The sequence below is a fragment of the Cupressus sempervirens genome, chromosome 5 (assembly GCF_028749045.1).
Source record: "Cupressus sempervirens isolate cs-2001-9-10 chromosome 5, ASM2874904v1, whole genome shotgun sequence".
Taxonomy (NCBI): Eukaryota; Viridiplantae; Streptophyta; class Pinopsida; order Cupressales; family Cupressaceae; genus Cupressus; species Cupressus sempervirens.
In genome coordinates this window covers 392,132,529-392,276,707 of record NC_143122.1, presented here as the reverse complement: position 1 = coordinate 392,276,707, position 144,179 = coordinate 392,132,529, and the positions used below count along the sequence as shown (strand labels likewise).

The 144,179-nt window shown below is 35.8% G+C and overlaps 1 protein-coding gene across 1 annotated transcript; it reads left to right on the top strand.

The window, feature by feature from the left end:
• Window positions 1-27,031: 27,031 nt before the first annotated feature.
• TIM50 (Haloacid dehalogenase-like hydrolase (HAD) superfamily protein) lies at window positions 27,032-143,199 on the top strand. The gene is made up of 10 exons (XM_089830763.1): window positions 27,032-27,626; window positions 46,651-46,739; window positions 82,654-82,690; window positions 103,031-103,092; window positions 103,346-103,459; window positions 119,128-119,232; window positions 119,406-119,504; window positions 140,132-140,288; window positions 140,448-140,550; window positions 142,762-143,199. Exons 1-10 carry the CDS (start codon window positions 27,326-27,328, stop codon window positions 142,811-142,813), a joined length of 1,119 nt encoding a protein of 372 aa, XP_089686889.1. The 5' UTR covers window positions 27,032-27,325; the 3' UTR covers window positions 142,814-143,199.
• Window positions 143,200-144,179: the final 980 nt, after the last annotated feature.

The window sequence follows — 144,179 nt, the reverse complement described above, 5'->3', positions numbered from 1 at the left end:
AGAATGGACATGTCACATCACATCATATGAGGATGATGAACATACTAAAGGGTTTTAGTTTCAAACCCTACTTCCTGACTTCTTTCCAGTAGAAGTCAAAGATGACTACTATGAGCCGCTCACAAGCTCTACTTTTCCCGACACTTTAGAGGAGGCACATGTCATAGACCTAAATAATACAGCGTATGAGCCATCTAACGAGATCATGTCTTTAAACCCTATGGAATCCTTTCCATATTATGAATCACTCTCCCTAGTCCACCCTGAACTCATTAGGTGGGATACAACTGGGCCTCACCATATTCCCCATTTTGACACTAACCATGATGTCTTCATCTACCTTAACACGGTTGAACCATCTCATCCACAAAGAATAGAAGAAATGCACACGGTTGGGTTTGATATCAATCATCTCATTCATACTGGAATAGGCCAAGTATTTCATAGCCTTAATGACCACTACTAGGTTGTAGTTGATCTTGAGAAAAAAATAGAAGTGACACATCCAAAGGCGAAAACCCAACTATGGCACCCATGGATGAGATGATTGATACCTCACCCAAGCACTCTAAGAAAGATCGTCTATCTTAATTAAACCAACCAAAAAAGTCAACATTGGTACAAAGTAAGAACCAAGGATCATCTATTTGGTAGAGTCTTTAAGCACGGAAGAAAGAAGCACATTCATTAACTTCTTTGAAGAGAGGCAAATAAACTTTGCATGGTCTTATGAGGACATGTTAGGATTAGATCCAACTTTAATCCTCCATCACCTCAACATTTCTCCAGAGATCAAGCTAGCTAAGTAAAAGCTCAAGAAAATGCATCCCCACATAGCTCTACTAGTCAAAGTAGAATTGGAGAAATTGATCAGCACTAACTTCATCTGGCCCTTAGCATATGTGTCATGGATATCAAACATTGTGCCTATATCAAAGAAAGATGGTAGCATGCGCATTTGCATTTATTTTTAGGATGTAAACAAAGCATGTCCTAAAGATGATTTCCCCCTTCCCAACATTGACACCATTGTAGATCTGACAGTGGATCATTCCATGTTTTCCCTCATGGATAGATTGTCAGGATATAATTAGATTAGGATAGCACCAAAGGACCAAGAGAAAATAGCCTTCACTTGTGCATGGGGCACATTTTTTTGGAATTTAATTCCCTTTGGGCTAAAAAATGCAGGGGCCACCTATCAATGGGCCATGACCACTATCATTCATGACATGATGCACATCTTTATGGAAGACTATGTAGATGATATCCTTGCCAAATCTCATACTCGAGAAGAACATCTCCCCATCTTGGACAAGATATTTGCCTGCCTAGAAGCATTCAAAGTTAGGCTAAATCCAAAGAAATGTGCTTTTGGCATCAAATCTAGCAAGCTTCTAGGATATATTGTCTCAGCCAAAGGGATAGAAGTTGATCCTAAAAAGGTACAACCCATAGTCAACATGCAACCTCCAAAGAACCTGAGTCAGCTATGTTCTCTTCAAGGCATACTTCAATCAGTCTATCATTTCATTTCCCAGTTAGTAGAAAAGTGTGTGCCTTTCACCCACTTACTACACAAGGACATAATTTTTAAATGGGATGATCAGTGTCAGAAGGCCTTTGATCTACTCAAAAACTACTTGATGAATCCACCCATGTTGGTGCCTCTAGTATCACACAAACCATTATTGTTATATATTTCCCTAATAGATAAATCACTTGGAGCCCTTTTAGCACAAGAAAATGACCAAGGAAAAGAAAGGGCCATTTATTACATCAGTCGCACCCTGGTCAACTATGAGCTCAATTACTCCTTTACTGAAAAGGCTTATTTAGCCATAGTTTTTGCTTCCCAAAAGCTACACCATTATCTTTTGACACATAAGGTCAAGCTCATCTCCAAGATTGATCCCCTCAAATATCTTCTTAGCAAAGCAACGTTAACAAGCAAATTGGCCAAGTGGGTGATGATCCTAAGTGAGTTTGATATTGAGCATGTCAATAGGAAAGCAATAAAAGGATAGGCCATCGTGATCAATTGGCAGATGCGCCTATAGAGAGCTCAAATCCTATCTTAGGTAATTTTTCAGATATGCACATTCTTTAAATAAAGCCAATATAACTTGGAAGTTCTATTTTGATGGTTCTTACACACACCATGGTTCAGGCATTGGTATTTTTTTCATTACATCACTGGGTGTTACCATCCCCAAATCCTACAATTTACTTTTCCCCTGCACCAACAACATGGAAGAATATGAAGCCTTGGTCTTAAGCCTCAAACTAGCTTTAGAGTGGAAACTAATAGCACTAGAAGTTTTTGGAGATTCCCAACTAATCATCAATCAAGTCATTGACACATATCAGACCAAGGATAAAAAGTTACTGCCTTACAAACATATGGTTGACACACTTAAGACATGTTTTGTTCTTATTACTTTTGAACAAATTCCCAGAGATAAGAATAGAGCAGTAGACACCATTTCCACCTTGGCCTCCTTGCTTTAGTTACTGGAGCAACATGAGTGGTATGAATTCTTAGTAGAAGAGATGGCTCAACCCGCATTTACTGAACTTGATTCCCTTATTGTTTGTCATTTAGACGCTCTTGATTCCCTCTATTATAACCCCATCATCACTTACCTCCATGATAACACCATCCCCTCCAATATCTCATGCAACCAAAGATGTAATTTAATTCAACTGACCTCACACTACACTTTGGTGGTTGATATGTTGTATAGGAAGGGTCTTGATCGTACTTTGTTTAGATGTCTTGAAAAGGATGAGTCGAGAGTCGCTCTACAAGAAGTCGATGTAGAGAACTATGGATCATACTCTAGTGGGTTTACAATAGCAAAGAAGATTCTTAGGATGGGTTATTTTTGGCCAACCATGGAAAAGGATTCTATCGGCTATGTTAAAACTTGCAAAAAATGTCAAATCCATGGTAACCTTGTTCATGCACCAGCCCAAGAGTTGAACCCTTTGGCCATGCCATGACCTTTTTATCAGTGGGGCTTTGATTTGATTGGAGCCATCCACCTACCTTCCTTAGGTGGACATAAATGGATTATCACCACCACAAAATACTTCACCAAGTGGGTTGAAGCAGTGCCACTTGCCGACTCTATGAGAAAACAAATCTCTTCCTTCATTCTAAACCATATCATTTGTTGGTTTGGAATACCTCATGCCATTCTCACTAACAACACCTTGTACTTTAAGAATCAAATCATTGATGAATTATGTGAGAAATTTCACATTATACACCACTCCTCATCAATTTATTATCCCCAAGGCAATGGCCAAGAAGACGCCACCAACAAGACCATTATCAACATTCTTAAGAGAACCATCAACGATATTGGTAGATATTGGCATTTACAGCTGAAACTTGACCTCTAGGCCTACAAGACAAGTGTTAGGACACCTACAAGAACAACACCCTTCTCCTTGGTTTATGGTTATTAATCCATTCTTCCTTTAGAGGTTGGGATCCCATCCTTGAGAGTTGCTCTTCGTGATGTCCTATCTGATGAGGACTACAGAGTGGCTCATTTAGAGAAGCTAGAATTATTAGAAGAACATCAGCGTGCAACACATGAAAACCTCAAAGTGTATCAAAACAGGCTATCAAGACACTACAAAAAAAAGGTCAAACCTTGTGCCTTTCAAATTGGTGACCCAGTACTCTGAGAAAACCCTAAGAACCAAGCTACTAGGTAAAAGAAAGGAAAATGGGAGGCCAATTAGATTGGTCCTTACATTATCACTGAGTCTTTTAGGACTGGTACTTGTAGACTTTCATATTGTGATGGTGCAGACCTAGCAGAGCCCATCAACAACATTCATCTCAAAAAGTTCTATGGCTAAGGCTTTAAGGAAACACATCATCATTGAAAATACCAACCAAAAAAAACACCAAAAAATTAAAAAAAAAATTGGTATAGAAGAAATGAGAAATGTCACCTTTTAGTTTAACAAGGACCAAGAGATAACACCTTTGGACTTCCCTAAATAGCACAAGTCCTTCAATGCAGAAAACCAATCAAGACAGAACTCAAGCAACTTCCTCATAGACAAATTTTGCTTGTTTGTGGCTTACCTAGCACAATTGAGTTAATTTCACACATACCCAATTGAGAAACACTTGTGGGTTACAATTCAGTGGTTCTTGGCATTAGACACAATTCACAGTAGCAAAAACAGTCAATATAATAGCACCAAAGGGAAGCACAATAGAACGGGAGAAACATGGAGTCAGATTATGTATTGAGATACCACAAACATGAATTATAGGAAAATCAGTGCACATCTCAAGTATCCACCATGGCTAATAATTCCCAATATCCATTTTAGCTTTTATTCGAGCCTTTTAATGTTTCGAAGATCCTTTTTGCCTTCATCATCTCTGATATAGCTCCTTGAGCCCCTCTTAGCCCTTTTGGCCCACTTTGGTCTCTATGGCTCTTTAGGTGCCTCCACACAATCCTGGTTATCTCTACAGTCCAAAAAAATCTCACTCACATCCTTGTTTCACCCCCTACCAGTTTGAAAATTGTCAAAAATAATAAAAAACATTCAAAAATTGTCAAAAAATTATCAAAAATTTCCAAAAAAACATATAAAAAAGGGAAATAATTGCCAAAAATACCCAAAAAATCCAAGTAAAGGTCTTTCTTCCTCTACAGATCGTATTGTTCCCGCTTTTACGAAGATTGACACCTTTCCAAATATTTTCCAAAATCCCAAAAACATTCAAATATATATCAAAAATCCCAAAAACATCCACATATTCCTCAAAATGCTAAAAACATCCAAATACATTCCAAAAATATCCAAAACAAACATGACAATGTTCATCTGGCACATTAACATCACCAGTAGTTGTCCTTTTGCTTGTCACAGACATAAACACAACTTTTATTGTATTAGGATGGCAATGACAACATTACATTCAAATAGCATCTGGCAAATAATTTATTTTGGCCTCCCTGGAGGAGGTGGCAAGACAAGGTGTCCAATCAATGGCATTTCTTTAGACCCAGCTCTAGAAGAAGAAGCCCCTGGCCTCAATCCTCTATAGACCCACACCGCATCCATGGGAATTGAAAACCTATCATTACGTAATTGTGCATTCAATAGTTGTGTAAATTCCCTATCCATAAACTGTGTCTCCTGTTAGTTCTCATCAGGGAATACCTAACGATAAAGTCCCATATAATAAGTAGCTTCCTAGTGTATCTTCACCATTCCTTACATATCCACAAATACACTCTCCATCATCTTGTTTATCCTTGGTATAGTGATCGCTCATTGGGCCACATCCTGCTCCTACTACATTTGATCAGTCACCATTCACCAATGCTCCACATCCACTTTTGCCTTGCCTAATTGTTGCTACAACTATCTCACCTCCAAATCACTCAATGCTAACCATTCCTACAGCGTTAATGACAAGGTGTTTGATTTTGCAATCGCCTCCCTAAATGACTCAGACTGTAACTGCAATAACACGAGCTCATTTTGTGCACTCTCCAAACCCACTTGAGCCATCTTTAGAGATTCCTATAACCTTTGAGCTCATGACTGCTCTACCCGCATCCCTACATCATTTTCCTCTGCTCGTGATTGCTCCACCCATAGTTCTTCTTCTAATGATTGCAGTCACACGCACTCTGTATTCACCACCACTTGGATCCATCTTGCTTCTGTTTGCACTCTGCCTTCTCACGCCTTCTCCATCAACCCCAACAAAAATGTGACTTCTTGTTTTGCATTTTCTGCCTGGACTCTCTCTTTGGTCAACATTCTTTGTAGTTCTTCATGTCACTTGATGATTGATCTCCACCCCACCTCTAGTCTTGGCTCCTCTACATTCACCTTGCTTGCTTCTCCTTCCATCAACCCTTGGCTTGGAATCCCAAGACTAATCAACCAATGTGCTCCACTCATCACCTCACCCACACTAACATCTTCCACCTCCCTCAGAGCTTTTCCCATCGATTTTTTAGGAGGTTTCATCTCCCCTACCTCCTCTACCACTCCTAACATGCTCTTCATCATCCCAAGTGGACTATTCTCTACATGCATCATCAGCTCATCATCCAATACCACTTGCAACACCTGCTACGTTGCAGTCCTTAACAAAATCATTAATGATGACAAGGGTGTCTCTTTCCGCTCTAACCCCCACATCTTTAGGTTGTATTGACCCCCATCTTGCATGACTTGATTCACCTTGCTCCTAAAGTAATGCTTGAATTTCAGACTAATACACTAATTCCCCAAAGGTTTGTTGACTGCGCTTTGTCCTTTGCCCTTGCCTAATCCACCTTCCCTGGCTAGCATCACCCTCCTCCTGCAACTAATCTGGTGAGCTTGACTTGCTTTTACTTACACACTTCCCCAAACTTCTCAATAAACTTGATGACCATGTTATACTCTTCACCTTGCTTCGTTCCATCTCCATGCTATCCACCTATTTATGGTCGTCACTCACCCAGACTCATTCTTTACTGGCCTAACCACGTGTCCACTCTTTGCATACCGCCACACCAATACCAAGTACACTTAACACTCAGCTCTGACACTTAGACACCCTAATTCAAGTCAACACATATTGCTAGACAAAATCCACTACTAAATCACCATTGACACATCTCACGCTTTGTTATCAAACTTGTACAATAGTTGATTCTAGGAAGAATTGAACAAACTTGACACTATTGCACACAACTTCCAACACTCCTAGTCTACAAATAATGGACTTTTCTACTATTATGCATTTCCAGTACCTCGATGATGTACTTGATTAAAGGTACTAGGGTAAAGTCATGATATTTTATTTGCCTTTGGTTTTTCACTATTCAACTCCAGTGATCCTCTAATTTCATGCATTATTGGTGTCCACTTGTAAGTGTCTCCTCTCATTTGGATGGCCATGTATACCTTGACCAATTTTGTATGATATCTTAGGTGAGGTCTTTTATCTAACATGTTATTATTTACATGCCTATTTTTATTTACTACGACTATAATTTTTTTCAGTAATTGTCATATTTTTCATGTACATTGTCCCTGTTTGGTGGTACTTCTTGGTGTGACACAATATTCATATCACCATAACTGAGCTAGTGGTGGTTGTACTTGGTCACTTTTTATTAAATGCTCTATGATGACAGTTAATTTGCATCTCTTTACAATAAAAGTGACAGATAGTTGCATTCATTTAGTTTGCATTTTCATATTGGGTCTCTTGAGAACATATGGTTGGCACATAAATTAGGACAACACACCCACAAGTCTCATCAACAGTGATCAACAAAAAGGCTAAAAGAAAATTGAGTAAGGCTTTCCAACAATAGGTCACAAGCCAACATACTTGTGCATGGTTAACACTCTACTATTGTGGACTCAATCTCATCACAACACTACCACCTTGCATCACACTTCATTCTCGTCTATCATCTATTCCACCTATTGCATTATGTGGCTTTCAAACCTTAAACAATTATGGTCACTAATTCATTATACCATTCATCATGTTTTACACATTCACTTCTTCACCTATCCTTACTGGGATCTCAAGTTTCATTCTGTGGCTTTTGAATCTCAAAGGTTGAGTCCCATCCCATGTCTTTTCATCTCTAGCACATTCATTTCCTTCCATTTTTCACTTTCATTCACCTCATTTTCACATCTCCTTTACAAGTTTCATTAATTCCCATTTCATTTCTTTCTTTCCATCTTATCATATTTCATTCCATTATATTTTATTACTTTTCCATTATATTTCCACTACATTTCACTTAACTTTCATGACATTTTATCATATTTCCATTTCTTTTCATTTTCATTTCATTCAATTTTAACCAATTTTGTTCCATTACATTTTGTCACATTCCCGTTCATTTACAAATTTCATATTATTACATCACATTTCATTACATCAAATTTCATTCCATTACAATTCAATATTATTACATCACATTGCATTACATCAAATTTCATTTCATTATATTTCATATTATTGCATCAAATTTCATTTCATTACACTTCATATTATTATATCGAATTTCCACTTTATTACATTATATTTTATTCATTACACCTCTTTCATTACATTTCATTACTTCACATTATATTGTATTTTGTCACATTTTATTTCATTTCATGTCATTACATCATATTACATCAAGTTTTATTTTACTACATTTCATATAATCACATTACATCTCATTTCACCACATTCCATTTTATTATATCACATCGCATTACATTACATTTCATTTACACCTATTTCATTACATTCATACTATTACTTTACATTTTCATTCATTACATTTTATTTCATTCACACATCTCATTACTTAACATTTCCTTCACATATTTCATTAACAAATTTCACTCATACATGCCATGTAATCACTTCATTCATTATCCACTATCATGCTATTCTATATACTATCTTAATCATCCACAAATACATCAATATCTACTACTACCATATCCATCAAATCATGCCATCACATGCATACATGAGTCCATGATATAATAAGTGCACACGTCTAAACATCAAAAAAGAAGAAGTCTCAAATATCTCATAAATCAAAAGCTCAAACAACATATCAAAAGGATCAAATCAACACGAATATAAGATAGACTACATCAATAGAAACATCCAAATTATCACATGACATGAACATCAAAAGGTTACAAAGTCTATCCACATGAACATCAAAAGATCACCAAGTACATCAACATGAATATCAAATGGTCCTCATCAATAACAAAACATATGCGAAGTACTCCAATGACAAATGATATACAATCATCCATGTGTCTCATCACCTACATCATCCATATGTGGTTGATTTGATCGTTCTTACTTGTTGAGGGCACTCTTATCCTCTCATGGAGCCTACCCGGTCACATCTATCATCACTGCGATAGGTATGGCAGTGGTTGTCTGACTAGTCATAGTCCATTCTTTCCTCGATGGTGGTGGTGGCCTCAGTGTCATCAACACTATAAACACATGTAGCATACTTGTCAACTCACCCATTCGAGCCTCCATGGCACTCATCCGAGTCTCTATATCCATGGGTCTCCCTGGCCTCTTTGATAATGGCTACACATCTGGTGGTACTTGTTGTGAGCCTTGTGGACTTGATAGAAACCTGTACCTGTAGCCCCTATCACCGAATAAGTTGTACATCATCAAGTAACCTAGCCCTAACATGATCTGTCTTACCCTGTCCAACATCACTATCCCACTGACTGGATCTTGCACCATTGCCCATCCCTCCTCTCATCCTCATACCTCTACGGCCCCAAATCCCTCCAAACCTCCTTACATCCACTTCTCCTGGCTTTTGTATTGGACCTCGTGCAATAACCCTCTGTGGTAGTACCACTATTGCTCGACCTTGACCTCTATATCTCCCTCGTGCTCTAATTGCACCTCTAGCTCTCCCTTTGGCTCGATGCTGACCCCTACCTCTCCCATGCCACCCTCATCATCCCCATCCTCTCCTCCACTCAACTGCTCATCAATGCCAAGAATAGGCTCTACTGGATCTGTGTATCTAAGGAATAGATGCTTATAAAACCATCATGCATAGTCTCCCTCCATCCCTGCATCTGTCTCTCCGTCTCTTAATGCCCATGGTTGTGGAGTATCTATCATTTAGAGAAAGGCCTCAAGGCAAGCCTCATACTCCAAGGTCGACCCCATACTGCCCTCTCTGATTGAACTTGAGCATAATGCGCTAATCCCTGTGGCATGCCTTGTCATCACCCAACCTGTCTCACAACTGTTTGAAACAAAATCTCTCTATCACTGTGGAAACCCGCCCAAGAAAATATCTCAGGCTGTAAGAATTTGGTATAACTCTAATACCATGTAAGAATTTGCGTAAGTCAATAATTCAACACCAAGATCAAGAAGCTCAATAGATAGCAAGAGAGAGACAAATGATGATCAAATGAGAATGGATATCAAATGATTGGATTAATCAAATAATTAGATATCAGATGATTGGATAATAGATAATTGGATGAATACATTATAGAAGTGCCTTGTATATAAAGGCAACTAACATGACTAGGAGTTAGCAAAGAGATAAGCATAACAACTAAGCACATGTCCACCAAGAGTGGATTATCCTCCATTGTGCATGAATGTATGTGCAACAATGAGAGGATAAGAATGCAAAGGTGTATTTCATAAAGAGATGTAGTAGACAACATGTACTCAATTGGAGTGCAAACTACCATGTTGTCTAAATGACAACTAATATGAATCTACGAACTCCTAGGTTTCTACATGACAACTAATATGCTAATGCATTAACCTAAGTAAACTTAAGTAAAGTGTAATGAGTAAATACTTAATTACAACAACACCCCCCCTTAAGTGTAACTTAGGGGAATGCATTTAAGATCAAAAAAGCTAGATGATAATGCAATATGGGTCCCAGCTACTAGGCCATGTTAGTTACGCATGTACAAACTGCAAGTGCAAATGATATGCAATGCAATCTCTCATAAAGCAGAGAAAGAAGGAAAACCACATGGGAAAAACCCTCCCCCAAAAAGAGAGATGAAACAACAAGATGCATGGATGGATGGAGTAATTAAGACCCCCCCCTGCCCCACCCCCCATTACAACATACATCATGTATATAAAATAGAGAAGTATGGGAAGAACACAATCCCAGAAGAGGAAAAGGTCCCCCCATAAGAGAGAAGAAGAAAGGAGACAAGGTAGTTCCCCCCCAATGTAGAATGCCCATTAGTGATAGCTGCTCCAAGATGAATGTAGAAGTTGATCCATGGCTGCTGAATAATGTTCCTCCCCTTAGGAAGAAACAATGTCATAGATACATATGAGATGCTTCCCCAATGTGTAGAAAGAATCCTGAAGATGAATGGTGTCTCTGAAAATTGCTCAACTATCCTTGTGTCGATACTAACAATTGCCCCTTCCAACACTGCTGAAAAGAACAAATTCAAATCTAGCAAGGATACATGTAGAACACATCCCAAAGAACCAACTATCTCCTCAAATAATAAAGAGATCTCCTACAACTGTTGTACGTCAGGATCCACAATCATATCAACCTTGAAAGACTGATCATGTAAAGAATGGACAAGAGGGTCAGAGTGTTCCCTCGCAACAACTGAAGAAGGATATTCTTCATCAAAGAGAAGATGTATATCATCAATAATGTCTCCTAGATGTGCTATGTAGGATTCCACAAATAAACTTGAAATATCTATCAAGTAGTCATCCCCTGATGTTGGAACCAGAAGACAAGGTGTACCCAACTGAGCTGTATTACATGGACCTACCACTATAGCAATGCATGCATGTGGAATTTGTTGATGTTGTGACCTCATCCTACATTTTTCAAAAGGATTCCCCATATTTGAACTCGTTGAATCACTATAACTGTTGTCACTGTCAATTTCCATAATGTATGAAGTATGGAGGGGATTAGAGGACAAGCTAAGTTAACTTTCCTCAAAGTGAACATTCCTTTCTATGAATATCTCATGAGTCTTAGGATTCACAAGTCTATATGCCTTAACACTTTCTTCATATCCATTATATAATTGGATATCAGATGATTGGATAATAGATAATTGGATATCAGATGATTGGATACAACCCTTGAAGTTTGTCCCAAGCACCCTTGGCATCCTCAAAGCTAGAAATGTGGAAGAAGAGATCTCTATGCACACAACTCCTAATAATTCCTAAAGCTTGGTTGTGTTTGATTTTCCAATGAACTTGTGCATCAACATCAATGGGTTTTACAATTATAATATCAACATATAGATTTAAACCTTTTTCCATTAGTCTACTCCATACAATATCTTTCCATGTAGTATAATTTTGTGAAGTTAAAAGTGGAGTTTTAGGTGAACCCATGATGAAAAAATTGAAAGAGCACAAGAGAGAAAGAGAGACACAAGACACACAAGAAACACACCCCCTTTTCACTCAATCAAAGAATCCCCACCCTAAAAAAAGATGATTTGACATTTTATATTTAGTGCGGGTACAATAGCCACTTGCCAATTTTGGGCTAAAGTGGAACTCTAATTTTTTATATTTACAACTGAAAATATGAAGCTATATATGACTCAACAAGATAAGACACAAGACCTCTTAAGGATCTAATTAATTACAAGTGCCAAAATAGGCCAAAAAGAACCAAATGTTGAAAGTATTATGTCCACTGAAAATTACTCAAAACTAATACCAGATTTGGAAAGTAGACAAAACATTATGCACTTCAAAAAAAAAAAGCACCTAAATATGTGTCCATATGAGCCCAAACGAAGCCTCTAAAGTTGTAAAAATTGAGATTGGTAATTTTCAAAAACATCCAGGAATAGAGATCACAAACAACCTACACCAACGTGTAGATCATGAAATTCTACCCCAAAACAAAAAAAAATTGCTTGAAAAAAGGAGTTCGTATAAGGGAGATATCGCTGTTTGAAAATCACCTTTGTAATTATTTTTCTTGAATCACCATTGTCACACCTCCAAAAATCAAATGACTCTAGATTTCACCTAGATGTCCAATTTTGATGAAACAAAAGTCGATTTGGGGTTTTTTTGACCTTCTAAATGTGATACCAATATCTGATTTGCACTAGCAAGCTCCAATCTTGACCTACAAAAAAAATCTCTCCAATGGTTATGCAATGAAACTCCTATGGTTGTGATACCATGTAAGAATTTGGTATAGCTTTGATACCATGTAAGAATTCACCTAAGGCAATAATTCAACACCAAGATCAAGAAGCTCAGTAGATAACACAAGAGAGACAAATGATGATAAAATGAGAATGGATATCAGATGATTGGATTAATCAAATAATTGGATATCAAATGATTGGATTGATCAAATAATTGGATACCAGATGATTGGATAGTAGATAATTGGATGAATACATTATAGAAGTGCCTTGTATATAAAGGCAACTAATATGACTAGGAGTTAGCAAAGAGATAAGCATAACAACTAAGCACATGTCCACCAAGAGTGGATTATCCTCCATTGTGCATGAATGTACGTGCAACAATGAGAGGATAAGAATGCAAAGGTGTATCTCATAAAGAGATGTAGTAGACAACATGTACTCAATTGAAGTGCAAACTATTGTGTTGTCTTCATGACAACTAATATGAATCTACAAACTCCTAGGTTTCTACATGACAACTAATATGCTAATGCATTAACCTAAGTAAACTTAAGTAAAATGTAATTAGTAAATACTTAATTACACCAATATGGGCCAAAGAAATATACCATCTCATCATCATCCTCCGCCCACGACTTAGTAAACCTGTATGGTCTCCATACAACCTCATCAATGTCATCTAATATCTATTGCCAATACTCTGTCTTGCCCAAATAAGGCAACATGATCATACTTGAATACATATATATATATATGAAAGGCATATCATAAGGATGCTATCACACACATATCAGATGAGTGATGGGTAGATGCTCCCACGTCCATAGTTTAACAATATCAACCTTGATGACAATGATGAGGCCCTAGAGTATACAACCTGATGCAAATCATGATATAAGAGGGCCAATATGCAGCTACCCCATGAAAATCTTTGTGGCTAATCAATCATGTCTTGTATCAAACGACCGCATCCAACTGGACATCCCCACCCTCATCTATCTAGCAACAAAAACCCTCCTATCAATCTAACCAACATTGTCGACAATGACTCATACTACAACATCTAGAACCATGATACATTGTCATCACCAATGATGTCATCTCTAAGCAAATCTCTGAATATAGTGCCATCTACAATCTAATCATAGTACACTAGGTCTCCTACTATCAGGATCCGTAATAATCGATATACATCCTCTAGTGTTACGGTCATCTCACCCATGGGCAGGTGAAAGATGTTATGGTCAGAGTGTCATCACTTGACCACATCTATTAATAGCCCTCTATTCACTCAAACAGGGGCATCTCTGACAAATAGATGAAACCACATCTATCAATAACTTGTAGCTCCCCAACTAACAATCTACCTATAGACTCTAGGGGCCATGGATATAATCCTTGCACCATGATTTTTTGCCCACGTACCTATTTTCATGGCACAATCAAACAACAATGCCATTTTTCATCCCAAGTGATCATCATACATCAATCTACTATCAAAATCTAGCTAATCAACTACTAGTTCTATCTTGGACCTGTTAATTGTCCTTCTCTATCTTGAGCCAGACATGTTTGTTCGCTACTCTGTGTCCTGAGCCAAGGCATCATTCTTTATCTATCTATCGCTAGATTGATCCTAAGACATCACTTTATGACTACTTGATAGACCTTGTTTGCTTGTTGTGACAAATCCCTACCCAACAGACCTCGAATCTAGTCTTTGCATTATGTTATGCTAAATCAGGGCTTCACAGTCAGTTTCTACCCTTCAAGTTCCCATTAGTGCCCTTTTAACAAGTACATGTGCTTCAAAAAATTCATTTGTGCTATTTGTTGGGATGAATGTGCTACAAAAAACAACAGATGCGCTAAACTGACATATGCGCTATAATGAATCTCAAAAGCGCTATTCCATATATCGGATGCACTATGGGATTACCAAGCACTATCACAATGATTATATGTGCTATTTAAAAATGCATTAGCGCTATTTGATTTAGAAATGTTAAAATATCATCCTTATGCACCACACAATAAATCCAATGTGTCTAAACATTCAGATGCGCTCTTTAAAGTAGTATATGCATTATTATTCTACATACACACTATTTTGCTCCTAAGATAGGGTTTCATATGTGCTAATTCATCCTATGCATGCACTAAAATATATTTTGAATGCACTATAACATTTCAAATGTGCTAAAAGAACAAGTAAATGTGATAAAACATTTAAACTACCATATTTACAACAAAAATTCACTCAAAATTCAAAAAAACTCAGGTACAAATGCAAAAAATTTAAAAATAGAGGATCTCAATGACCTACTAGGGCACCATAGTCAGTTGGATGCTCGTACCTATGACCCCTCTCGAGTCTATGCTCTCATAAAGGGACTACCATCTTCGCTAGCTCAGAGCTTCAAATTGCCAAATGTAAAAGGGGAGTGTAAAAATGGCAAGGGTAAAAGGCCTTTTGACCTATTTAACCCTCCTTGGGGGCATTTAGATCACCTTTTTGCTCTATTTACCTAACATTAGAAATTCTTGCTCACTTTCACAAATTGGATATTGTCTTAAACCAACTTGATCATCTCATCTACCAATTATCAAACATTTTAGAAATCAAATTGGAACATCCATATATTGCATTTCACTCATTTTTTTCCAATTTCATTTCTGAGGGGGTAGTATACCCATATCAAGCTAGGGCACCAAAACTAGGGCATCAAAATTTTCTGAAAAATAAAAAATGTTCTACCCTAGCCAAAATTTCAAACATCAAATCAAACAAAACTAGAGTATCCAAGTAAAAATATCACAACATCAATCAACAAAATCATCGACGATTAGACATCAAGCCATCGACAATTAGACATCGTGACAACCATGAAACGTCAAAATATCATCAAATAGACATTCAATCATTAGAATTTGACCTAAAATCAGAAAATCAAGACAATCTTTGAACTAATATGCTTCACATATTAGCTCAAAGAGGGGCATTTGTAGATACCCACAAATTGGCAAGGACCTAAACTACACAATTTTCGATCAATCAATGCAAATTAAGGAAGAAATCAGAGGAACACAACAGACTTTCAAATAAAGGATCACATTAGGTTATTAATCATCTATCAAATCAATAAGACCTAAATTAACTTCAAAAGAGGAGAAAAAAAATTTAAAATCATAAAATGAAATTCAAAAAGGGAGAAGGAAAAAGACAAACTTTTGAAAATAAATAGAACATTTATTAAATCAATAACGCCATTTATCCTCACAAAAGTGAAAATCCCCCTTTTTACATTTAAAAGAATTGGAAAAATCCTCATTTATCCTCAAAACCAAGTTTATTGGACTCTTTCTCCTGCTCTCTTATGAGATATTTTCAATTTCACCTCCATCCATGAGTCAAAGGTAAAAATCCTAATTCTTACCCCAACCCCTTCCAAAATCCTATAAATAGGAGGGAAATTCAAGAGCTAAAGCACCCAAGTTTTAGGCATCTGCACTATAGGCACATTCTAAGTTATCATCTTTTTAGTATTGTCATTATAGCAAGTTCATGACATTTTGATAGCATTTTAGCTTTTTTTCATGTTACTTAGCATCATTTTAGCACATGTTTAGCTCGTTGCACATTTATTTAATAGCTTTCCAGAGTTGTTACCCACATATAATCTGCACTATAGTCATAGATCTTGCATGCTTTCTTATAGATCTACATTTTAAGCATACTCCCATTCTAGAATTGTCACTGAGATGCTGGGCTGAGAGCTTTCTTAGTGGTTGTAGTTAGGGAAAAATGGGATGTTCATTCATAGAGTTTACATTTTTGACAATGATTCCTTGGGTTTAATCTAGTTCATTGTCATTTTATCTGTAGTCTACATTAAAGTCACATGAATATACGAATATATCATGTACAATATATATATATATATATATATATATATATATATATATATATATATATAGAGAGAGAGAGAGAGAGAGAGAGAGAGAGAGAGAATTTAGTCTGATGGGGAAAACCAGATTAACCAATCAAATTTTCATTCTAAATTTTGATTTCATTTCAAAACTATTCTTGATTAAATTAACATCTATTCAATTTGTAGAACGAAGATTTCCTAATCTTTCAATCCTCATATATTGATAGAAGTTTGACGAGTACCAGTAAATTCACAATGAAAGATTGAAAAATTCATCACAAACAAAATTTGGAAAACAAATTTAACAAATGTAGATAGGACTATCAAATAACATAATTCATTATGTGAATAAAACACAAGATTCTACCGAAATCTGATGCTAATACACAACCACCTGAAGATTGTGAGAGAATTCTCTTTTTTTCTCTCAAACTCTTCTCTCTGAGAATCCCTTCTCCAAAAATCTCTGTCTTTGCAAAATGAACTCCCAATCTCTGATAAGGAGTTCTCCCCTAAATTTGGGGCACTGATTGTGTGATCATGTGAAGGAACACGTCGATCACAATCTTTTAACTCTTTATTTACATTTTGAATATTCATGCACCCTTTTTTGCAATTTAAAATATCTTTAATATATTAATTTCTCTTTCACTCTTTAATTAATTTTCGAAGCATTTTTTGAAAAAATATTTATTAACTTTTTTATTTTATTTTAATAAAGGGGTAAACGCTTTGACCTGGAGCTATGAACCAGTGAGGCCACAAACAGGGGACCTCATCCCCATTGGATTTGAACCTTGATGGCAAGGATAACAACTTAACAACTTAACCATCACAACATGCCACTATTGGCTAAAAAATTTATTAACTTAATTAATAATAATATTTAGCATTTATTTAAAAATAATATCCTAAATATATTATTATTAAATTAAATAAATATTATTACGCTCTCAAATTAGACTATAATTTTCTCATTAAATTTAATTCTTTTTATTTAATTAATTTCCCAATTAATTAAATATAATTAAATATTAAAATTATCTTAATAATTTTCCATTAAATTAATCTTTTAATTTGACTTAATGAACAGAAAAATCACCAAAGACCTATAAGATGAAATATGAAAACCCATCATAAAATACCACATAGAAGATAAAACTCAAGGGTTATAATCATGAATTTATGTTGTATGACAAATTCAAAAGGGTAATCATCTCATATTGTCCAAATTTTCTAAGACAATTGGTTTTAAAGTTAGGATTTGGACTTAAGAATTCGTCTCCCCTCTCTTACCATTAAGATATTGCAATAGGGTATGCTCATCTTGGCAATTTAGAGAAGTCAATATTTGGTACCTACAATCTGCATAAAATCCATGCATGTACAAACACATATATTCTAAACAAAACATGCAATGGCAGGAAGTGGTACATTTTGTAGATCCCAACTAGCAGGTGACTATGACTCCCTTCCTTGACCACATTAGAAATGTCACACATAAAGAAAACACACACACACACACACACACACACACACACACACAAACACACACACACATGCAATGTGGGGTAAGTATTTGTAGAAAACACGTACAAATAATCTATCTAACTAACATCATTAAATAACTAGAATCACTATAAATAATCATCATCAAAGTATAATCATGCATACACGAAATAACTAATACTAGAGTAGTCTCATCATATAATCAACTGTGTATGAAAACAATATCCAATAATCTAGAAAACACTGTCATTAATCATCAAGCATAGACATAACTGACCTAAAAGTTCGGCAATAAAATCAAAATAGTTAACTAGGGGTAGGCACTACAAATCTTGAAGAAACCTTCAGGAGTACTATTAATAAGTAGTGAGATTTTTGGAGTAGATATACAGTTAAAAATTATATTTATCCATTGTTTGGAAAATCCAAACTTTTCTAGGCATTTACATAAAAACCTCCAATCTACAGTGTCATATGTTTTTTGTATATCTAACTTCATAAACATATAGACTTCTTTGTTTTAACTGCTAAATGTATAGTTTCTTGAATGATGGATATTCTATCGAGTATTGATCTACCAGGTACAAACCCAATTTGTTCTTTTGAAATAATTTTTGGAAGCAAAGTTTTAATCCTATTTGCTATTACTTTTGAATAAATTATATATATTGTATTACATAATGCAATGGGGCGAAAATCTGAGAGTGACATTGTTGTAGCTTTTTTTGGTATTAATGCTAAAAAATATGATTAATTTCAGTTAAGATTGATCCCCCATTTCTAGCTACCTCTATTGCTTTCCATAATTCTTCCCCAAAGATTTCCCAACATTTTTGGAAGAAAAAAGCTTGGAAACCATCAAGCCCTAGAGATTTATCTGGGCTAAGCTTAAAAAGGGCTAATTTAATTTCTTCTTTTGTAAAAGCTTTATTGAGCTTCATGTTGTCAAATTCTGTGATAACTTTAGGTATATTATTAAGCATAATTTTTTGTTTGGTTAAATTGGACAAGTCATAATTGTTTAATAGATTCTCATAGTATGTGATGAAGGTTTGAGCAATTTCTGCTAGATTATCGATAGTACTACTATTATTATCTTTAATTTGAGTAATAATTTTAAAAGTTCTATTGTGTATTGTACTATTACGAAAGAATTTTGTATTTCTATCTCCTTTTGCTAACCATTTTTCCCTCAACTTTTGTCTCCAAAAGACTTCTTCTTTTGCTAAAATGTCTTCTTGTATGATTAATAATTCTTTTTCTTTAATGAATTTTTCATTGTCCATACCTTTTTTAATAATTTCATTATTTTTTAAAAGATCTTCTTCATTATTCAATTTGTCTTGGAATATATTATTGAAATGTGTTTTATTCCATTTTTGTATGTTTTCTTTGAGCATTTTGAGTTTTGATACAAAACAATACATTTTTATCCTATAAACTTGTCTTCATCCCACCATTGTTTAAGATTTTCTATGAATGTTTTATTTAAGAACCACATTTTTTTACATTTGAAGGGATTCCTATTAGGTTTTATAGGTTTTGTTAATTCAATTTTGACCAGATAATGATCTGATCCTACATTAGGCTGAATATATATCTAAAATTTAAATTAATTAAAAATACATTTAATAAATAAATAAATATATATATATATATATAATTTAAATTAATTAAAAATACATTTAGTATATATATATATATATATATACAAAATAAAAACAAAAACTTACCTTGCTTTTAATGCCTATAGGCTTAAAGTTGTCACAACAACGCTGCTGTTGCAACAACGGAGTTTGTTGTGTGGAGCTTTTAAAAGCCTGTTGGCAGTTCATGTCGCCATGGGAGAGGGAGGAAGGGGGGTGCTGGCCCCACCCACCATTAATAATATTCATATTATTTTTTATAAATACCATTTTATAAAAAAATATAATTATATTATTTAAAAAAATCTTTCAAGTATAGGCGTAGAATACAATTTTTTTTCTTCCAACAATCTCTATTTTAATTTTAATTTTACAAACAAAGATAAAAATGGTTTTCTCAAATCAAATTGTAAATCCAATCCAGATTAAAACTTCAAATCAAACCCTAGCTTTATTTTGTTTCTAAAAATCAATTTCTATAATGAGAGTTTCAATTTTCTTTTTTCTCTTAGATGATTCAACTACGAAGAACAATTGCTTAAAGAACAAGAGTTTCAATTTTCTTTCACAAATGCTATAACAATGAAGAACAATAATCTTCAAACATGAGTTTCATTCTAAAATATGATTTATGCAATAAGATCCATATAACCAACACAAAGAAGACATAGGTAATCCGAAAGATTTACTGTGATAAACTCTATAGAATTCCTACCTCAATATGATGCTAAAATCTAACAAATGCTCAAAGAATGCAACAATTTTCGTCTTCCACAATCTTTGCGAAAATTGCTCCTCCAACCTATGTGTGGAGAAATGAGCTCTGATCTCCTAATAAAGAATTTTCTCAACCTAGGGTTTCAGTTTTACAAACATGCAAAAGTCTTTTCTTTTATTATTTTAATTTATTCAATTCTTTGTGCACACTTTTAGCTTTTAATTAGAATAAAGTTTATTTAAATTATACCCACTTTATTTTTATTAAATAATGAGATGTATTTAGAAAATATATTTATTAATTTAACTAATAATAATATTTAAAGTTCATTATTAAAATGAAACTTTTACTTTATTTTTTGATCGATAAATAGTTGAAGCCTAGATTAATTATTATTTGTTGGAAAATTATTATAATATGTTAAGCAAAGGTAGATTCAAAGCCAAGAGCTCCTACACGAGAGGCTCGTCAGTTACCATTGTGTTGTAGGCTTTTGCCTAAATGAAACTTCTAAATTTATTATTATTTAATTAAATATATATATAATTATGCCATATTTGGTCTTTTAATTAAATATTTAAATTTATTTCCTCTATTTAATTAATTTCCCAATTAATTAAACATAATTAAAAATTAAATTTTCTTTATAATTCTTTTGTTTAGCTAAATCATTTAATCTATGTTTGTTTGATTTAATTATAACTGAAAATCATAGCAGACCCACAAAGTGAAAAAGTAAAACTCGTCTAAAAGACAAAGTACAAATTTCAAACTCCAAGGTAAAAAATCTTGAATTCACGTCACTTGACGAATTTAGAAAGGTGGTTATTTCAGATACTTGTCCTATATTTTAGGACAATTAGCTCAGGTTTAAGATTTGGACTTGAGAACTATCTCCCCTCTTTTACCACTGAGATATTGCAATAGGACATGCTCATTTTGGCAATTCAGGGAAGTCAATGCCCGTTATTTCAGATACTTGTCCTATATTTTAGGACAATTAGCTTAGGTTTAACATTTGGACTTGAGAACTATCTCCCCTCTTTTACCACTGAGATACTACAATAGGGCATGCTCATTTTGGCAATTCAGGAAAGTCAATGCCCGGTACCTGCAATCCACGTAAAAGTTGAACATGTACATATATATATGTATGTATGTATGTATGTATGTATGTATGTATGCACACACACACACACACACACACACACACACACACACACACACACACACACACACACACACACACACACACATATACTAAACATGCAATGGCGAGTAGTGGTACATCATTTAGATCCCAATTAGTAGGTGATTGCAACTCCCTCCCTCAACCACATCAAAAATGTCAAACATAAAGTAAAACATGTACACCATACGCATGCAAGTGTGGGGTAAGTAACCATAAAAAACATATATAAATCATCCATCTAACTATCATCATGAAACAACTAAAATCACAACAGACCCACAAAGTGAAAAATTAAAACTCATCTAAAAGAAAAAGTACGAATTTAAAACTCCAAGGTAAAAAATCTTGAATTCACGTCACTTGACGAATTTAGAAAGGTAGTTATTTTAGATACTTGTCATATATTTTAGGACAATTAGCTTAGGTTTAGGATTTGGACTTGAGAACTATCTCCCCTCTTTTACCACTGAGATACTGCAATAGGGCATGCTCATCCTGGCAATTCAGGGAAGTCAATGACCGGTACCTACAATCTGCATACAAGCTAAACATGTACATATGCACACACACACGCACACGCACACGCACACGCACACGCGCACACACACACACACACACACATACATATATACACTAAACATGCAATAGCGGGGAGTGGTACATCATGTAGATCCCAATTAGCAGGTGACTGCGACTCCCTCCCTCCACCACATCAGAAATGTCAAACATAAAGTAAAACATGTACACCATACACATGCAAGTGTGGGGTAAGTAACCATAAAAAACATATATAAATCATCCATCTAATTGTCATCATGAAACAACTAAAATCACTATATGAAACATACAAAGCATCATCGTCAAAGGAATAACCATGAACACATGAAATAACCAAGTATCGAGTAGCTCATCAAATATATAATCTAAGTATGAAATAACATCAATCAAATTAGGTAACCAAGTACCACTAAATCATAACACATAACCATAAAAGATGGCCTAAAAGAATTCAATAGTATAATGTGAAAAGTAAATTGGGGGTAGGCACTACAATGCTAGCTATATGGACTCAATATAATCTATATTGGAAATAAATATATATTCTGTGAAATTAAGCTATCTATCAAGTTTTGAAGGGACCTTGAAACCTTATTCAAGCCAAATTCATATTTGGAATAATTTGGAATATAGTAAAGGAATTTTGAAGTAAAGGGGAAAGGGAAAGCACTCAAATTAAAATAGACTATTATGAAAGTTCACTTATTTATAACATCAGACAAACTACAAATTTCATTGAAAATAACTAAACCACTTATGAATACTTTGATGGCCTTATATTCATTAGAAAAGCTTGTGGAATGAAGACTTAAGTCTTGATGCATTGCCCATATTGTAGTGCTTGTTGTAAGCTAACTCTCGTAAGAGACCATAAATGCTTCCAAATTTTTACATACAATATAGAATTAGCACAATGATTCTCCTATAATTACAATTTCATTGTGTTGTACATCATTTCAATTCTCACTTATTTGAATGACGTTGCCACATATCTTGGTGCAACTTGCTAAAAGGTTGCTTGACAAATTCATAATATTATTTTGGTCATTTCCCCTCCAATTCACAGATGTTGACATTTTAGTCAGTGTTGGGACATCCTTGTCAAAGTCATCACTTGAAATGTCTATAATTGGCCGAGGTAGTTGAATTTTTTTCCATAACTTGGTAGTAAAAGAAAAACTTGATATAATAAGAAATATACATTATAGCTTGGAAATGGGGATTGCCTAGTCTAAGTGTACTAATTAAGGAATGTCAAATACTCTTTTCATATCAATAAAAATATTGAATTACTTAGTTGAAAATAATATAATACCAAAATAAATACACAAAATAAGAGCTAAACAAAAAGAATTTGGAGAGCATTGGACACACAAATATTCTCTAACACATACAAGACATCATTGAAGTAATAAAATGACAAAATAAGCATGTTATCTAAATATTGAAAGACAAAGACATCCCTCTTGATGTCTATACCTCATATACTTTGAAATTATATTTGCAAATCCTTGTTATAAAAAACAAAAAAAGAAAGAAAGACAGTAGTCCGTGTATTAAATGAACAATTGCCACTTAATATAAACAAAATAGACAACTACCAAAAAACTAACAACTAAAAAGCCAATTTGAATCTCATTCATATGAATATGTTAAATACCTTTTCATGTGTGAATCTTCTCAAATTTGTGGTTCTTTGAAATACCCTAACCCTATATTTATAAGAAGAAGTTCAACACATAAAATATTTATGCATAATTTTTAGGCAAATTTAAAATACTTAAAAACCAAACATTTTATTTATTTATTTAATATTTTAGAGATTTAATAATTTATTAATAATTTATTCTAATTTTGATATTTATATTTAATAAAATAAACAATTCATATTAATTATTTAAAAATAGATACAAACTTTTTTGATTTTATTATTATTATTTTTAATCAAATACAAATTTATTTTATATAATAAAAATCTTAAAAAAAAAAACATTCTAGAGATTTAGATATCTTATTATTATTAATTTTATTTTTCATATTTAAGCCAAGAGGCTTTCTATAGTGGAGCAATCTTCAATGTAAACATTTTCCATTTTGAAAAAAAATTGATGTTCATTTACATGTTAGAAAAACAAAATAGAAATATGCATTTTTTTATTGCTATAATTTTTATGGAATATGATATTTTTAAAATTTGCACATGGTGGAATAAATCATTGTCTAGATTTGATTTGCTGAATTTTCCAGTCTCATAAAACTTATATGTATTAATATGAATGCATAGTATATATAAAAACAAATACAATAGTTTATTCGTGGAATTTTTGTGTTCATTTGAATACAATATTTACTAAATTTATATTAATTCTTTTGAAATTAGATATCTTTCGGCTTATTTTACAAAAAAATTGAATTAAGTTTTTAGGTATACTAGTTTTATTTAATTAAAAAATATTATTTATAAAGATTATTTTAATTATTAACAAATAAAATTATTTTTTTTCCAATTAATTCAAATATAATTTATTCATTATCCTAGATAATTAAGAACCTTATTATGATTTATCTCAATTTTAATTTTTTTATTTTAAAAAGAAAATTGATTTTACTTATTATTTTAATTAATGAACTATAGATAACAAGATTTTTTAAATTTATTGTCATAAAAAAATTAATTATATTTTCTCAATTAATACACATTAATTTTATTAATTATTATAGTGATTTATGAATACCATTTTTCTTAATTTTTATGTAATTCTTTAAAATTAATTCACTACATGATTTTTTTTTATATATTAAAAAAGTATTGGAAAAACTTTAATTAATTTTTAATTGAAAAAGTAATCTCAATTTCAACATATATATTTTTAATTAATTAAATAAATGATATTTTTTCAATGAAAATAAAAATATTCTTTAAAAAAAATATAAAAAGTAATCAAATTTATTTTATAATAAAGTTTTGAAGATATTATTATAAAATTTGCTTTTTTTAAATGTGAAGATATCCTCATTGTATTTATATTTTTTTCTATTTTATTCACTCAAGGATATTATTATTCTATAATTAACTAAAAAATACAATAGTGATTATTTTAATTAATTAAAAAATACATTTTTCTTTTGTTGCTCAATAAATAATTAAATTAAAGAAAAAATAAACTTTTATACTATAATTTACAAAGAAAACATACTAAATTTTATTATTATCATTTTAATTATACTTTCAATACTTTCTAACTTATCATTCTAGCTTAAGCTTATACTTATCATATTAGCTTGTCTAATTAAAATCTCTCATCATATTAGCTCGTCTTATTGGAATCTCTTCTCCATCTGCTCTTTTGTTAGCGAGATTATCTATTTCTCTATTACCTTCCTTGTACATATGCTTTATGATTGTTTCTTCGAATTGATTAACGCTGGTTAGTGTATATTCAAGTTTAGAATTAAGGATCCAGTTTGGGGTCTTCTTTTTTTTCTTAACTCATTTAGGATAATTTGCGAGTCTCATTCGATAACTATTGTATCACCCATTTCACCACCTATACATATTAAACAATTAAGATGATCATACCCTAAATGCTTAAATTTAATGTTTGTATACTTTGTCTTACTCTTCCAATTAAAACAAAAAATATTGTTTTGCAACATAGAAAATTTATCAAATTTGTCCAAAACGCCTATACAAAATGCTACTAAATTCTATAAAAAATGTCAGCATTGAAACTTGTCGTGCCTTTCTAATAAATGATAGATTCCAAATGTCATAGAAAACTATTTAACATTACATTGTCATGCATTTTTACTTCTCCGACTCTGTTACCCAATTTAACGTATCGAACAATAAATATTCACTTTTGCCCCTTTCAAATTAATGTCTCAATTGAGAACTCCATACTAATATGTATATATTTTTATAAATGCCACACCAAAAGTACCCTTATTATTACCCTTGATGTCAAAATTTGAACTTTCGTTAAATTAACAAAGATAATAAACAACTTTGCAAATTGTTTGATTACATAACTAATTGTCTTCGTCCATACATTTGAAATAAAGTCACCCCTTTCAGATTAACCCCCATTCAACACCACCTTCTACCCACCTTTCTCATCAAATAACCTCTCCCCTTACATTTAAGTGTTTTTTAATCTAATTAATAATACTTCACTTAATTCAATGGAAAAGTTTTTAATTATCAAACTACATGACCACTTATCGATCTCCTTATCACTTATTGTCAAACTATCAATACATATGAGATTAAGTGACCCCTTTCAAATGAACCTGTATCCAACACAATTTTGCTAGAATATATATGTATCAAACAATTTAATCAATGCAACACCTTCTACCCACCCTTCTCATCAAATTAACCTCTCCTCTTACATTTTAATGTTTCTTAAACTAATTAATAATTAATAATACTTCACTTAATAAAAAAGTTTTAAATTATCAAACTACATAACCACTTATAGATCTCCATGTCACTTATTGTCAAACTATTGATCAGTACTTAAAACTTCCCTCAATACACAAAATTCATTAATCTACAACATTCTAAATTCACCAATTATAAATAGATAGATAAAATTTTAACGCGTGCGAGGCTAAAAATAGCCTATGGAACAGCAAGACAACTTAAGCAAACTTCCTTTATTTCCCTTTTTCAAAAAGAACCTCTAGACTATTCTATTATTTTCTCCTTTCAAAAGAAACCTATTCTCCGTCCACAAACAGTTGAGGTGAAAACACCAAAAGAAAACTGGGTCCTGACATGAACCCATGGAGGCGGAAGCCTTTATGCGATCAAAACAATCGACCTGCAATCGTCGCTGAGATCGTCATATACCCATAAGCAACGCCTTCGCGTAAGAAACATTTCTCGCTTCCCATTTTTTTCTCCAGCATGCAGTAAACACATTGCCCTTGTTTTTGTTTGCATGAAATTTGGCGGCGGTCTGCAAAACCTCCCACAGGTCTTCTAGACTCCACTACCTCTGCAAAGTTTCTGCTTTTCACCGCTTTCAAAATGTATCGGGTTGTGAACTCCATGCTAAGGCATTCTAACATTCGCGCTATTGCAAGCAGTAATCCTGGTCATGTGCGCCCACTCTCTGCAACAGCTCACTCATCTTCCTCTCCTTCTTTTGCTTATGCCTCTACCATTGATGCCTCAAACGAGGCTGCCTCCTCTTCCTCCTCCGCCCCATCAGCTTCATCGTCGAAGGCGTCACCATCACCAGAGAATCAACGAGTATGGGGCTTTTTCAAATTCTTTCTCGCTGCTGCCTCCACCGGTGCCATAGCCACTGCAGGCTATGCTACTTATGGTCAGTTTGAATTTCTTCATACTCTTTGTGATCTATTGCTATTTGTGGGTTTTGAAATAGGCAACAGTTTACTTATTGAACAGTAGTGGAATTTAAGAGACCATGTTATCAATAAAGAAAAATTTGAAGGATTACTATTAGACAATAAGCTTCAGCAGTCTTTGTTTACTGCATTTAAGAGCTTCAGGACATATGCTTATATCAGAGAGAGTCTTGGGCTATGAGAAGATCAAATATTTTATAGGGGAAATTAGCTACCACAAGTCTGCTAATCAGAGCTGCCGGATACTTACCCTTAACTGAACGCATACCAGATTGTATACAATGCTTATTGATACAACTTAGATTTTCTATTCATATTTCAGCATTATGTTTGGGCCTTATTCAAATAGGTCTGGTTATGGTACCACACCATCTACTATCGTCACTGGTTTAGGGTATATGACAAAAACATTCAAAAATTTTAAATTTAAAAAATCAAACATATTTTTTCTCTCTTACGAACACATTTTTAAATCACTAGACATGCATATAATATATATAAAAAAAAATATTAACTAAAATATAAAAACCAAAATATATATTAATATTAATATTCGAATGTGCTGTACCCTTCTAAATACGTTATAAATAAATGAATATATCAATATGTGTGTGATGCCATGTCCCATATAGCCAATGACGTGATGGCATCCTCAATGGAGTTGGTAAGGGTGATGTTCTATGGGAGACTTTTCCCCAAGTTCACAAGTCTTAGAAATGATCATATAATGCCATTTGGGACTAGGTTTTGCAATTTTTGGACTTTTTAGTATTTTTCTATTTTTTCGAAACAAAACATGAACTGAAAAAATATTGTCAAACCTTCTATAGCTGGGCGATATTTTCAGCTTCATCCCAAATTAGAAAAAAACACTTTCAAATGAACGTTCTGGTTGAGGTTTGATATGAGATTGACAAGCAACTCAACACCCTCATATAGTCACTTAGATCTGAATTGTTAATGCTTAAAAACGTTAAATGGGAGTGTTGGATATGATTGAAACTAAATGAAGCACCCTCAAATGGCAGCAGATATTCAAGAAAGGGACCTTAAGGTATTAAACTTCCATGGATCTGAGTTCAATGCTATCACCTTCAAAATGCCTTCATTAGATTTATAAAATGCATAAACAACTTACAATGTGCACAATTTTCAGACTTACAATATTTGAATGTGATTGGAAATGATCAATATGCAAAATGTAACGGACTTGAATGATTACTCTTAGGCATGTTTGGTGGCTGGTTTTGAGTGTATAGACATTGCATGTACCAGCAACAATGTTGTAATGTCTCTTTTTTGAAATAGGATTAAACAATAAAATTAAAATTAAAATTATAAAAGAATACAAGTAAAATAAGACGACGAAAATTAAGTTTAATGAATGGTCAAAAGGCATGAGATGAAGAGTTGTGACTCCCTCAAACATCGGATATAAAAGGTAGAAGAGAACTTCATTTGAAAGGGGGAGAGAGGAAGGACAAGAAAAGGGAAGACGTAAAGCACGAAAGAATTAATCGAAGAGAAAAAAGTAAGGAGAAGTAATAACGAAGTGGCACCTTTAAAAGGCAAAAGTTATGAAAGGTTGTGACTTGTCTGAAGGAGGTAATTATGGAAGGTTGTGACTCTTTCAAAAGGCAGAAATGATGAAGTGTTGTCACTCTTCCAAAGGGTTTTAAATATGAAAGGTTGTGACTTTCTTAAAGGGCATAAATGATGAAGTGTTGTCACACTTTCAACGAGTGACAATTATGAAAGGTTGTGATTCTTTCAAGGTGAAGAAATGTTAAAGAATTGTGATTCTTCCAATGGGTGGTATTTGTGAAAGGTTGTGACCATTGCATAGGCAGACATGATGAAGAGGTGCGAGTCTCCTTCACATTGGAAGATATTAAAGGGATAAGGTTGAAAAGAGAACATAGGAAGTACCAAGCGGGGTAAGGGGGTGAATTAGTATTTCAAAAATTTTAAACTTTTAAATGCAGAAAACCATATAAAACATAAAGAAAGCAACCATCAAGACACATACACCAAATTTTTTGTGGAAAACCCTTACTGGTAAAAAAATCACAGCATAGAATAGCTTACATTAACGAAATGGGCACCAACTTAGATTATAAATGTGAGCAACAACTCTCGGAGAGCACCAGCCCTCTTTAAAACACCAACTCCCATCAATTGAAGCACCAACTTCAGTTAGCTGAGGCGCCAACCCAAAAATATACTGATATCACGATTTCTGTTTTCACATCGATCTCTACTTTTTCTTTACCCATCTCCTTCACTCTCACAAATTCACAAAAGTTCAACATACATTCACTTCCTAGACAGTTCGCAGTCCAGGATTAAAATATATCCCTCAAATATATGCTTCCTTTAAATCATATGCACTCACCTGATATTCAGTCCATCATGTTGTGGCTGTAGCAACCATCTACTTAGTTGCAGCAGATAAAACAATTTCACGTGCACCTCCTAACAGAAACAATAGATAATTTTTCTTATTTTAAACTCAGCATTATAAAAAGGCACACTATCACTGCCATTTACATTGCACCTTTCATACACATCCACTGAGTAGCTGTATGCTATTAAATTAATTGATACGCTGAACACTTTGAAATTAAAATTTTGCCCACTCAAAATGAACTACCCCTCCTAAAAGACACATGGGTGAATATCTATTTTAACTCTAGTACTCCTCTCTCCTAACAGCTCCTTTTTTCACAATTAGAAATCACTGCCCCATTTTAAAAACTTAAAATGAACAGCCTTAGTTAATATGTACATCACGATAAAAATGCCCAGACAGTGCTCTTCCTAATTTTTAAAAATGAAATCTTCAACAATAACCTTTAAAAAGTCACACCATATATTACGGAAAGTAATTGGTAAAATACTTGCTTGATATTAACAGAGATCAATAGATCACCATGTACAAATGAACAAACGATGTTTCCTTAGGAAACAATTGTCAAGGATATAAACATTCTATTCTAGCTAACAGATAACTAAAAGCTAACTAAATATTAGAAAGATTCTAATATTTATAATAGATAACCAAAAATAGAAATAGAAACTATCTATTATCGTAATACCCTCTCTTAATGGTTAATCTATCAACTACACCAAGTTGTTCTCTGAATTTGACAAACTTATCTGGATAGGCTTGGTGAGAATGTCTACAGTTTGATCTACTGTCTGCAAGTCTATTGTCCTATCTTGAACTAGCTACTGAATGTAATGACAACGAACATCCACATGCTTGGTTCGTTGATGGAAGACTAGATTCTGGGTTAACTTGATAATGCCTTTGCTATCAACAAACAAAGGGGTTGGTCCTGCTGGTGATATTTGCATATCCCCAAGCATCCGATGAAGCCAAACATCTTCACAACTTGCCTTAACTGCCCCTTTGTATTCAGTTTTTGAGGATAGAGAAATTGCCTCCTGCTTCTTATTGGTCCATGTGATGGCACTGGATCCCAAATTGAACACATATCCAAAAGTTGACTTTTTATTATCAGCAGAACTTGCCCAATTTGAATCAATGAACCCCTTGAGTTTAGGATTAGAACTTTGAAAGAAAGAAGTTCATAATCTATAGTGCCCTTCACATAATGAAGTACATGCTTTGCTGCCATCAAATGATCAGCCTTGGTAGTTGTCATAAAGCATGAGATGTAGTTGATTGCGAAGCTAATATTAGGTCTAGTAATAGAGAGGTAGATGAGGCTGCCTACTAGTTGCCTGTATGTAGTATCATCAATTGGAAGAGAATTAGACTTGGCTGATAGCTTCAAACCTTTCTCCATTGGTGTAGATGCAGGCTTGCAGTCCTGTGTATGAAACTTGTCTAGCAGAGCCTTGACAAATTTGGTCGGAGAAAGGAATATACCAAAAGACTGTTGTCAAACCTCAATACCTAGAGAATAATGCATGAGCCCAAGGTTAGTCATATCAAAAGGTTGGCATAAACTTTGTTTGATTCCTTGAATCAAAGATGCCAAAGTTAGTGATGATCAAAACATCAACTTAAATGACCAGAAGGATGATGTCATTGTCAGTAGTCTTGATGTACAAATTTGAGTATGAAGAACTCCTCTGAAAGCCTTGACCATTGAGGTACTTATCAATTTTCATGTACCATACCCTAGGGGCATGTTTCAAACCATAGAGTTTTCACCACTCTAAGAACCTGGTGTTCTTTACCAACAACCTTGAAATCGGGAGGCTACTTCATGTAGACCTCTTCTTGTAGGTCACCGTTGAGGAAAGCACTCTTAATGTCCATCTGATGGACCTTCCCGCCAAATTGTGTTGCCAGGCCTAGGACTAATTTGATAGTGCTCATCTTTGCTGTAGGAGCAAAGGTCTCCACATAATGCCTTGACACTGAGAAAAGCCCTTTCCAACTAATCGAGCTTTGTACTTATCCTCCCTACCATCAGACTTGTATTTATTTTGTAGACCCATTTGTAGTTGTTGAATTTCCGAATGCTGCAAATGTAATAGCATTGCCATAAATTCGGTATGTGCTTTCCAAATGCAACAACCTCGTAGATTTATATATTAAGAATAGGTAATGAATAGACGTGTCCCTTCATGGGACATGTCTATTCAATAATCAGATAATTAATATAATAATAAACATTAATCATACTTATATATATATATAGACACACATATGTAAGGACATCCGAATTGACTAAAAACTTTAACACTCCCTCTTAGTCAAGAAGGATAAATACATTTTGATAATCAAAGGTAAAGGACGATCAATATTTTGAATAACCCAAAGATGATCGGTAAGATGATATCTAAGCTCTTAGTTATAGATAACCAATTTGATGATATGCAAGCTCTTAGTTGTTAGTCTCACAAAATGCATACTTACCTCATGCCTAATATGCATCTATACAAACAACTCAAAGATAGTCAATTTAATGACATCTAAGCACTCAGTTGTGAGTCTCGCAAGATGCATATTCTCATGATTTAAGTACAACACTTACTCAAAATGTATAACATAGAATTTAGTCAACTAAAACTACCACACATCAACAATCCCTCTTATTTAGAAAGGATAAACACAAGACAAATATTACACCATTGGTAATATTAGGAAGTTAGATATCAAGGAAGTCTTTGATCATAAGACTTCTATAATATGATATCACATAAGTATTGGCCTATCTAAACATCAATCGCATGATATTCACCAAGGACTCGGAGTAAGGTTTGATATCACATAATACAAGTTATTGTAAGATCGTCACCTTACGGTAACTTCTGCAAATACAAGTGACATCATTTGGAAGTCGTCACTTCCTCATGATGTACACAGTGGGTAGGTCCATTAAAATCACATGGTTACGATGTATGAATCGTGGTCCTCTTGATTGCGACAATTTATTGATCACTAGAGAATCCGTCTCAACATGGTTTAATCCCATTTAATCAATAAGACCGAGATCACTAAAGATTAACCAAATAACATCCTCAGTCTTCTCCTTCTCTTTCAAGGTTGCCTCTAATAACATGTTAGGCTCCCTCTGAATCTCAATCTCCCTCTTCCTGCAATAACATTCCTAGAGGAAAAGATCAAGGCAAATAGCTCTTTTAATATTAATAAGAATATTAACATTAGTTAGGATATCAATACTTTTAAGTCATACTTATTATTAAGAATCACATAAACAAACTCTTTATTTTTTACATGATTCTAAATAGATAATAATATTATCATCTTTCTATGAATCATCCTTGATTCTTATATATTATTCATCTTATATATAAATGTGTGAATATCAACAATAACAAAAATGAAAAGAGTCTTAGTAATAACTTTGAACAACTTGGTAAATGGCTTACCACTCAAAAAAAACATGTCACCCATATGATAGTGCAACATGGCATCATACGTACCTCCACTAATGAAGTGGGACCTTTACATCTATACTCCGTTGATGACGTGGGATCTTGAGTCTGTAATCCACTGATAACATAGAACTTGCGACTATACGGGTTTATTGAGGACTTGTACATAGTCCTTAATCTAGACTTGCTTGCCATCCTCTCTATATCGCCACATGTGATTGTTGACAAATCTAAATCCTTTAGAGATAGGCACATTGTATTGACAAGGTTGAGTTTGAAATATGACAAAATAGGTTGAATATTGATACACAACATTGACAGATACATCATTCATAGATATGTATGTTGACAGGTTCTCTTTTATGATAGTATTCAATGCTACAATAGCATTAGCGAGTAAAAGCATGTAGAGTTTGTATCTAAGAGCTCTGTATAGATTAGGTAAAGATAGTTTGTTGTCGTCCTTTTTAATATATATATATATATATATATATATATATATATATATATATATATATATATATATATATTTTTTTTTGCAATATCTTCTTTATTTTTGCTATCGACAGTGGTCGAATCCCTAATAACCACATATATCAACCTTGTATATATGTGATTCAGATTGTTTCATGAAACAAGTCCTATTCCATTCTCTCAGATGGTTGCTGTGGAAGCTAATATATTCAACGATGAATGGATCTCATGGACCATCATGTGGGAATCGATTTTGTTCTCATTCTATACCGTCATTGGAGATTGGTGTGTTCTCATCGCTCAAAACCTTTAGTCATCCTCAATGTCAACCAGTGTGGAGCTTCTTTGACCTTTTAATCAAATGCATGGGCTCAATGTTTGACAACTGATGTCCGCTTGTGCTTATTTGTACAATCCTTGTCACCTTGCTGATTATGTATTGTGGTCTATAGTAACTCCTCCCAAGAGTGAGTGGCTATAATAAACAATAAAATTAATACTACAACATTTTCACTTGTCTGCATGATCGATAAATTGCACCTTAATCTTGTCACCTGCGTGTCAAGGAGACTTGCCATCGTGTATTAAAACATCCACAAACAAGCATTAGAAATAGACAATGTTGGCAATGGATAGTAATCTCAATTACTTAGTCCCTGGGAAGATCATCGTTTCAAGGTTTCAATAGTCCATAACAATTGTTCCTTGCTATGAACATAGTCAACCTTTCAAAGGGCGATAGCCTTCTATTGCAGCTGGAAATAATCATCTTCAAATAGCGTATGGACAAATATTGTAGTTAGACAATTTTTTTTTTAATAAATGGGATCATATATATGCAAACCTTTATGGTGGATCATTAGCAAGGCATGATTGTCCCTTCGGGTCCCACTAGTAGGCATCTATGTGGGAGATGACCCATCATCACCTTTTATAAGGGGTAATTGATCAATATTGACGTTCATGCTAGGATGGGGAAGGTCGAACTGTTAAGAAATTGACTCTAATGTTTGTTTGACCTTTCGGTCTCTGTCTTGCTGAAAAGAGGTAATTCAAAATGGATTATGCTTCCTCCTTGGCATCCACATCATCTTCTCTTGAGCGAACTGCTTCCCTTCTGCATGAAATGATCTCTGACATTCCTGCTCGACTTCCATGATGAAATCGCTACCATGGCTTGAGACAAAGTGCTCTTTTGACATCCTAAGACATGAGAATCCTTGACACTGCACTAGTAGACATCACCAACCATTAAAGAGCGAGTTGGAGGTATATAGATCCTAGCCTAACATAATCGTTTAAACGTAACAATTATATCATTGTCTTTTGGAAAAATTGATCATTATAAGAAGTTTGACGTGGTTCATAATAATAGGAATTTTATATCTTTCTTTGTATGCAGTGGGACCTCCTTACACTTGTATCATCATCTAATTCCTATTACCGTACTTTCTTATGACCAAGTTTTGACTTCCTTCTCATTTGATTGATTTTTTGCCTTTCATAATCTCGTGTATATAATGTCCTTGTGTTCACTGATCAAGGCAAGGTGAGCCATGGCTTCTGATCCGTCCAACTAGCCAACTCTCCTCGATACTTACAATTGACCCCGCGTGTAAAGGCTTCCCATGATCAAGGGTTTATAGCGTGCTATAGAATCCATAGTAATGAGACTCGTTGTGAGTTAGGCGAGTCGTTCGAGTCAGTGAGTCAAGTTACCTTAGCTGGGTCAAAATGACCCGCGACCTTGGCTCGGCAGGTCAACTGAGCTAACTTCGCTGGCTTGATTGGGTGACTCGGTTGACTCATTTGACTCGGCTGATTTTTAATTTTTACCCTTTGTAGTTATGTAATTGATGTATGTTATGTATGTGATCAAATTACCTTCTATTTTATGATGTTATTGTGCCTTTAATCTTTATTCAATAATGGGTGCATGGAATTATTTTAAATCCAAAAAAATCTCTAAATTTCAAGGGTTTTATCACTTTGCGAGTCATTGTCGAGTCACAGGGGAGTCCGAGCCGGGTCATGAGTCGAGTTACCCTTGTTGAGTCCGAGCCGGGTCACGAGTTGAGTTACCCTTGCTGAGTCCAAGCCGAGTCCGAGTGTGGTTACTTTGGACTTTATATTGCATGCGATTATATTTGGCAGACTTGATATCCTTGTGTATGGGGAAGGCCCTCCATTTTCTGCTAAGTCGTGCTTCTCTATTTTATTTAGAAGGTTGTTGATAAGTTCAATAGCCAATTTTGTTTCTTCTTCATCACATAAATGTAGCCATTTGCAATCTTCGAGTAGCCCTTGTTTATGATTCCATTTTGCACAGAAGTGTAATCAGAACAAAAGTTTATCTTCAGATTATTTTGATTAACATATCCAGTGTTTTTTGGTACGAAACTTTCTTGAGTATCCATACACTCTATTTTGTGCATGATTTCACATTTGCATGTTTGTATTTTAGGATTCTTTCCTTACCATCTTCATTTGCAGCCTTGCTCTGATACCATGTTGAATTTTCGGATCGCTGCAAATGTAATAGCACTATCATAAATTCGGTATGTGTTTTCCAAATGCAACAACCTCTTAGATTTATATATTAAGAATAGGTAATGAAGAGACATGTCCCTTCATGGGACATTCTATTTGATAATCAGATAATTAATATAATAATAAACATTAAACATACTTATATATATATATATATATATATATATATATATATATATATATATATATATATATATATATATATATATATATATATATATATATATATATATATAAACTTATACCATATAACAACCAATGGGTTTCTGCCTTGGTGGAAGATCAAAAAGGACCCAAGTGTGATTCTGTAGCAGGCTTTGATGTTTGTATGTCATGACCTGTTCCCATTTTGGAATTCCTTTAGCCTTGAAGTATGTCTGAGGTTCAAACACACTGTGAATGTTGGCCACGAGAGCAAAATTAATTGTCTTTGTAGGTTTGCTCTTTCTTCGAGCAATTCTCTCATCAATGAGCTCATCATCTCGAAGATCAACAACTATTTTAGCCCACCACTTAGGCCAGAGAGGACAAGGACCAACATTAGTATTAGGAGGTGCTCTATGATTAGGTTCCTCCTTAGAAGAATCTGGATCAAAATCAGGTTAAGCATCTACAAATCTGGGTGATCCTGTAGTAGAAGTCGAAGGTGTTTGTATAGGAATCTTTGGTATAATTGGAGCTACTGGAGCTCTTTCATTAGGTGGATCTACTGGAAGCCGAAGTCCCAAATCATAAGCCTTCATAGCCTAATCTGCTAGATTAGGAGTAGGACAAACAAGCATGAATGGTCCTCGCTGCTCGTCAAAGACTACATCACGACTGTACAAGAGACGAGATTTCTCATTGTTGATTAGGCGACATGCTTTATGAAGACTACTGTATCCACCAAGCATGAGTTTTTGACTCTTGGCATCCAACTTGGTGTGTGATGCATCAGGGATCCAAACATAGGCAAGAGAGCTAAAAATCTTCAGGTCATTGATCTTGGGCTTGCGACCTGACCATGCCTCTTCTAGAGTCTTACCTTTGACCACCACAGTGGGTGACCAGTTCAAAAGGTAAACTGCAGTGTTAACTGCTTCAACCCAAAACTTCTTCAGAGAATTTTTGTGATCGAGCATGAATCGAACCATTTCATTGATTGTTTAGTCCCAACGTTCAATGACGCTATTATGCTTTGGTGTGTGGGGTGTGGTTAACTTGCGCTTGATGCCATGAAAATCACAAAAGCTAGAGAATCGATTAGAACAAAATTCCTCCCATAATCTGACCTAAGAGCAATGCTAGATTTCCTAGACTCTTTTTCAACTAGAGGTTTAAATTATTGAAATACAATAAACACTTTTGATTTCTTTTTAAGAAAATGGACCTACATTTTTCTATTGAAATCATCATCAAACAACAGAAAATAACTATACCCAAGAACAAAAAGAGTGGCTATAAGGCCGCATATATGGACATGAACAAGCTGAAGTACCTGAGAGCCTGTCATGAATCACCACTTTTGAAAGGTGTGCTATGTTGCTTCTTAGCCTGACATGCATTTTAAACTCCAAGCTCCTGAGTCTGAAACTCTGGCAATTCGAGGACAAGCTCCTCTTGATCAAGTTGAGAGAGAGATAATGCACATTCAAGCAGCCATAGCTAAATCTTGAGAATCACCAGAATCAACAAGGAAAAGACCATGATCCTCAAGACAAATTGCAACAATAGATTGAGTCTCCCTATCAGTGATGGTGCATTGATGTCAACTGAAGATAACATCCAACTATGGAGAGTGTTGCAACAACTGATTGATTGAGAGTAGATTTAGTTCCACCCTTAGAATGTAGTACACATCGAGGAAAATGAGATTGCTTCTAGCAGAGTGAATTTGAATGTTGCCTTCTAAAAATAACTGAATCTGAAAAAGGTTGGTAGTTAGTGAATCAATCTTTGTGGTGGGTGAAATGACAAGAGGCTATTGAATCAATGCACCAGGTAGATGGCTTGACATGATCTGCAAGGTTTTTAGCCATGAAGGCATAAAAGGCAGATTCAGTCTGTTCAATGTTCTTTGTCTTGTTTGCTTTTTGCTGTGAACCAATTTTCTTAGATAGGGCAGCTAAGCATTTCCGACATTCAACCTTCATGTGACCATACTTGTGGCAGTAGTTGCACTGAACGTTCCTTTTCTTGGAGCCTTTTGATGTTGGAGCACATGACTTCTGTTGAGAAGACTATTGTGAATGAGACTCACCCTTATCCTTTTGAAAGGATTTAGCAGCAAAGGCTTGCTCTATGGAGGTGGAGCTGGAACTGTTGTTTCCACCAATCTTGTTGAAGCAGATGTGTGCAGCGATCTGTGAACTTTAGATCAACATCGGTAGAAGTGATGTTGAGAGTCTCAATAAAATGCTCATAGGACTTGGGTAAACTTTTGAGGGTTATTACCACATTGTCCTCTTCCTCCATCTTTTGTCCAATGGGAAGCAACTGATCATGAATTTCTTGAATCCTATTCAGGTGTCTCTAGAGCAATTTATGCTCATCCATGACAACATAAAAAGAGTTGAGAAAGAAGGTTGTGCTTTTGTCTGAAGTCTCATGAAGTTTCTTGATATGCTTCCATATCTCGGTAGCGGTCTTGCCAGATGGAATTTGAGGGAGTTTATAATCAGCTATGTATAATTTGAGAAGCAGCACTGCCTCTTGATTCTTTCGATCATATGTATCCTGATCAGTAGCAGCTACAATTGGACGCTATGTAACACTGAAAACAATCCGATCAGTAGTCCAATATTCAAAGATTGTTAGCACCCGCTGCTTCCACGTGCCATAATTCTAACCATTGAATTTCTGATTTCCCTCAAGCAAAATATTTGTCAATGATGTTGTAGTGCATTTTTCAGTGAAAATCTATGAAGGCACGACTTAAAAACAAAAAATTGGAATATGTTGTTAGATTTTGGATCCACTGGCTCAAAAATTGAGGCACCCCAAAATTATGGATGACAACCCATTTGAGCTCGCAAAAAATCCATCAAGAATATGGTACAAAAATTTAGGGTTTCAAAAAGAACTGTAGGTGGCTCCAAGAAAGCTTAAAAAATGGCAGATTCCCAATGCGGATCAAATACAGAGAGTTTTATAAACTCTAGACAATGCCGAATACAACAAAATATGGCCAAAAATTTAGTGCGACTTTAATCAAAAAACACTGGAAGAACCCAGAATAAATTGTGTCCAAACACTAGCGGTGATTTACAGAGAAAAAGTCACAATTTTTCAGAGTTTAGTGACCAACTAGAGCTTGAAATTGCATCCAAAAAGACGCTGCAAAAAATCAGTTGTGTTTGCAGAGAAATGGATGCGTGAGCAGCAGGAAAAGACAACCAAAAACAACCAGAAATGGTTGAGATTTGCAGCACGAAACCCTAGCTTGCAGCTGAAAATTATTTTCGAAAAAAATTGGCACTGATAATTTCAAAACGAAATGATTAATCTTTATTTGATTTTTTTTCTAAGTATTTGCTCTGATACCATACTATGGGAAGTAATTGTTACAAGATTCAAGAAGAATTGGCAGATTAACGGATTTCCGGATGATTAATTAATAGAGGCACAAATGTGTTCCTTATAAAACAACGTAGACTGAAGACGGAATTAGAAACAAAACTAGAGACAGGATAGGAAACATTCCTATCTGGACTGAAGAAAAAAGAGACGGGATAGGAAACATTCCTATCTAGACTAAAAGACGGACTACAGACAAGTAGTTGACTATTATAGAAAGTATAAGATATTATCTTAATACCCTCCCTTAATGGTCAACGTACGGATGTCGGAACATTCTGTGATAATTGAGACCCTCCCTGGATCTACAGAATGTTGAAACCAAGAAGCTTTGCCAGAAGAGTGCTATGACTCAAAATAGGTTGCATTTACAAAACTTCGTTTTTGTGGAAAAAACGGTAAAACCCAGAATCTCACACAACCTTGCGTATTACAGACAACTTGAAATGATTTTTGAGGAGAAAATCAACAAACCCAGAATCTCACGCAACCTTGCGTATTACAGACAACTTGAAATGATTTTTGAGGAGAAAATCAACAAACCCAGAATCTCACGCAACCTTGCGTATTACAGACAACTTGAAATGATTTTTGAGGAGAAAATCAACAAACCCAGAATCTCACGCAACCTTGCGTATTACAGACAACTTGAAATGATTTTTGAGGAGAAAATCAACAAACCCATGAAAAACAGAAATAGATTCAGAAGGCGAAAAATGCAGCTTCGCCTTGATTAGGAAGCTCGACAACTTGTGCTGTTGGCTGGGAAGCATTTTGCCTTGCTTGGGCAGCCAAACGTTTCCGGCACTCGAACTTCATATGGCCGAACTTGTGACAGTAATTACACTGCACATTTTGCTTCGTAGAGCCATCCAGGGATTGAGCAGAAGGTTGATGCTGGAAAGGCTGAGAAGACTGATGGTTGCCAATGTTCTGTTGAAAGGATTTTGCAGCAAATGCCTGCTCTGAGGAGGCTGTAGAAGCACTGCTGCCAAACTGTTGTTTCCAACGATCCTGCTGCAGAAGTTTGGTGCATAATTCTGGAAACTTCAGATCAACATTAGTTGACGTAATGTTGAGTGTTTCTATGAAGTGCTCATAGGATGATGGTAGACTTTTCAGAGTGATGACTACCATATCCTCTTCCTCCATTTTCCGACCAATAGCTTCGAGCTGATCACGGATGTCCTTAATCTTTGTTAGATGCTCTTGTAAGGACATACGTTCATCCATCATAATGGAGAACAATTGATTCTTTAGAAAGAATGCCCGACTTTTGTCAGATGTTTCATGCAGCTCCTTCAGATATTTCCAGATTTCTGCAGTTGACTTGCCTGAAGGAATCTGTGGTAGCTGATCATCGATAACAGAGAGCTTAAGAAGCATAACAGCCTCTCGATTGCGATCATCAAACTTGTCCTGTTTTGCTTGGTCAGAGGTCGGACGAGTCTTTGTGCCTAGAACAAGCTCATCCAAACGACGATATTCGAAGATGGTTAACATGCGCTGCTTCCAATGATTATAATTGTGGCCATTGAATCGTAGACTGCCCTCCAACATCAGCTTAATCAAAGATGCCATTTGCACGAAGTTCGAGGCAATGCTGAGGTTGACCCAGAAAAAAAAATGACAAGTGCCCAGAAGAGTAGACAGAAAACCCAAAAGGAATCTGCAGTCGCAATGTAAATCCGTTGGCTCGAAAATCGAGGCACGAAAAAATGAGGTACCCAGAAAATTCTGACGAAGACCCAGATGAAGTCTCGAAAAACCCACCAAGAATCTAAGAATCTGCAAACAAAAAAAATTTTCGACCCCAAAAATTAGGGTTTCAAAAAAAAAACGGCCCTGGCTGAAAAATGCTTGAAAAATCTTCAGATTTCTTGATAAAAATGGTCGATTCTGCTTCCCAAGCACGATTATAGACTGAGTATGCAAAAAAACGACTCCAAATATGAAGCAAACAGTGGCCAAAAAGATAGAGGACCTTCCAAAAACAGTTGCAGATTTAGGAAAATCGCAGAGGCCGGATTGAGAGCCGTTTTGTTTTTAAAAAACGTCAGAAAAAAAAACAGGAGCTGAGAAGCATGGCAAAAACACCATTTCGCTGTTACAGGCGCATGAAAGCTAAAGCCCGGCTGCAAGAAAAATGGCAGTAAAAAACGGCCAAAAAACGCACGACTTCAGGCCTTGTAGACTGCGGCCAAAAGTTGGCACATTCGAACCACGAACCAGGCAGAACACAAGCCGACCAGAGAAAATGTAGAGCCGTGATTTGCAGAAAAAACACCCTTTACTGGTCTCACAAGCCCTAGCCAAAAACCAGGAGTTCTATGAATTTCTCACAGAAAACGGAAACCCTGCTCTCGATTTACAGTGAGATTTCTCCGAATGGAAAAACCCAGTTTGAAGCAAAATATCACGGATACTTAATTTCGAAAATAGCTACTGATAATTTCTGAAAAGAAATTATTATTTTCAAAAAAAACTTCGCTCTGATACCATGTTACAAGATTCAAGAAGAATTGGTAGATTAACGGATTTCCGGATGATTAATTAATAGAGGCACAAATGTGTTCCTTATAAAGAATTACAAGGACGTTGTTTCTAAAAGAAACAACGTAGACTGAAGACGGAATTAGAAACAAAACTAGAGACAGGATAGGAAACATTCCTATCTGGACTGAAGAAAAAAGAGACGGGATAACATTCCTATCTAGACTGAAAGACGGACTATAGACAAGTAGTTGACTATTATAGAAAGTATAAGATATTATCTTAATAGTAATTGGTAAAGTACTTGCTTGATATTAGCAGAGATCAATAGATCAATATATGCAAATGAATAAGCAATGTTTCTTTAGGAAGCGATCATTAAGAATAGAAACATTCTATTTTAGCTAACACTTAACTAAAAGCTAACTAAATATTAGAAAGATTCTAATATTTACAATAGATTACAATAGATAACCATTAAATAGAAATAGACACTATCTATTATCCTAATACCATACACGTCAAATAATATACTTGAATAGTGCTGACAGGCAAAGAAACAGTTGAGTAAATTTGCTTTTAATAAAATTAACACCAAGCATTAATGAATTTTTTAGGTGGTTGTTGTCAAGACCACATCCAATTGCACTAAGCATAGGTGATAGAATTAATGAGTTTGTTCCCCAATAAAGACACTAGGCATTTATTTACTTGTGGAGCATGCATGCGATAGAGCCATAATTTTATATACCTTTATAAAAATGAAGCTACCACTGTTTAATAATATTTAACCCTTATGAATATTCAATGGTGACATGTCATATGAACTGACTAAGCACTACCTAAGCAGCTAAAGAAGACAGGCAAGTAGCTTGACCAGATAGAGAGGCAGTTAAAGCAGACAACCAACCAGCTCAAGCACAAAACCAAGTAGGTCAAGCAGCTCAAACATCTTGCGTAGCTCAAGCAATTTTGTATTACTTTGAATAATTCTCTGAGATTTATACGATCATGATCATCAACCTTGACATCAATGTCAACATAATCAACAAAGGTTTCATTTGAGGAGGACATCCAAGGGAGATCGATTTGGGGAAAAATATATTTTTCCCAAAGGCAACAATAAAAAGTGGTGACTCAATTGTTCCAAAAGGTGGTGACCCTTTCACCAATTAAGTATAAAGGAGATTTCATTCCATGCATTAAAGGATGACTTATTAATTATTGTTCATGATTCCATCCAAACAAATTCTTTGTTCATCAATTATTAATCCCTCCAGAAATCAAACAAACAATCAATCAACAAAATCAAGCAAACAAGCATCAAATCCACATCAATCATTAGTTCATTTGGGGATCAAGAAACAAACAATTCAATAGTGAAACATCACTCTATCAAATCAATTTTCATTCATACATCATCCACCAATATATCAAACTAGTGTTCATTATATCATCACTTTTCAATCATGTAATTTACTAATTTTCAATTACTTAATCATAACTCACTAATACCTTAAATCATCAAATCAAAAGGAATTCATTCAATTGATTAATTGCTCATATCAAAGTAATGAGACTCGGACCCGACTTTGACTCGGCAAGGGCAGTTCGACTCGTGCCTCGTCTCAGACTCAGTCGTGACTTGGCGAGCCAGGGTAATTTAATAGAAATACCCTACAGAAATATAAGATATTTGATGGCTTGACGGGTCAAGGGCACGGGTCATTTTGACCTAAAAGGGGTGGCCTGACTCATCGACCTGGGTGACTCACGGTGAGTCACGTTACCATGATTCATATGATTGTCAATCTTAACAACAGTCGAGTGACCTATTGAAGAAGAGAGGATTCTCATACGCATATATTTCTGAGTATAAGCAACAGATCAAATTGATATAAGGAAAAACAACAGATTTGTGCTTTAAAAAGTATTTGGCTTGCAATAGGGATAATGTTATTAAGCATATATTCCTTAATATATCTTTTACGAAGATGTTAATAAACTTTGTAAATTAGTATGTTTCTTTAATTAATAAATAAGTTTATCTATTCTTTATTCCTATGAGCAATCACATGGGAATGGAAGGAAATTTGTTAAGGAGAGGCATTAGATCAGTTTCCTCGAATTAAGTAGATGACCCCAAGTGCGTGTGATTGTCTTAGTTGGATGTTCCTGCCATTAGTGTGCCAAGGGGTGAGTCGTCTTAATTGGATGCTCATACTCTTGGGCCTAATTGGGCTGAACAGTCTTCCTCAATAACCTGAATTCTCTTGAATTAAGTTGGGTATCCCAAGTGATAAAACGGTCTTAGCTGGATATTTCCGCCATTTGTGGGCTAAGAGGTGAGTTGTCTTAGTTGGATACTACACGCCCATTGGGTTGAACAGTCTTCAGGCATTCTTCGTGTTTTTCCTCTCCAAACCCTACTATGGTTGATTATGGGAAATGAATTTATTGATGGCTTGGTTCCTAAAGTTCATAAGTTATGGCATGATTTATCGAAATAGATTAAGTTGATTATTGATATATCTATGCATTTATATTTGTTGTTTGATCCCTTACCCTAATAGAAATAATTGGTCTTACGAATTATATTTTAAATCTTGTCAAACATGATTGCAGGATCTCAACCAAGATTTTATTTGATAAAGGCATTTTAATGGTAAAATATAATTCAAACTACATTATGTTTCTTCTTTCAATTGAACTTTGATATTTGGGAGAGATTTAGGATCATCACAAAAGGGGACATCATCATAAATGTTGATGTGAATTACCCAGGGTGGTCACATGGCAGCTGGGAACAGTCAATTAGAGACCGCTCATTCTTTTTAAACCTTCCAAAAAGCTAATAACAACTAATCAAATGTTCAGAAGCAGTAAAAGATACCAATGTCGCTTGCCCAAGTGTACTGTAGCCTCCCTTAATGCTGGTACACCCAAATATGGCCTGGAAACTGGTAAAAGTAGCAATATTTAGGGCAGATCTGCCCTACCAAAGCAAGGGCTCCCATAAAATGTGGTTGGAAATGTTGTTCTCACAATAAATTAATTGGAAAAATACTACATTGTACATATTGAAATCACAGCAGGTACCTGTATATGCTGGCAGATTATGAGCAGATCACAAATGATGCCTTGAGATGCAAGACACAGTCATTAAATGCATTTCTCTATCTCCAAGGGTACCATAATCTTCCACTTCATCAATAAAATAGACACCTTTCTCTTTCTCTGTCTTTCTCTCTGCTAGTAGATTTTATTGTTTCCAAGTGACCAAGATGGTAGATTTATGTGATGAAAAATGGTAGTTAATAATCTCTCTCTAAGTTGGCTATCTTTCTCATAATGGCAGTTTACTAATATGAAAAATCACTCATCCTGAAGTCATTCTTAATATCTGTCTTCATGAATTCATAGAGATGGTTTGTTCCATGATCATACAGATACATCAAATATTTTCTTGGTTATGTTTTTGCTCTCTTGAGCAGTTGAAAATGGTAAAACATCCATGCTTGTGAGACAGTATGATTCTGCACATTGTAAAGGTTATCCTCCTCGGTGAAATGCTCGCGAGTGTAGGAAGTTACAAGACCATAGAGATGATATAATAATTCAGTGAGATGGTTTGTTCCGTGATCATACAGATATATTAAATGGATTCCTGGTTATGTTTTTGCTTTCTTTGAGCACTAACAAATGGTAAAACAATCCATGTTTGTCAGAAAGTAGGATTCCACACATTGTAAAGGTCATCCTCCATCTTATTGAAACACTTATGATTGTAGGAAGTCTCAAGACCATAGAGATGATATAAGAATTCAATGGTTGTTTTTCATTGCTGTTTTGATAAACGGGCTTAGAATCTATTTTGGAATTCCCTTTTGTAGCAAACAATCCTGCCAATATAGTCTTTCATACAGTCTTATACTTGTTTTAACTGAGTTTTATTTTTTATATGATCTATTCTTGTTCTTTTTTCTAGACCAACTCCAATTTTATTTAATCTGTTGGGCATTTATGCAGCATATTCAACGGAAGAAGTAGAAGAAAAGGCAGCAGCTCTGCGAAAATCAGCAAACTACAATATTCCAAATGACGCCTCTACCCTTGAAGTATGGAAAATGGAATATACTTTTCTTAAAATACTTGCTTTGATAATTCAGACAGTTATTGTTTATGCCATGAAAGACAAATATCATTGGGAATATTTTTTCCTAAGTTGTTTTTCTCTATTGGGGTATTAATTTTTATGAAGATTTGTAATGGAATATATACAAACTTGATGAAATATGGGGAGGAATATTTGACTACAAATGAGTTCAAATTATATTAAATAGTGTTCATGAGTACATGCTTATACTTTCTCTATTAGTGATACATCTATTATCCCATTGAAATCAAAGTGTTTCTCACCTAGCATCTAGTCATTGTACTTGTCTACTAAAGGTCTTTCTCATCCACACAGGTACATGGATCATTCCCCACTTGTAGGAACCAAGTAATGCAATGCCCCCTTCTAGAGTAGAATTTTATATAATAATAATTAAAAATATATAAGATTAAATAATTTTAAAAAATTAAAGATTTACAATAATTATTATAATTATAAATATACTAATTCAAATAAATAAATAAATAAAATATTACTATGATGAAAGAATATAATAATATTAAATAGGTAAGAAAATAAAATATGAAATAAAATTATTTCATTATAATATGATCTTCATAGATAACCGGCTAAGGATAAATCATGTCTTGTATTAGGCAATACATAGAGATCATATAGGAATAGATAATGCCTAAATCAACTGGTTTAATAAAAGACAAAGTATGAGACTTAGAGTCATGACCATTGGGTCCAACAGACATGCCCTTTCTCTACTTAGGCGAGGAAGATATAAATGGAGGAGAAGATACATAGACATGGGGGGAAGGAGGATTAGGATACTTTCCAACACAATATAGCAAACAAGGCAATCGCACAGGACAGGAAAATATAAAAAGCTTCGAACTCCCTATTATTGAGCAATAAGAAAAGATGAAGGAATCTCTGATAATAGGCAACCAGTCAAGCTAACAGGTCTAGACATTGTGAGCCTTCTTAAGAAAATGAACCTCGATAAATGATAAGGTGGAGGGATATCAGTACATAAGTTTAAGTCATCTAATATTAAATATAGTCGGCAGTTATGTATCAAATCACAAGCCAAAGACATAAGGTGCAGTCATAGGTAGGAACATTACCAAGTTAACTGAGGAACAATAAAAGAATAGATCACTAGATACCACCCAGCGTGCAGAATCAAAGGTGATAACACGAATAGTGATATTCACATTGGAAGCCAAGAATGCCCTTAAACAGTGATAAGGCATCGATTAAAGGAAGGAGATATTCTCGCAAGATGGCAAATCCAAAGGATAATAAGAAACATATAATAGTATTACAGGGAGATAGAGAACAAAGACAAAATAACTTAAAGCCCATGGATAGATGATCAACAGGTAGCGGACAAGACAGTTGCAGGCACATAATAGAGGAGAACTAAGAACAATGACGACAACCCAGATAGTGATGAGTACGGGATAAGGAATTAGTCTCAATCAAATCATTAGCAGTGATACAAGAGTTAACAAAGTAAGGACACTCAATGACATAACTTGCTACTATGTGGAGTGACATACATGAGTGTCATGCAGAAGAAATCGGACCACTGGGCAAGGAGAGATTGAACACAAGGTAAGAGTCAATAGTGATAGGAGACATTCACTGAGGAAGAGTATATAAAGAAGCACAACGACAGTGAATAGAATAAGGATAGTTCATTATTCTTATTTAGGAGATTCCAGTCTAGATTTAAATAGATAATACAGAGATACAGATGAAATTAAAAACCAAGTAAGATCATATAAGATTAAAGGCAACCTTAGGAGCAACATAGAGGCATACATTTTTTTTGTTTTGTTTATGTGATAATCATATGGGGATAAGAACTCTATAGTTCTTATAGAGACCAAGTTAATCTTGGTAGAGGGAATTCAACTATGGATGTCGAGTTTCTCATAAGGAAAACTCCGAGACTAGAGGGCATTCTTAATGGAATGTCGGGATTTGAAATTGGAACCTAGAGAGAGATTTATAGAGAATCTCTTAGAGACAATATATATTGTAGTGGTCAAACATATGCATATGTCAGAGATAAGAGACTTGGTAGAGGTGGGATCTCTACCAAGTAGTGTTATCAAAGATCCCAAAGAGGCCTAAGGGAGAAGCTCTTTCTATGACAATTACCTAGCCGAGATATAATTATCACCACGGCGTTAGGTGATTGGAGAAAAAATCTCTTCCAAAGGATTAGGAAGGGGTAGCTTGGGTAGTATTTAGATAAGCATTTACTTATATCCAATATTGCTAATATGTTTTACATACGATTTTCAATATGTATAACATTCGATCCTAATCGGAAAGTGGGTACATTACGGTAAAGAAGCAAATTATATCAATGCCAATTAATGATCAAAAATATCAAAGCAATTGACATAGGTACAATAGCAAAGGACTAGAGCAAAAAAGGGTTCTAGACACAAAGCAAAAGTAAAAACAAAGTCTGAAAAAAGTAAAATTATTTACATATAAGATAGGGAAAGATGTTGCAAAGAAACGCAAGCAAATGAAAACCACCTAGACAAGGAATCTATTTTTAGGTGTTAGTGTTCCAAGATGGATTGTATTAGCCAACAATATTATCATCAACCATTGTAGGAATACCATCCTAGTGTTTGATAATGTTTGTTTGGAAAAGACCAACTCTAAGGGAGTTGGGTTGAACAATCATAGTACACAAATAATTGGCAATGCGAGCTTACCCTTAGGACCTAGGTCATGGAAGAAGGGTGTAAGAGGGTCCTACCAGGAACTCCTATTGACCTTGCAAGAACTCCATAGCCTTCTTTTTTCATGTTAATCATTAGTAACTACCTGTCATGCTCCCTATATTCAGATTTGTTGCTATTAAATATCCACCTGCTTATGCATTTTATCTATTATTGGCATTTACGGTTTAAAACATAATATGATCAGAAAGGAACTTCACTGGTAGTCTAAATCAGGCACTCATTTATTTATAGTATAAATCTGTTATAGAAATCTTTGAGTCATTCATTTGTGTCAAGAAAAGACACAACAAGGTATACCAAAATTATCTTAGTATAGATACCCAACCACACAGATTACTAAATTAATCCAGATTTATTATGGCTCTCTACCGTCTAAGCTCTGCTCAATCTGTCTAAATCCTATAAAATGCATGAAAGAGATATTAACTGCTTGCTCTTCCCATCCAGCAAAGCAATATACTGAATTCAGAACTTGTTGGTAAACAGATTTGTCACTTTTAATTTTTTTATATCTTAGCCCAATGGAGTATATATGATGAATTGCCGTGCCGTGCACCAGTTGGATAGATCCTTGATATGTGACCTTCCTCTGCCTTTACAGGGGCAGCTCCCTTGTATGATATAATTTTGAATTTTCCAAATGAAGATATACAAACTTACAAAGATTCAATTAAGGTCACTGACAGTGAATATACAAACAACTTTCAGGAGCTTTGGCGTATTTGCTTAAAGTACCAATGGTGACGTGCAAGATCTATGCTCAAAAGTCACCATCAGCATAAACTTGATTCAATATTGAATGAACACACACAACACCATGAGAACACACTGCAATATGAATCAATATCTTGACAATTGATATTTTTGAAAAAGAGACAGGATTTGTATTTCTTCTCATATCCTCATACCAAGAATACAACAGAAGTACTTAACTACAAAAAACAAGATTGTAATCACTTTACAGAAATTTGCTCTTTAGCTGATTATGAAGCTATAACATAGGTGCTCTCTTATTCAATAAGTGCCAAAAGCTCCTTTACATGACTCGCTTGTGATATTTATAAGTTCTTTTAGCATAACTAACTTTTGGGTTCCTAACTACCTAAAAAGTTAGAGTTTGGAAATTTGGAAAGCATTTCATAATTAACTCTAATTTTATACAAACTCCAACTTTTAAAGCCTAACCTTAACCGAAGAAAAGTTAGGATCTTAACCAAAGTTGCATGGATACGGATACATATACAAATACGGATACAGTATTGGGTATGGATACGGCCAATTTTTAACACCCCAATATGGATACGGCTGGACACGACATTAATAAATAATGCATACACATATATTAAACACAGTTTTCTAAGTTATTATAGGAGATTTTCATTACTTCAAAAGCAATATTGACACATAAATGCTACATAAGTATTTGTAAGTTAATTTAACACTTCACAATATGTAAACATAGTAGAGTTGCATTAGAAGATAACCCAAAAAACGGGTTGCTGAAATAGAAAAACATTTTATTTGTCTTTCTCATTTGGTGCAGGTTTTGTTTATACCATTTTAAAAAATTTGCTTTAATAAAGTTTTTTAAAAATTAAATCTGGGAAGATTTACGTCAAATCTGTTAGAAAATCAAATCCCATTGTATTTGGCACAGTTGGAAAATCAGGTTTTTTTAGACAGACATGGGTACAATATTTTATGTGTATCCGGGCAGTATAGGATACGTTTCCAAATTGGATTCGGGGATACGTGCGCCGAAGGAGGTACAAAGGAGTTTGTGGCAACTCTGATCTTAACCCAAACCAAAAATCAGTTCAAAAGTCGACACTTTACAAAATATACAATTAAAAACCAAAAAGGCAACTTTAGCTCACTTCTAAGATTAACTTTTCAAGCACTTGCACTGGTATCCCCTATTGCAATTTTTTGACTGGAAGGTTGAGGTTGTGCCATCCCTGCTTTGTATGCTCTGAAAGATTTAATCACTTGAGGATTTGTTTTTTGATAATGATCACACTTTTCATTTTCAGCTTGCACCTGTCATTATCTTGCTGAATTTTATCTAAATCCTTGCTGTAGCTTGGCAAGTAAAAGATAGATGAATCTAATACAACTGAAATGACACTTAAATACATCATAATATCAACACCTAAGCATTGTTTATCATTAAATTCTGAAATAATTTTCACTTCCACACTCTTCAAGATGGCAGGCACATCTGGATCTTGTGTTTGCTAATTGATTGGAAACTCATCAATAACAGTTGGCAAATTACCCAAAGCTTTGACTTCATCTTTCAGCTGATCCATACTTGTACATTTCCATTCATTATTTTCCAGCCACATGTCGGTTTGCTCATCTTCCTCACTTGAGAACAATTTTAGAGACTTGACTATATTGTTGTCGATTGGTTTAATTTCTTTAAAGGTTACCAACAATTTCTTTCCAAAACAACTGTTGCTCTTTAATGGTTTCCAACTCTTTCAGTGTTCCCTGTTCTATTTGAGTTGCCTTTACATACATCGTTTTCCTAGCGTTGAACAAATTAGATGCTTGTTCAATTAGATGCCTGATCCAATCATCTACCACTTTGCCATAGGCTTGATGTTTCTGGATGTTCTCGATAGCACCATTGTCTAGCATCCGTTTAGGATCAACAATTGCTCCTGTAGAAGATGACTCGAGAGATGGAAGTGCATCGTCTACCACTGATCGCAGACATGAAGATAAAGCTTTGACTTGATGCTTAAGTCGATCTTTAGTTTGCTCCTCTTTGTTTGATTGTTCAACCAGAATTGTTGCAGACACTTGAAAATTATGAATATTACCTTCATGTGTAACCCGACCTAGATCCACTTAAGCTTTACTGAAATCAGATTTACTTGCTTCATTAACATTCTTCTCTGAAATGGGCTGTGCAATTTCAGCCATTAAGTTGCCTGTAGTTAGGTTCACTGTTAATTAAGAATCTACTTCAGGCTTTTTCACCTTAGTACTCTTAAGAACGAAATCAATAACGGCATTAATGCTTGGTGTTTCTAACTGAATGACTCTCTTCTTCATCCTTTCTAAACTTTGTTGTAGCCAGGAGGTTGAAAAGTTACTGATGATTCTATTGCTACATGAGCGTTCAAAGCCATAGGTGTAAGTACCTATTCAACTGTATTATCCACAAACTGGAATTTCATGAGCAACACCTAAATCATGAGGAGACAGTGTCCCTGTAGGAGAAGTCAAAGAGTGAATCATTTCATCTACAAATGATAATAGCAATGTGCTCATCTCATGGGTTTCATCCACCATTTTGCTGAATGGGATTGAGGGCCTTTTCTTTAGGCTTAGACCTCTTCTTTCTAGTTACAAAATTAAGTTCACATGCCGAAACTAAATTCACTCCTTTGTTGGGATCTTCATCATCACCCCCTCCTTGTGCATTTTGTAGTAACTGGCAGTAGTAGGTGAAACATGTGAGGTGGTTGTCCTAGATGTGCCTTCTTGTGAATTACTGTTCTTAGCGGAATTACCCTTCCTTGTTGGTTTAGTAGTTGTGCCCTCTTTGACTTTACATTTTAACCATTTCTCTGTTCTTTGGATGACAGAGAAAATCTTTTCTTTCAGATTCTTCACCTTTGGTAGAGACCAAGTTGTATAAGGTAACTCTAAAAACTGAATCCTTTCAAAATAGAAATGATCAATCAAATCCAATCCATACTCGTGCACACTTGTTACATCCCATCCCATTTTAAATTAATGATCTTTTGGACAGTGAACCTCATCCGGTCCCTTTTTCTTACCTCAAAGTCGTCTTTACAATCTTCCCGATTGTCTTCCATAGTTTGGAAGTTGTCATCGGTAGAAATTGTGTATCGGCCGACGGGTCCCTTCGGAAAGGAAATTGTGTATCAGCCGATGGGTCCCTTCGGTAGAAATTGTGTATCAGCCGACGGGTCCCTTCGGAAAGGAAATTGTGTATCAGCCGACGGGTCCCTTCGGAAAGGAAATTGTGTATTAGCCGACGGGTCCCTTCGGAAAGGAAATTGTGTATCAGCCGATGGGTCCCTTCGGAAAGGAAATTGTGTATCAGCCGACGGATCCCTTCGGAAAGGTTTTTATGTAACGACATGTATGTGGCCGACGGACTCCTTCGGGAAAGTTCTTCGGAAAGTATTTATAACCCCTTCGGGAAGCATTGTATTCATCTTATCATCGGATCTTGTCATCGAAACATAATGTACTGTTTGGCATATGCGAATAATAATTATAAGAGTTTTGCTGTTTGAGTTCGTGTTCATTATCTGTGTGCAATTCTTAATTAACCTATGCGGTAAACATTTGGTGCCGTTGCCCGATGGACCTGGTACGCAGGCAGGCGGATATGAATTAAATGCCGAATCAGTTGAACAAAGATAAGAGTAAGCTGAAGGAAAAAGATGACATACGCGTTGCACAGGAAAATTTAATTCTGGCTCAGTAGATAGAGCGCCGAAGGAGATTCCAGAAGATTGTCGACGGAAACAGGAGTGCAGAAGGATTGTTGAAGGAGACTCGACAATGGCTTGATTTGGTGGAAGAAGCGAGGGAGGAGTTTCTGAACTTGCATACGCCACGGGAAGAGAATCCTGACGGAAGGAGATCGACTCGCATGGCTTGAAGTGCCGAAGGAGCACGAGTGTGGAGTGACCTCTTCGTCCGAGATATACTTCCGGAACGAACAACTTCGGTTGACGAACCCTCTTCTTCACCAAACAGCGCGAAAGTCGAAAAACAGTGCAGGTGTTGAAAACAGCGCGGAAGCCAAAAACAGTGCGGGTGTTGAAAACAGCGCGGAAGTCGAAAACGGCGTGAGTGTTGGCAACAACACAAGTGTGCGGAACAACGTGGGTGTGCAGAAACAGCGCGGGTGTCCAAAACAGCGCGGGTGTGCAAAACAGCGCGGTTGTTCAAAACAGCGTGGGAGCTCAGAACAGCGCGGGTGCTCAAAACAGCGCGAGAGTGCAAAACAGCGCAGGTACACAACAAAACCCTCAACATACAGTGATAATGGCAGGTCCGAAGGAAAAGTTGCCTAAATTTGATGGTGCTGAAGTAGCTGATCCCATTCGACATTGTAAAACATGTGAAACCATCTGGAGGGCAAATGGCATAACAGATACAAATGAATGGATCCGACAATTTCCCGCTACCCTACGGGGTGTTGCAATTGATTGGTTTACTGATATTGATCCACAAAAGTTAAACAGCTAGGATAACATTAAGAAGGAGTTCATCGCAGAATTTCAACTTCTGCGCGACGATAATGAAATTGTAGCGGAGATATTCAATACCAAACAAAAGAAGAATGAAACAGTACGGGTCTTCGCCAGGAGGTTGAAGGACTTAATCAGTAAAATGGAGAATAAGCCGGCAGATGGGCTCCAGAAAAGATGGTTCATTGAAGGCCTTCACCCGAAGCTGCGGAAAAAGATGAAGATTGTGCCACCATCGACATACATTGAAGCGTACAATCGGGCAATGAATCTCGAAAATGACCAGAAGACAAAGAAGAAGAAGAAGACCAGCTCATCAGATTCAGATGACGATGACCCTTCAGGAGAAGATAGCAGCGACGATGATGAGGGCAGCAACAAGAAGGTCCGTGCTCTCCAGAAGGACATGATTCGGATGATGAAGGAATTCAAAAACATGAACAAGGAGACTAAGGGCAACGACCTATGGTGCACGGAGTGCGAGAAAGAAGGCCATACGAAGGGATCTTGCCCGAAAGATCAATTTTGTGAGATTTGCCAGATTCTGGGACACTCGGTAAAGGAATGCCCTTTCAATTTGGAAACAAGAACACCGCAGCAAGTGTTCCTCACGTAGGAGGCATCCCTGTCAGGAGGGAACGAGAACACCAGTACGGAAGGTGCCACATCAGGTGGATACAGAAACAACCGGCACGGTCAAAACAACAGCAGCAATAACAACAATGGCGGCAACAACAATAATGGCGGAAGGAGTTGAATTCAGTACGATGCGAATGGTCGGCCAATTGTTCAATGCCGCGCATGCAATCTGTGGGGTCACTTCACCCGAGAGTGCACAACAACGAACACACCGAAGTTGCTATGCCGATGATGTGGACCTGGCGATCATGATGATACTAAGTACCCGAAGTCCGGAGTAAACTTGATTGCCGTCAGGACGGACAAGGAAGAAGTTCTGGCTATCACACGAAAGCAGGCGAAGCTCTACCCTAATCCGGCGGAAGAAAAAAAGAGACTGGAGGAAGCATGGGCAGAGATCCAAAAAGCAACACAGGCAGAAACGGCACACCTGAAGGACCCGCCAAGTACCTCTGTTCGGAACTGTGCAGAACAGAACATTGTACGACAAATATTGCAAGCTGAGATGCCCGTCAGGATAAATGATCTGTTGCTCACTATGCCTTAACTTCGTACGGCCCTCACAAATATAGTCCCGAGTGCTAAGCAACTCGTAGAGCAAGACAAGGAGAAACAGGGGGGTACAAGTGCAGAAGATCCGATGCTGTTAGCTCTTTCATTTGGATGCTATTCGGCAGTTGTTGAAATGGGCATTCTCGGGACTGTGCTAACGGACACGATCGTCGACGGAGGATCCGGTGTCAATGTGCTACCAAAGGATACTTGGAAAAAGTTGGGATAGCCAACATTATGGCCACCTACCTTCCAGCTGTTAACAGCCGATCAACACGGAATCAAGCCATTGGGAATACTCACAGCGCAACCAGTGACAATTGGAACACAACCATTCCTGTTGGACTTAGTTGTGATTCCTCTCAGGCAGAAGGCGTCACTCGATGTGACCCCAACACATCAGTTCACTAAAGGGGAACCCATCAAATACAATGAAGTCGCGTTGCAGACCATGAATTTGAGAGACGAAACGAAACCACGGAACATACTGGTAGGAGACAATTGGGACCCAGTACTAAAGACAACAACATTCAAGATATTTTTAGAGTACAAGGATGTCTTTGCATGGACGTACAAGGACCTGAAGGGCGTACCACCGGAATTGTGTGTGCATCGCATTCAATTGATTGGAGCAATACCTGTACGAAAGAGGCCCTACAGAATGAACAAAAATTATGCGGCCCGGGTTACGGAGGAAATCAATCGGATGCTAGAGGCCGGCATTATTTTCAAGGTGCAGACCAGTGAATGGGTATCCCTGATAGTGATCTCACTGAAGAAGGACTCCATTCAGATCCGAATATGTGTTGATTTTCGATGCCTGAATGCAGTCACCATCAAGGATCCGTTCCCGATCCCATTCACGGACAACATCTTGGAGGAGGTAGCGGGACACGAGATCTACTCATTTATGGATGGTTTTTCCGGCTACAATTAGATTTCAATCGCAGAGGAGGATAAACTGAAGACGACATTTGTCGTAGAAGATGGGGTCTATGCCTATAATCGGATGCCATTCGGTCTGTGCAATGCGCCTGCGACATTTTAGCGGATCATACTACACATTTTTGACAAGATGTCCGTCGGAAACTTCGAGGCATTTTTGGATGATTGGTCAGTGTTCAGTGCGAAGGACAAACATCTGGCAGCATCAGGTGAGTGTATGGAAAGGTACCTCCGTGCGTGTTTGGCCCTGAACCTGAAGAAGTGCAGATTTATGGTCCCACGCGGAAGGTTGCTCGGACACATAGTCTGTAAGGAGGGACTGAAGATAGATTCGGACAAAGTGCGGGTCATATTGGAGATGCAGGCGTCCACCAATGTGACAGAGGTAAAATCTTTCCTTGGGCATATAGGGTATTACAGGCATTTCATCAAAAATTTTGCCAAGATAGCATATCCGTTGGATAGGTTAACTTGCAAGATAGAATCGTTCCGATGGGAGAAGGAACAGGATGAAGCATTTGAAGGACTCAAGGTACGACTGGCTACAACACCTATTTTGGCATACCCGGATTGGAATAAGGAGTTTCATGTGCATGTGGATGCATCAAACTATGCGATCGGAGCAACTCTCGCGCAAACAGGAAGCCATGGGTTGGATCAACCGATCTACTTCGCCAGTCGGTTGCTATCAAAAGCTGAACAAAATTATAGTACAACCGAACGGGAAGCATTGGGGATGGTCTATGCTGTGCAAAAATTCCGACATTACTTGCTGGCCACTCCATTTGTGTTCTATGTCGATCATTAGGCCCTGTTGTATATGATCAACAAACCAGTCATTCAAGGAAGAATCAGCCGATGGTTACTCCTGTTGCAGGAGTTTACCTTCAAGATCATTGTATGGCTAGGAAAGAAACATGTAAGCGCGGATCATTTGTCACGTATTAGAACAGGAGAACCGACAGACGGTGTAAATGATGACTTTCCTGACGCACAGCTGTTTCACATTGCTGCACTACCGGAGTGGTATACAAGCATCGGCGAATTCTTGTCAACAGGACAGTTTCCAAATACCATGCCACCGAATGAAAAACGGAAGTTGGTGATACGGAGCGGAACATTTCAGCTGATTAATGGATTGTTGTATAAAATGGGACCCGATCAGATCCTGAGGCGTTCTGTCCTGAAGGAAGAAATTCCACGGGTACTAAAGGAAGCGCACGAAGGACCGGCAGGAGGACACATGGGGCCGGACACAACTGCACGAAAAATACTTCTAGCAGGATTATGGTGGCCAACAGTATACAATGACGCGAGGGAATGGGTTGTTGCATGCGATACATGTCAGCGAGCTGGAAAACCTTTGAAGAGAGATTTCATGCCTCTGAATCCTTCTCATGCTCAGGAGCTCTTTGACCGGTGGGGTTTGGACTTCATAGGACCGCTGAAGACAAGCAGAATCAGAAGGTGCCATTACATTGTTGTCGCGACGAAATATTTGACTAAATGGGTGGAGGTGCGTGCACTACCGGACAACTTAGCGGTAAGTACAGCAAAGTTTATTTATGAACAAATAATTACTAGATATGACATTCCGTTACAATTAACAAGTGATAGAGGCGGACATTTTGTAAATCATGTGATCCGACTGCTTACCACGGAGTTCAAAATTTATCATTCGCTATCAAGTCCGTACTACCCAAGGGCAAACGGACAGGCCGAAGCTACCAACAAAATCCTGGTATCAATTATATACAAATCCTGCGTAGTCGAAGGGGAGGATTGGGAGGAGAAATTACCTTCTGCTCTGTGGGCTTACTGCACGGCGTATAAAGTTACAACAGGACACACGTCGTTTCAACTGATGTTCGGACAAGAGGCCGTAGTACCAGCGAAATTTATGATACCAAGCTTGCGGATAGCACTAGAAAACAAGTTGGGCGACATGGAAAGCTTAAGGGAGCGGCTGTATAAACTGAACAGGTTAGAGGAGAAGCGATTATTAGCACAGTGGGCAACTAAAGTAACACAGAATAGGCGAAAGGAATGGCACGATAAGCACCTGAAGCTAAATAGGTTTCAGCCCGGACAGTGGGTATTGAAGTACGATGGTCGGAATGAGATCAAACCGGGCAAGTTCAAAGTTAAGTGGGTCGGGCCGTACCAAATCCGGGAAGTAGGGGACAATGGAGCAATAAAATTATGGACTTTGGATGGACACGAAGTGCCTCGGGCGATGAATGGGTCGAAACTGAAGCTATATGACGGTCGGAAGACTTTTGCGTCACAGAATGGCCTTCGAGAGACCCCTTCGTCATTGCAGACCGACGATGACGATGGTTGAAGGGAAAGCTGACTGCTATTTTTTCCTTTTCTGAATTTTTTTTTTTAAAAAAAAAAAAAAAGGAAAAGAGAAAAGAGGTACCGTACGGTTTCATATTTAAAGAAATTCATAGCCGAAGGGAAGTGCCGTACGGATTTCACAGTGAAGGAAGGAGTGCCGTACAGCTTCCATAAGCACCGTACGGATTTCTTAGTGGATGGAAGAATACTGTACGGCTTCCTTATGTACCGTACGGTTTTCAGGGAAAGGAGTGTCGTACGGTTTTCAAAAAAAGTACCATACGGCTTCATACTTGAAGGAGAGAGTACCGTACGATTTTTCACATCTGAAGGATGATGTACGGTTTTTCAGATAATTTAATGTGTAGTATGGTTTTCAAATTTGAAGTACAGTTTTGTAAGGTACGGTTTTCATAACTGAAGGGTTGGTGTACGGTTTTGTTGCATTGTACGATTTTTTTAAGAATTGTATATTATAACATTCAGACCACCGTACGGATTTTCATAGCCTCAAATTGTACGAACTTTTTCACTATGCGGATTTCACTACTTAACATTTTTTGAGCTTTGAAAAGAGTACGGATTTGTGTTATGGCGTCCGGGTTTTATAATATATAGGCCTTGTGTGGGTACCAAAGACAGAGTTGCAGGTAAAATTGATGAGCCCTCTTCGACGTTGAGCCTGTGCTGATCCTGCTGTGCAACAGAAGAGATGGCCAATCCTTTAGCTCCTCTTAAAATAGCTTATGAAACGACAGTGGTGTCTGCAACGAGTAAAGGGTTTGGATGGTGCCCAACATTGCATGCAGTTTGGTGAGCTACTATCCGGTACCCATTGTGGACGCTCTCCTTTCAAAGCGTTTGCACTATTACTGATTCCATTTCCACTCACAAGTAGAGGAGCACGAGGTATTTACAATTGAATGTACAATCTCTAAGCTTGTAACGTACGGATTCCAAATTGATCTCATTGCACGGTCGTACGGTCACCACACCATTCTTATAACTCATCGTACGGATTTTTTGGGCAATCACTCTATAGACTTGTGCTCTTGCTGTTGTACGGATTTCTCAACTTCACCACCGTACGGATTTGGAATTTCTTTGCAAGGCTGCGCACGGATTTGGGAGCCAGTCACCGTACGGATTTTGGAGGTTGAGTTACCTTACGGCTTTGTTAAAAAGCTTGCCGTACGGATTTTTCCATATATATGTTATTTGCTGTACGGAATTCGAGTCTCAGTGCAAATTTTTTTTAAACAGCCATCGTACGGATTTTCCAACATGATCACCGTACGGATTTTTTGAAGCAACCAATGTACGGATTTTCAGTATAATATGGTGTACAGGTTTTGCATAAATGATAAATATGGCGTATGGATTTGGCGTACGGCTTCTGCCTGTTATTGCATTCAGATTTTGAATGGCATTCCAGGGTATTGCATAAGGAATTGGTGTAACATGGCAGAGGGTGACAGGAGGTTTTCAAAAAAAAAAACATCGACAAATCAAGAATGCTCAGAACGAGTATCAGATGATGTCATAGGGAAGGGGAAGCATAAGCGATTGCCAGAAAGAGTGTAGAATCAGTAGGAAATGACAGAAATGGTGTGTTCCATGCAATTTTGTGTGGGTTTCAGAGTGCTAATTTGGTCTTGGCGGCAGGACCCCGCGGGGGCGCTGCCCCTTGACCCCGCTGAGCCCCAGTCATTGCGGATATCAGTTGTGGGAGTCTGACCAGTTGAGAAGACATAGAGCTACTGCAGGCATGGAGTGTCTGTGTACTAGAGGCACTAAGAGTAGGTGTTGGCCGTGAGGCTGTCTTGGTGGATGCGTAGAGAGCTCGAGAGGAGCTGATCATCCAGTTGGAGGCAGTGCAGCGACACTTGGTTCAGTGTACTCGGAATTGGAAGGCAAAAAGTGGCATAGGTGGCTATTAGGGTCAGATGTCAAATTGGCTAAGGTGACAGTGTTGAAGACCAGTTAGTCAGTCAATGTATTTTGGTTGTTGATTTGTCTCAGAGATTTTGTAATAGTCATCAGGAGACGACTTTTCTTTTTGGGGGGGATGATGTTGTCGGTAGAAATTGTGTATCGGCCGACGGGTCCCTTTGGAAAGGAAATTGTGTATCAGCTGACGGGTCCCTTCGGTAGAAATTGTGTATTAGCCGACGGGTCCCTTCGGAAAGGAAATTGTGTATCAGCCGATGGGTCCCTTCGGAAAGGAAATTGTGTATCAGTCGACGGGTCCCTTCGGAAAGGAAATTGTGTATCAGCCGACGGATCCCTTCGGAAAGGTTTTTATGTAACGACATGTTGTGGCCGACGGACTCCTTCGGGAAAGTTCTTCGGAAAGTATTTATAACCCCTTCGGGAAGCATTGTATTCATCTTATCATCCGATCTTATCATCGAAACATAATGTACTGTTTGGCATATGCGAATAATAATAATAAGAGTTTTGCTGTTTGAGTTCGTGTTCATTATCTGTGTGCAATTCTTAATTAACCTATGTGGTAAACAGAAGTGAAGGTATCCAGGCTCTAGTGCCAAAAGATTATGAACATATCTTTGCTATCAAATGAAAATTGACTCTCGAAAGAGTAAAGAGTCAACTTGACAATAGACCTTCCAATATTCTGTGCATCGCATGAAGAATTGCAACTATAGTGCGCTATGCCAGTCGAGAAAGGAATAAGGTTTATTCCCTTGTTTTTACACTTTTTCTTCACTTGGCCAATTTGCCTGCAGATTTTTGTGAGTTATCATCAACACAGCGAGGGAGCATAAGGGGACATTCTTGAAAGCCTCCAACCTGAATGCAGGTGAAACGAGGAAACTGTATGAAATAACTCTCATATGTCTTGACAAGATTAGTTGCTTTAGAAGATATTCAGGGCCCTATGTTTCCCCGTAACTCTCTGTTTGTGAGCATGGCAAAGGCATCATTCACCCTTTTCAACTGTAACTGGGGATAGTAGTTGTAAATTTGAGTAGTTTCGTTGTATTCTCCATGAGGACTGAGGTCTGACCAAACTTTCATGCTGGCAATTGCATACGTGAGGTAATAAGACGTATGAGATCTCTGATTTGATCCAAACTGAGTTAATTGGTTATGAAGACCATCGCTGATTATTTCTCCCCAATCAATAATTGCTTGCTAGTAGTTATTGTCTTGATATATAAGAACATCTAATCTTGAAAACATTTAACAATTTCATTCCAACCAACTTGTTAAGAAGAACGACCATATCGGAGATGTCCTCAGTGAAAAGTGTCCTGTGAAATGTTTTGGGCAATTGTGATTGTCCTTTCCTCGGCAGGTCCAACCAACTTTTGGCTATGGTGTTTAAACACTTCTTTTTATTCTGATGATAATAACCTTGAGCACTATCCATAGAAATATCTGTGAACTTATCTCTGATCTGCAGCCTTAATGAAATAGAAATGGAGATTGGATCCAATCTTGCCACCACCTTTCCCTCTGATGTCTTGATTTCTTTGGTATCTGGCTCATTTGTTTTCATGCACTCTAGAACTAACTCAGGACACTGTACATCCAATGGGTGACTTGCCGCTTGTGTTAATCCATTATCTAGTATCTGCTGGGCCAATGGCAACCTGTCCTTGCTTATTGCTTGCCAAAATTCTGCGATATCAATTTGTCCCAACTTTGTGTCCACTATCTTGGGAAGCATGCATTTCAGTATTGAGGGTGGCTTCCGGCCTTGGAAACTGTAATTCATTGTTGTTGTTGTTGTATTTGGCAACTAAATGAATTAGTTCAGGATTAAAATCAATGAAGAGAAGACTTCTCTTTGCAATCTTCTGTTAAATGAATTGGTGGCATCAACCATGATTCAATATTTTACATCAATCTCTATCAGGGTGGTTGCAACAACTGTATGTTGGCATTTTGAAATTCCTGTCAAACTTGGTAAAGTTTCACATTCAGACTTTATCACCAATGAAGATTTCAAATTACAATCCTTGTTCAATGGGAATAAAAGATAGATAACTCATGGGTCTCAGCATTTGGTTTTGCATATTGACACATACCATTGTTATTTAACAGTTGTTCCCCAGCTGATTATGAAGCACTGTTTGGCACACATGTCTATTGGAGCATTTCGTTCCATGATATCTGATGAAGCATCATCATACTTTGCCACTTCCCGAGTTACTGAGTATGGGCATTTTGTTCAATAGTTTTCAGGGCAAATGGATTCATCGGCAATTCATCCAGCAACTGGTGTGTCATCTCTGTGAGCCTGCATTGTACATGCATATCTATAATAGCATATGCTTCTGGAGAGGATGTTGGTAGAAAATATTTCAAACTTGGTGCTTCCTCAATTTTACTATTTGCCAAGTGGTCATCATGGTGAGAATTGCATTTGTAGCTGTGCACATGAATGTTTTTCTCTTCCTATTGACTTTTCTGAGTTGAAGGTTCCTATACACCATTATGCATCAGCTTCAACTATTACCTTTGAAAAACATATATTTTCATATATGCTTTTGCAGATGTGGATACCTTTCTTCAACATTCCCATTCTTGCACTTGTTTCTCTGTTTTCGAAATTATGTGATATTGAGCCTCATGGGATCTGGCAATGCAGCATCTCGGCCAGACACTTGGTTAAACATGTCGCATGCATTTTGTCGACTATATCTTCAAGTTTGCATGCGCATCTATCAGATCACTTCAACCTAACTCTTGCTGAGTGCATTTGATCAAAGTTTCTAGGGCCTTGTCAGAATCATTATGCTCTTATTCTACTGTCGCTCTCCAAGCAGGACAAAAACCTTCGCATTGACATGCTCTAGTATTAATCGGAGCTATCAGTCCTGGAGAAGGCATTGTCTTTTCATCTGTATACTGTGCACAGTATGGTCATTTTCTCAAACAGTTGGTGCGTTGCTACTGCTGCCAGACCATCGTCTATCATTTTCAATCAAATATTTGGTGTGCATTATGAAGGCATCATGTACCAATGCTGTGGCTCTCAGCTGCGTACTAGCAGTTATTCCAACCTTTAACAATAACTGAACACCATATATTGTAGTGAGCACTTGTCAATGGTTTGCATGCTTAAACTGGTTATACCCGTGCACCAAGGTTGCGCAACTCCTCTGTACAGGCACTCTATACCAATTATCACTGGCCCTTTGTCAAATGTGCAACATATTTAAAACTTCGATGTTTAGCATACTCGTCAAACAGTTATCTTATAAGATGTTAAATGAGCAATTTCATAGACTCTGCACTTTGTGAGGCTGCATTTTGCTGAGGTAATGTGTCAAACAGCCTGTGTACCTTGTCACTGCTTACACATTTTACACGCATATTCATTGTGCTTCATTTGCAGGGAGAGACACATACACAAACCGGCAAATTGAATTACCACCATCACTGCATTTACATTTCAAATGTCATTTAATGGCTCCCAACTTCCTGTCACACTTGCATTACCTCTTACCCACCAGCAAATGGACATTCCTACAACTGCAGTATATATATATATATATATATAATTATAAAGATGGGGTTCTTTGGTTTAAAATATAGGCAAATTTCTCATTTAATCATATTAACCCACAAGCAGCGGTATCCCACTACTAATTGCTGTCATCCATTTCTTATATGCCTCATAGCTCACATACATGGCATTTATTTTTTAATGTCAATTGATTGCTGAAGAACTGCGTGCACGACCATTTCATGAAGATTGCACTTATGTTTTGAGAAACGTAGAAGCATCAACCTGTGCGAGTGGCTGATTTAAACCTGAACTCCACAGTTTACACACACAGGTTATAACCATTCTGCTTCATAAAAGAACCTATCTTCCTTCTATTCATTTGCAAGATTTATGCATTCATATTCTAATGATAATATTTAAGAAATGCCTGGTATTGTCTTGCCATTTAGCGAATCCAACATTTGGGATCTTTCATTTTTGTCTGAATTTTGCAAGAATGTCTGCTATTAAATTTATTATTTTTACTTATAAAGGGTAGCCAAGAAGTAGTTATGCAGAGTTGGAATTGGAGTTTTGATACTTGAAATTTGAAGAGGTTAGGATTAGGGCACGAATCTTGGCCAAAGTTAGGATTCTAACCCAGTTTTGGGAAGAAGTTGGTATGTTGACCAAGATGAAATGTTGACTCTTAACTTTCGAACCCTTTAGGCCATTTCTTTTATCCACAATTGGAAACAGTAACCATTGACTCTTAACCTTAACTCAAAAGGATCGAGTTGGGATGTTGACTGGAAAGAATGAGATGTTGACCCTCAATCCGTAGTTTTCCTCAAAAGTTAGGATTTTTATTTTGAATTTTAATTTTTAAGTTCAAATAATTTAAAATTTAAAATACCAACTTCAAAAGGGCGTTACTTTGGACTCGTAGCTCCGATTTTAGAAATTCGAAGTGCAGGACGAAAAGTTGACAATGAGCCGGAGAGTTTAGAAACACAAAACCACCAGGAATCCCATAAATTACTAATCTTTTTCAAGCGCAAAAGTTGACATGCTTGTGAGTGTTGATTACCCAAAATAATAAACTGTGAAACTTTGACCAAAGGACCATAGAAAAATATGTGCAGGTATTCAGATAGATTGACCCCGCAATTGACTAATTTGACATTTTTTTTGAGGTTTTGGCTACTGGGAAAACCACGTCAACAGAAATAAAACAGTATCATGACTTCATTAATTTCTAACCTTTACAATTGCCCTGCGATCACAATGTCTATGAGTTTCTAGTTTTACTTCTCAGATTTATAAATCGTGTATGAACCAGAATGCTATGTCTATGCTATCTCAAACTGTTCCACAGTAGCCTTTTGAACATATATATAAAATCTAGCATCAGCAGTGAGATCTATTAGGTATCTCCATGTACTAATAATCTATAACTTAGAGTTTTTACAGTTTGGATCAAACTGTATACCAACTCCCTCTTACTGTCTAAACTTTTAGCATATGTGCGTTGCTACAAAGATCACTATGCCCTGATATGCACATAGCATGGCTCTTCAAGAAACTGGTAAAATATATTCTTGCGAAAAACTTGATATAATCAAGTATTAGCATAGAAAATAAAGAACGCCTGAAGGTCTGACCCTAAACAGCTATTACTTATGTAAAACAGCCCATATTATCTGTATGCATAGGTTACTAACTATTACAAAGAATCAAAGGAAGAGTAGCTCTTATTCTTGAAGACTTTGGTCCATGCAGCTGCAGTCCGTATGGGATGAAGATGATGAAGTTGTTTTCCCCATTTTTGGCTTTTGAGCTGGATTGTCCCCACCATTCGTTTTCTGCCGAATCAAATTGAGAAGTGTGGGAATTCTTTCCTGTTTCCATTTTTTTCTTACCCCCCTCCTGGTCCCAATTAATATTGGAGGAAGAGTTTGAATTTTTTCCCTTTTCCAGGTCAGAGATTGTATTAGGAGCTTTAAATCCTTCTTTGCTCATTTAATTCACCTACCAGTTGTTCTCTGGGGCTTCTTTCAAGTGAAGTCATTTATGTAAAAATTCTATGTTCCTGATAATGTTCATCTTGTGTTCATCAAAAGCCTAGGATCCTTGATGATCAAGATTGGGCGTTTATCTACCTCCTTGTTACTGAGTTCCTCTGCTGGTTTAGTTGTATTGAGATGATCTTCTTGGTAGAGAATCACATAATTCACCACATTGTGGATAGCTATACTTAGGTTGTCCAATAACTCTTTCTTGAATACCCATCTGCAAAGATGTTCTACTTCTGCTTTAGGGTACCCTACTATCAGCATAGTAGAAACGGAATTCTCTGTATTATCACAGTTAATCTGATAGTCGTGATCATACTTGACAAAGGCATCTCCCAGAATTACCTCCACAGCCCTGCAAGCCAAGTCATCCAAGTCATTGAGAACTTGACCCCATCTTTCTTGTTTTATTTATTCATAGAATGCCATTAATCTATTGTCATTTGTCAATTTCAAGCGCAGTTTATATTCCATAGCTTCTATCCGATCAGACCCAAACACTTGAATTGAGATCTTACTGTAACATGTTGGTTGTGTAAGAAATTGAGGGTGTATAGTCTTAATAGGGAAGTCGAGGTAATAATGGAAAGTCAGGACCCTTCATCTGAGCATGAGAGAAGTGACGCATGGGTGCTTACAAAATACATGGAATGATTATTTCCATCTTTCCCTAGGTTAATTTGATCTAAATATTATTTTTCCCACCTTAGAGCACTTATTTTGGTGCTAACGGCTTATCTATCATTTGCCATCTGGACTCAGTTAGGTGATGAAAGCTGGATTTTCCATGTGAATTAATCATGGTCTTTTTTGTGGATTCTAAAATTATTGTAAAGGTCTACTGTTTTAGATTACTTAATAATCCAAAACCATAATCTGAAGAATAAAGCCAAATGCAAAATGTAAATAAAGCCATTTCCAAATTGCATCCAACTGTAATTATATTAATAACACCAAAAGTATCGGAAACCACATTCTGGCATTTTGTTACCACAATTTCTTCAATAAGTCCAAATTGTCTATGTATATGTTCTGTTTACTTAAAGCCAAAAACAACCTAAGAGACTTAACATATAATTACATAAGCCTCTAATATTGAAATAGGTCTACACAACAAAATTTGATGCATACTGAAGTCTATAGACAATAATTTGCAATATTACGAAAGACTAAAATCCTACCCAGACACTCCGCTCACATCCTAATGGAGATTTCTTTTACCTTTCTTGTTCTACATGACCTTGTATAGACCCGCATCCACCTCACTGGAGCTAGGCCTGTCCATTCTCTTTCCTGTTAGGCTGTCTGAAAGGGAATGCAGGTAGCTTGTCTTCTTCATCCAGGTCCACTTCATTATTTCTCAGGTAAATCTGTAGCCAATCTCCTTCTAGAGGTCTCCTTATCCTCTTGAACAAAAAAATCAATATATATGATTGGAATTGTTGCCTGGAAGAGGTCATTGTCTTCTACTTCCAAGATTGGCTTCTGAGGATTTGGCTTGCACATTATATACAACATATTGTAGTATCTTGCTTTTGGGATTTAAAGGTCTTCAGTGATATTGACTAGAACTGTGACTAAACCCCCCAAAATTTCTTCTAAATGAGCTCCTTGCATAGTGCCCCTAATGCATCTCTGCTTCTTTCTACCTGAGTGCTGAGGCTAATAACATTGCAGCAATATCTATATTAACCATATATTTGTCTTCAGAGAAATGAAGTCATCCCCTATGATACGTTTGGCAGCCCTAATATCTAGACTGTGTATAATTCAAAATCAACCTTAGACTCCCCACTTTTACCTCCCCTTGAAAGGCCATTTGTTTGTTTTCTTTAGTGAAATATATCAGCGTAACCATAGTTACCCTGGTTTTCCTGCTAGCCTCTATTATCCTCAGCCTGACTATTCTATTCCATGGTAGTTTTTATTACAAAGTAATTCGTAAAATACTTGCTTGGTAAAGAATATAAATATTCTATTCCAGCTAAAAGAAAGCTAAGGAAAGCTAACAAATAACTACTGCTAACTAAATATTAGAAACATTCTAATATATAGAATAGATTACAAACAAAATAACCATTAACTAATAATAGAAGCTTATCTATTGTCGTAATACCCTCATTTAATGGTCAATGTATTCATAACACCAAGTTCTCCTCTGAATTTGACAAACTTATCAAAACCAAGAGGCTTGGTGAGAATGTCTGCAATCTGATTTGTGGCAGGAACATATTGCAAGTCTATTGTTGGGTCTTCAACCAGCTGTCGTATGTAGTGAAAATAAACATCCACATGCTTGGTTCGTTTATGGAAGATTGGATTTCATGCTAACTTGATAACGACTTCGTAATCAACAAACAAAGTGGTTGGTTCTGCTGGTGAGATCTGTATATGCCCTGGCATCTGACAAAACCAAACAGCCTCATAACTTGCCTTGACTGTCCCTCTGTATTCGGTCTCTGTAGAGGAGAGGGAAACTACCTACTGCTTCTTATTAGTCCATGTGATGACACCTGATCCCAAACTGAACACATATCCGGAAGTTGATTTTTTATCGTCAAGAGTTTGCCCAATCTGAATCTGTGAACCCATTGAGTCTAAGATTGGAACTTCGAGAGTAAAAAAGTCCATAATTTGAAGTGCCCTTCACATAACGAAGCACACGCTTTGCTGCCATGCAATGATCAGCCTTGGGAACTGTCATAAAGCATAAGATGTAGCTAACTGCGAAGCTGATATTAGGCCTAGTAACAAAGTAGTACATGAAGCTGTCTACTAGTTGCCTATATGTAATATCATCAACAGGAGGAGAATCAGACTTTGCTGATAACTTGAGACCTTTCTCCATGGGTGTAGATATAGGCTTGCAATCCTGCATACAAAATTTGTCTAATAGAGTCCTGGCATATTTGGATTGAGAGATGAATATATTAGAAGACTGTTGGCAAACCTCAACACCTAAGCAATAATGCATGAGCCCAAGGTCACTCATATCAAAAGATTGGTATAAATTCTATTTGGTTCCTTGAATCAAAGATGCCAGACTACTAGTGATGATCAAATCATCCACATAAATATTCAGAAGGATGATGCCACTATTAGTAGTCTTGATGTACAAGTTTGAGTCTGAGAACTCCTTTGGAAGCCTCAATCACTGAGCTACTTATCAAATTTCATGTACCATGCCCGAGAGGCATGCTTCAAGCCATAAAGGGCTTTCACTAATCTGAGAACCTGATATTCTTAACTGACAACCTTGAAACCAAGAGGTTGCATCATGTAGACCTCTTCGTGGAGCTCACCATTCAGGAAAGCACTCTTGACGTCAATTTGATGGACCTTCTAGCCAAATTGTGCTGCCATAACTAGGACGAATCTAATTTTGCTCATCTTGCAATAGGAGCAAAGGTCTCCTCATAATCAATGCCCTGACGCTGAGAAAAACCATTTGCAACTAAACGAGCTTTGTACTTATCCAAAGTACCATCAGATTTGTATTTGATTTTGTAAACCCATTTGCAGCCTATGGGTTTCTTTCCTAATGGAAGATCAGAAAGGACCTAGGTATTATTCTTAAGCAAGCCCTGGTGTTTAGATGTCATGGTGTGTTACCACTCTGGAATTCCTTTAGCCTCGGAGTATGTTTGAGGTTCAAACACATTGTGAATGTTGGCCATGAGAGCAAAGTTAATAAGACTTTGTTGGTTTGCTCTTTTTTCGAGTAGTTCTCCCATCAATGAGCTCATCATCACGAAGATCAGCAAGTGTTTTAGCCCATCACTTAGACCGGGGAGGAGAATGACCAACATTAGTATCAGGAGATGCTCTATGAACAAGTTCCTCATCAGAAGAATTTGGATCAAACTTAGGTGAAGCATCTACAAATTTGGTTGATCCTGTAGGAGAAGTTGGAGGTGTGTGTACATGGATCACTGGTATAACTGGAGCTGTAGGAGCCCTCCCATCAGGTGGACCTAATGGAAGGCTATTTCCCAAATCATGAGCCTTCATAGGTTGGCCTGTTGGATCAGGAATAGGAGAAACATGCATGAATGGTCCTCGCTGATCATCAAAGACTACATCACGACTGTACAGGAGACAAGATGTCTCAGTGTCGATCAAGCGGTAGGCTTTGTGAAAACTACTGTATTTAGCAAGCATAAATTTCTGACCCTTGGCATCCAACTTGTTGTGTGATGAATCAGGGATCCAAACAAAAGCAAGGGAGCCAAAAACCTTCAAGTGACTGATTCTGGGCTTGCGACCTGACTAGGCCTCTTCTAGAGTCTTACCTTTGATTGCTACTATGGGTGATCGGTTCAAAAGATAAATTGCAGTGTTGACTGCTTTTGCCCAGAACTTCTTTAGAACATTGTCTGTGTTTGAGCATGGACTGATCCATCTCAGTGATTGTTTTGTTTCGGCATTCAACTACACTATTATGTTGTGGTGTGTGGGGTGTGGTTAATTGGCTTTTGATGCCATGAGTATCCAAGAAGCTAGAGAATTCATTAGAACAAAATTCCCCCCCATTGTCTTATCTAAGAGTAATAATAGATTTCCCAGACTCTTTCAACTAAAGGTTTCAACTTCTGAAATACAGGAAATGCATCTGATTTCTTTTTAAGAAAATACACTTGCATTTTTCTACTAAAATCATCAACAAACCACAGAAAGTACCTGGACCCAAGAACAGGAGTGGCCATAGGGCAGCAGATATCGGTATGAACAAGTTGAAGCACTTGAGAAGGTTGCCACGAATTGCCACTGGTGAAAGGTGTGCGATGTTGCTTCCCAGCCTGACATGCATCACAAACTCCAAGCTGCTTAGTTTGAATCTCTGGTAAATTGAAGACAAGCTCTTCTTGAGCAAGCTGAGAGATAATGCACATTTCAATGCCTATACCGTTGATGCCAAAGTGTGCTAATAGAAGACCGCCGATCAGCCATAGCTATGTCCCGAGAATCATCAGAATCAGTAAGGCAAAAAAGACCATGATTTTGAAGACCCATTGCAACAATTGACCCAGTCGACCTATCAGTGATGGTACACTAATGTGAACTAGAGATGACATCCAACAATGGAGAATGTCGTAGTAACTGACTCGCTAAGAGTAGATTTAGTTACATTCCTGAAACATAGCACACATTGAGGAAAATGAGATTTGTCCCAACAGATTGAATCTGAAGGTTGCTTTTTTCGACAACGGTGTGCTCTTCTCGACCACAAAAAATTTTAGAATCCAAGGCTAGTTGTGAGCAAACTAGTCTCTACGGTGGGTGAAGTGATGAGAGGCACTTGAATCAATGTACCAGGCAGATGACTTCACATGATCTGCAGGTCTTTTAGCCATGAAGGCGGAAAAGACAGATTCCGTTGGCTCAGTGTGCTTTGCATTATTCGCTTTGGGTTGTGATTTTGATTGCTTAGATTGGGCAACTAAGCGTTTTCGACATTCAACCTTCATGTCACCAAACTTGTGGCAATAGTTGCATTGAATGTTCTTTCGGGAGCCTTCTGAAGCTGGAGCAAAGCACTTCTGTTGAGAAGACTGCTAAGATTTTCCTTTATCCTTCTGAAAGGAATTAGCAACAAAGGCTTGCTCTGTGGAGGTGGAGGTGGAAGTGCTACCGAACTGTTGTTTCCACCAATCTTGCTGAAGCAGAAGTGTGCAGAAAATCGGTGAACTTTAGATCAACACCAAAAGATGTGATGTTGAGAGTCTTGATAAAATGCTCGTAGGACTTGGGTAAACTTTGGAAAGTGATAACCACAGTGTCCTCTTCTTCCATTTTGCGATCAATGGCAAGCAACTGATCACATCTTTTCTGAATCCTATTCGGGTGAGTTTGGAGTGATGTTCGCTCATCCATGATAGTAGAAAACAAAGTGTTCTTCAAGAAGAAAGCTCTACTTTTGTCAAAAGTCTCATGAAGATTTTTGAGATGTGCCCATATCTTGGCAACTGTCTTGTTGGATGGAATCTGAGAGAGCTGATCATCGGCTACGGATAATTTGAGAAGTATCATTGCCTCTTAATTATTCAAATCTCATGTATTCTGATCAACACCAAGGGCAGTGGAATGTTGTGTAATACCCATAACCATTTGATTGGTATTCTGATATTCAAAAATTGCTATTATCTGCTGCTTCCAAGTGCCATAATTCCGACCATTGAATTTTGAATTGCTCTCGAGCAAAATATTAGTCAAAGATGTCGTAGCACATTTTTCAATGAAAAAATATGAAAATCTATGAGGGTATGTTCTTTGAGGTAAAAAAATGGAAGACTCAAAAAAAATTGAAGAGTGACCTAAAAGAGAGCTCGAAAAACCTAGAAAAAATATGTTGTTGATTTTCGAATCCACTGGCACAAAAATTGAGGCACCTAGAAAATTGGACAACTCAGTTGAGCTCTTGAAAAACCCATCAAGAATCTGTAATTAGGAAAAAATGTCAAGCCCAAAAATTAGGGTCTCAAAGAAAACCCTAGTCGACAGCAATGGAGGCCAAAAAATTGCTGAAAAATGGTGATTTCAGGTAGCAAACAGCCAGGTTTTTGCGCAAAAAACGGAAACCCTAGACGGGTTGTAGGGAAAATTGCAGAAATAGTGTTGAACTTTTTTAGCAAATAATTTCGAAAGAATTTACAAAATTTTTGAAAAAATTTGAAGTATTGGCTCTAATACCATATTACAAAGTAATTGGTAAATTACTTGCTTTTTATTAATAGAGACCGACAGGTCTATATATACAAAAGAATAAAGCGATGTTTCCTTAGGAAACAATCGTAAAGAATAGAAATATTCTTTTCTAACTAAAAGAATGCTAAAGAAAGCTAATAAATAACTACAACTAACTAAATATTAGAAACATTCTAATATTTACAATAGATTAAAGACAGATAACCATTAACTAATAATAGAAGCTTATCTATTACTGTAATAGTTTTATGAGAGTTTAGGCTTTAATAGCTGCTTTATCTAGAGAGTTTGCAACCTTAATATTCCATTGACTATTAGGGTTGGAATATATGTCCGTTGATGATTAGATAGTTGTTACGAAATTAATTGTCCCTTGCTTGGTAGATTTTTCTTGTTTAAAGTTGCTGGTGTAAGTGGGATGACCGGACTTAATTTTCCCTTAAATAATTCAATACCCAAAGTTAGACGATTTCTAATGTTATCGATATTCAATTTAAGTCTCTCCATTAATCGTCTAATACAATCAGTTTTGCCGAAGGTGAGATATATACACTCTATATTTGACTACTATTAGATTAGAGGTCTGAGAGACCTTGCTACTTATCCCATTCTCATAAACTTTGCGGAGAGAGTATTAATTTAATCAAGCCTAATTTTAACTTTGCAGGGATAGTATTAATTTAATCTTTGCTTTTGAATGCCTTCTGTTATCCAATAGACTCAATGAATTTCCCATCAATTCCCTTATTTGCTAATTTGTCTGCTATAGAATTTTCATATCTGTAAATATGATTAATTATGTATTTTTAAAAATATTTTAATAATTTCAGGGCTTTTTCTCCTAGTGGATTCAGTTTCCAATTAGGAGTGGATCCCTTTCTTATAGCATTTACTACTATTGCTGAGTCACCTCCAATTTCCAGCTTTTTGATTTGCGAGTCTGCAAAATAACAAGCCTTCGATCAAGACTTTCAGCTCTGCTTGGTTATATGTATCAATTCCATGAGGTCTTGCTATTCTTTCTATTTCTGTCCCATACCAGTCATGTATGCTATATCCTATTCTTGAAGTGCTTGGATTTCCCCGGGAGGTTCCATTAAAGTTTAATTTAAACCAACCTTGTTTGGGTAGAGACCACTTGCAATTAGCTGTTGCTTCCTTGCTGCTACTTTCTCTGGGCCTACATAGGAGGTAATTTTGAGGCCTTGCCGCCCAAGTCTAATCTTCCCATCCAAATGTGGCAATATCCTATCTTTTGAAGCTTGTGAGAGTATGATTTTCCTACTTTTTTTTTTGTCTCTGTCTTCTTACACACTTGTTCTCAATCCATCTTTTTTTTCTTGGAATATCCTAAAGTTGCTTTCTTTCCAAATTTACCATATCAGTATTAAAGGTACTGCTATTCATATATTGCTGCGTGAGTGTTTAGTGAAATGGGTTTGCCAACTTTGGAATAGAGACATTAGGCGATTGGTCCACCAGAAGAAGGTTCTTAACTGCTTCTCTATTTTTGCATTTGCCCCAAGAGCAAGGGGCAGCTAGAGGATAATTGGTATATGGGTATAGTTGATAAGTCCACTTTTAGCATTGTAGCTTTCCATGTTGTCGTCAACTGTCTTCCTTTCCATTATTTGTCTTTTTTTTCAATTTTTGTTGCTATGTTCCCAATGATTATTAGACCTTATACCTTTATCCAAGGGTAGGCCTAGGTATTTGTAGGGGAGCTTCCACCATTTGAAATTTAGGATATTACAAATTTGTGTTACGAATAAACCACGGACAAAAATAACAAGTATATGCAAATATAACCAATATCAGGAAATAATAGATCACATAGAAAAGAACACAAGACACCAAGATTTAACGTGGTTCACCCAATTCCTAAGCTACGTCCACCAAATAGCAAGTCCGATATCATTACAATCCAGTGATTACAACCTGATTACAATCTGTAATCCCTTATAGCTCAATACCGCCGCAAGAAGCAATTTCACATCACAGCTATGAAACAATCCCTAACCCTAAGCCCTTTTATACAAGTATTTTTGCCGCTTTAAGGTTATAATTAATAATTACATGTCGGCCCAAAATCCCGATAAAATAGGGCCCCAAAGAATTTATGAAGTATGTACAGTACTTTCCTGATCAATCACCACAATCTAACAATTTGTTCCTCTTTCTTAAGGTTAAGGTTAAAGAAGAAGATTTCAGATTTATCTTGGTTTACTTGTTGCCCTGAAGCTCTAGCATACTAGTCTAGTATTTCTACAAATCTTTTGGCCACCTCCTCTTCTCCCTCCCCAAAGAGAACGATGTCATCAACAAATTGCTGATGTGTTATTCATTCCAATTCATTTGTCACTTTTATTCCTTTGATTTGTTCCATTTCTCTAGCCTTTGTGATAGCTAGGCCTAATGCTTCAGCTATAATAATGTAGAGAAAGGGTGAGCTTAATCCTCTAGAAATGTTCAAGGAACCATCCAGGGTTCCATTTACCAGTACTAATATCAATGGAATTGATATGTATTCATTGATTAGGTTTATCCACTGCTTGTCAAAACCAAAGACTTCTAAGGTTTTACATGGGAATTTCCAATCTACTTTGTCATATGCTTTTTTTAATGTCTAGTTTGATCATCATACTAGGATTGTGGTTATGCTGGACAGTTTGGATTACTTCTTGAGCTATAATGACCCCATCAAAGATTGACCTTCCTGGGAAAAATACAATTTGTTCGTCTGATATTATAGGATTTCTTTAATCCTATTGGGTAGAGTTTTAGTCAATATTTTATATAATGTGTTGCAAAGAGACATTGCTCTAAAATCCTCCATCTCTCCTAATTTTTCCTTTTTAGGAATTAGAGTGATGAATCCACTATTAATTTCTTTAAATATCTTTCCTAAACGTTTGTTATTTTCTATGGCTTCCACTAATTCTTCTGCTAAATAATGTCTACATTTTTTAAACACGTTGGCAGGGAAGCCAGCTGGCCCCAGAGCCTTGTCTGGGTTCATTTGTTTAAGTGCTGCTTCTATTTCTTCCTTTGTGAATTTTCGTTTAAGCATTTTATTTTGATCTTCGGAGATGATTCTAAACATGTTTCCTAGTATTCTGTTTTGAGCTTCTAGATCAGATCCTTCCCAATTGTTATTTCTCATAGCAGGTGACAACCTCTTTGACTATGTCTGATGGATCCTCTGTATTTTGCCTTATTTCTTTTTCAATCTTGGTGATTCGGTTTACATTTCTTCTCTGCTTGGTGTTTTTGTGAATTTTTATTGCCGTCTCTAAAATATTTCTTCTTTGGCTAGGGTATCTTCATACTTTCCTACTAGTTCTTTTTCTTTCCTGTATTTTCCTTGGTCCACACCATTCTCAATTGCTTCATTATTGGAGCTTTCGTTCTTCTTTTTTTCTTTTAAATTAAATATATCACCAAAATGATCTTATTTTGACTTAAGTATTTTTCTCTTTATTTCTTTTAGTTTTGATATGAAATAGATTTCTTTGAGCCCATATGTTTTTCTTCCTCCCACCATTGTTCTACCAGTTTGATAAAGTTTTTGTCTTTCAACCACATCTTCTCAAACTTGAATGGGCATCTTTTTGGCTTCTCTTCTTCAGTTACTACTAGTTGGACAGGAAAATGATGCAGTCCTGAGCCAGGCAATATTGTTGATTTAGGAGTACGTTGGAGTTTGCTATATTGCCTTTGGAGAAGAATCTGTCTAGTTTCTCTGCTATATTATTAAATTCTAGCCTTCTACTGATCCTGTTTTTAGACTTAATATCCATTAGGTTAATTTGCTTTACTCAATCTTCAAAGTCAATTACTGATTGAGGTTCTCTAGTCCTTCCTCCATTTTTTTCCAATATGTCTAATATGACATTGAAGTCTTCTCCCATTATGCAATTTTGAGTTGGGTAATTGTTGAGATATACATTTATCAGTAAAAATTGAAGCTCACTATTGATACTTCTAATGATTCCACTCCGTCAATTTCTTTGATTGCTTAGTTTTTCAAAGGATATTTTTCTAGGATTCCATATTATACCTAACCCTCTTGATGCTCCCTCTGCTACCTTCATTTTTTCCTGCTAAACTCCTATCTTTTTCTTGAATATTTCCAATTCTTGTTTATTCAGTTTTGTTTGTTGCAGAATGATGACTTCAACTGTAAGGATAAACTATATAGCATTTTGTTATGCTGTGTTTGTTAGGGGCATTCATGCCTCTAATACCATCTTCATGCTTCCTTGGGAATGAACTTCCCCTTCCTTGTATTCAGCAGTGATGTTATTTTTTATTGATCCCCTGCTGATCCATCTATTGTTCTTAGTTCTGATCTTCAGCTTCCATCTCTTTCATACCATCAATTCCTTAATTTTTATGTCTTCTGGATCCATATCTTCCAGTAATTTTTCAATGAGCCTTGTTTTTTTAGCGGCTAATTCCTTATTTTCTTCCTCATCTTCCTCTGTTAAGTCCGTGAAATCATAAACTGCTTCCAATTCTAGAGGAATATCTGATTCTTTAAAGTTTTCTGTATTCAGGATCTCATCCTTTTTTGGCTCCTTTGCTGAATTGTTTTCCAGCTTTTCCCATTTTTCTCTAATTATCGGTTCTTGATCTCGTCCTTGATGTACTTGATCGAATAGGGCTAACTGGTATTCCACTGCAGAATGGAAAACCTCTGTATCTTGCAACAGTTTCTGGAGGGCAACTTTGCTTGGCAATGGCCATTTCCTTTTCCTTATTTTGCCTTGGCTTTAATCAGTGGGAGGCATTCTTTGTTTTGGTTATTGCTATATGTTCTTCCTTGAGTGCTTATACTAAATATCCTCCAATTTCATTATTAAAACTTATAGCAACTAGTGGTAGTGGAGTTGATTTTGTAGGTTCAGATTTATCTGGAGTGTATTTCTTTTTTAGATAGTTATTTTTAACCTCAATTGTTTCATTAAAAAAGTTAGGTTTCAACTGCCAACTTCCTTTTTTCAGTTTTTAATTCCAGAGGATCCAGGGATTTGATCTTTGGATCAATTTTATTAAATTGTTTGCTTCTACTCTGAGATCTTTGCCTTCGTTACTTATGTAACCAATGATTGATCCTAGGGTATTTTCAATAACTTCTAGGGTTTTAGAGAAATGATATTCTGTTGCTAAAATTGCTAGATTGACCCATTTTTTGTAATGTTGCTAGTGTATACGTTTTGGGATTAAAATTAGGTGACCATTCTGTGCAAGGAAAGCCATAACCCGTAAACAATCTTGTATTACCATATAAAATTTTATTTTTAATTGTCCTTTTTTATAACTAATTAATAAAAAGTTATTCTCCAAGATGGATGTACTTACCTGGTGTGAAAATCGAGTTTTCCATCGATTCATTCACTCTTTGGATCGATTGGTTATTTTGACTCCAGATTGCAGTAACACTCAGCTTTGAGTAGAGATCACATATAGGCTTCATTTTCTCTGATTTAGAACCAGGATATTGCAGTTTTCCTCATCTTCTGTGCTAGGGTTTGCGATTGCTGAATGGAATTTACGTTCCGGGGTTGTTTTGGTGGCCTTTCTTTGTCTGAGGGGCTTCTATTTGCCCCTGTTCACAGTATGGGGTTGCGTTTGTTATTCCCTTGTTCTCCTCTCCATATCTTTTTTTCTTCTTTCTTGAAAATTTCTGTAATTTCCCTTACTTAGAGAGGGGTTATATCTTTTTTCTGGAGGAACTTTGATAGCTCTTTGGCAAAACTGGAGTGTTTGATCCCTGGTTTCCTTGGTAGTATTATCTGTCCACCTTCTTTTTCTCATGCCCTGGTGGAAACAGGAAGTTTCCCACAAAAACATCTATATTTATTTTGTGTAATCTCCAAGGTTTTGAAGCCTTGTGGCTTTTTGTTGCTGGATCTGTCGTCTTGGATTATTTTGTGATATGGAAATAGATTTGATGCCCACTGCTGCAGGTAATTTCTTATAGAAGGAACCTTTCGAATATTTAAAGGAGTTTGATTAGCCCCAGTTGCCATGGCTTTGGAATTTCTTAATAATTTTTCCCAGATGATCAGACACTTGGTTTTTCTTCCCATAGCGATTTGCCATTCCCCCTCAGAGGTAGTTGCAGTGGGACATCCTTCTCATGCAAATAATTTTGATGATTCCCGTTCTTCGAGGACTGGTATTCACATATTTCAGAGCAGAGCGTCTCCAAAAAGAAGATAACAGATAAAAGTTTTAAAATAAATTTAAAGAAAATAAATAAATAAAATATTGAAATTTCATAAGTTGTCTGCCTTAAATAGCTCCAGCCTGGAGGACCTGATGTATTATGAGATTTGATGATTAGTAACGGACATCTGAATTTTATCAGTCTTGGTGTAAGTTTTCTTTATCCACTGAACCTATGTGCTAAGCTTTTGCATTATTGAGTGAGTAGATGGCCCATTATGTCCAAGATATGTTTTACATCTAATCTTCACTATCAACCCCCCAACTTTGTTTTGCTGAACACTGTGTACTATGATTTGATGATGTTCTGAGGCTCCGCCATCTCAACAAACTCAATGAGGTTGTTGGCAGTGGAGTTTGCACCCTTCTCTTGGCCTGGACAATGAACTATGTTAAGTTTATTTACCACTTTCCAGTGATGTACTTTTCCAATCTCTTTATCCACCATAAATGATGGTCACTACAATTTCATCCCATTACTACCAAATTGATTGCAAAAAGTGTTAACAGACTTTCTTTGGCTAAGAAGGCTGTCTTACCTTTTTCTATAGATTGAACTTGTATACTTTGTGGCTGCATCGTTAATTCAGAATTCGTCTCACCATTTCCCACCAGTATGGTGATCTAACAAGGTTGAAAAGAACCCCATTGGCATAAATACAAGTTGCAATGTGCTCATTGATTTGTCACTTGCCTCATTTTAAATTGTCTTTTCTAGTGTTTCTACATGGTTGGTTCTTTCTTTAGAAAGATTGGGGCATTTGTCTTCTAAAGAATATGGTGTCAAAGGAATGGATGTGCCCCAGCTACTATTGTAGTGGTGGAGGATGGTCCTATAGGTGGCTTGTGCAATCATTTCTTGGCCAGAAGTGGAGATTTCATTTTAGCTATCTTGGTTGCATTATTACCATACTCGTACTCTTTGATATGAAGAAGAATTTGCATCTTTGGCAACCCATGTTTGAATGGCTCACCCCAGACCTCTGATTCCTTGGTTGGCAATTGAGCATAGACAGGCTTTCACTTGACTATATCATCTTGTATACTGATTTTGGCATTTGTTAAATTGCCAAACATAAGTCTCAGCTTCAACGAGGTGCTCAGTTATTCTCACATGCTGCCAAAGTCATGATAATTGGCCCAGTAAGCTAGAACTACCAGTCATTGTAAACCACAGCTGTACCTAGATGATTTGAATATAGAAATATTTTAGGAAGAAATAGATAATGCAACCATAGTTTAAAATGCTATGCAAAGAAATAAATTAATAATGATAAAAATGAATGCAATATGAGGCTAGCTTTGCATGTTTCAAAACGTGGACAGGAAATTGCAAAACAATGATAAGATGTATTTCACAAAGACAAATAATGGAGATTGGAAAGAAGGAAAACATATATTGATGGATGATACTCCTTGATACAAGTGCTTTGATCTCTGTAGCACCTATCTTACACTGCTTGAGGTGTAGGAATAACACCAGAAGACTTGAACTCTTTAAAGATTATTATCAACCTTGAGTGATGAGTATAAACAGTTCTGGGTAAGTGAATGATGAGATATAGATAAATATTTATGTTTTTATTTTGTGAATTGTTAGTGAGAAAGTCATTCTAAGGTTATCTATGGTTAATCAGGCTTTTTTAATTGCTTGCTGTGTTACAAATTTTTTTTTTTTTTCTAATTGGCAGTTTTTTTTCAAGTCCTTGGTTTCTTCTATTTTTGGATGGTTTGAACTAGGAAGTGGGTTTTTGTTAGATATTCTTGGGCTAAACAGTCAGACACAAAGCTTGAGCTTGTGCAGACTGCAGACCAAAGTCAAGTCTGTCTGGGATCAGAATGCTCCCTCCATGGCCCAGGTAGGCAGGGTTGCTGTTGAGTGTGGTAATGTAGTTTGTAGGATTAAAAGCACGTCCCTTATATTGCAAGAAGACAATTTTGTTTTTTATTTGCTTAACTGTTCTCAAAATACTCTTAAGAGTGCCCTGAAATTGTCCATTTGGTAATCCACTTGCTTTGGCTTATGGGAAATCATTATGGTTCGGAATAGTTGCTTTTTCAAAAATAGTTTCCTAGTTTTTTTCCTTTTTAGGAAGTATGGACAGGTTAGAAACCAAAGAAAGAGAAGCTGAGGCCGAAAACTGAATACATTGGATTGTGCTCTGTAGTAACTTGCAAGTGGCAAGCCGATAATGTTGAAGTCTCTAAAAATAAATTTTGTGTCTAGTTGCAAGTGGCAAGCTGATAATGTTTATGTCTCTTCAAGTAAAGTTGATACAAATATGTTGCCTGTTATTTTTGTATTGGATTTTTCTTTTCCAAAATTTGTTGTTACTGTTTATACTTTATAGATGCATCAGCATGTGTAGAGAACACCTTGGTTCTCCTGACCATGCAGGGATGTTCCTAATCTTAACAAAAAGGGAACACCCAAGTATTGTAGAAAGGTGTTGGGGGGTTGACAGGATGAAAGTGGGGAAAACTTTCTGTTTCTGAATTTGTTTTGAGAATTTTCTGGACAGAGGCTTTCCTTGGTAAGACTGTAAGTGTAAGCTGAGAATTAATGGAAGTAAGATTACTATAGCTTGATGTTCTTAGATCTCAGACCATTGTTTATTCAAATCTCTTGTCTATTCTGCGTGAATATGTTTGGTTAAAATATTCCCAGGTTACCTCTTAACAAATAGAAAATAATAATGAGTTAATGTAAATTTCTTCTTGGACAGTAATAGTCCAGGAATTATGATTATTTAGGTGTTAAATTTGATGTGTTTATATATTCCAGTTAATTAATAGGCTAAAATTTTAAACATTTTTTCCTTTCTTATCAAAGCATTACGGGTGCCTCTGTTTATTCTGTATTTATTCTGAATATTTATATACCACGAACTAACCATTTTTGTTTAATTTTTATGGTGGACAGAGGATTCATGGTTTCCTTTATTCAGCAACAATGTCAGGTGATTCTGAACATCATTCTTTTTAGTTAAATTTTCTGATTTTAAAAACAATAGTGAACTTTAAACTTCAATTATGTTATGTTATGGGAAAGTGATGTTGTTACATTAAACATATGAGATGAAAGCTCTTTATATAAAAAATTTACAAAGATGATGTTTCTAAAAGAAACAATCATGATCTAAGATGAAAATAGAAACTACTTAATAAACTAATGACTAAGATGACTATTAAAGAAACACTACGATACTCTAATACCCTCCTGTAAAGGTAATCGTCTAACTACTGTCTTTCTGTCACAAATTCTTCAAAACATTATGCTGATGCTGAAACCCTTCCTGTATCTGCAAGATGCCAATTGACCAAGAAGCCATCCAATCTGATGCTGGGTAACAAAGGTATAACTCTCTGTAGCCAAAGGTACCAAGATGAAACTATAACCTTGATTTTGAGGAAAATCGCTAAACCCTTTTGTAGATGAGCACTACGACTCAAAACAAGCTACAAGGAGGCATGATTTTTTAGGAGAAAAATCAAACACAATTTTTGAGGCAAAAATTCAATCAAAACGAGACAATCAAATAATACAAAGCTTCATTTCTTGAGGAAAGAATGGTAAAACTCAACAGATAATATTTGAGGAAAAATTAATAAAACCCAACAAATAAATTTTGAGGAAAAAAATATTAAAACCCAACAGATAATTTTTGAATTTTTTAAATTAATACCTAACATATACTTTTTGAGGAAAAAACTATTAAAACCCAATAGATAAATTTTGAGGGAAAAATTATTCAAACCCAACAAGATAATTTTTGAGGAAAAATTATTAAAACCGAACAGGATAATTTTTGAGGAAACATTTATTAAATCCAACAAGATAGTTTTCAAGGAAAAATTTATTAAAACCCAACCAGGATTTTTTAACGGAAAAATTAATGAAACCCATCAGACAAACTTTCATTGTGGCAAAACATGAGACTTTGCGTGGTCTAATAGCGCATGCAAGCAACATGCAAGTACATGCAACTCACAAAATGCACATGCGAGAACATGCAACTCACGTGTAATCTTCGAAAATTAGAGACTTTTGCTCAAACTAAGAAATCACGCGATTAAAACCCTCGTTCAAGCTCACAATTATCAATAAAAATCTTTAAAGATGAACCACAAAATTTTCATAAAACCACCAGCAACAATTTTTATTTTAAAATATCAAAAACAAACTTCTGGAAAAAATTCCAGATCAGAAGAGGCTTGAATTTTTCTTTAAAAATCCACCAAATAAGGCTAGTAGTCAGTGAAACAGTCTCTACGGTGAGTGAAATGATGAGAGGCACTTGAATCAATATACCAGGCAGACGACTTCACATGATCTGCAGGTCTCTTAGCCATGAAGGCGTAAAAGGTAGATTTTGCTTGCTTAGTGTGCTGTGCACTGTTTGCTTTGGGCAGCGAGCCTGATTGCTTAGATTGGGCAGCTAAGTGTTTCCGACATTCAACCTTCATGTGATGAAACTTGTGGCAATAGTTGCATTGAATATTTTTCCGCAAACCTTTTGAAGTTGGAGCTAAGGACTTCTACTGAGAAGACTGCTGAAAATTGCCTTCTATCCTTCTGAAAGGATTTAGAAGCAAAGACCTACCCTGTGGAGGTGGAGGTGGAACTGCTACCAAACTATTGTTTCCACCAAACTTGCTAAAGAAGAAGTGTGCAGAGATCTTTGAATTTCAGATCAACACCAGTAGAAATGATGTTGAGAGTCTTGATAAAATGCTCATAGGACTTGGGTAAACTCTTGAGAGTTATGACCACAATGTCCTCTTCCTCCATCTTGTGACCAATGGCAAGCAATTGATCATAAAATTCTCAAATCCTATTCAGCTGAGCCTGGAGCAATGTTTGCTCATCCATGATAGTAGAAAACAAAGTGTTCTTCAATAAGAAAGTGTTGCTTTTGTTAGAAGTCTCATTAAGATTCTTGAGATACGTCCATATCTCGACAACTTTCTTGTCGGATGGAATTTGAGAGAGCTGATCGTTAGCTATAAATAATTTGAGAAGCCTCACCGCTTCTCGATTATTTTGATCCCATGTATCCTAATCAGTACCAAGGGTAGTCAAACGCTATGTAACACCTAGAACAATTTGATTAGTATTCCGATATGCAAAAAATGCTATTATCCACTGTTTCCTAGTGCCATAATTGCACCCATTGAATTTTGAATTGCTCTCGAGTAGAATATTAGTTAGAGATGCCATAGCGGGAAAATCTATGTTGGCACGTACTTTGAGGTAAAAAGACAGAAGACCCAGAAAAATTGAAAGGGTACCCAAAATAGAACTCAAAAAACCCAAAAATAATATGTTGTCAATTTCTCAAATCTGTTGGCTCAAAAATCAAGACACAAAAATCAAGGCGCCCAAAAAAATCTGACAACCCAGATGAGCTCTCGAAAAACCCATGAAGAATTTGTAATCAGGAAAAAATTTCGAGCCAAAAAATTAGGGTTTTAAACAAAATCCTAGTTAGTGGCCATGGAAGGAAAAAATTACAGAAAAATGACGATTTGTAGGTAGAAAAAATCTTATTTTTCTACAAAAGGGGCATTTTTGCAGAGACGATACAAAAGATGAAGATTTGTCACAAAAAATTGGAGATTTGTCACCCAAAAATGGTGGTAATTAGGTGCGTGACCAACAAAAATGATTGGAAAAAAAAATGGCTTCAAAAACTGGCGATGGCTTCCATATACCAGGTCGTGGTTGCACACAAAACATAGGAGAAGTTTGTACTTAAACACCAAAACCGCTGCAAACTGATGGATCCTTCTTAAAATTGTGATTTTAGTTGGATTTTTCACAAAAAAACGCATTTTTCTGTATTCGGATTTTTGCACAAGATAAAAATGTGATTTTCTGCATTCAAATTTCTCATGATAGAATCCCTAAATGGGTTGTAGAGAAAGAATCATAAATAATTTCAAAAAATTTGAGCAAATAATTTCAAAAGAAATAATAAATTTGTTAAATTATTTTTAAGTATTGGCTTTTATACCATATTATGAAGTAATTGGTAAAATACCTGCTTCTTATTAATAGAGACCGAGAGTTCAATATATACAAAGAATGATAGATTGACATTTCATTAGTGGCAACCTTGAAAGAGAGGGAGTAGATAGAGGATATGGTTCAGGCAACCTTCGATGATCTCGGTGACATTGATTTAGAGGGAGTAAAACATGTTGAGATGGATTCTCTAGTGATCAATAAATTGGTAATAGTCAAGAGGTCTGTGATTCATGAATATATCTCATGACTATGTGATTTTAATGGGCCTACCCTCTGTGTACATCATGAGAAAGTGATGACTTCCAAATGATGTCACTTGTATTTGCAGAAGTTACATTAAGGTGATGATCTTACAATAACTTGTATTATGTGATCAAACAAATTGAGTATATGGTGATTGTCATGCATCTCAACATTCTGGGAGGCCAATACTCTTGATATCAAATGTTATTTTGAGTACTTGGTGAATATCATTGATATTCTGGGACGCTGATACTCTTGATATCAGATGTGATATCAAATCTTATTTTGAGTTCTTGGTGAATATCATTGATATTCTTGGAGGCTAATATTCTTGAAATCAAATGTGATATCAAACCTTATTGAGTATTTGGTGAATATCATATGGTGATATCCTGGGAGACCACTACTATTAATATCGAAATGAAGGACATCTTCTGATCAAAGATATCCTTAATCTCGCTAACTTGATATTACTGTGAGGCAATACGTGCGTTTATCCTCCCTAGCTAAGAGGGAGTGTTGATGTTTGATAGCTTATATCGGATAAACATATATATAATTATATGAGATATAATTGAGATATAAATATATCAGAGAATTATATACACACACACACACACACACATATACATATATATATTATTATATTAATTATTTGATTAATGAGTAGACATGTCCCTTGAATGGACATGTCTATTGAAGGGACATGTCTATTCATGGCTTACACTCAATATAAATGTAAGTGATTCTTGCATTTGGAAAACACATACAGTACATTGACAGTGCTTAGTACATTTGTAGCAATCCTCCAGAATCAACACTACATGGTTGTGAGAAGGTTGCAAATCACTAGTAGTCGATTGCTTCTCTTTTCCAAGACCACCTGTAACCTATGTAGCATCTCTCTCTTCCTTGGCTTCCAAATCTTGTTTGAAATTTGATTCACTTATAGTCTGATTATTGTTTGCTGAAAACTCTCCATACAAATTTCTGCACCAATCTTTTTCAAGAAAATCCTAGGCCAATTCATGGCACTTCTTTTTTGCCATATATTTCTTGTTTTGTAACTTTGGATGAAAGTCTACATGGTCAATGAAGGGCAAATCATTCTAAATATGTGGAATAAATTTGTTATACTTATCATGCATGTTGAGTATCAATGTTCTTAGATCCGGGATTGAATTTCGGGCTAGCAGTTGCTGTAACTTAACATGATCTTTTTATACTTTTTCTCCCCATTTGTAATAATTCAGCCGATTTTGATGCTGAAATTCCTTGTACGTGAACCACAATGACACCTATGATTTCACTAATGCATTGATAATAGGAAGATTTTCTAGACAAATATCCCAAATCAAGATTGACCACTGTCGATTGTTATTCACAAGATCTCTCATATGTAATCCGCTCTTCTTGTATTTCCCTACTGGAGTTTATCGTTCCTTTGTGTGGAAGGCATCGCATCTCTTATATGAGCAACCTCCAATATTAATATCAACGCATTCATATCTTGGCAATCTCATAGAGTATTCGAATGAGACACCAAATCATTGTCGACTAAAGAAATGTTGCCTCATCACCCAATTTGTAGGCAATTGAAGAGTTGACGAGGTCAACCCACAAACTTTTGTGACAAAGATCACGTATCTCTCTAGGCGTTGATGGATTCGTTATATATCATTGGGGCCATATATTATTTCCCCTTCAAGCGTTCCCTCTATCCTTATGGATAGTACGGTAGCTTAAAACTAAGGATTTGGATATTGCATATCCACAAGTTTCCCATGCTTTATGATCATTCGACTTTGGCGACAATGCTTTTCTGTATACTCTTGTGTTCTCGCTAAGCAAAGTTTGATTAAATGATTTGACGTATGCCAATTGTACTCCTTCGTTGTTTGCCTATGGAATGCTTGTGAGATGATTGTTGCAGACCCTCCCAATTTATTGACGAATAATGTGTTCTATTTTTTCCACAGAGTCACAAACACCGATCTATTGATCAAATAATAGAGGACATTGCATTTATATGTCTCTCTAAGATGTATTGCTTTGGCTCATTATATATGATCTAACAACAATCTTTCTTACTTCCTTAGCTTCAGTTCCTGCCAATCTTTTATTTTCTTACATTTGTAGTTGGGCTCTAATACCATGTTGAGGAAAAGGATCGCTGCAAATGTTTTAACACTTCTTATTATTTCTGTGTGTTCCAAGTGCAGATTTGAATGTATATAAATATGAGTAGAGGAGATATGTCTCATGAAGAGACATGTCACTATGGTAAATTGAAAGTTAACCACCATTAGACAATATATTAACAACAATATATAACCATATCTATATATTATATATATAATAAATAAGTCAAATATAGAGTTCATCTAATAGATGATTAACCAATTACAATAATGATTAACCAATAACCATAGAAGAATTATCTCTAGATCAAATCAATTCGATTGAAGCTACAACATTAACAACATCCAACATCCTTGTTACTGGTCTTTGCAAATGCCCAAATAAGGTTTCAAATTGTCAACAACAGATATATTCTTGCTGGCTATAGGCTTCGACTCATTGCTTGGAAGCAATCAGGTCTCTACACAGAATGTTATATCTAACACTTGGGCTCTAAAGTAACTTGTAGTTCTTTTTCCCTACACCAAATTCCATTGATAGATTTCCACAACAACTATCGCATGACACTTCTTAGAGATGAATGGCATTATTGAAGGAAACTCTCTTCTGCCAACTCACGACAAGTATGGTCTAAAAATTAAACGATGAAGGAGTTTGAAACTTCAATACAACTCATTGCTCTTGTAGCTCATTCCAATATTGTTATGGCCCCAACTAATATATGCAGACCTTGTGCTCGAGCTAAGAGATACGACGTTATTTCACAAAAGCCTTTTAAGAATTACTAACATTCTATCACACCACTGTTGCGGGGGGAGGAAAATATGTTTGTAACGTCTTTGGGAGTCTTCAAATTCGTCATTTGCAACCATGGATGACCCAGTAACATTTCCTAATGACAATAGACTTCACTAGCATTCGAAAAATGTAACACTCTTTACTTACGAGTGCACAGAGGATGCATATTATAAAAGTGACACTTAACTAGTTCGATATTATTATTATTGTCGTTATGTTAAAGTAGTCCACGATAGTTCAATAATAATCTTTGCCAAAATAATCATCCCCTAATATTTGAGATGGGCCCTCAATATCAAATAATTCTCCACTCAAATATTACGCAACATAGTTCAATTATTAGTTGCAAATTGCCAAACCTTAGAAACAATGGGGCAATAAATATAAATATACTGACTAAAGTCTTCATCCAAATATAATACCTGATGCTTGTATGAGTATTTGAAACCCACAATTATTTGGTCTTCATAACCTAAAGTCCACTCAATGTATTCAGAAATATTTATTCTCCGCTTGGCTTGTTTGACTATAGTTTGAATCAATATACTAACCATATAAATTGAACACTTTAGCTTTAAATTTTTAGGTACTCGCTAACTTGTCTCCAGATTATAATGTATGGAATAATATATTTATCCTCTTAGCAGATAACTTGCACCAAACTGTAAAACTGACAAATATGTGTTAATTTTAGGTAGCTATAGTTGGATAAACTTATGAGACTAAACTGAAGTTATATATATATATATATATTTTTATATATATTTGGCGTGTAGTTAATTAATCAATCAATTAAAATGAATAGACATGTCCCTTGAAGGAACATGTCTCTATGTTTCATCCTTAATATAAAGAGAGAGATACACTGTGCTTGGAAAGTACATACCAAACATAGCAGTGCAAATACATTTGCATCGATCTAAGAATTCCAACATGGTATCAAAGCCAGACTGCAAATTTAAGAAAATCAGAGATGCATATCAACTGTATATATATTGTAGAGAACACCATTCAAAATGCAGATTAAAAGAGACATGGAATTAGCAATAATAGACATCTGCTGACAGCAAGATGGGGAAGACGGCTGGGAAATGCTAGTAAGAAGGTCAAACCTTACTCACGTGAGGAACAGAACACCCAAGACTATACAGTCAGCGAATTCATCAAATTAAATGAGACAGTTATCAAACAATATATATGGAGTGGAAGATCTTCAGAAATATATGGAATGAAATACATGGCATATATATATGAGCAATATGTCGTTCATACTGAAGTGCATGTGATTATGGTAAAGAGATTTGATTTTGTAAGAAAAGTAGGAGAGGAGGGTAATGAAAACCCTGCTTTTGGCTGGCAAAATAAAAACATTCCACCTTCATATTTTAATGTAATGGGAACCTTATATATTATGAGGAAACCAAGAATCTCAATAGAATGAGGACGATCGTCCATGAACATCGTATGGAGTAATCTAATAGGAAGTGACCAAAAAGCTGATAACGGAGTCATGATGTTAAGAGGAATACAAGAACTTTAATGAAGAAGCAACCAAAAACTTATAATGGAGTCATGATGTTAAGAGGAATACGACAATGTTAATGAGGATACACACACATGCGCATGCGTGCACGCTCCTGTGAATGTGGAAAGGTCAATCTCACATGTGCATCCAAATGTGACACACAGTGATAGACATGGTCTGAGCAAGCATTTGGCATGCGATATGTTAAGACACGTCCAAGAGTTGCCACTGAAAACCTACGACACAATAGAGATATCTGAAGTATGCAGCAGATAAGTACAAAGACTACATACATAATAGAAAACATATTAAAAGAAAGAGTAGCACCCAGTCCAAACTTTGACAGAGAAAAGAACAATACCTGCGAACAATTACATCATTGGACATCATGAAAGTTTGAGGTATACGGTGGCCTTCTGAAGGACATAAAATATAGATGCACAAACCATTTCATAGAAGTATCGATCATTTCAAAACAGTAATAGTATTTGGCATGTACATGGAATACAAAGTGAATCTTCATTAAAGCCACCAAGGATGATATACCCACTTGGAAATCTTTGGCACACATCCCAGGCAAAGCAGCAAATGTGTCTCTGTGAAGAGGAGTCGTCGGGCTTTAGAAGTAACAAATATTGCTTTGTCTAAATGTTTAGAAGCAGCAGTATGCGATGAATGAAATAAATTGGTGAGGAGTATCGTGTTGTTTAAGCAACCATGTGAAGGCAACAGTGAGTATGACAGGAAACTATGAGTCATGAATACCACTAAGAGCCGTCAGAAGTTTCCATGCAGTAACAATGACAATCCAGATATATTTATATACATGGGATGTTAAAAATGTCATTGCAATAGTTTGATTTGTCTCTGAGTAAGGGAATGCAATCCAGATGTATATACATATTGTGATGCTAATAAGGCAATGGCAAGAAATATTTTAAGATAAATTATTACCTGCAACGTGAAGACAAATCTCAGTGAGTGCAAGAGCCTCATGAATGGAGTACAGCAGCGATTTAATTGGGATAAGTCTGATGTAAATGAGCAATGATAAGGAATGGCAGAGATATTCCTCATATACGTCAGATACGAACACTGTCTGGGAGAACACATCCATAAAAGCATAAATAACCATGAATGCCAAGTCATCATAATTTTCCGTAATAGTCAATTATATCAAAGAGCCATCAGGTTTGATAAATTATGCTGTCAATCATTGGCGTGAATATAAGTGAAACAAGCAGCAGTTAGTTTTAAAAGTTGCAGCAAATCAACGCCCAGGTAGGACAGAGTTAAACATTAAATGAGATATGTGAGGCTTTGGGAGCAGTCAGAAATAATAGAATAATGTTTACCATGATTTACGAAATATAATTTACAGACTATTATTTAAGTTTATTTATAAGAGACATGACTCTTTGAAAGGTCACAATACCAACTATGAATAAAAGAATATTTCATTTGCAAAAATATATGAAAAATGTTGTGAAGAAAGCAGAGCAAGCATATCAGAGCAGAGTGTGAAAGTAATAGTTGGAATGATATAGAAGGGACATATGTGACACATAAATAGAGGTTTGAAATGAAGTAGTTAAAATATTGAGTTGGAATGATATATATCAAATGATATAGTAATAAAAGAGTGTAATAAAAGGAAATATATGTTCAGATTTCTTAAATCTGACACACACACACACACACACACACACACACACACACACACACACACACAAGAAAGGAGTTGAAATAAATATGAGAGGCCAATGCAAAAATATAAAGGTAGGGGGAAAAGTGTATATGAGTTAAACCAAAAGAAAAATATACAAACATAAGTATCAGATTTAAGAAGACAAATTGTGCAAGCAAAATGTCCATCATCAGTTGAATGAGCAACATTATCAGGGTGGAACAAAAATGTGTGCAGTGAGTTGGTGCTCATGAAGAGAGCAGAGGGAGTTACACACACACACACACACACACACAAGAAAGGAGTTGAAAAAAATATGAAAAGCCAATGCAAAAATATAAAGGTAGGGGGAAAAGTGTAATATGAGTTAAACCAAAAGAAAAATATACAAACATAAGTATCAGATTTAAGAAGACAAATTGTGCAAGCAAAATGTCCATCATCAGTTGAATGAGCAACATTATTAGGGTGGAACAAAAGTGTGTGCAGTGAGTTGGTGCTCACGAAGAGAGCAGAGGGAGTTGGAGCTTGCTGTAGGTCGGAGCCTGCAAAGTGTGGTAGTTGGAGCTTCCAATGAGTCAGTGCTCATAAACATAGGAGTTAGAGCCTCTAGTGGTTTGTAGCTTACAAAACATTGTAAAAGAACAATTTGTCTAAATAACATTTATTTGCCGTGGTTTTCTCCCGCTTTGGGTTTCTACAGAAACATTGTGTCATTGTGTTCATGTGCGTAATTGTTCATTTCAGCATTTGAAGTTAATTGTTTGGATTAAAGTTTTAAATTGGAAAATCTTTTGTTACACTTATTCACCACCCCTTACAGTATAATTGTGTGCTCTTCAGAAGTGTCTATCTTAATATGAGATCTCATAACTAGATATCAAAATATTCCCTTAAATCTGATATATATACTTCAAAACTATATCTCTTACTTTGTTGACCCTGTAGGCTGACAAGATATACGACTCTGATACCACCATTGTAGTATTTGTAACCAAATATGTTAGAAAGTAAAGTCCACCAATATAACTGGGGGGGTGGGTGAATCAGTTATCCAACTATTATAATAATTATCAACTTTATTAATCTTTAACCATATGAGCAATATAACCAGCAACCATAACAAGATAGTCATACACAATGACACTAGATATGTTAACTAGAGAAACCCTTGATCAGAGGGAAAACCTCGGCGGGGATGGTACTCACAAAATGAGGTGCTAATATAAATATTCCTTGTTAGAGGATGGACCTTGTTAGGAGTCAATAAAAGCATTTAGTACATATCAATCCCTGTTAGAAGACTTTGAATCCTCGTTAGGAGATTCCAAAATTGTTAGGAGTTGTAGAAGGCAGATAGACCCCTTGTCCAAATAGCTTCAGGGGCAAGATCACTGAACTCACTATCCAACAGATCTCTGTAGTATTCCTCGCAGAATAATAAAAATGAACTGTACTTGTACTTCCTCTTCCCCTGTCCTATCAATCGAACTGCTCTTCTTCTTTTGATCTTGATACTAGATCACCAACTTCACATCCAATAATCCCTTGGATTGCTTACTTGCATTTACCAAATATTTCACATATGCCTTCACAAGTGCATACCTCATCAAAAGGAAAATAATCTTCCTTAATACCATGTCCTCAAAATAATTCCTTGAGTCGGCCTTGAGGCTTTCCCAATTAATTAAGATAATTAATTATTTCGCAATTACATAACACTATCGGCTCACAGGCTTTACAACTTCTCATACGTGGGACTCCAGACCTTGCGCACTCGTTGACGTCACCATTAGACTATCTTCTGTCACAGTTTAACCTCGCATAACATGATTCCATCTTTGTTAGGAGATACAATCCATTAATCAGAAATTGCTTCTTAAATACTCTGTTTGTACACTGCTCTCTGTAAATCAAACATATCTTCTGCCTATCTTCTCCTTACTTGATGCACACTTAACCTCGTCATCAGGACACAGTGTAGAACATGTCCTTAACCACGCTTCACTTGACCATTAATTCTCTGTCCATCCAATCTCGTTCTTTGTCTGCTACTTTGCAAGTCTTTACAGAAATACTACTATGTTGACATCAATGAACATAGTCATGAATGCAACATGTCGATCATGCTAACAATCTCCACATGCTCTGGCAATGCTTAGGATACTCCTCGAAGGAATACCATCAACATTCATGCTAACAAAATATATGTCCAAATCTCACACAAAGGTATCAATTTTTTTTTAAAACAATAACTTTCATGCAATGGATATGAGATTTAACTAGCAAAACCTATAAAATATCCAGATAAAATAAAGACTCAAATGATATTGCAATCAATCTCCAATAGAAATAAAAATTTCAGAAATAATATTGCATTGAAGTTCGTCAACAAACCAACCACATAATCCAACCATTTAGTTACAAAAATTACAGCAATATGGGATATTAGGAAGATGAATCTAAAGCACAATGTGAAACACCTAGGCGATGTCTCCAACTGACAATGGGTTTCTATCCATTGTCCCAAGTTTGAGGGTTTTCGTTCTCTCACCTATTGAAAATTGAAGCTTTCCAAGATTCTCTAAAAGAGAAAATGAAATCCAAAATAATAAATCAAGTATGTTGCAAATGAGCCCTCTCTCCTCTTTTAAGATCAACCTGGTGACTCTTCACATTCCCTTCTCTGTTTCTTTATATCCTCATTTATCTAGAAAACAATACTTTTCCCCACTTTAAAGAAATAAAGTGGTCATATATATTAGTGACTTTAACAATATGAAGTCACTCTATAATAAATCAACTAAATCTCTAGGCATTAAAATCACTAATTAGATGGTCATAGGAACGGTCTCAACAAGGCGCTCTCAGTCCAACCCTGAAATGCCAAGAATGGTGAGCGTGATGACTTACTAACAATAGTAAGTGTTTTGAAACCCCATTGAAACAACCTCGAATGTTCGACAATTGGAACTGCCCAAGCCAAAATTTGATTTGATCCTAGTGAAAACCCGATTAGCCCACGAGACCAAAATGGGCTAACAACACAACAAAAGTCATTGGACTACGGAGATGACAAATGTCCTTTATCGCTTCTGGCACATTGAAGATGAGATCAAAGTTGAGCAACATGAGTTTGACGATCTTCGTAGAATGCTTCTGTATAGACTTTTGGAATCCTTGGTTGCATCAAGACTAGAATTGGGGTTCACAGTTGAGCATTGTAGCATGATTAGTGCGCTGAGAGGATATTAGTTGACTCTTGGCCTTCTTGGACATGTTTTGATTTTGATGAATCTTTCGTGTACGGAAGCTAGATAGTTGGCGTGATGTTTGTCCTTGCGTAGTTGTGGGAGGCAAGTTGAGCAGACTTTGAGTTGCTTTCTTTTGTGATGTTCACTTTTGCGATGCCTACCGTTGGATGACTCCACCATTCCCACAATGGCGACATTATGATCGTGGCCGTTTGTTAGGCATTATTAGTGCCATTGTTGCAGGTATTACAGGAATTGGTTGGTGATAATAGGAACTTTATACAGGTGATTACTTGGGATCTAGGTAGAGCATTCCCATGGATCATTGTGTATCAGGGAGAGGGGTGGAGAATTTTGTTTCCTACTATTCTCATTAGAGGTTGGCATACTGTTGAGCTCCCACCACCACTTGACCATAGGGGTGCACATGATTACAACTAGAGTGATATTCTCAGTTGGATAGACAATTTTTTAAATTTATGATAGCAAATCATAGTAGGTTGTCGTGACTGAGTATACACATGAGATGTTTTGGGATCTTGACATTCAAGTGATTGGTGTTTTGGTTCACATTGATTTGCTTCACAACTCGAAGGTTGGAAATGTTTACACCAATGTAGTATAACAAATCGGTAGAGCATCAGTCATGGGGTGAATATTGGGTTCGGGCATTTGGTTTGAACAGACAAATGTAGATTGCTCGAGTGCAAGCACTCTTTGGGAAGGGAGAACTGTAGTGTTCCCTTTTCTAGGCCAATAAACTTTGATATGTTGTTAGTCGTTTTGCCTTGGTTCCGCAGCCTAATCGGGATTTCTCAGAGATCAGATTGAGTTTTTGCCTAAGCAGTTCTAATTTCTAGCTGATCAAAGTTGTTTCAGTGCGGATTTCAGATACTTACTATTTATAGTAAGTCAACAGGTTCAACATTCTTGGCATTTTAGTGTCAGTTTGGGAGTGACTCGCTGAGATCTTGCCAATGAGCTATCACTCATGATTATTCGAGTCCATTTGATAAGTAATTTTAATGCCTGAAGTTTTAAATGGTTTATCAATAAATTGACTTTTAAACACAAGATCATATTATGTCACTTTACTATTTTATGAGCACTTTATTTTCTTATGGGGGAAAAATGATATTTGAAAAGGAAATAATGAAATAAAGAAAGGAATGTGAAGATTTACCAGGTTGGGTTTAATAGAAGGAAGAGGGCTCATTTGTAGGATACTTGTTTTATGATTTTGGATTTTATTTTGTCTCTTGGAGAGTGTTGGAAAGCTTCAACTTTCAGCACCTTTGAGGATAGAAAACACTTGGGTTTTGAGGCAATGGAGGGAAACCCATTGTCTGCACAAGATATCACATGGGTATCTTACTTGTACAAATATTTTTGTTTCCTTATTATCAATATGATTGTAATTTCTATTTTTAAGATTGGATATTGTATTGTTTTGTTTAGGGATTGTAAAACAATATTATTTTCAGAATATATATAGTTCAGCTGGATATTGGTATTTATTGGTATTTGCTGAATGAATTGGGAATAATTTTCATGCAAATTTGTTGTTGAAATTTTATGTATTGTGTTTTGAGAAATATTGGGGGAAAATCCGGTTGGAGATAATATAGTTGACAACCTCATTTGTACAATTGGTAAGAGAAATAATCATTTTATTGTTTGGGTTATAATTATTCATTTGACAACGAGGTGGAAAATAGTTGAATTATAAAGGAGGATAGAATTCGGAAAATTAAAGGAAGGTTGATTACTATCAATAATAAAGCCTCCTTGATCATTAAAGGAAATTGGAACTTCAAAGGGATAGTTTAAAAGAAGATTAGTAGTTCTCGAAGTACAGTTGTAGAATTTATTTGATTTGGCATGTGAGATACTATTGTTTCTAAACAAAGCTATATCTTGAATATACTTATCATAAATTTCTTCTTTGAAGTGATAAATTGATCGGTTAGTGATAAACTTAATAGCTTTGATAGATGAAGCATCGAGCTTCTGATTGACAAGGAATTTAATAGAGAAAGAAGTTAGATAGGATTCTTCTATATGTTCTGCTCCTTCCATTATATCTCCTAGCTTCTTCAAAATATTAGTGTGAAGCAATTCTATTGGAAAATTATGAATAATAACCCATCTAGGAGCTAAAATTGACGAAAATTTATTAGGATCAAAATTAGGTTTACAATTAAGAAATTTAACATTGAAACCTTGAAAGAACTTTAATTTACCGTTTAGCAATTCATTCTTAAATGCAATATCTTTTCAATCTAAATAAAGGAAATTACCAAAAAGGATCGTAATACTTACCTACTCCTCGAAGATCTCCCTCATCCAGTCGACAGTGACATCCATAGAGGAATCGGGGGCACACCATTTTGCAAAAAGATCATGTTTTCTACAATTTCTCCATAGGCCTTCTATATATTCGTTGTTTACCACAATTGCTATTGTATACTCATTTGCCAATTTTTTTGTTGAATCACCCTATCAACTTGCTTGGTGTAGGAACACCTAAGGGTTAAGTGTCTTTAGCCCTATAGTTTTGGTGTGTGAGGTCCTAGAAGGATCATGATGAAAATAAGGACTATCTAGAGGTCCAATGAGTGTGTTTGAAAGGATTTGTTAATGTGTGTGTGTGTGTGTGTGTGTGTGTGTGTGTGTGTGCGATTGCCAAAGTTGGGCTAGGTTTGTCATTATGTTGGTCAAAAGTTGCCACGTAATCCAAGTTTGGCTTAGTATGCAAAATGGCACAAAATTGCATGTTGTGTTTGATTGATTGACATGTTTAGGAGATAATTTCATATCATTCTACATCAAGAGGAGTTAAGGTTACAAAGGAAAATGTAAAATTGTTCAAGCTGCAAAAAATGAAATTTCGGTCCAAAACTAGTTAGGGACCCAAACCAACTATTGGATCATGATGATGGAACATATTTAAGCCCTCCCATGACAAATGGACATAGGTTGGTTGATGCAATGAAGTATTACAATAGCAACACAGTTATAGTTTTCTGAGAAATTCATCACAATCCACTTGCAACTTGATCAATTCGAGTTTAATTGATTGAGATTTCAAATCATTCCTTGCGAATAGTTAGATTAGTCAATGTTCTTGCTTTGGAGTTAAGTTTGTACATTTTTGTTTACCTAACTAAAAATCAAACTTGGATAACCAGTTTACTCGCCTGAACAGAGTTTGAGCGAATCAAATGGCCCTATCTTGAAACCTCACTGTGGGATCATCACAACCATTTGAGGTCTGATAGTAGGGTCAATGTACTGTACTTTCCTTTTTGCAGGAGGTCAGAAGACATGGTTTGCCATTTTTAAGCCCTTGCCCTTGGCGAGTCCTGCCATAGCCCGACTAGGAGCAAGGAGCAAGAAAGATTTAAACTTCTAGGAGTTGATTGACTAAGCCAAATCAATGGCATGGAGGTGTTTATGAGATGCACACCAAGTTGTGACAAGATACTGAAGAGCGTTTGAATCCATTTGATTGGATTTTTAGTTGAAAGTTTGAAATCATTTCATTCCCTTTATTAAAACATCATAGTTAGGGTTAGGTATTGTACAGACAAGTTAGTGACCTAAAACCTTGAAAATCCTTGAGTTTGCCCAAAAGGTATCTGAAATAGTAATTTGTTCATAGGTTCATTGGAAGAGTTTTGAATGCTAAAAACCTGAGGGAAACCTAATTGAGGTCTAATAGGGCTAATAGTCCTAAAATTAAGGATCCTTGAGATCGGTAAGGAAATGACTTCAAAATACAACAAAACAGAGCAATTCTTGATTGAATCAGTTGATTTGAAGGTCAAATACTCCCGCAAGGTGATCAGGGAAGGTCTAGGTGTTTGGTAGTTTGAACTTACCCTTGTGAGTTCAAAGCAGAAGAGCATTGTAAAATTGATAGTGGGGCTTGAGCTGAATAGGGGGAAACAATTAGAAACCTCCTAAGAGCGTAGGGTTTGAGGCTAGGAGAAACCCTAATAGGTCCTTGAGTAGACCTTGTAAGAGTTCAGTGAAACTCATTTGGAGAGTCTCCCTACCATCGCTTTAAGGGGTACTTAGGGTTTGATATCTTATGAGAGTTTTCTTGCTCAATCATTAAATACGACCGAGGAGTAAATTTTTCTATTTGAGCATTCTTGGTATGTTTGAAGAAGACCTAAATGCATTAGTGTTTTCATTAAACTGAATTCGAGAAGAATGATGATTTATATCATCCATTTTCTCAAGGTTCTTGACCAAAATGGATTTCTTTTTGAGAGGATGAGGATGTTGGATGGGTATCTTTTTGTGTGGGGTTGCTGAAATCATGGAATCCCAAAGAAGTTTGGGCTTTGAATTCTAGTTGTTACCCAACAGGATTTTATTGGTCCTATTTGTAATTGCAGATGAATTGCTGGTTATGGTTATTACCTATAAACCTTTAGTATTGTTAATTGCCATATTATTGTTGATTTCCCTCACTCTTGTATTCTTTTTTCGACTACCTTTCACAAGTTTCCACCCATTTTTCCATTTTTCTTGAGATTTCCCAATGGCATCTTCAAATCTTGGGTTTAACTATGCCCCATACTTTCCAATCCTTCCACTAGCAGACGTGGAAGTGTCAACTTTATTGCAAACATATTTTTTAGGGAAGGGTGAAGGCCTTCGAGCCATAGCTAGCCTAAGATGGATATGTAGAAAATCCATTCAGTTTTGCAGAATCGATAATATTCTCTTTCCCGCATTAGTCCTCTTTGATGGGGATTGTATTAGATCCACTGGCGATCGAAGGAAAGGAGGCTAGAATGCCAAATCTGTTGTAAAAACACCCCTTGTTAAACAGTTGTCTCTGATGCAAGTTTTGGGGATTCATGAGTTGTCAAGATTGCTGAGTTTGCTTAGATTGCAGAGCATTTTTTTTTCCAATGCATAACCATTCTCTTATATAAATTTAATAAACTGCATGTTAAATAAAAGAAATAAAAAATAAAATTAATATCTTATATAATATATATTATGATAATATTTGTAATGTTTATCATTCAATATATTAGATTTATATATATATTTTATTTGTCAATTAATTTATTTTCAATATTTATTATTAAATACTATCCTTAAAATGGGGACATCACATTAGACTTTGACTTTGTTGGATAATTCGTCATAGCTGCCATTGCCTAAATGGTACACACTTGTTTTTATTTCTTCTTTTTGTACAAAGCAAAGAGGCATTTAGTTTTCATGTAATTTTAGGTTATATTTAGTTACACAAGTGCACATCTTGTCTAGGGATTTGTGCAGGGTAATATTGGAGGCAGTTGATGCTTCCTTTTATCTTTCATATAATAATAACACATCACTCATCTGTGCACTTGTTGCACAATGTGTCTAAGTGGGATCTCTTGTCATGCTGCATTCTGGAAACTTTTGCATGTTACCTCTAGGTGGAAATTGCAAAAAATAAAAAAACCAAGTCAAAAGGAAAATTAGAAAACGTTGAATATTGTAACCCTATTCTTCTTAAATAAGGTGGAAAGAAAAAAAACTTAAGGTCCTATGAGTTCTAGGAGGTAACAGGAATGAATCAAATTCAATATACATATTAAAAACAGAGTTAAATGCCTTTGAAATATGGTAAGAAAATGCACTATATCAGTTAGGTTTTATGTGCTACCTTTGAAATCTGGTCAGTGTGTGGTTTCTTTTTCACTCAGTAGGGAATCTTCAGTGTGGGATTGCTAGTACTTGTGAATAACCCAAGTAATACTCACTTGAAAGTCATTTCCAAGTTCTTTGGTTAGTGACTAACCAAGGTTTATTGGTTCTGTAGCAACTACAAGCTAGTATGTAACTTGCGAAGTTTTTCAGCTATGTAATGCAGCCTTCCTGGATTTTTACAGTAGGCTCCTACTTCCAACCAACTGTATATAAAAATTGAAATTATACTTGAATTAAAAAAAAAAAAAAAGGATACATAGAGGTGATTTTTTTAAAAAAAAAAGGTATACATTGACCTTTGGCACATCTTGGCATGTTCTATCAGTGATATATATGCTATTATGTTGTTCACCGATCAAGCCTTCATATACTAATTATTAAATGTTCCTCTTCCTGTCAAGAAAGTGAGTTTTCTTATGCATTTCTTTTGGACTTAAAGGTATTCGTTTTAGAATGTTTTCTGGATGAAAGAGGAAGCCATCTTTCCTATAGACTATGTGGGCATCCATGAAGTTATAATGAGAAGGTGGTTGATATTGTAAAGTTTCTTACCAGATTTCAAATTCGTGGCTGACTGATGCACAACTTTTATTGCAGGTATGAACACTATTGACAAAGAATAGATTTGTTCGAGAATTTATATAAGTTAGTACAGAAATAAGAGAGATAATATAATGTTCTTGAATTTGAAATGTCCTTCGATCCTTTGATGCGCTTGCATTAATTGATTTCGATGCCTTGTTTATTCGGGTGGATCAAAGTATACATATCATGTGGAAGGGTGTGAGGGTGAATGGTCATGTCTCCAAATGGAGACATGAACATTCATCATCACACCAATTCGGTGTTAACTAATCATGCCCGATTTGTTACAGACTTAACATTAGTCTAATAACGTATTACCAATCATTATGAACTGCAGCCTGATATAAAGTATAGATCGATAGTGATCTAAAATCAAAGGAATTAGAATAAGTTTCGATCATGCCTTAAATGATATATATATATATATATATATATATATATATATATATATATATATATATATATATATATATATATATATATATATATATATATATATAACAGTATGTGCATCATACTGTTGTACATATATACATATGTATATATATGCTGATTGCAGTTATTGTGAAGCTACATGCTTTAAAGGATATCAATGATCATTAACTGTTGTTATGTTATGCCTCTGAAGTATTTTGGTATCCTTCAAACAGCTTTTGCATAGTTGCTATCTCTTTTGTCAATGGTATACAAATACTGCTACTTGCACTTAAAGATGGATAGATTTTACTTTTGCTATCATTATCTGGCAATCTACATGTTCCCTTTTCCACCCTACTCTTCCCTTTTTATTTCTATTTAGTAGGATATCAATTTTTTCTTGTTTTATGATAAGGTCACAAAATCTTTCCAGGTCTTCCAGAAGCGAATCTATGTGTTAAGTCCGTTTCCTGGCAGTGCCCGAAGTATAGTCTAAGAAAGCTCTGATGTTTGGGATTCTTTGTTTTTGGTATAATATTAATTTCTATGTAGGCTAGTTGTCAATTCAGTCGAAAATCAAGAGAAGTGGAACTTTTGGCTTGTTAATTTGTAAGGAATGTGTACTAGTTTTGGTGCTGGTAACTATATTCAGAACAAAAAATTATGTCTTTTGCTTGAAAATGCGAATCTTGTTTTCTCTACATCTCACCCCCACAGAAAAATGTAAGGGACAGTAATAGATTTATTATAGTAGGTTATGCCTTCATTGACTGAGTATAAAGTGGAGCAACAGGTATCCTGTATCACATTTGAAAGTTTCACTGGCAAAGATGCATGGGGTAATCCTTAATTCAGCTTGCTCTGACAGTTTTCATCCTTTTTTTGATGTAGTTCCAGCCAAAGCTGCTGAACTATACTTGGATATAAGGAGGTCAATTGAAGAACAAGTAAAGGTAGATATTTTCATGATTTAAGACAATGATATTGAAGAAGTGCTTTTTATTTGAATGGAGTTTTACATGATAATATAAGTAGACTCTTCTGAAGTCATGCATACAGAGGTGTGAAATTTTCATGTTTAGTCATTTTCTCTGCTTGTAACAGATGTATGAATATGAACTATAATGATTTTTAAAGTTATTTAGTCTCTAAAGTCTGTGGACTGATGCCTTTTTTTATTTCTTCTGATATTCTACTTCCCAACAGGGCTTTGCAGCACCATCCTCTGAAAAACTTCTTCCGGACTTAGCTCCACAAGAACAGAATATTCTCACCCTTGTTCTTGATCTTAATGAAACTCTAGTATACTCAGACTGGAAGGTTAGTTATTGGTCTGGGAGTTGAATATAAGTTATGCATTTCAATTAAGGATTTTGTGGCGGATGGTTTTGTTTATTGGGGTATTGCTCTTCAGTAAGTATTTGAGGATGTAAATGTGTGTATGGTTTAATGTTGTGCACATTCCAGTTTCTTGCCTAACAAATTGTATTAAATTGTATTTTGTTAAATATTTCATGGGTCAGATGATATCTGGATATGAAGAGATGGAGAGAAATGAAAGTTTAAAATTCTTGTAATATGATATTAAATAGACAATGCAGATATCTTTGATTCTGTTAATGATATTTAAATGGTACTATACCTTAATTTTGTTTGCATTATCCTCAGTCTACGTTACACAAATACAGATATGGCTTTGTGTGGGATATGGATGTGAAATGTTTTTATAAATCTAGAATGAAATAATGACCTGATTATGAGAGACAAAAGAAATTGACATGCTTGTATAAAAGTAAAAAGAAACAGAAAATTTAGAATGACAATAGTAAACGTGGAATTATATCTGCAAAAACCATATATAATTTTACATATTTTAAAGAGACTCCTTTAGTGGGTGTTGGGTAGGTGATGGGGGCTGTTCACAATATTCCTTCCATCCTATGTAGAATGTAAATCAGTTGTGGGTCCCGCATAAGGGCTGATAGAGCTGAGCTGTATTGTACGCAGATCCCTGTTGGATACATGGATACAAAGTTCCCAGGCATGGTGGGCCAGGTGATGGGCATATTTTGCATCTATTTTTCAGGAATAATAATTCAGTGATGCTAGAGAGAATCCCTTGAACATGTGGTATTAGCCAAATTTCAAGAGATTACAAATATGAGATTGACATCACCATGTAGGCAACCACCTTTTTGGATGAAGCAAATTTTGAAAGACATTGGGATAGAGTTTACTGAACTTGTTATCATACATTGTGATAACACAAGTACTATAAGTATGTCAAGGAATCCAATATTACATTCAAAGACAAAACATATATCTATTAAGCATCACTTTTTGAGAGAGAGTTGCAGAAAAAGAGATCAAATTGGAATATGTTAGCACAAAGGAGAAGATAGCAGATATATTCACAAAACCTTTGGCTAAGGACACATTTGAGTATCTGAGAGGTATGCTTGGGGTTATGCCCCAAACTACTTCAGACTAGTTGATGCAGGGATTGCATCAGTCCAAGTGGTAGTAGAGCACTATTTCTTTATCTGGACTGGATGCTTTCTCTGTGGGAGAGTATCTGTGTAAAAACTGCGTCATTAAGGACTCTTGGTATTGATATTCTATGGTGTCTTTTGACACTAGAGCTTGAACATATTGCTTTGGAAATGATTGAACTTAGAGAATTGACATAATGGTATCTTTGTCATTGATGTCAATGGGGGAGAGAGAGATATATACATAAAAAACATGAGAGCATGAAAAACATGAGAGATATGTTTGGGGAGATATATGTACTGTGTTTGGGAGAGAGACGTGTATTTGATTTATGAAAGATGCTGATGTATGGGGGAGATTAACTCCTTCCTTATGTATGGGGGACAATGGGTTCAATGGTCTTTCTTTCAAAGTCTCCTAACAAGGACTCATATGTATTGATTGTATTTTATAGACTCCTAACAAGGTCTATCCTCTAACAAGGAACTTTTATATTAGTACATCATTTTGTGGGTACCATCCCCACTAGGGTTTTCCCTCTGATCAAGGGTTTCCCTAGTTAACATATCTGGTGTTATTGTGCATGGTTATCTTTCTATGGTTGTATTTAGTGTTTACATGTTTTAGAATTAATAAAGATATTGAGAGTTGTTTTAATTGCATAATTGATTCACACCCCATCTCCCACACCCTCCCCCCTCAGTTATCTTGGTGGACTTTACTTTCTAACACCTTCCACATGATATTTTGCATAAATAATATTTTAGGCCATCTGTTTGTTGCGACTACCAATGGATCTCCTGCATTGGCATCCACAACTGATACTTCATAGGGTTTGCATCAGTGGAGGTATTTTCTTAAAGAAACTTGTAGAAAACAAACAAAAACTCCAGAAGCTACATAATGAACTTTGATTTGTGTTGATGCCTTTTATAAAAGACTCTTAATTAAAAAAGGTGCAATCTCCTATCATTTCTAATATCATTTTTTCGTACGCTTCAACACAATTTGTTTACCTCCATGAAAATCTCTAATGACCTGTTGTTGAAATCCTAAATGCTCTTCATAAATTGTCTTGCAATGATGAATTGGTTACATGAATTCTTGGTTGAAATACTCTGTGATTTCTCTCTGAGTGCTGTGATTTAATTATCTAGAGTTTGTGCGAGGTTTCAGTCCTTGATTGTTACCTTAAAATCTTTATGTTTTCTTTAAATTGCTCCAGTAATAACTCGATGCCCATTCCACATGATATTTTCCATAAAGAATATTTTAGGTCCTCTATTTGCTATGACTATTGATGAATCTCCTGTGTTGGCGTACGCATCTTGATACTTCAAAGAGTTTGCTTCATGGGAGGTATTTTTTCTTAAAGAAACTTACAGAAAAGAAACAAAAACTTCAGAAGATACATAATGAACTCCAATTCCTGTTGATGCCTCTTATAAAAGACTCTTAATTAAAAAAGGTGCAATCTCCTTTCAATTCCAATATCATTTTTGGTAAGCTTCAACACAATTTGTTTACCTTTGAGAATCTTTGGTGCCTTGTTGTTGAGATCTTGGATTTGTCTTCCAAGGGACTTCAACCATGGTAATCTCAATGCTGTTTCGGTCCCTCCAATATCAATCACTTAGTACTCATCATCAAATGTATAATCATCTAATTGTATGCCCGACCTTGATTTTTTTTGTGCAACTCATTTTTGATCCATTCTCCAACATGATGTTGAATTTGGGAAAGTCCTCTACTTGTAGTTCTTCGTTGACTACAAAGTCCTCATGAATAAAGTTGTGTAGCTCCATTGTGTGCAATACACATGGTCAGGGATGCAAGGGTACCTTGTGCCTTGTTGTTGTGCTCACTATCCTCATCTTTGTCCACATTAGAAATCACCTCGATAAGATATGTCATACCCTTACATAGATACCTTTGTCCTTGTTCGCAAGGTTCTTTGCAAGAAAAACAAAGGTTCCATCTTTTTGACTCATCTCATTTCTCTTTCTATGCTTTAGGACGCATTACCTTAGGTTGATTAGGAGCTTTCCCATTTGATTCATCATCCGGTTTCTGATTCCTGAAGTTTTTGTGTGGTTGAGAAGGTGTTACCTCTAGATCAAGAGCTAACCCGATGACATCATCTTGTGTATTAGGCCTATGAGACTTGATGAGTCCTTTCAACGTGTCACTTAATCTTTCTATAGAAAGCATTGTGACTGGCTTTTGTGACTTTTGATTCTTGAAGGACCATAACTAAAATTTTCTAGAACTCATTAATGTATGTTCCAAGTGTTCCACTTGCTTCAATTTGTTAAATTATGAATCAGAAATACATATGAATGCAACAATAAAAAAACCAAAATTGACTCCAAGGATTTTATCCTATTAGAGTAAAATATCTCTTAAGTTTGTTTCTCTCTCTTCCATAGATTTACTTCTATTTCTAATGCTCACTCTTCTTCTATGTTTCCATATTCTCTCTTTGTTCAATATGGGAACTTTCTCTTTCTCTTCAAAATGATTCTATTCCTCTCTCTTTGTTCGTTATAAAAACATTTTTGTGTGTACTTGTACATATAGATCATTTATGGTGTCTGTTTTATAACACTTTATTTTACCATAATATAGTAACAAAGCTATTATTTTTCGAAAAATAATTTCATTATAGAAATTTTCTAATTTATTTTTTGAAATAGGTTTTGAATATCTATAATTTCTTCATGAAATTTTTAGACTCCTAGATTTTCAAAATCATTTCCTGGGTATGTTCATTTTTTTGTTTTTGCAGGAATTTGTTTTTTTATTCAAACTCGAGGAAGGTTTCTGGTCATCATTGTGTTTGGCTTTTTTGAGTATCGTCAATGTTTTTTTCTGGGCGTCATTTGCATGCATGTTATTTTTCTGGGCATCATTGTTTTGAGTGATTTTTTTCTGCAAAACAGTGGTTGTTGTGCACGATTGCTGCAAAGTCGTGGCTATAGTCTTGCATCATGGCACGAGCAGCCTGCAACTATGTGAAAAATGACTTGTGGATTTTGTGATTTCTCAGTTCTTTTTTTTTCTCCAAATGCTTTTGCATTCTGCCCACATTTTTTGAGTTTTCAACCCAAATAATGGCCTATTTCTGCTCCTTTGAGGAGTTTTAATAACCCTCTACTTTGCTATATGAATAGGCCACATATTTCCATCATTTATTTTCACAGCAATCCACCATTTTTGAAGTTTTTTAATAGACGGCTAGTTTTTCTTTTGAAACTCTTGATTTTTGTGCCGGATTCAAATTTTTTTTGCAAATTTTTGGTGGGATTTTGCAGATCTCAATTGGGCGGGTCTCCATTTTTCTTGGTGCATTATATTTTGTGCCTCAATTTTTGAGCTAGCGAAATCATAATCTAATTTCAGATTCTTTCCATCAATTTGCCTCGAAGTTTGTGCCATTTTTGACATTCACATTTTGTCTATTGGAAAACGTGTCATGGCATCTCTCACCAATTTTCTCTAGGAAGGCAGTCAACAATTCAACGGAAACAACTACAACACTTGGAAGTAGAGAATGATGACGATCTTTGAGTACCGTCACCTTGACGCGCTTATTCTAGGTACCAAAACTCGTCCTACCACAATCAATGGTACTCAAGAGAAGTTTGATGAGTGTAATTATGAAGCGGTTATGCTTATTAAGCTTACAAAAACTGATGATCAGCTGCCTCAAGTGTCGTTTGGCAAGATAGTTGCAAAGATTTGGAAAACATTGAATTTTATGAGACATCAGATAAAAGCAGAGCCTTCTTTTTGAAGAATCAACTATTCTCTATCATTATGGATGAGCAGATGTCCTTATAGGACATCTTCTAAAGATTAAGGACCTCAGAGATCAGCTTGAGGCCTTTGGTCGTACAATGGAGGAAGAGGATATGGTGGTCATTATTTTGGAAAGTCTATCATCATCCTATGGGCACTTTATTGAGATGCTCAACATTACTGCAACTAATGTTGACCTAAAATTTCTAGATTTGTGCATCAAACTTCTATTGCAAGACTGTTGGAAACAACAGTTTGGCAATAGTGCTGCTTCATTCCTTTGAAAAAGCATTTTCAGCTCAATTCTTTAACAAGGATAAAGGCCCATCTCAGTCATCTGCACAGTCTTGAATAGCTTCAAGAAGAAGCAAATGTGGTGCAACTATTGCCACAAATTTGGTCATGTTGCTTCTAACCAATAGAAGCAGTGAGGGTTGCAACCATAGGCCAATATTGCACAATATGTAGATCTCACTGATTAGCTCAAGTCTGCCTTTTGTGCCTTTGAAGATTCACCTACAATTTTTTTGTTTTGAAGTTAGATTGGCTATTAAGGGAGGGTATTAGAGTAAAATCTCTCTAATTTTGTTTCTCTCTCTTTCGTAGATTTACGTATATCTCTAATGGCTACTCTTCTATGTTTCCATATTCTCTCTCTATTTAATATGGAAACTTTCCCTCTTTTCAGAATATTTCTATTTCTCTCTTTGTTCGTTATAGAAACATTCTTGTGTATACTTATATATATAGATCATTTATGATCTTTGTTTAATAACACATTCATCATTTTACCATAATATATCCTGGGAAAACCCTCCAAACTGAGGGGAACAATCCAACCCACCAAAATAGTTCCTTTATTTAAGCATATTGAATCAATTACAAGAGAAACTCTATCCCTTATTGAAGTCTTCAGTTTGCAATGATTAGGAAACAAAATGAGAACATCAGGATATCATCTATATATGACATGATACTCAAATAAAAGAACTAAATACATAACACACAGAATATAAATCTCAGAAGTGTTAATGTATACTATTATTGAGATTATAATAACTCAGAAGAACATCGCCCCTAAATACTGAAATAGACCACAAGAGATGTAACGCCAACTTCTAAAGGCATTGGAAAATATATATCGTGCCCAATCTCCATTACTCAAGCATTATCAATTGACACTGACAAGGAATAATTCCAACGGACTCATAATGCCAATGGACAACTGTTAAAAGACACATATGAGAGGAATAGAGTAACCTCGTTATTATGATAATTGATCAATATGAAGAGCCGCAAACTTCATGCTTAGTGAGACGGAGAGCCATGACAACATTCACATGGTGTCAAGAAGGATTCAATACAAAGATAGTAAACACAATAGAAAATAATTGTGATAAAGAAAACAAACTTCTGTAGCAGCTTGATAGAAGACCCACAAAGACAAAAACATCTGGATGATCTAAGAATATAGATATGTTGCAGCAGGGATAAACAAAACTGTAACAGCTTAAGAGAAGCGAAAAATCATATGAAAATTCTGAAGTTCTTTGAAAATTCAAACTAGAATTGATGCAACGGTTTGCAATCAAACACATAAAAACTCCAAGAAGTTTGATTGAAGACAAGAGCAGGTAAGTAGATCTCTATCAAAGCTATAACCCAAAAGCCTTCGACATAATTGAGCCAAGTCCTTGTAATAATTCTCCATGTCTTTCCTGTCAAATCGTTTAATCGACCCACTAACAAATTTTTCATAGGAGTCATGGCATGATCTTGAGGTGCCACCAGTCATATGCCACTCCTAGATGCGTTATGGCAAATTGAATAACCTTATGTTCTTCCATGAGTCTAAGCACAAAGAATGTATCTAGCTTATGTACCTATGACTTGGGTGTTATCCCTTTGCTCTCTTAAAATGTTGGTAAAGGAATCTTATTTGAAGCTTCCTTATACTCCTTGGGTTGGGTGCACTGTTCGGTTGGCCTTCATGGCCTTTTAGTGCAATGAAAACCCTAGCTTGTAACATAGGTGATGTACAAGTTTTGCTGATATAGTTTGCAATTTCTCTGAGTGTTGTGATCTAATTATTTGGAGCTAGCGTGAGGTTTCAATCCTTGATGAGATAAGATAAGATAAATTTATTAATGTACAACAAGAGACCACAAAGAGGGTGTAAGGGACATCCAAAGTACAGCAAAAGAAACCAGCCAACAACAAGACGACCTTTGGGGAAAAGAACAAAGAGAAACAAGAGGCGGGAGCAACAACTAGCTGCTTCCCACCACAAATAAGAAAACCACAACGGAAGGATATGACCCAAGACACGAGTAAGTCTTGTGTTGACTAGGAGAACTACTAGAAGTTGAGAGATGTCGCTTGTAACTTTTGTGATGCCTCATGGGCCTAGTGTGGCTAGAGGAGGGGAGACCAAGTGACCACTTGGTATTCCGAGCCAGAGAGGTCATCGAGAAGGAGGTGATGAGTTGATCTGTTGTCTATCTCAGAGGAGACTGAACATGTAAAGTGTGGACTTGAAGGCTCGTAGTCTCCTGAAGATAAAGAGCAAGACACTGGGGGTCAACGTACTCGAAAAAGGTTGAAAGAGACTGGCACCTTTTTGTAAAGACAACCAAACCTATCAAAGATAAAGTGTCTTTGTCTCAACCTCTTCCATGTCGCAAAGCTAGCAAACTCGACCCTCCTTGTCAATCTGGTGATGAGTTTGAATATGGAGCTGATGGGATCCCACCTTGAAGGAGTCTAAGGAGATGTAGAGTGTGTGTCCAACTCTGAGAGAGTTGTAAAGGCTGCATGGTGATCCCATCTTTAATAACAATAAATTGCTCTGCACAGAACTGAGATGAGCCTTTATCCTTGTTAAAGAATTGAGTTGGGGAAGGGGGAACCAGTGCAAACGACTTTGTTGAGGAGAACTGTAAGGAAGGGGCCCAAGACCATGATCCCAAGTTTGAAGAGTTCCGCTTGGAACCCTACCTCATCAGTTGCTCTGCTATTGTTCATAGATCTAATAACCTTGCAAATATTTGAGACGGTGAAGATATTGGGGATGAGATTGCTTCCTTCAACTTTTTCTATTCGCATGAGATTGCTTCAGTTTTAACCCTATACCCCTTCCACATGATATTCTCCATATGACTATTGGATCAATTGTAATTCTGGGCCCTCTATTTGCTGTCACTATCACTGAATCTCTTGGGTTGGCATCTAGAAGAGATACTTCACAAGGTTTGCGTCCTGGGAGGTGTTTTTCTTAAAGAATTCTGCTGAGAAGAAACAAAGACTCCAAAAGATACATAAGGAACTCCAATTCCCATCAACGCCTCTTATAAAAAGCTCTTAATTCAAAATGGTGTGATCTTCTCTCAATTCCATGAATTTAGGTGACTTGGCAATTAATAATTAACTTTGCATGCGACGTGGTAGTCAATAATAAATTTTGCATAAAACTTTGATTATAATTTCCCACCATATGATTATCGCCTAGAAATGATTAAGTGTCCCCTTCATAATGATGGCAAATTAATAATTACATTTTTTTAATACAATTGTAGCATTTTGCCCTTTTATTTAATTATAACTTTATCCTTTTGTAATAACTTACTGTTTAGCCTATGGGGAATAAAAAAAAGGATAACTTAATTCTTTATTTATTTTTTATGTGCCAGGGGAGGGGGGACACATTACAGAAACTTAGAACAGAGGCAAAAAAATTTCAATGCAAAAGAACCCTTGACTGCCAAAAAACTGTCAAACTGAAAACATTGAGTACTGTGCAGTCTACACACGTTTGCACTGACAAAGGCAACTGCAAACTGAAGGCAATATTCATTGCTAACTAATGCTTTTTAGTGTTCTAGGTGTAAAGTTTCTGCAAATTTTGTTCAAAACTTTTCAGACTTTTACAATATCCTTTTATTGCTGAAGATGATCTTCTTAATATTCTAAAACAGGAGGAGTTGTTACCTTTAACTCTGATCTGAATTTGTTTTATATCTGCAAGTAAATTCGTATAGGAGTATTGCTTGAGGAAGCAGACTTGTAATTATTTTGTGTCCTCAAACTACAACAATACCTACCCTCTATATCAAGACCAAAGAGCATGTCCCTTAAAGGGACATGACCTTATCTAGGTCAGCCCAAACACCACTTGAAGAAATCAGCTCCTAAAGGAAATAATTAAATGTTGAACCAACATAACCAATTGTTATGGTTAGTACAAGATGTAATTTCTTCCAAGGATCGCTGCCTATCTCATTGCCAAGTCTAGTGCATATATAGGCTATCGTATGATATAATGGAGAAGACTAAGGTGCAGTCTGCACTTCCCAGACCAGCATGAATATCAGGTTAATATTTAACACTCCCTATTAACTTTATAATCATACTAAGAGATATCATATCTACCGTCATCAATTACGATGAATAAGCATAGATTAATACTCTCTATCTCTTTGAATCTTCTGAGAAAATGGTATCATGTAACATATGATATTGAGTCATATAACCATCTTGTGATATGACTCATCACTTATACTAGTGATGCCAATATTGCATGTAATGCAATACACAGGATAAAATCTGAAGAACGATTAAGTTCTTCATTTGTTCAGGTTGTGATTCATAGGAATTGGCAATCCTATATCACAACTTGATCTTGAGTTAAGATCTACCAGAACACAGGATAAAGTTTGAAGAATAAATTCTTCCTTTATCCAAGTTGTGATTCATAGACATGGAAATGCTTATGTCACAAATGATCTTGAATTCACCTAGATCTAACAGTAGTTCTATACTGTTCAATACATCATCTGAGGGATCATCATCTCTCATGATGTCTTTTATACAAGTATTCATTACCTCAGAGATCGTCACCTCTTAAATAATGAATACAGATTCTGGAGCCCATAACAGTCAATAGCCTGACAAATAAAATTATCTTATTAATAATTTAAAGAATACAAATGAATTACAATTCAATCATACCAAGTCTTTTCTTGTAGTGATCTATCTTCATTGTAGAAAGAGTTTTGGTGAGAATGTCTGCTGTCTGATCTGTAGGGCAAATGTATTCTAATTTTACAATATTCTTGTCTACGATATCTCTTACATAATGGTAAGGAATTTTGATTTGCTTGGACCTGTCATGAAAACCTGGATTCACCGAAAGCTTGATGGAACTCTGATTATCACAGTGAATAATTATAGGATTCATGGCTTGACCAAATAATCCCACAAATAACTACCTCAGCCAAACTGCTTCTCTAGAGGCCATCGTTGCTACAATGTATTCGGCTTCTGTGGAGCTTTGTGCTAGTGAAGATTGTTTTCTACATATCCAAGATATCATTGCTGATCCTAAACTAAAACAACATCGTGAAGTACTTTTTCTTTCTTTAATACTTCCACCCCAATCCGAGTTAGTGGATCCATGTAAATCTAAGTCAACTTTCTCATATATGAGCCCAAGATTAAGAGTGCCTTGTAAGTATCTCATAATGTGTTTTATTGCAACTAGGTGAATCTCCTTTGGCTCACACATAAATTGACTTAAGGCATTAACAACATAGCAAATATCAGGTCTTGTATTGACCATGTACATAAGGGACGCAATCATTTGTTTGTAGAGAGTAGAATCTATGGAAGGTGATTTTGCTGCTGCTTCTTTAAGTTTATGTAAATTAGTCTCCATTGGAGAAGACATAGACTTGCAATTCCACATTCCAAATCTCTTCAAAATATCTGATGTATACTTCCCTTGATTAAGTATATTGTTGTCCAAATTCTGCCGTACTTCCAGTCCTAGGAAGTAATGAAGGACTCCGAAGTCTTTCATCTCGAATTCTCTAATTAGATCTTATTTGCATTGATCTATGAGATGATCATCACCTGTTATTAGTAAATCATCAACATACAGTATCAGAATTACCATATCATCTTTATCCCTTTTATAATATAAATTTGGATCGGCTTCATTTTTGGAGAATCCTAAGCCGTTGAGATACTTATCAATTCTTTCATACCAAGCCTTTGGAGTTTGCTTAAGCCCATAGAGAGCTTTCTTGAGCCTGGAAACAAAAACGTTAGGATCATGAGTTTCAAATCCTTCAGGTTGCTCCAAATATACTTCTTTTGTAATTTTTCCATTTAGGAATGTTGTTTTTACATCTATCTGATGTACTTTCCATCCCTTCGATGCTGCAATGGCTAGGATTGCTCTTACAAAGGTGTATCTGGCAATAGGAGCAAAAGTTTCTTCATAGTCGATCCCTTCTTTCTAAGAGAATCCTCTGGCTACAAATTTGGCTTTATATTTTTCAATGCTACCATTAGTAGCATGCTTTATTTTAAATATCCACTTGGAAGAAACAACAAATTTTCCTTTAGATCTTGGAACAATTTCCCAAACATCATTCTTCATAATAGATTGTTATTCTTTTGTCATAGCTTCTTTCCAAGCTGTATGTTTAGTAGCATCTAAGGGATTGGTTGGTTTTGTTTTGGACAAATTATTCATGTTTGCTGTATAACTAAAAAATCTTTTGGGTCTTTTGCTTTCTTTGACCGTTCCAGAAGGTGCAACAAAGTGTTGTGCTTCCTTGACTGTTTTAATGGCCCAAAGTGGTCTTTTATTTGAATTTTGAGTTTCTCCAAGATTAAGGTTTTGAATTTCATCTTCAATTTCTTCCATGTTCTCCCTCTGAGATTCATACTTAGTATTTCTTTTAGAACTAGGTAAAGGAGAGGGTTCTTCAAAACTTAGGGCTCTTTTGAATGCTAGATCTTCTTCAAAAATTACATCCCTACTAAGTTCAATATTTTCTGTCTAGGTATGAATATCCTATATGCTTTAGATGTTTCACTATACCTTACAAAAATACCTTTCCTCCCAAAGTGTTCTAACTTAGTTCTGTTTTCTTTTGGAACATGGACATATACAAGGCACCCAAAAATCCTAAGATAACTTATATTGGGTTTAACCTTTGTAAAGACTTCTTCAGGAGTTTTATCTCTAAGGTAGGAGTGAGGGCTTTTGTTTTGAATATAGACAGGAGTATAAGAGCCTTCTGCCCAAAGATAATATTCTAGATTTCGATCAAATATCATAGCTCTAGCAACTTTTATAATTGTTCTATTCTTTTTTTCTACTATTCCGTTTTGTTCTGGATTATAAGGAATGGTATACTTCCTCTTAATTCCCATTTCTTTACAAAACCTTTTAAACAAATCTAAGGTGTATTCCCCTCCATTATCAGTTCTAAGATTTTTAATTTTAATGTCCTGATAAGTTTTCAGTTAATGTTTTAAATTCTTTAAATCTCTTTAGGATTTCTTCTGATTCTTTTCACTTTAAGAAGTAAATCCATGCTTTCTTAGAGAAGTCATCTATGAACAAAATATAGTACTAGAATCCTCCAAGAGAGGGAACAGACATAGGTCCACATAAATCTGAATGGATTAATTCCAAAACATTCTTGGTTTTTCTAGTGCTATCATGAAATGGACTTTTGGTGTTCTTACCCAGATCACACCCTTTGCATATGCTTGAGTGGTCTTTAGTTAGTTTAGGTAAACCAATAACCATCTTCTCCATAGATGATAAAGGTTTTGAAATTTAGATGTACTAACCTTCTGTGCCATATTTTATTTATGTCTGCAGCTTCATGAATTAAGGCTTGGATAGGTCGACTAGGTTTTGAATTTAATTCATACAAATACCCTTTTCTCTAACCAATCAACTTCGCTTTCTTAATTGAGGAGTTCTTAGCCCAAGTTATTACTTTACCATCCATGAATGCAACGTTATGTCCATCATCTTCAAGTGCTGTAACCGAGATTAGATTTCTTTTTATTCCTGGTACATAGAGTACTCTTTTGAGTATTCATTGGTCTTATTTTGGATAAGTGGTGGTCCTATAATTAATTTTCTTTTTTAACACAGTTACTCCTCTTCTCCATAAAATAGCTTGAATTCAGCAGACTAGCAAAGATTAAATCAGCTGTGCTGTCTAAACTTAAAGGATAATTAATTGATAAACACTATTTCTTTTAGCCTTCCATTCATTTCAAAGGCAACCACTCTTCCTCACAAAATACCTTGGTCAACTAGAACAAACGTACCATACCTATAAGCCATTTCAAGATAAAAACCATTATAGAGACATGTTCACAAAACTTATATCAGCATGTTGTTTGAAATGGCACATATGGAAGGATTGGTCATAAGATGGTATTGGTATGACATGCAGTGTTGTGGTGGTTTTGGGTGCAACACTTCTTGTTCCTTGGTTGACAGTTTAAGATTTGTTCGTGAAAGTTGAAGGGAAATAAGAATTTGTAATTAACATATAGAGTTGCAGAACAAGCATACTGTGATTCTTTCTTCGACGATTGGTAGGAAAAGAAAAGATTCCTTTAAACATGTGTATGACTCACATCAAATCCATTGGTGGGATTCTCACACACAACTATACCACATGGCACAAATCATCCTGGAAATGTTTAGCTACTATTGGGTAGCTTCATTTTCAATATAAATTTCCATTACTTATTGAAGTTATGTTAGAAACAGTGACAGATGTTTACATTTAAAGTACCACCCCTAGTGGCCACAGAACACTTGGAGGAAATACTGAAAGCTACCCATCAGTAATTTTTAAAAAATAATTGAATTGAACAATGACTCATAATTAAGCATTTGCTGAAGCTGGTACACTGCAGATTATAGGGGGCAACCAGATTCCTGCAGTAAAAATAAATAAAGAATTTACTGAACTATTTTTGTTTATCAATGCTCTTAACTTGCATTTTTTGTTAGGAAGTAATTGAGTAAAATGGATTAAACATGAGTGCATCTTGACTCTTGAGGCAAGGTTCCATAAGTTAGGGTATTTGAGGTATACTAATCCAGAAGTCAAGTTCTAGGAGGAAGTGCTTCATAGGTTGCACCACTTGTGCATCTATTCTGATTTTAGTTGACTTGCTTGATTATCGCTATTAATCTGATCTTGAAATGTAGGTTTGTTAATCTTTCGAACATTGACAATCATTGGACAATCTTATTTTAGTGCCCATCTCTTTTATAGATAAAACAAGCATTAGGCATGCTGGTACTTTCTATGAAACTTGTATTCTGTTATTAATGAAAATCAGTAGCAACACCTTCCCTAGAAGGTTAATCGATTGTGACAAGGATGTTCCCATTTGAGGTTGAGTATACTTAATGGTCACCATCTAGGGACAAAACAAGAAGGATTTCTTCATTTGATGCCTGTGAAGACAATATGGACTTTCCAATATTCCAGAATGTTTCACAGAGAAATCTAAGTCATCTTTTGTGTGCGATATTTTTTGGAAGAGTTTACAAAAGCCCTTTTTCTATCATTCTGCATAATGTAATGTTAATTCCAAGTTTCTTGCCCCGTGGATTGACAAGTTGATCATCAAAGAAATTTCTTAAGGGGAGATTATCAATATTCATCCAAGCCAAGAAAACTTGCAACACTTTTTAATCTAATCTCTTCCCTTTTGACTCCCTCAATCATTTCACTTTTAGGATTAAAATGGAGTAGGCTTAGCAAAAGAAGGTCCTTGCTATTTTTTTGTGTTTTAGGGAACCCTTCATCTCGAAGTCATTTGGCTTATTCACTGTTTACCTCTAATCTCACTTCAAATCTAGCTTTCGCTGGCATTTCTCCAAAAAACTTCAGCATTTAGGTTGTCTTTATAGGACTTTTTGCACCTACTTTGGATTTTTCTGGTTTGTCCTCAAACAATCTCTCAGTTTTTCATTCTTTACCAATATTAACACTCTATACACTTGAAATCTATGAGATACTCACATAACCCAAGAAGTATCTCACTACTAGTTCATAAAATTGACAGGTACAAACAATAAATGTAAGCAGTGTGTTTGATTACCAATTTAAACATAGATACTTGACATAATTTAAGTGTCTTTGGTACCTGTATTACCCATAAAGACAATGCAAACAAAAACAAACAAAATGAAAGTAAATAAAATATGATGCTTTCCCAAATTGACCCCTAACAACAAAAGCAACCAAAATGGTTCTGAAGAGAAATTTAGACAAATAATACCAAGTGATGGGTGCTGCTCAGAGTCAATTCTAGCTGCCAGAGCACCTTACTGGTCAGGAATGGAGGATGACTCTACATCTTTCTCAGTAAATTTACACCTTTTTTCTTATAACTGTCTTTTTTGCTTGTATAAGTTCTTTGGTGTTGCTTTATTTAAATGTTTTCCTTTCAGTGACACATTTTGCTTCAATTTAATGGCATTATTAAGAGACTGTACTCGATTAGAATACTTTAATATAATGTTTAGAAACTGATCAGTGCATCCTAGATATGAGATATTGTCAAATATATACATTTCTTAACTACAGTCTACAGTTACAGTAGTTATTGTCTGTCTGTAAAGGGTACCCAGCAACAATGTAAATATATTTCTAGAAGTTTTTCATTAGAATCTAAGTGATGATCATGTTCCTTTGTATATGATCAGTTTCATCTTAAAAGATCTTTATTTTGCTAAATATGGTTAGAGATTGAATGTGTAGCATGTTATCCATTTTTTTGGCACAATGAGATTTTTTTCCTATTGAATGGTGTAATGTATGCTGATTCCTGTACCTGTTTTTGTACTACAGCGAGAAAGAGGTTGGAGAACATTTAAAAGACCTGGAGTGGATGCGTTTTTAGAGCATCTTGCATATTTCTACGAAATTGTGGTTTTTTCTGACCAATTGAGCATGGTAATGTTCATATCAATTTGCTTTCTTATCATTTGAAAACTTTTTTTAATTTTCTTTTCCTTTCCTCTTAATATAGCAAACTCAAGTAGTTCTGTTCCCAATTTTTTTGTTTTAGATTCAATATTGCAATTTGAAATTTATAGTTGTCTTTCACTGGCTTTCTATACTAGTAGTATGTTGAACCAATCATGGAAAGACTTGATCAGAAAGGCTGCGTGAGATACAAATTATCGAGGGATGCTACCCAGTACATTAATGGCAAACATTACAGGGTATGTAACTGTAACATTGATTTGAGAATTGAATGTGCAGTAGGGGCTCCTTAATAGAAATTTCTCTCAGAGAGCTTTGCCTACAAATTTTGATCAGATGTGCATCTTTCTCACTTCTTCCTAGATAATTCCAAGTTCAAAACAATATTCCAATGATGTACTGCAGGATATAAAATGGTAATGAATGTTTGGCTGTCAAAAGCTTTATAGTTTTTCTCTATTTGTTGAGGCCTTTTTCCCTCTATTTTACAAGTGTTGCTATTCAAATAATATAGATTCCCTTATTAGATAGCTAATAATGTTTTTTTATATATCTATAGTTGCAGTATAGAAGTATATTGATATAGTTTACCATTAACAATGAACAACATACAAAGATAAGATAAGAGTAGAATGATTTATTGTATAGATAGTGTTAGTACAATGGCTTGTAAAGGGAGGACCAGACAGAATTGTCAACCTCGTCCCAACATTATATATGCAATATGTAGAACCAATGGTTGCAATTTGCAAGTCAAGACATGATTGTTTTGATTTTATTTTTTTTATTAAGTGATGGTTCTGTTGTGGCCTGCCTCTTAAAATATTTTTTATTATTGTTTATAACATCTGGTATAATGCTAAATAGATAAACTTAAACAGTCAGTGCCAAGATTTGATAACACATTTGTATGGTTAACAAAATCAAAACAGTAAAAATTGTAGCAATTTTCACCTACCTTTATTTGTAGAACCTCAATGACCATAACCATTCAGTTTGTGTAAAGCCACCTTTGTCACTCCTTGCTGAGCCCAGCCATATAATGAGCCAGATCAAGAAGCCCCTAGTACTGGTAAGTTGACACCAAGAAAAGCTTCTTCACAGAACTTAACAGGCATCATATCTGCATAAGTTAGATGCAACATTCTGAGGGCGCTAAAAACCTCCAGACTGATATGGTCACGAGTAACTGTAAGGTTTCGCACCTCCTTTTGGAGGTCTCAACACAATACCCAAATCTCTCATGGCTCCCTATAGGCTATAATGCATGACACTTTCCTTGCATGCAAAACATAGATCCCTCTGCAGTCACTCACATCCTCTATACAAATTGTTTTGCTTTCGTAATCACCAGCTCCCTTTGAAAATTGGCATCAAGAAGAGGAAAAACAACGACATTCAAAGGGTTCGTTTAGGGACAGTTTTAATCATTAGATTGACTGAATCCTTCATGATAAACAATGTTTGTCTTCTCCTCCACACTAATCTCTTCCAAAACTGCCTTAATAAAACCTAAAGTCGTGGCTTATCACAATGACAGGTAACATTCGTCCTTGTGTCAAATAACAGACATGGCGAAAAGGGTCATGTAAACTAGTTACCGTATAGCATAGAGCTATAACAAGTCACAAGAATTAGCACTAACAAGTAGTCGAGCCTAAGCCCTCCATGCCATGGCCATGTACAATGCACAAAAGCAAATACTTGGCACAACATTTGTTAAATGCCCAATTATATGCCTATTTCTACCTATCGGATATTAAATTAGAACATGGGAACTTAAACTTGTGGAAAATTGAAATAAGAAGATACCTATAAAGAGATTTAGTAGTATTCCATGGGGATGCGTCCTGTTCCAAAATCAAGTCGGTTTGGGGGCGAGGACATCCTTGAGATGGGGTGACGCTTGGGGAACATACGTCCACCATCCGTTCACTTCAACCGTGCTATGCATCATGTCTCGCAGAATTTTCTTAGCAGGAGGAGGGGTTTCTCCTTAGGAAATGTGGAAAGGGGATGCTTGGAGATCCTCGAGACTCATAGCCATCCCTTGATGAGATAGGGGATGCAAGCGAGTCTCCCACTGAAAACACAATGGAATTCAAGATTTAAAAAAATAAAAAGTTTAAACACACTTTCTTTTTTTCTAGACCTAACCCTAACTTGACACAACCCCCAAACACTCACCAAGAAGTTATAAAATAGACATTTCATGCAGTGGTTACAATCTAAAGGTGATGAGTGAAGAGGAGTGATTGAGAGTTCGAGGTTAATTTTTCAACTGAGGTTGAAGGAGATATATGAGCTGAGCAAGCCAAGAGTAGTTTGAATCTTCAATTTCATTCATGTAAGAGGAAGAGGGCAGCAGAGGTAGGCTGAGTATCATTGCCTATTCTCCATTTTAATATTTATTTTCATTCCAATTTCATTTTTTCCTATTATTTTTCAATTTTCAAATTCATTCCTATTATCTTATAAATTTATAATCATATTGTACATTCTGAGTCTCATTTAAATTTATGAATGTTCAATGAAATTATAAATCAATGGATATTTATTAAATAAAATTTTTAAATGTACAATGTTGAATGTTCCACTTCATGCATTCTGATTTCTGATTTTTGGCTGCAGCATGTTTATTTTTTTATTATCATTTATGAATTTTTGTTTTGGTAATTTTCATATACATTTATGAACATTCAACTTCATTTTTTCTGTTTTTTTGCAGTAGCATTATGCATGAGTCTGCTATGATTCTATGAATCCTCCCAGAATCTGCAATACTTCTGACCATAAATCATCACATAACGGCCAACCTGATGTTGGATAATTGAGCTGCTCTTCCTCGTAGACAGAGACACACACTAAGAACATCTGTCACAATTTTGAGGAAAAATCAAGAAACCCTCCAAATTATCGCAGATAAGCAAGATGCCTCAAAACAGACTGCAAGATACCATGATTTGAAGTTTACAAAGCATTGTTTTTTGCAAAAAAATGATAAATACCCTTAATGCAAGACTACTTGTCTGAAAATATCATACGAACTATGTGAATTACGGAAAGCAGACATATTTTTTGAGGAGAAAAATAGATCAAAACCAAACGCAATTTTTGAGGTGAAAATCGACCAAAACCCAAGACAATATTTGAGATGAAAAATTGATCAAAACCAAACAAACCCAGATCAGAGAATGCGAAACAAATAATTTTTAAGGAAATTTTTATTAAAACCCAATAGATAATTTGTGAGGAAAAAGTTATTAAAACCCAATAGATAATTTTTGAGGAAAAAATTCTTAAAACCCTCCCATTAGGGAGAGTCATACCCAGACTGGCTCTTGCTTTGATACCATAAAATTTTTAAAAACTGAAAAATTATATTAACAAATCACACAAATACAAAGAGCTAAAAAAATGCTATAAAAAAGCATTAACTAAAGAGCAAAGTTGTCTAAGTAAAGCCAACGTCAAAAAATAGACTACATTAAGGAAACAGAATATTAATGACCATTAACTAAGGTTCTAGAATAATGAGCTAAATATAGCAGAAATGTAGGAAACTAAAAAGAATCTAATAGTATTGCCCCCAAAATATTAACCTTTGCCACATGTTTTTATCATTTGAATATAAAAACTTCATCGCTTCCAAACTAGTTAAGTACATCCCTGACCTATAGATATCTTATTTCTGCAAATTTATGCTCAGAAGAAGCCTTCACAAACTTGGCACAAAGTGCGAACTCCGTCACAAATCCACTCCTAGGGCTAGGGTTTCATCCAACCCTTTTATCAATCCATTGGAGATTTGCATCCCTAGACATTCAGCTAATGCAAAGCACTGGACAAATTACGTAATCCAAGGCTTCTAAACATGTCAAATACATTACAAATTCCTCCTTTTATAACATCTGGTTTTGGTTTTTGATATGAAGTAGCTGAATGCTCTGTTTAGTTTTTAATTAGTGCTGTTAGTGTGCTGACAATGGTAATCTGCTTATGATCACCCTCCTGGCATTGTAACTGAGGGACAACGCCCTCATTTTCTGCTGCTCTTAATATCAAAAACAAATTATGACCTCTCTAGATTTTTCAATTTTCAACCTCATGAGCTTCTAGCCTAAGCTGGATAACTTTAAATAAAGTGAATTTTAATAACATTAATTTATTTTGCTTTTAATTAAATCAATTAAAATGAAGTCATCCTTCTAATATTTTTATTTATTTGGACAACTTTAAAATAATTAATTTAATTAATTATGATTTCACCAACAATTGGGGACATTACATGGCACCGCCTTTAATTGCTTTAATGGGCTCTGGTATTGTTATCTCTTTAAAGCTGTGATCAGGTACTACATTAAAGCTGTGATCTGGGTATAAGAGTATTTTGTGAGGGCATGACAACAGAAATGTCTGAACAAAAAATAAATTATTTACTGTATAAGTAGATAGTGGTTTCTATATTTTAGTTTATAATTTATAAATTGTTATATTAATTTTCAGCTGTCTTGATATAGATTTAATTTGCCAGTTCTGGATTAGATCTTGGTTTGGGTTTGTAATTTTGGTATGTGGATATGGCTAATCTTTTATTGGGTTGGGCTGGGTTCGTTTGTGCACAAAAGATCTAAAAATCAGATATATATATATGTTTCTCCTTAAGTCCCTGAGTTCAACTTCATTGTTTAAAAGATTTAGTTCACATTGTGAAGACCGAAGTTCAAATCTGAAAGGGACATCTAAGATGGAATTCTGATTCTGGTCTTGCATAATTGGCTTTTGGTGGAGACGTTATTTAAGTAAATGAATTTCTAAGTTGTGATTTATGGTCTTTAATGTATGGCTTCTAGTTGATATTATTGTAGCTATTGTCAGATTCCTTCATGCTAACACAGGTAACATAAAGGTTATGATAATAATATAATTATTATGTTAACAGTATATATATATATAATTGAAAATATAATTATTATACAAATAATAATTATATTTAATATAAACTATAATTATAATTATATGAAAGGTGGCGTCCATTGGTTATGGGGCACCACCATCATAAATGTAGGAAGATTGAGTCTTCCTCTTAAGTGTGAGATTGAAAAATATATATACTCAGAAGTTTAACATGGCATAAGAGCAGGAACAAATGTCTCTGGGATCTGATTTCGAAGTTGCTATGAGATGATAATGTTGCCGAGCAAGGAAGTCGGATTGGAAATACATTGGAGATGATGTGTATTGCAGATTATTGAACTGCTAAACGTGATTTGTCTATCAGAGCACTGTTGAAGATATTATTCTTCAGTGATCAGAAATCTAGGATTATTAGGAAAAAGATGAAATGATGATAGTACATCTCTGTGAATTGGTCAATATCTTGTATTTCTATATAGCTTGATAATGCCAAAGGAATTTATATGTTTATGTGGCTTGAATCTGTGAAGGGCATCTTCATTGCCTACAACAGTCTCGGTTACTTTAGCCATTAAACAAGGCATTGTGGGTCATGATGGTGAGTGCCGACTCCATGGACAGGAATTTCAGATTGAGTGGATATCATAATTTGAATGGAGGAAGAGACTTGCTTCTACTTGCACGTGGAATACATGTCTAAGCATTTTAGTGTTTGAAAGTTTACTTGACAGCCACATCCTCAACGGTACAGTAAGAGGAAGATAAGGAGTTGGTGTCTGAAAGTGATTTTTCCCAGCCCAGAAATGTGTACTGTAAGCAGATCGACTTGCCTTTGTTACCCAGAAGTAAAAGTTCAAATCCCATTCAGATTAGAGGAAGGCAGTCATTTGTGTAGGGTGCGATTTGTGTGAGTTCATTCTTGTGAGGTTCATGACAGAGAACTGGAGGGAAAACTTCATTTTTAGATTGGATACACAGGTCTTGGCCAAACAACAACAAATTAGTGGGTTGCAAGTACCGCACAACCTCCTAGAGACACTCAAATGGATTCATGAACCAACATCAACTTCAGAAGGATCAATCCATGATGTCAGGGTTAATTTTCTACTCGTAATTACCTCAATTTATCATTTGATGGATTCTAGCCTGGATAGACATTGAAAACTATGAACACGTATCCGCAGTCATATTATCGTATATGGAATCGCCATGAGAATGACGCATATATTTGTCAATAAATCTTCATTGATATAACTTGCATGGTTAGATACACCATCGAGATATTATATTCTATGTGTCACTCTTATGTATGATACAAACTTTGTAACCATTAAGCTATACAGATACACTATGTTGGGGAATTGTGGCAATAATAATCTAGTCATATTCATGATCTTGAACCTTGGAAAGAAGCTTTGGGCTTGTGCTATCACCATTACCACTTTGAGAAATAAAATATTCAAAGGAACTTTAATACTTAGTCACTTTAACAAAAATAAATAAATGTTGTATACGTGCAGCATTTTGTGTTCTTTTGAAACTTTTGCGACTAAGATATTGTGCTGCATGAGTTGTAGAAGGGAGATACTTCACATTGCAGTGAGACTTTCCTCTACAAAGCAGAGTATTCTTTTCTTGCTCCTGTGTTGTGGCTCCAGTTGTAGTATTAAGGCAGCATATAGTGGATGACTTTGGGCACGACAAGGATTGGAAGTATTGACTGCTCGATATGTTTCTTGGCACATTGAATTTTATTCCTTAAGTATATAGACATGAGATTGTGACATGGAGTGTAGGTTGAAGTGGACTGCAGGTTGCTTTGCTTCCTTGGGTGCAAGTTCATCTTTGCTTTTGGTCTGACACCTTGTGAAGTTTTTGTAGCGTTTCTTTTGGCTAGTTTTGGAGCATTCTCAAGGAACGAGATTGCCTATCAATGGGAGTTGGAATGATTTTGTTCAAAATCTGATCCTTGTTTTGGTTTGCAGAGTTTAATATCTGTGGATAATAGTCCACTCTGCCCCTTGTAGGGGCAAGCTGCAAAAGGATCATATGAATGCATAGTCAGTGGTCATGACAATTGCATATGTTTCAAGCAAAGAAAGAAAGAAACTGCAATAGCAGTCCAAACATCATAGATCAAAGACCAATATGAATGTGACCAAGTAGTAAGTAAAGAGCAAGCATCGTATAGCAAGCACCCCTGTGATATAGACATCCCTCACCATTAGTAGTTTTCTGGAAGTGGCTGGATTGCCCCGTTGGGAAGATTTGGATTGAGGAATCGACCCTGGATTTATAGAGATGAAGACTTCTCTTAAATGAATGAAGTCTATAAGTGGCGTCTATACTTGCAATATAATATAATCATCAAATGTAATGTATGATACGAGATTCAAAAATCAACCAAGGTATAATTGTTGGAAGAGATCAATATCAATTAACATTATATGCATCAAACATCGATAAACATTTGATATACCTTGAGTGTACTATTGGTCATCTTGAGTGATGGGTGAGAGAAGATTTCCCCCATAGACAACAAGCGATTAGCAGAGGCTTTACAAGGATTGTATTCGTCCACTTTGGAAGAATGAAAGTAACTTTGGATTGGTCTAAAGTTGCCAAGGTGACATGACCTTCATTTGAGCAGCTTATACCAGAAAGGATGTTAATAGACATTTTCTCTTGAATAATGCTAAGTTACTGGTTCGAGTTCAGCTTCAAGTTTGGGTTCGAAGAGCCAGTTCGCTGGTATGTCAAAATCTTGAAATGGGGCTTAGCATCATATCTATTAGCAACACCAAAATATTAAAATAATATCAAGTATCATTATTTAGACTTTCAACAATTAGAACTTTATGTTAAGTTTCAATCATCTAATGGACTATCTAAATCTTTATCTTCTTCTTCTTTATCAAAGGCATTAGTTGGTTCACAAACTTTGTCAAATTTACTGGGATCAACTACACTAATAAAATTCCTGATTTCCAAGTTGTCCAACGCTTATTACTTTTTCATTGTACAAAGAGCTTGTTTGATTGTGATTAACATCCTTCTTCAAAAATGTTATATAAGTAGCTTGCAGCTCCCTTTACCTATTGAAGATGTTGTTTAGTGTTTCAAATATGATTTATCACTTTATAGAGCTTCCAATTATTCCGATAGGGGCCATTATCAGCAATTGGATATAAAAATTTCATTGGAATAAGTCTTGACGGCTAGTTTAATTTGATGTAATAAATATTTGAACTTCAGCAGATTTTGTTTGTAATGTTAAAAATCTTTATTCAAATTCTGTAATAATTGTTTTCTTCACTAAATTATAGATTATTCACAATGGAACTGTACCTTGTTCACACTAAGTCTACTTGGGTCTGCCTTGGTTCAACCTACGTTTGACCTGGAGGAACCAACTTGCTTGGGTTCAAACCCAAGTGGAACCCAAAAGGGAACTGGGACCAGAACCAAGAACCAGTTTGAAATTCGCCTAGTTCAAAGGGCCAAGGGGAGAATTGGGTAACTAAGCAATAATGAGATAAATATTTTCAGATAATTATTTCCTTTATTTTCTTTTCGTAGTCAGCCTCTTATTTGCATTTGTATATACACTATAAGAGCAACTTGCCCTATTATTTTGTTTGGTCCTTGAGGATGTTCTTGCAGAAAAAAAAAACTAGTGCTTAAGGAATGTTGTTGAGGCATTTGTGCGAGTGATAGCATCTAGGATTATGAAACGAAGTCAAGACAATGGGGCTCTTCCAGTAAAATTGAGCAAACTACGAGGTGATTTTGTTCAAATCTCAAGATGGTCATATAACTGTCTGGTCTAGAACTCGATCTTATGATAGTAGTTTCAAAGTGGTCTTAGATCTAGCACCTTCGAATGTATGTGAATCATGTTAGATGATAAGAGTCTCTTGGAGCAAGATATCTTCCATGATTGGCACTATGTGAGAAGGGTATCCTTTTGTGGCAAGGGGAACAACTAGAGTATTTAATTTAATTGATTGTCATGGATCTTGATCATATTGGTCCAAAGGGAGTGGACCATGTTGAGATGGTTTCTTTAGTGAGTGGGGAATCTAGCAGTTCATCAAAGGTAACATTAGACAAGGAGGTCAAAAGATTGATATCAGACTCAGAGGGAGTTTGACAGTTCATCAAAAGAAACCTTGGACAAGGAGTTCAAAAGGTTGATATCTTCTTAATAAGTTCTTCTCCACGAGGACGAAGTTTGAGGTACAATAGCTCACTTAATGAGTTTTTTCCATGAGAGAGAAGTTTTGAGGTAAAAGACCTTGTTCCACTCTTTGATATGGTTTATGGTGGATTTCATGTGTATGATGCCATGATTTGTGGTGATTTCCTTATACCTATGATATGAATACCCTTGCAAAGGGATGATTTGGTGTAGGAGCAATTCCAATACCTACCATTGCAAGCACATCTGGAGGATCAAACACAAAGGGTTAGGATAGGATTTGGATCTAGAATCCATTGCTAGAAACAATGTCCAAATTGTAAAGCAAGGAGACATTAGGTGTGTTATAAACCTAATTGTCTACCTTAGTCATTTTATGGACAATTTCTAGGTAGAATGAGGATAAGATAGTCTAGAAGGTTAAATAATGATTGTTTATTGATCAAAACTTTCTTAGAATCCTAGGTAGGGTCTAGGATTAAAGTTTAGTAAAGTTTGGAGACATTTGACAACTTTTTGTGCAAAAAGTTATCAAAGTTGTCAATGTTGCATAATGCAACTTTTGTGCAAAAATGCAACTTTTGAGCAAAAATGCAACTTTTGAATCCCAACGTTCGCAATCACCTTTATCAGTTGGAACTGTTTGGGAATGACATAAATAAGGTTGAGAAACCTTTCTGAACATAGAAGAGAAGAATCTATTGTAATCATTGTTTCAAATCAATAAAATTTTGTTGTTTTCCTATTAAAACTGCTTGAGAAACTGCTTGTATGGAATTGTACGGATTCACATGCAACTTTGAAGGATTGGAAAAATTGAAGAATATTCTTATGAAGGATTTGCAAGTGGTTTGAGGTCTTTAAGTCATATGGGTTAAGAGAAATCGAATTTTGGTTGCTTGCTGGTTGTAGGGAGGCCCGAACTAGGGTTTTGAGAGAAAAATTCTCTTTCCTAGAGATTCCACCATGAGAAAAAGATGAGCCTCAGTGGAAAGAAGGGGGAGAGGATGTACATTAAGATTATTTGGGTCTCAGGATAGGAAGCTGAAGATATTGGGAGAAAACACTAAATGTGACTATCTAGTTTTGGGTTTTTGAGGCACAACTTGGCCCAAGGGTGGAATAGAACCATAGGAACTTGGACTTAGATGTTTTGACTTGTTCCTGAAGTATTCCAATAGGATTGGTTGGAAGATGTTTTGGATTTCTTGTACTTGTTTTTGAAAAGAGACCTAATTAGCCTTATTAGGCCTAGGAGAATTTTGCAAACAACTTGAGTTGGGAGATCGGTCAAGACTCCCAACTTCTCAGGGGTTGTTGATTTAAGGATTGGAGTGTTTGAAGGTGTTTAAGACTTTCTGCAGTGGAATTCCAAGAAGGTTGCCTTCACAAATCCTTAGTTTCTCCTTGTAGTCCTATTTGGAGTTTTAGGTGAGTAAGTTGATTTCTGAAATACATATGAGGGGGACTTGTGTATGAAAACATTTGGAAACTACATCTAAGGTTGGTAGAAGCCCTATTTCATCCTTGAAAACTTTAGCTTAAAGTTTGTGTCTTGTTAGGTCTCTAGGAGGTGTCTTAGACATTGAATTTGATCTAGTCTAAGGAGAGTGGGTATTGGGAATTACATAGTGGAGTCTGGTCTTGTATGGTTGTGAAACATTTGTGCAACTATAAGGGACACACCTTGGGTATATAGAAGGGGACTTTGCTCCATGATCTCACAATGATAAGATGCTTTTATATTGTTATCTTCATTGTGAGGGGACGATCTCACAATGAAGGTTCATGTCTCACAAATTTATTTCCATTACTTATATAGATTTTTTATAGTTTGTTATGGTGGGAAGCACATGTGGTGACACCTAATTACATGCCATACTGGTAGATATCTTAAATCCTTTATGGTGGGTAACACGTGTGATGATACTTGACGACATGCCATAGTGGTAGATATTGTAAATCCATTATGGTGGGTAACACGTGATATTTGATGACATGCCATATTGATAGATACATTTAAATCCATTATGGTGGGTAATACATGTGCTAATACCCAACAACATACCATAGTGGTAGATATCCTAAATCCTTTATGGTGGATAACACAAATGGTGATATTTGACGACATGTCATAAAGATGATTCTTAAAATCTATTATGGTGGGTAACACATGTAGTGATACTTGACGACATGCCATAATTGTAGTTACCCCAATCCATTATAGTGGATAACACATGTGGTGATATTTGAAGTCATGCTATAATTGTGAGTATCTATAAATCCTTATGGCGGATAACACATATGGTGATATCTGACAACATGCTATAATGGTAGAAATCCTAATTCTTTATGGTGGATAGCACATATGGTGATATCCAACAATATGCCATAAAGATAATTTCTATATCCACTATAGTGGATATTGTATGAGTTAATATGTCTCCACTTAATATGACGGCCTCCCTAGCTAAAAGGGGAGTGTTGAAGTTAGCTTAGGGAGACTTACACATGTATTATTTTAGATATTGATTGATTAATTTTATTATGACTTACACACATTTCTCATAAGTAAATCATTTAAGATAGCGCTAAGAGGATGAACTAGAAGTTATCAAGAAGGATTCCTTCCTAGCTAAGAAGGGGAGTGTTGATGTTATTGTAGCTATGGTCAGATTCCTTCATGCTAACATAGATAATATAAAGGTTGTGATAATATAATTAGTGTTAACAATAATTATATATATAAAACTAAAAATGTAATTATTAATCATACAATAATTTATTATATTTAATATAATAATAAGTATATTATATAATTATAATTATATGAAAGGTGGTGTCCTTTGATTATGGGGCACCGCCATCATGTGTGTAATATCCCTTGACAATTCAGACCTCAACTTGCTGATTTCTAGCTCAAGGAATATTGTCAAACACTTTCAATACAATCTCTATGCTTGCTTTGAATTGATATCAAAGGGAATCTAAAAGCCTGTAATTGATTACTACTATATCTAAGCAAAGAATTAAATGCATATGCAATTCTCTTTTGAAAAATGTTCGCTTTTGTCAAACACTTGGCACGCTTACTATTTTGTCAATCATGAAAGATATAAATATGCACATTACATCAAATATATGGACCTGCAACTTATCACTCCTTTAGTGAGATATTTTCCAATTCAATACTTAACATAATATTCCAAGGCTCTTGGATTTGCAACCCCTAAAATGTGAGTACAAATGATATTATAAAATCTGATATAAAATGTGCATCTACAACTACCTTATGACAGCCACCTTTACAATGCCAAATGACCAATTTAAATGATGCAAATTGAATGTAGAACCTGATGTACAAATAGCCCAATGAAGGAGATGAAATTGCAATCATAATCAAGCCAAGTACTGTAGTGTGGGTACTGTTCACGTAACTATAGCAGCCAACAATAAATGTATTCTCCAATTTAGGCATAAATAAAAGGACCGAAGAATCCCTTCCAATTTGCAACCCTTTGGAGGATATCTCACCACCTCAGTTATGCTAATTCTATGGGAGTTTTCGTTCCCAAAGATCAAGTAGATAATATGCAGAAACCCTTGGCTCCACAAAACTCATAAAAAACAAATGACAATGATCGGATGATAAGAAAAGAACCTCTCATGTTAATTTATTCTTTCCTTGTGGGAGCTCACTTACTTTTCTCCCCAATGTGGGATAAAAGATATTCTTATATTTGCACTTTAATATAATAATATAATATGAAATTATGCCTATCATAAAGTGTCAATCCCCAATAAAACCCTCTAACCACTATATTAGCCTATGAGGATCACATCATAGTCTGATCTCAATTACTAAGAGATGTCAACTAGAAGGGGACATCACAGTCCGCCCCTCCTAAAATGCTTGTCCTCAAGCAATCTCAATTTAGGATGCTGCAAAATCTCCTCACTCTCCCAAATGGCATCCTCTATTGGCAGGTTTGTTGACTTCACCAAGTACTCCTTGATAATACGTCTCCTCAAATTCCTCTCCCTAAACTCAATGATAGCCTTTGGTACTAAAACCAATTTTCCCTCATCGTCCAAGGGTGGAAGCACTGTAGAAGGAACAATCTAGTGTCCTAACGCCTTTTTGAGACGTGACACATGAAAAACATTATGGACTCTGCTCTTTGTCGGCAAATCCAACTCGTAAGCCACCTCTCCAACTCTCTTGATCACCCTAAAAGACCCATAATAATGTGGGTTAATTTTTTTAGTGCCACTCTTTTTGAGAGTGGGCTGGCGATAAGGCTGCAACATCAGATATACCATATCACCTACCTCAAAAGTTCGCTCAATCCTCTTCTGATCAGCATATTGCTTCTGTGCCTTAGTGATATTCTCCTTAAGAGCCTTTACAATGTCCTAGCTATCCTATAATAAGTTTCCAACACTGGGCACTCTACTATCTAATAGCAACAAATCCATGAAACTAGGTGCCTCATATCCATATAATGCCATGAATGGTGACATCTGGATAGACATGTGATAAGTGGAATTATAACATTACTCACATAGATATATCCACTTAATCCAAGCCTTTTGCTGCCTTGCTATGTAATTCCTGAGGTATCTCTCCACTCATTTGTTCACTATCTCTGTTTGACCATCTGTCTGGGAGTAGTAGCTAGTCCTCGGAGTGAGCTTTGTCCTGCACAATCTGAACAACTCCTGCTAGAAGGGGCTCATAAACCTGTTGTCCTTGTCGCTGACGATGCGCCAAGGTAAGCCATGCAACCTAAATACCTCTCTAAAGAATAAATCTGCCACCTACGTAGATTAGGAAGAAGTGGGCAAACTTTGGAAGCTGATCAACAACAACATATATACAATCGCTGCCCTGGGCTCTAGGTATTCTTGTAATAAAGTCCATGGACAAACACACCCACTTCTTGTCAGGTATTGGAAGTGGCTGAAGTAAGTCGGCTGGGTAGGAGTGCTTTTGTTTATTCTGTTGGCAAGTAGGACACTCTCTAACATACTACAACACCTCAGCTCTGAGCCCTTTCCAAGAAAAACACTCACGAATTTGCCAGTAGGTTTTATAAAAACCTAGGTGTCCTGCCATAGGTGAGTCATGCTAAACTCTCAACACCATCCTCCTCACCTTTGACCCTGGCACCAAATAAATGCGCCCTTTGTAAATGATGAGCTCATTCACAAGGGTGAAATCACTATTTTTGATCGATCCATCTATGAATCTCGATGCCCATGTATCCTTTTATACTCTACAAGGATCAAATGTCTCCAATCCTTTGATATATTTGTCATCAAGCTCAAGTAGGGTCTTTGTGACAAGGCATCTGCTACTACATTCTATGTCATCTTGAAATAGGTAATATCAAAGTCATATGCCTGTAATTTGCTTACCCATTTTTGTTGCCTGTCATTAAGATTTCGCTGCCTCAGAAAATGTTTCAAGCTATTGTGGTTGGTTTTTATGTTGAATTTGCTATCCACTAAATATTGTATGAATTTGGCCAAAGCATGCATTATGCCAACATTTCCCTATCATAAATGTTGAAGCTCCTCTTAGGCCCTTGAGCTTCCTACTCTCATAAACAATCGGGTGCTTGTCTTGCATAAGCACTGCTCCAACACCTTCGCCAGATGCATCACAATGCAATTCAAAAGGTTTGCTAAAACTTGGTAATGCTAGCACTGGACAAGAAGTCATCAACTCCTTAAATGTATCAAAACACTCATGTGCCTCAAAAGTCCATAAAAAAGCCCCCTTTCTCTTCAAGTCCGTCAAGGGTGTTACATGCTTGGAATATCCACTAACAAACCTCCCGTAGAAGCCACACAACCCCAAAAATCCTCTCAACTGCGTCAGGTTCACTGGAGTAGGCCACTCAATAATAACACAAATCTTTTCAAGATCCATGCGTACTCCTTGAGCACTGATAATGTGACCCAAGTATAATAACTCTGATAATCCCAAATCACATTTGGACTCCTTTGCATACAAGGACTACCTACCCAGAATGCTCAGCACAATGTCTAAGTACTGCACATGCTCATCCCATGTCCTACCATACACCAGGATGTCATCAAAGAAGACTAACTCAAATTTCCTCAACTGAGGTTGAAAGACCCTTTTCATTGTGGACTGAAAAGTAGTTGGAGCATTAGTTAGCCCAAATGGCATAACAACAAACTCAAAATGGCCACAATGACATTGTAAGAATTTGGTATAGCTCTGATATCATGTAAGAATTTGCCTAAGGCAAGAATGAAATGCCAAGATCTAGAAGCTCAAGAGATAGCACAAGAGAGACAAGATGTGATCAAATGAGAATGGATTAATCAGATAATTGGATGAATACATCATAGAAGTGCCTTGTATATAAAGGCAATTGATATGTCTAGGAGATATACAAGAGATAAGCGTAACAACTAAGCACATGCCCACCAAAAGTGGATTATCCTCTATTGTGCATAAATGTACATGCAACAATGAGAGGATAAGAATACAAAGGTGTATCTCGTAAAGAGATGTAGTAGACAACATGTGCTCAATTGGAGTGCAAACTATTGGGTTGTCAACATAACAACTCATATGAATATGCAAACTCCTAGGTGTCTACATGACAACTAATATGAATATGCATTAATCTAAGTAAACTTAAGTAAAGTGTAAATAGTAAATACTTATTTACACCAACAGACACTTAAATGTTGTCTTCTCTATATCTTGCTCTCTAACTTGGATCTGATGATAGCTTGATCTCAAATCAGTTTTGGAGAAGAAACATGCTCCATGTAGCTCATCAATTCGTGGGATGGGGTACTTGTTTTTGATAGTCTTCTTGTGCAAGACCCTGTAATCTATGCACATCTTAAGAGTTTCATCCTTCTTCACCAAAACCACAGAAGAAGCGAAAGGCAACTTACTTGGTCTAATGTGCCCCATAGCACATAATTCCTTGATGATTTTCTCGATCTCATCCTTCAATCTCTTTGGATACTTGTAGGGTGTGATCATGATGGGTTTAGCACCCTCCTTTAACTCCGTAATATGCTCAATACCTCTATTTGGAGGTCTACCTAGTGGTATTTCACTGAAAACTTGGTAGTGTTTGATTCTCAGTTCTTGTATGTCTCGGTGATATTCTGATGTTTGCTGCCCATGCGATGGCATTAAAGTGCAACGAGCTGCCCATTCAACCTGGTCATGTCTCAACAAGCTTTCCATGCGTCTGCAAGACATCATCCTAAACCCACTATCATGAATGACCCTAAGTATATGGGTCTTCCCATCTGACTGAAATTTTATCTCCATATCTCTCACATTGAGAGTGAACTCCCCAATATCATGTAACTAAGTCATACTCAAAACCAAATCTGTATCACCCATGTTAACAACATAAAAATCTGCTTTGAAATCAAAGTTATTAATTTTTAGGGGCAGACCTGTAATCTTCCTATCACAATTGAGGATGTAGCCATCAACTACCCTCACTCTTAGGGCCTCAAACTACTCTGTTTGTATCCCACGCCTTTCAATCAACTTGGAATCAATAAAATTATGAGTAGCACCTGTATCAAGTAAAGTGATAACTTGCTGACCAACTAATACCCCTCTCATCCTAAATAATCGCTCTTGCTGTACACTTGTGAGATGGGCTTCTTTAAGTCTACCCTCAATCTTCTCATCACCTGTAGCCATTTTGTTCAACTTTTCATCATCTGTGCCTTCCTTTTCTTAAATTGATTCTGAATTTTCAGATTGCTGGTCCGAATTTTTAGAATCAGAATCCTCATAATAAGCCCACATAACCTTGTTGGCTTTCCCCTTTGGCCTCAAAGGACAGTCATGGTTCATGTCATAGGGTCCTTTGCAATAAAAACAAAGTTTTTTCTTCCTTAAATCATTCAATGTCTATCTAAGGGAGCAAATGATTTATCTTTATTTTTAGCCTTTGTTTCATTCCTTTAGGTTTCTTGAAGAATGGTTTGTTGTATTTGCTAGATGATGCACCCTTTGACTGAAATTTATTTATTGGGGCTGCTTGTTCCATACTTCTAGCTTTCTTAATCACTTCTTATGAATTGAATGAATCAAAGGCTTTTACCCAATCCTTCAATGGTTTGGATAATCCCTCAATGAACAAAACAACCAATCTCCTATCTGAGATATTTGGCACCATAACGGATAGTCTCTGAAAGTCACTAATGAAATACTTAAATCTGCTTGTCTGTCTCAACTGTGCCAACTCCCTAAGTAGACTTCTGAGTCCTTATCAATCCTCTCTACCAACTTGTTCACAAAGTCCCGATATGAAGTCACTTGGTTATGTTGAAGGGTAACCATCCCATGGTACCACCAATCATGTGCAGCTCCCTCTAAATGTAGTGTGGCATATTTTATTGCCTCCACTTCTATTATAGGTCTGAGCGCTAAGACGGTATCAAGCTTGTGAATCCAAGCTTGCATTGTCATTCTACTACTAACATCAAATGTAGTTAAGGAAAGCTTCCTTGTAGCACGCTTTAATTCATTATCCTCGCCACGAGGTCTCCTATACTGTCTCCTTGCCCTGTAATGCTCTCTCAGGTTAACAAACCACGTGAATGTCATCCTCCCTCGCACTTGTGGAGCTAATAATCCCATTCGTCATTCGCAGCCATGAAGATATTTGCGAATGTCTTCTCTCTTGCTTCTTCTATAGGTGCTATCTTAGGCTCATCTCTAATGAAGGTAGGATGGGTAGGCCTGTCAGTTGTCTTGGAGTGCGTCCTATGAGCTCTAGATGACCCCACTGCACTCCTATTATCCCTTTGCTCTTGATTCTATCTGTTCTGTGGGTTCATGTGTTAAACAATGGCGGTGAGTGCCTACAAAGCTTGAGCCATCTGTTTTTGTCTTGTAACCATTTCTCTTAAAAATTCCCTTGTTTCCTAATCCTCATTCCTATCGTCTCTGGGTGGGCTACCCTTTTGCCTGTCACCCATTGTGCCCGATTGTCTGTCAAATTCTTGTTCCCTATCAAACAAAGCTCGCCTGTGAGTGTAAAATCTATGAGAGCCAACCCTAGGCGGCTACATGTGATTGCTAAACCCTCAAGATGGCAGGAGTTAGCTCTGATACCACTGTAATATCCTTTGAAAATTCAGACCTCAACTTGTTGATTTATAGCTTAAAAGAATATTGTCAAACACTTCCAATACAATTTTTATACTTGTTGTTTTTGAGTCTCAGGCTGATTACGCTTGCTTGAAATGATATCAAAGGGAATCTAAAAGTTTGGAATTGATTACTACTATATCTTAGCCAAGAACTAAATGCATATGCAATTCTCTTTTGGCTTTTCAATGTATATATATATTCTAAATGAAAAATGTGCGCTTACAGCCAATTGGTATTTTGTCAAACACTTGGCATACATACTATTATGTTAATCATGAAAGATATAAATATGCACATTACATCAAATATTTGGACTTGCAACTTATCACTCCTTTAGTGAAATTTTTTCTAATTCAATGCTTAACATAATATTCCAAGGCTCTTGGCTTTGCAACCCCTAAAATGTGAATACAAATGATTTTATAAATCTGATATAAAATGTGCATCTACAACTACCTTATGACAGCCACCTTTACATTGCCCAATGACCAATATAAATGATGCAAATTGAATGTAGAACCTGATGTACAAATAGCCCAATGAAGGAGATGAAATTGCAATCATGATCAAGCCAAGTACTATAGCGCGAGTATTGTTCACAGCACTGTAGCAGCCAGCAATAAATGTATTCTCCAATTTAAGCACAAATGAAAGGACTGAAGAATCCCTTCCAATTTGCAACCCTTCGGAGGATATCTCACCCCCTTAGTTATGGTAATTCTATGAGAGTTTGCATTCCCAAAGATCAAGTAGATAATATGCAGAAACCCTTGGCTCCACAAAACTCTTCAAATGTAAATGACAATAATCAGATGATAAGAAAAGAACCTCTCATGTTAATTTATTCTTTCCTTGTGGGAGCTCGCTTACTTTTCTCCCCAATGTGGGATAAAAGATATCTTATATTTGCACTTTATTATAATATTATAATTTGAAATTATGCCCCATTATAAAGTGCCAATCCCCAATAAAGCCCTCTAACCACTATATTAGCCTACGAGGGTCACACAATAGGCTAATCTCAATTACTGAGAGATGTCAACTAGAAGGGGACATCACAATGTACGTAGGGAGATTGCATCTTCCTTGTAAGTGTGAGACTGAAAAATATACACACTAAAAGTTTAACACTATTATTGTTGCTAGACAATTGATACTAGTCTCACGTTGATGCTCAATGGGTAAAACATTTATAAACAATTAGCAATAAATAAATAAATAGTAAACAAAAAGTAACTTCCTTTAATATATAAATTTTCTTTATCATCAATTTACTAATAGTCATAGAGATAGCAATACTTACCCCCTTGATAAGTGAAATTTAATTTAAAGTATTTTAGAGAAAATTTAAGCCCAAAAATAAAGCCTCTTACTTCAAGTCCTCTACCTTTTGTAGCAGGGAATCTGCCTCAGTACCTAAGGGAGCTTTTGAATTTTTGTAAAATGAATTTTACCTCGGTTTATATAGGGCAAAAATTCAAAATATTTTCACTATTTGCAACAACATTCTTGATGGCAGAATGCCTGCTAAACATAGGGTTTTGGTAGAAGGTAAAGACAGGTTTCCTACATGTGACAATTTGAATAGATCTTCTTTTGCAACAATCATAGGTGATGCTTCAATTGTTCTTTCTCCCAATGTGTCTGTGAGCTATCCCATGTCTGTTGTAGGGTTTTTAATTTTCCACATGAAGACTTACTCAACCTACACTTATCATGGGTGCATTGAACTAGTTTATTGCATGTATCAGTTTGAAAAATACTAGATTTGCGGTAAACAATTTTTTATATATATATATATATATATATTTATATATTTGAAAAAATTGTTAATATTTAGTAGATTTGTTTTGAGTTCTGCAAAAATTGTGAAATTTGATTGAGCTTCACTTGGATTCAACATGAGAAGATGAAGCTTTTATGAACAAGCATCCAATGTTAATCAACATTGAGGACACTGCTTGTCTTAAGGGAAGGAACATGCTAAACCCTTAACCCATTGGAATTGTTAATATTGTGAGTCAATGGTGCCCATGAGTAGGAGGTACTAAGTTGTTATGCATTGTATTGGAAGTTTTGTTGTTATTTGAAATACTTTTGAGGTTGGCCTCCCAAAGTGGATAATCATTAAAGAAATACTTACATCTTCTTTCTCATATATTCCTCACTTGTGCCAATTAGTTTCATTAAAGAGAGCTTTTCTGGCTTCTGTTATATTGCAGTCACATCATGTGGTTTTGACTTTTAAGTTCCGAAGGTTTTTGAAAATGGCACTAAAGCAAGATGTAGGCTCCAGTATAGAAATCAAAAAAATTCTGTATGCTCTGGTTTTAAGCATAAAGAAATTCTAGTTATCTATTTTCTGTCTAGAGTGAAGTCCTAAATATTTTACATCTCTTGTCTTTTATTGATTTCTGGCTCTAGGCTCTTCTAGTATTTACCTCTTCCTTCTTAGCGCTTTACTTGGGAATGATTCATCTTCTCCAGTTCACAAAGTGTGTGGAACCATGTGTGATTTCTGTATTTCATTGTTAATAGACTAACAACGCAAGTATTATCTACAGGATTTGTCGAAGTTGAATAGAGACCCTGCAAAAGTTATTTACTTGAGTGGACATGCTGGAGAATCTTGTCTGCAAGCGGAAAATGCTATTGAAATCAGACCATGGAAGCTAGAACCAGATGATACATCTCTCTTAGATCTTATACCATTTCTTGAATGTGAGATTTCAATTATGAGTTCTCTATAGAGTAATGCCATGCATGAATGTTGTTTAATCACCTGAAAATGTATCCTTAATGATTTTCAAATTCTTATTGTGCCTTATATTCAGCATTGAAGGGTTTTGTATAAAAACGAAAATGTCTTTTGACTTGCAGACTTGTCCCGCAATCGGCCAGCTGATATAAGACCTGTGTTATCATTATACCAAGGACGAGATATTGCAACTGAATTTCGTGAACGCACCAAGGAACACCAAAGGTAGTAATTTGATCCTAAAGTATAAATTTACTTCCACATTTTCACATTGGCATGATCTTAAAATTGTTTATTTAACACTGATTGGAGTACTATATTGTATGTTGAATAAAAAATAAAAAACAATTTTTTACAGTATGGATATCTTTTTATTATCATCAATTATAACACACTAGATTTGTGCTTATTGTGACCAAGGCAAGAGGAAATGACCATAGCAAGTATCGACCCATGAACAATAGGATACAAATATATTTAATGAAACACAGATGAGATTGTTTCTCACTATCTTTGTTAATGTTTAATAGCTTTAGTCGGATAAATATTAAGGTGTAAGCTTTAATATCAAACTCTTTATTTAAATATTATATATACACTTAATTGTAATATATTTTATCCTTCTATATATATGTATATATATATAAAATCAAGTCAAAGTTTTATTTATATAATTTCATTGATTAAATATTATTAAGTATTTAGTTGTCTATCTTAATCATTAAAGATATTATACTAATGTTCTTATTCATATTATATTATATTTTCTTGCATCCGTGGTTAATGCACGTGATGGCCTTTCACGAGTGCAATGGTGATCGGGGTCAAGGAGTGGGCTGTTTCTATATTTCTAAGTCCATCGTAATTATGTTTGACCGAACTCATGCATTGTGTGTTTAATCTTTTCCTTGGTCAACCGTCATGTTCCTTGTCTCCAAGCGGTGGGTAATTTGTGCTCTCTTCGATCTTGCCGCACTCCCTCCTTTAATATATATATATTCGTTCTTTTTGATTCCTATGAAAAATGAATGATAGAATCATCGATATTAAAAAGGGTGGAGAATAAATAATTAATACTTCAAGGCTTATTTAAATTATACAAGAATATATAAATATATTTGCAAGATCAATTATATATTTATATATATAAAAATAAAGGATTAATATAAATCTAATTATGAAAACTTAACAATCTCTTTATTTTGTATTGAGCAATGAGAATAAAGTAGAGAATTATATATATTTTTAAATCATGACCATGCACACAAGATCATTCCAGTCTCTGAATCGCTTACCTACAGACCATCAACAATGCCCATGGGACTTGAATTGCACAATCACTTGTGAAGATGAAAGTCTTCTTAACAATGATGAGAGAGCATGGGTGAAGTAATAACTGAGGTTATTGATGCTATAAACCCAGACAGTGAGACATATAATGCCACAAGAGGAGATGCTAAACTTTGGTTTAACAACCGTTAAGAGTACATTTCTTAGGGGAATCCTAGAAAAGGCTAGCTTCAACCCTCAGCAACTCACTACATTCACCATTATTTGATGAGCCAAGATTCCATGAAGAGCAGGGTGAGAATCTAAGACTAGTTATTGGTAGTAAGTAGTAACCCACTATATTCTAGGCTCAATTTATTTGTAGAAAAAAACAAACTCCAATGGATAGTTGAATATGTAGGGACAAAAAAGCAAAACTCCAAATTGCTGGTCTTTGTACCTGTATGTTGGATGAACTGAAGCTTTTTATAGTTTTATACCACATTTATTATTGCTTTTTTTCAGAACTGCTTTAGCTACAATGAGACATTCACCCGCATGGACATTGTAATACAATAAATCAATGAAAGCCAAATAAGTTGACACAGATTTACAAATAGGTGGCATGACTATTGTTTCCTCAATAGAAAGCTTTAGCTTCAATTTACGATAAGCCAGAGGCTAGGGATAAGATTTAGAGTAATTATCTAAAAGAAAAAGTCAGTTTAAGAGAAGGTTAAATAGTTCCTTCTCTTAATCAGTAACACATTTCTAATTAATGTAGAACTCAATAATATGTGGATAAGTGAACGTTAATTAATTATTCACAAAGTATTGCAATCAATATCTGTGGAATAGTATGGTAATATTCACAGATTATATGAATATACAAGTGCTGCTTAAAACCCTTTAGTTAAATACAGCAATCACTACTAAGGCAAAAAATTCTCAACTCTAAAATTGTCACATCTAGAAAAGCATAAAAATGCCAGCAATTCGGTTTTCGCTGCTACCAGTTTTCAGAAGTAGCATTTATCGTGATGTTCATGTTGTATTCTTTTGTTGTGATGATTATGGTCACAATGAATTTTCTTTAGAGCCTTTGTTTTGATGTCCTGTTATATCCACTTCCCTTGAGATCTATAAATGTGTTTTTCTTTGTGGCAGACGAATGCAGGAACAAAAGCAACAAGGTCGGTTTTGGCGTCGTGCAAATTGATTTGATTGATATTGATGATAACATTTGCTACATGGAAATTACCATCCCACCATGGACTAAAATCAAGTAGTTAATGTGTTGGATGGTTGAGGTTTTTAGATTTTTTTAATTTAGCAAGACGTTAAATAGAAGGCAGTTTTTGTTAACTGGTGTTTTTGAATTTCCCACGTTTTATTTTCTTTAACAGATTCTTTTAGGATGGCAGGAAGAGGGCATGTCCTGGGATGTTACAGATTATTTAATATTTATAACTGTATCTTATGGGAAAATTATAATCAAATTGTCTTATTCCTTGTGTCTGTGAGGTTGGTAGCGTTTAGGATTTTGACAGCCAAAACCTCCCTTGAAGACGTACCAATGAATTTAAATGTCAGCTTTGTGTTGAACTTAGTGTTACTATGTTACTGTTTCATTTCTATGGTAACCGGCAAACTGGGAAATCTGTCGAGCATGGTTTGTTTATTATTATTAAAATGTATATCTTTTTTGAAAAAGTAACTTACTTCAATGTTGATTTTTTTTGGCTGCAAAACCTTCTATTTTATTCTCACATGGAGAATTTCAATTATCTGCTAAAGTGCAACACACCATAGAAATAGTTTTAAGAGATAACATGCGGATGGGGGAAGGATACGTTAACACTATTAGGTAGAAATTATAAGTTTGGGGTCTATCATGGAAAAGTGCCATTTGGATTTATATATAAATATGTGGCGATTCTAAATATAATTAGGCTTCTAGTAATAAACGTTATTAAAATGTGTTCAACAAGCATTCAATATAAATTCGTTATATAATACTGTTGGAAGTAACTTAAGAGGATGTCAAATGTTATAGTAAAGCCCTGGAATGATATATGGAATTATATATATTTGGAAATCAGGGAAGCAAATTCAATTTATATAAAGTACTGATTATACTTGCTGTATTTATATCTAACCATTTAGAAATTAATTAAAATATAATTTTTATATAATCAAATAAATATTTGAAGATCATAATTTTTTTTTTCTCTGAATTTTGAATTTGTTAAAAAATATTTCTTTGACATGTCATATTCACTGACACCCAAAACAATCATAAACAATTATGTATCTAAGTTTATTGTTAGCTAAAATAATTTATTAATGGATTGAATTGATAAAGCTAAGAAACTTGTCATACACTCACTTTAGAAAAACTATCGCCTAAATTAGGTAAACATAAACGAGTGCCTTTGTGGACCAAATTGTGGTACAGTTGAACATAGCCATCCTTGACTTTCATTTTACCCTTGATATTTTAAAGAAGAAATATATCATAAAATAAGTGAAAATTTAATTTAGTATTGTAAGAACTCTCAAGATAGAAACCATTAGAGAATGGG

What these genes read in the sequence shown, in the direction of transcription:
- TIM50 (XM_089830763.1), top strand. Translation starts at nt 27,326, where the DNA reads ATGTATCGGGTTGTGAACTCCATGCTAAGGCATTCTAACATTCGCGCT. An exon ending in TGCAGGCTATGCTACTTATG is followed by an intron (nt 27,627 to 46,650) that starts GTCAGTTTGAAT and finishes GCATTTATGCAG; the next exon opens with CATATTCAACGGAAGAAGTA. An exon ending in TTAATGGCAAACATTACAGG is followed by an intron (nt 119,505 to 140,131) that starts GTATGTAACTGT and finishes TATTATCTACAG; the next exon opens with GATTTGTCGAAGTTGAATAG.